Source organism: Zingiber officinale, chromosome 10A (assembly GCF_018446385.1).
Source record: "Zingiber officinale cultivar Zhangliang chromosome 10A, Zo_v1.1, whole genome shotgun sequence".
NCBI lineage: Eukaryota > Viridiplantae > Streptophyta > Magnoliopsida > Zingiberales > Zingiberaceae > Zingiber > Zingiber officinale.
The window spans coordinates 872,678-994,573 of record NC_056004.1 but is presented as its reverse complement, the minus strand read 5'-3'; the positions used below and the strand labels follow the sequence as shown (position 1 = coordinate 994,573).

Sequence of the window (121,896 nt, the reverse complement as noted above, 5' to 3'; positions counted from 1 at the left end):
TGACAGTTGAAAACTAGCATCTTCTTCTTTAGACCACTTGAAATCCCATCCCTTGAGACACTTGGTGATAGAAGCAATTAGAGTGTTAAAATTTCTAATGAATTAGAGGTAGAAAGAAGCCAAGCTATGACATCATGTAAAGTCCTTGGCTAAGGTCACTCCAAGACAGTGTCTATCTTTGCTTGATCTGTGTATACACCATCAATAGACATAATAAAGTCAAGGAAAATTATTGATGTAATAAAGAAAGAACACTTGTTTATATTGATAAATAAACACTCTGTCTTCAACTTTTCAAAAATAGCACGGAGGTGATCGAAGTGGGATGCCCATGTCAGACTATAAACAAGAATGTTATCAAAGTAAACCCTCTCAAACTTTCCTAAGAAAGGTTGCAGGATCTGATGCATAATTCTTATGAAGGTGTTGGGTACATTGGACAATCCAAAAGGTATGGTCATCCACTTATATAACCCATGTTGTATCTTGAATACAATTTTCCATTCATCTCTAGGTCTTATTTTAATTTGGTAGTATTCGCTTTTAAGGTCAATTTTTGAGAATACCTTAGAACCAGATAGTTGATCTAATATGTTGTTCAAGTGGGGAATTAGAAATTTGTACTTCATCATGATCTTGTTGATGGCTCGACTATCAACACAAATATGTCACAAACCATCTTTCTTTGGCACTAATAGGGATGGAACTTCACATGAGCTTATGCTCTCACTAATATTGTCCTTCTCCAGTAATTCCATCACATGTTGCTGCAATTCTTCAGCCTCCTTAGGATTGAGGTGATATGCTAGTCGATTAGGCAAACTCAACCCCGGAAAAGGTCAATCTGATGTTGGATATCTTGTATAGGTGATAGCTTAGAAGAAAGATCCTCTAGCATCAACTCATCAAAGTCAGCTAGCAGTTGTTGTACTTCGGTTAGTATTTAGTGTTCGTGGCTAGGGCATCACTCTGGCATAGCAGCAAAGCATAGACTACGCCTCCCCACTCCATCTCATATAAGCACCAGGATATATAAATCATATTAGTAGTTTTGGCTACTGGAATTTGAGCAATTTCTTCTCGTCGTAACACCAGCACAATCTTCTTTCCCTTGATGTGAAGGGTGTAAATATTCTTTTGTCCATTGTATATAACATTATGATCATACTGCCAAGGTGTCTCAATAGTATATAACATGTATCCATGACCGCCATATCACAATAAGTACTGATCCGGTGATGAGGAGGGGTCTGGTCAGCAGGATGACCAATGACATGGTGGAGGTCAAAGTCAAGCTCGTCAACACCCCGGTATCATCATTCAGTCGGGCAACCCCCTTTCCCGGCCGGGAGGAAAAATCGCCGAGCCTACATGAAGCATATGTTAGCACAACTCGATCATGTACCGAGCTTCCGACGCTCAAACAGACAAGGTATGTGGTGAACGGCCAACCCACTCGGACTCACATTGGCAAAACAGTGATGACTGAGCAAACTACATTCAGACACAACTTCTTCGTTCTGCATAGCAGCGGAGCCCGAACAGTGGGAAGTTGGCAGAGCGGCCATTCCGCCCGGCCCGAGGACAAGATCACCCCGACGACCGATAGCTGGCCGAGCGGCTCTTCCGCTCGGCCGGTAACAGACAAAAGGAAGATCAGAGGATATCCTTCTGGGAACCTGTGCTGCCGATAGACGGCATGCTTGGCGGCATGGTCAGGCAAAAGATCATATGACGGAAGCTTCCACTATCTTATAAGATATATGCTCGGGTCGTTAAAGTATGGTGTTAGAGAGACTTTTCTGAGACGTCTCTTCAGGGCATGACTCGAGGAGCGTGCATGACTCGAGAAGCGTGCACGCGCTCCCCGGGAGTCCTATATAAAGACCCCCAAGTTTCGACGGAGGTATGCATAATCTCTACTATAGCTACAGTTACCCTGCCATTTTGCTTCCTCGTTTCTTCTACATCGCAGGTGGTTGACTTGAGCATCGGAGGGCCATCGCCGAAAACCTCTCCCCGGCTCTACACTGACGTTGCTGTGGTTGCAGGTTTCACTGACGAGAAGTCCACCAACGGTCAACGGGAGCGCCACGTCCCCAGCATCCATCGCCTCAACTCTCGGACAGGATTAAGTACTATTAAAATATTTACTACCAATAGAAAAGGTACGAGACATCATCTGTCTATTGCTATCTCACTGTGTTTATTTAACTACGACAACTTATATGACTTAGAATGACGATCCATCTTTAGTTGTAATTTTCAAACAGTCTCCTCATATACTACGTTCATACAATTGTTGTTGTTGATGATCATCTTGTAAACTTTATCCTCAATGGTGCAAGTGGTGTAAAAAATATTGATTCTTAGTCACTCATCCCTTGAATCGCCTTTGAGAGTCAACAGACTCTTGTGCATAACAATAGTCTCATGACCCTCATCGTAAAGCATGTCGTTAGCTTTATATACTGGTTTGCCAATTGTTGTTTGTTGTTGTCTCTTCTTTCATGTCTTCCTCGATCAGAAATTTTTTGCCTTTCGGTTCAGCAGGAGCAAGTTTCTTGTATTGGTTCACCTTATGCCCCTATTCACCATAAGGATAACACCTCATAGGGGCCTTAAAATTAACAATCGTGGTTGCTGATGTGAAGGACGAGAATCTCGAGGGCGGATTGACCAGTTGTTTTGGTAGGCCTCTACCCATTGGTTCTTGATTTTACGACTTTTGAATAGCTGGTGCATGCTAGTAGGCCTCTGAAACCATCCAATAAACGAATGTTGAGGACATCTTGCAAGGCTAGACACAACCTCTCTAAGTATCATGTCATCATCTGCTCCTCCATCTGAGATAGGTCATTTGGGGTAGCCAATTAGAAGCATACATCTATATATTCATCAATCGATCTCGCGCCTTGTCTCAATGAGTGAAATTGTTGGAATAAAGTTTTGGTGTAGTCGAAAGGAAGGAAGTATTCCTTTATCTTCTTCTTTATCTTCTCATAGTTAGTTATTTGGGATTTATCTTATCTGTCTCGTGAGCGCCACATCTATTCCCACCGCATCATTGTTCGCCCCTTGAGCTTGATAGCAATCAATTTTACCTTTATCCGATCCGGAACTTATAGTCAAAGATCCGTTTCACTTCATTGGTCCAATTAACGAAGCCATCTGTTTCGTGAGCGCCACATCTATTCCCACCGCATCATTGTTCGCCCCTTGAGCTTGATAGCAATCAATTTTACCTTTATCCGATCCGGAACTTATAGTCAAAGATCCGTTTCACTTCATTGGTCCAATTAACGAAGCCATCTGTTTCTAACGTATTAGAAAATTCAGATAGATCCATCCAAAAACTAAGGTTTCCATAGGGCTCATCCTAACCAGAGTGTTCCTAGTATGTAATCCGTTGGTGACTCAGATCCATGATATGTGAACACACTCTTCAATCTCAATGGACCTGTGAACACACTCTTCAATCTCACGCAGCTAGACGCTAGGTTAAATCTATAACTTACCTTTGTAAATCTTCAATTGTCAACTCATAAATGCTACGATCACGATGGAAGACTTTCTTAGTCAAAACTGTCTATTGTTGTGATCACGAGATTCACGACCACAATAATCTTTCATTAAATCTGATTGCTCGACTTTCTCAATCGGATACTGCCTGATACCAACTTTGAAGAAATTGGAAATTTTTTACAACAAAAGTGACCGCTATAGACGACTTCATCTATCTCTCCGACTCCAACTATAGATTAATATATATAGATTTTACCATAGAAGTAGATATTTGATTTAGAATTTTTGACATATATATTTTAAAATTGGTCGATGGAAGGATCGAGGCTTCAAAGCCTACGCAGTCTGATGGGAGCACCATGTTGAGGCTTGAGAGTGAGAACTACATTGGGAGCATGAGTGTAGGACGGCGAGAGGTCGAAGGAGAAGTGTTGAAGGATCAAGCATAGTGCCAACTTGGCTTCCAGCAACGCGAAGTTCTGGCCTATGCAGACCCGGTGGCCGCCACCGAAGGGGAAGAAGGCATTCTTCTCTGACGCCTTGTACATGCCCTCAGCAAATCTCTCCGGCTTGAACTCGTCGACGTCTTTGCCCCACAAGTCTGGATCATGGTGAACCTGAAGGGCGGACAGGTAGAGCAGGACGCCTGGAGGGTACACTACGTTCCCAATTTTTGTGCTCTTGAAGACCTGCCGCCGCTGGCCCATTACAGGCGGGTAGAGTCGCAGAACCTCGTACAGAATCATCGTCACCTGCATATGTCACATCAATCTTACTTTATAACATGGAGGAAATCCCTGCAGACACGTGGAGAATCGAAATTTATGGTGCTTACGGTCTTCAAGTGGCTCAAGCCATCGAAAGTGGGTTTCTCTTTCCCAAAGGCTTGCAGAACCTCTTCGCGAGCCCGTTCTTGCCAATCTTGATGCATGCTCAGCACAACCATCGTCCACGTTAGCAAAAGGGACGTAGTCTCTTGTCCTGCGAAGTAGAACAGATTGCATTCTTCCACCACCTCGTCCGTCGTCAACCCGGCGTTCCCATGTTCTCGGAGGTGTTGCAGATTGGATTCCAGCAATAAGCCGAGAAGGTCATCGTTCTTTGTGGTGCCCAATTTAATACTCTCCTCCCTCTTCTTGATTATGCTCAATAGAATCCCTCTCACCTCTTTGTCGATTGCTTTCATTCTAGTGTTAATTCGGGTGGGCAAAAACCTGAACGATGCAAGTTATCAATTATACTCTGTTTCCAATAAGGGTCACAGCGAATCGAACTTTTTGCAGATGTTTACTGAGGAACAGTACGCACCTGAAGCCCGGTATATGTGCAAAAGGAAGACTACCGTCGATGAACACAGTTTGCTCACTCTGAAGCTGGAAAATTTTCCTTCCTTCTTCAAAATTGATACCGAAAGCACTCCGGGAAATGACATCGCCGGTGAAGCTCTGGAATTCGACGGAAACATCTATCTCTTCACCTTTCGCCGCCATCTCATCCCATCGGCTGACCAGCTCATCACAACAAGCAGAGAAAGCAGGCAGCATGCGCTGCATATAGCAAAAAAGAGTTATTACTGAGTCATAATTTCTACAAACATATAGGCGATGCATTAATTAACTCAGCAGAGATGGATCAATCACCTTGAGTTTCTCTATATGGAAAGCGGGGTTCAAAATCTTCCTATGCTTGGCCCATTTCTCACCTTCCTGACTCAGCACGCCTCTAATAAAGTACTTCAACAGATAATTGATCTTTGGCTTCCCGATCTCGCCGGTCTTGTTGGTCAGAACTTCTCTGATTTGATCAGGTTCCGCGATGACCGCTCTCGGATTAGGTCCCATCCAATGGAAAGTTACCTTGTTCTCCTTTCCTAAAAGAAAATTTTTAATCAACAGGCGTTACATTTGCTTGGGGAAATAGGCTGCTGACCGTGTGCTTCAGCGGCGCGTTCGAAGAAGGGAGAAACGCGAGGGAAGATGGCGTGGGAGAAGGGCATGGGCTTGGCGCGGGCCTCCTCGGTAAGCCGCACCATCTCCTTGAGGTCGCCGCTGATGGGGCGGTAAGAGGAGCCCTTGAGCCCCTGCGACCGGAGCGCGCGATCAAGTCGGCGCGGCTTCCAGAAGGCCCAGTTCAGTATCCTGACTGCCCAGACCGCCACCAGCAGCGCTGCCAGGCCGCTGCACACGGCGAACCATAGCTCCATGTCTGCAACTCCAAAAGCAAGATGAGGGGTGAAGTTGAGTTGATCGGACTGAAGTTTTTTTTGGTAATTAGATATCCAGCTTTCCTTTTCGTTATTCGAAATTGGTGGTGATGGTTCGGATTGATAGAGATTATATAGGAGCTCTGGCACAGATAGGAGTCAAATGGTGATCGCAGGGATGACGTGAGAAATTTTGGAGTTGCATATAACGAAGACGTGACGAACTGCACATCCTATATTTCTACCAAGGGCCGTGCACACCTCGGGCGTTCCAGTGGTAAAAGACGATTCATTTGCTCCTAATATTATCGTCAATCTATTCCTAATTAATATAGAAAAGATAAATTATAAATAACTATTAATCAATAATACAAATGGTCAAAACATGAGATTGATTATACTCGATACACCTCGGGCGTCCCAGACTGTTATCTTCATAAGTATGTAAATCAAAATATCGAATCCTCATTTCTTAAATAAGGCGACAAGGTTCGACACGATTTGGCTTAGCGGACTTGCGTTAGATCTTCCTTTGACTACGGTCAAAGCGACACGCAGTACATCATTTGGGGATCTTCCAGAAACTATCTCTTTTTTTTTCTTTTATTTTACCTACTCTCTCTTTCAGGTTTTTTATTTAATGTTCGTTAGAGTCCAATTGCCTCTGATAAGATAATTTTATTTTCTAGAAAAATTTTGTAGGATAATTTCGTAGAACCTACTGAACAATCCAATTTCAGCGAGGGATCTCATTAAAAATTTGAGTAGAATGGCAATTTCACCGCATCAAAAAGTCATAATGCTTGACCAATCGTTCACTGGGAAAGCACCGTCTCAGTGTCCAATATTTTTAAGTAAAATTGTTGCATCAATCTAACTCATCATTTCCTGTGCTTGGGACCCACCTGGAAATGATGCATCATGTTCGGATTTTTTTGTCCTCAAATTTTTTTATCCATATGTCACTTTATCGATCAAACGGATCAGATTATATCTCAAAAATATCTTACATATCACAAGAATATTATACACATCTTAAGGATGTCATGATGCCTTGAAATGTAATCTGGTCCACCCAATTGACAGGAGATACGGGACAGAAAAATTTAGGGACAGAGATCCTGAATTGAGATTTTCCATATGATCCGTTTGAGAATCCTAAATTTAGAAAGCAAATTTTCAGGAATGTATTCAAATTATTTTTATTATTTTTTTGATAGACTTTTATTTTATTTTTTGAATTTATAGATTTTTTATTGACATTTATAAAATCTCATATAGTTATGAAAAGAATTTTATAGAGTCCTATAAATTTTTTTTATAAGACTTTTATAGATATTTATAAATTTTATAAAAACTTATGAATTTAAAAGAGTGTATTCAATATTAAAAAATCATAGGCGGGTCGATATTTATTTTCAAATAAAATCTAAAATACCTAATTAAATTTATTTTTTAATAAAATAATAAATAGTAAATTTGTACATAATTTTTTTTTCAACTTCTTATACTTTTATTTTGTTTTGGATAAAAATAAAGAGAAGATAATATCTCACTTAAAAAAAACTTTAATAATATAATTTTAAATCCAACCATATTATACTAATTTTAAATATTTTTATTTATAATTTTGATCCAAATTAACCTAATGTTGGTCAACCCTTTAATTTGATTAAACTTTTAATAAAATATTAAATTGATAAATTTGATTAGTAATAAAATTAATAATATTATTATTAATTTGATTAGTAATAATATTATTAAAACAAAAAAATATAAATATATAAATTTATTTAGAAATTTTTAAATTTTAATAAATTTTATAGAATATTTTTTGGTCAAATTTCATTAGACTTTATTAAATTATCTATTGATTAAATTAAGAATTAATTTGATTTATTAGTATATATTTTATATTAAAAGCTAATGTCTCGAGTTCCTCTTCTCTCTACGCACAACGTCGCCGTCCAAATCAATTTCGACTTCGACCTACTCGTAAGTAGTCGATGGAAGCATCACCAGTCGCCTCAAACAATTTTTATATTTGTTTTTCTCATTTCCGACAGACCGTAGGCTTTACCGGATGACACTCATTGTTTCCTCGCGATCAACCGGAGAAAAAATCTCCACCTGCAGCCCACCACCATAAGTCATCGCCGAAGAAAAGGTTGCAAGCAGCTGCTGTTCTATTCCAAGCATTCTGATTCATTCTTTCACCGTTATAACGTCGGAAACAGTATTTCAAAGGACTCTCAGCTTCGCATGAAATGCATGTTGAGAGGTTGAATAAGGATAGTCTTTAAGATCAAATAAATAATCAAAATCGATGAGTGATAAGAGAAATGACTTATTTATAAAAAATTAAAGTGATTTGAAGTCTATAAAAATCTCAAGAATGAGGAGAAGACTTTTTATTTTATAATACATAACTGCAACTCACAAGACAAATATCCATCATGAAAAAATAAAATCATGTCGGTGACCATTATATACCTCCTAGAATATCCTTCCGACTGAGGTCGTTGTGTACATATCTATGAAACCTCAAAGCTTGTAACTTTGGTACTCATGGCAGTAAGTAATAGAGAGCGATTGCTCAGAGCACCTGTGACATAGTTTAGACTCCCAGATTGGTGTCTTGATGTAAAAGTGAACTCCTACAAATAAGCCACCCACTTGGCATTCTTCTTACTCATCTTGTGTGGACCATTGATATACTTCAAGTCTTTGTGATTAGTAAACAGCATGAACTCCTTCTGTACTAGGTAGTTACATCAATGTTTCAAGGACTAAAGAATGACATAGAATTTTAATTCATAGGTAGAATAATTTTTCTCGAATTTAGACAATTTCTCACTAAAGAAAGCAATTGGATGCCCAAACTAACTCAGAACATCCCTTATGGCAATGCTGGATGCATCACAATTAACCTCAAACACTTTATCAAAATCAGGAAGTGCCAGAACTGGTGTCTCGGTCATCTTTTACTTGACCAGTTGAAAACTAGCATCTGCTTCTTTAGACCACTTGAAATCTCATCCCTTGAGACACTTGGTGATAGAAGCAATTAGAGTGTTAAAATTTCTGATGAATTGGTGGTAGAAAGAAGCAAAGCTATGAAAACTTCTGACATCATGTAAAGTCCTTGGCTAAGGTCACTCTAAGACAGTGTCTATCTTTGCTTGATTTGTGTACACACCATAAATAGACATAATAAAGTCAAGGAAAATTATTGATGTAATAAAGAATGAGCACTTGTTTATATTGATAAATAAATACTCTGTCTTCAACTTTTCAAAAATAGCATGGAGGTGATCGAAGTGGGATGCCCATGTCAAACTATAAACAAGAATGTTATCAAACTAAACCCTCTCAAACTTTCCTATAAAAGGTTGCAGGATCTGATGCATAATTCTTATGAAGGTGTTGGGCACATTGGACAATCCAAAAGGTATGATCATCCACTTATATAACTCATGTTGCATCTTGAATACAATTTTCCATTCATCTCTTGGTTTTATTTTAATTTGGTAGTATTCACTTTTAAGGTCAATTTTTGAGAATACCTTAGAACCAGAGAGTTGATCCAATATGTCGTTCAAGTGGGGAATTAGAAATTTGTACTTCATCATGATCTTGTTGATGGCTCGACTGTTAACACAAATATGTCACGAACCATCTTTCTTTGGCACTAGTAGGGATGGAATTGCACTTGGGCTTATGCTCTCACTAATATTGCCCTTCTCCAGTAATTCCATCATATGTTGCTACAATTCTTCAGCCTCCTTAGGATTGAGGTGATATGCTGGTCGATTAGGCAAACTCAACCCCGGAAAAGGTCAGTATGATGTTGGATACCTTGTATAGGTGATAGCTTAGAAGGAAGATCCTCTAGCATCAACTCATCAAAGTCAGCTAGCAGTTGTTGTACTTCGGTTAGTATTTAGTGTTCGTGGCTAGGACATCAGTCTGGCATAGCAACAAAGCATAGACTATGCCTCCCCGCTCCATCTCATATTAGCACTAGGATATATAAATCATATTAGTAGTTTTGGCTACTGGAATTTGAGTAATTTCTTCTCGCCGTAACACAAGCACAATATTCTTTCCCTTGATGTGAAGGGTGTAAATATTCTTTTGTCCATTGTATATAACATTGTGATCATACTGCCAAGGTGTCTCAACAGTATATAACATGTATCCATGACCACTATATCACAACAAGTACTATCAAAATATTTACTACCAATAGAAAAGGTATGAGATATCGTCTGTCTACTGTTACCTCATTGTGCTTATTTAGCCACGACAACTTATATGACTTAGAATGACGGTCCGTATTTAGTTGTAATTTTCAAACAGCCTCCTCAGATACTACGTTCTTACAATTGTTGCGATTGATGATTATCTTGTAAACTTTATCTTCAATGATGCAGGTAGTGTAAAAAATACTAGTTCTCGGCCACTCATCCCCTAAATCGCCTTTGAGAGTTAATAGACTCTTGTGCACAGCAGTCTCATGACAATCATCGTAAAGCATGTCATTAGCTTTATATACTGGTTTACTAATTGCTATTGTCTCTTCTTTCACGTCATCCTCGATCAGAAATTTTTTGCCTTTCGGTTCAGCGGGAACAAGTTTCTTGTATTGGTTCACCCTATGTCCCTATTCACCATAAGGATAACACTTGATAGGGGCCTTAAAATTAACAATCGTGGTTGTTACTGTGAAGGACGAGAATCTCGAGGGCGGACTGACAAACTGTTTTGGTAGGCCTCTACCCATTGGTTCCTTATTCTGTGGCTTTGAATAATCAGTGCATGCTAGTAGAACTCTGAAACCATCAACAATGAATGAATGTTGAGGACATGTTGCAAGACCAGACAAACCCCCCCCTAAGTATTATGTCATCATTTGCTCCTCCATCTGAGATAGGTCATTTGGGGCAGCCAATTAGAAGAATACATCCGTATATTCATCAATCGATCTCGCACTCTGTCTCAATGAATGAAATTGTTGGAATAAAGTTTTAGTGTAGTCGAAAGGAAGGAAGTATTCTTTTATATTCTTCTTCATCTTCTCATAGTCAGTTATTTGGAATTTGTTCTATCTATCTCGTGAGCGTCACATCTATTCCCACCACGATAATGCTCGCTCCTTGAGCTTGATAGCAATTAATTTTACCTTTATCTGATCCGGAACTTACTTATAGTCAAAGATCCGTTTCACTTCATTGGTCCAATCAACGAAGCCCTCTGTTTGTAACGTATTAGAAAATTTAGACAGGTTCATCCAAAAACTTGTTTGTAACGTATTAGAAAATTTAGACAGGTCCATCCAAAAACTGAGATTTCCATAAGGCTCATCCTAACTGTAGTGTTCCTGGTATGTAATCCGTTGGTGAATTAGATCCATGATCTGTGAACACACTCTTCAATCTCATGCAGCTAGACACTAGGTTGAATGTATCACTTACATTTATAAATCCTCAATTGTCAACTCATAAATGCTACCATCACGGTGAAAGATTTTCTTAACCGAAACCTGTCTATTGTTGTGATCACGACCACAACAATCTTTCATTAGATCTGATCGCTGAACTTTCTCAATAGGATACTATCGGTTCTGATGCCAACTTCTAAGAAATTGGAAATTTTTTACAACAAAAGTGACGACTATAGACGGCTTCATCTTTCTCTCCGACTCCAACTACAGATTAATACAGTTTTTACCACAGAAGTAGATATTTGTTTTAGAATTTTTGACATATATATTTTAAAATTGGTCGATGGAAGGATCGATCGCTTCAAAGCCTACGCAGTCTGATGGGAGCACCATGTTGAGGCTTGAGAGTGAGAACAGCATTGGGAGCGTGAGTGTAGGACGGCGAGAGGTCAAAGGAGAAGTGTTGAAGGATCAAGCATAGTGCCAACTTGGCTTCCAGCAACGCGAAGTTCTGGCCTATGCAGACCCGGTGGCCGCCACCGAAGGGGAAGAAGGCATTCTTCTCTGACGCCTTGTACATGCCCTCAGCAAATCTCTCCGGCTTGAACTCGTCGACGTCTTTGCCCCACAAGTCTGGATCATGGTGAACCTGAAGGGCGGACAGGTAGAGCAGGACGCCTGGAGGGTACACTACGTTCCCAATTTTTGTGCTCTTGAAGACCTGCCGCCGCTGGCCCATTACAGGCGGGTAGAGTCGCAGAACCTCGTACAGAATCATCGTCACCTGCATATGTCACATCAATCTTACTTTATAACATGGAGGAAATCCCTGCAGACACGTGGAGAATCGAAATTTATGGTGCTTACGGTCTTCAAGTGGCTCAAGCCATCGAAAGTGGGTTTCTCTTTCCCAAAGGCTTGCAGAACCTCTTCGCGAGCCCGTTCTTGCCAATCTTGATGCATGCTCAGCACAACCATCGTCCACGTTAGCAAAAGGGACGTCGTCTCTTGTCCGGCGAAGTAGAACAGCTTGCATTCTTCCACCACCTCGTCCGTCGTCAACCCGGCGTTCCCATGTTCTCGGAGGTGTTGCAGATTGGATTCCAGCAATAAGCCGAGAAGGTCATCGTTCTTTGCGGTGCCCAATTTAATACTCTCCTCCCTCTTCTTGATTATGCTCAATAGAATCCCTCTCACCTCTTTGTCGATTGCTTTCATTCGAGTGTTAATTCGGGTGGGCAAAAACCTGAACGATGCAAGTTATCAATTATACTCTGTTTCCAATAAGGGTCACAGCGAATCGAACTTTTTGTAGATGTTTACTGCGGAACAGTACGCACCTGAAGCCCGGTATATGTGCAAAAGGAAGACTGCCGTCGATGAACACAGCTTGCTCATTCTGAAGCTGGAAAATTTTCCTTCCTTCTTCAAAATTGATACCGAAAGCACTCCGGGAAATGACATCGCCGGTGAAGCTCTGGAATTCGACGAAAACATCTATCTCTTCACCTTTCGGCGCCATCTCATCCCATCGGTTGACCAGCTCATCACAACAAGCAGAGAAAGCAGGCAGCATGCGCTGCATATAGCAAAAAAGAGTTATTACTGAGTCATAATTTCTACAAACATATGGCGATGCATTAATTAACTCAGCAGAGATGGATCAATCACCTTGAGCTTCTCTATATGGAAAGCGGGGTTCAAAATCTTCCTATGCTTGGCCCATTTCTCACCTTCCTGACTCAGCACGCCTCTAATAAAGTACTTCAACAGATAATTGATCTTTGGCTTCCCGATCTCGCCGGTCTTGTTGGTCAGAACTTCTCTGATTTGATCAGGATCCGCGATGACCGCTCTCGGATTAGGTCCCATCCAATGGAAAGTTACCTTGTTCTCCTTTCCTAAAAGAAAATTTTTAATCAACAGGCGTTACATTTGCTTGGGGAAATAGGCTGCTGACCGTGTGCTTCAGCGGCGCGTTCGAAGAAGGGAGAAACGCGAGGGAAGACGGCGTGGGAGAAGGGCATGGGCTTGGCGCGGGCCTCCTCGGTAAGCCGCACCATCTCCTTGAGGTCGCCGCTGATGGGGCGGTAAGAGGAGCCCTTGAGCCCCTGCGACCGGAGCGCGCGATCAAGTCGGCGCGGCTTCCAGAACGCCCAGTTCAGTATCCTGACTGCCCAGACCGCCACCAGCAGCGCTGCCAGGCCGCTGCACACGGCGAACCACAGCTCCATGTCTGCAACTCCAAAAGCAAGATGAGGGGTGAAGTTGAGTTGATCGGACTGAAGTTTTTTTTGGTAATTAGATATCCAGCTTTCCTTTTCGTTATTCGAAATTGGTGGTGATGGTTCGGATTGATAGAGATTATATAGGAGCTCTGGCGCAGATGGGAGTCAAAATGGTGATCGCAGGGATGACGTGAGAAATTTTGGAGTTGCATATAATGAAGACGTGACGAACTGCCCATCCTATATTTCTACCAAAGGCCGTGCACACCTCGGCCGTCCCACACAGTTAGCTCCATAACGATTTGGCTTAGCGGATTTGCGTTAGATCTTCCTTTGACTACGGTCAAAGCGACACGCAGTACATCATTTGGGGATCTTCCAGAAATAATTTTTTTTTCTTTTCTTTTACCTACTCATTCTTTCAGGTTTTTTTATTTAATGTTCGTTAGAGTCCAATTGCCTCTGATAAGATAATTTTATCTATGTATTTATTTTCTAGAAAAATTTTGTAGGATAATTTCGTAGAACCTACTGAACAATCCAATTTCAGCGAGGGATCTCATTAAAAATTTGAGTAGAATGGCAATTTCACCGCATCAAAAAGTCCCAATAATGCTTGACCCAATCGTTCACTGGGAAAGCACCGTCTCAGTGTCCAATATTTTTAAGTAAAATTGCTGCATCAATCTGACTCATCATTTCCGGTGCTTGGGACCCACCTGGAAATGATGCGTCAGGTTCGGATCTTGTGTCCTTAAATTTTTTTATCCCTGTGTCCCTTTATCGATCAGACGGATCAAATTATATCTCATAGATATCTTGCATCTCATAAGAATACTGCACACACCTTAAGGATGTCATGATGCCTTGAGATGTAATCTGGTCCGTCCAGTCGGCAGGAAATACGGAGATAGAAAAATTTAGGGACAGAAGATCACTGAGATTTTCCATATGATCCGTTTGAGAATCCTAAATTTAGAAAGCAAATTTTCAGGAATGTATTCAAATTTTTTTTATTATTTTTTTGATAGACTTTTATTTTATTTTTTGAATTTATAGATTTTTTATTGATATTTATAAAATCTCATATAGTTATGAAAATGATTTTATAGAGTTCTATAAATTTTTTTATAAGACTTTTATAGATATTTATAAATTTTATAAAAACTTATGAATTTAAAGGACTGTATTCATTATTAAAATATCATAGGCGGGTCGATATCTATTTTCAAATAAAATCTAAAATACCTAATTAAATTTATTTTTTAATAAAATAATAAATAGCAAATTTATACATAATTTTTTTTTTCAACTTCTTATACTTTTATTTTGTTTTGGCTAAAAGAAAAGAGAAGATAATATCTCACTTAAAAAAAACTTTAATAATATAATTTTAAATCCAACCATATTATAATAATTTTAAATATTTTTATTTATAATTTTGATCCAAATTAACCTAATGTTGGTCAACCCTTTAATTTGGTTAAACTTTTAATAAAATATTAAATTGATAAATTTGATTAGTAATAAAATTAATAATAATATTATTAATTTGATTAGTAATAATATTATTAAAACAAAAAAATATAAATATATAAATTTATTTAGAAAATTTTAAAATTTAATAAATTTTATAGAATATTTTTTGGTCAAATTTTATTAGACTTTATTAAATTATCTATTGATTAAATTAAGAATTAATTTGATTTATTAGTATATATTTTATATTAAAAGCTAATGTCTTGAGTTCCTCTTCTCTCTACGCACAACGTCACCGTCCAAATCGATTTCGACTTCGACCTACTCGTAAGTAGTCGATGGAAGCATCACCAGTTGCCTCAAACAATTTTTCTATTTGTTTTTCTCATTTCCGACACACCGTAGGCTTCACCGGATGACACTCATTGTTTCCTCTCGATCAACCGGAGAAAAAAACTCCACCTGCAGCCCACCACCATAAGTCATCGCGGGAGAAAAGGTTGCAAGCAGCTGCTGTTCTATTCCAAGCATTCTGATTCATTCTTTCACCGTTATAACGTCGGAAACAGTATTTCAAAGGACTCTCAGCTTCGCATGAAATGCATGTTGAGAGGTTGAATAAGGATAGTCTTTAAGATCAAAGAAATAATCAAAATCGATCAGTGATAAGAGAAATGACTTATTTATAAAAAATTAAAGCGATTTGAAGTCTATAAAAATCTCAAGAATGAGAAGACTTTTTATTTTATAATACATAACTGCAACTCACGAAACAAATATCCATCATGAAAAAATAAAATCATGTCGGTGACCATCATATACCTCCTAGAATATCCTTCCGACTGAGGTCGTTGTGTACATATCTATGAAACCTCAAAGCTTGTAACTTTGGTACTCATGGCAGTAAGTAATAAAGAGTGACTGCTCAGAGCACCTGTGACACAGTTTAGACTCCCAGATTGGTGTCTTAATGTAAAAGTGAACTCCTACAAATAAGCCACCCACTTGGCATGCTTCTTACTCATCTTGTGTGGACCATTGATATACTTTAAGTCTTTGTGATTAGTAAACAGCATGAACTCCTTCTGTACTAGGTAGTAACATCAATGTTTCAAGGACTAAAGAATGACATAAAATTTTAATTCATAGGTAGAATAATTTTTCTCAAATTTAGACAATTTCTCACTAAAGAAAGCAATTGGATGCCCAAACTGACTCAGAACATCTCTTATGGCAATGCTGGATGCATCACAATTAACCTCAAACACTTTATCAAAATCAGGAAGTGCCAGAACCGGTGCCTCGGTCATCTTCTACTTGACCAGTTGAAAACTAGCATCTGCTTCTTTAGACCACTTGAAATCCCATCCCTTGAGACACTTGTTGATAGAAGCAATTAGAGTGTTAAAATTTCTGATGAATCGGCGGTAGAAAGAAGCAAAGCTATGAAAACTTCTGACATCATGTAAAGTCCTTGGCTAAGGTCACTCCAAGACAGTGTCTATCTTTGCTTGATTTGTGTACACACCATCAATAGACATAATAAAGTCAAGGAAAATTATTGATGTAATAAAGAAAGAGCACTTGTTTATATTGATAAATAAACACTCTGTCTTCAACTTTTCAAAAATAACATGGAGGTGATCGAAGTGGGATGCCCATGTCAGACTATAAACAAGAATGTTATCAAAGTAAACCCTCTCAAACTTTCCTATAAAAGGTTGCAGGATCTGATGCATAATTCTTATGAAGGTGTTGGGCACATTGGACAATCCAAAAGGTATGACCATCCACTTATATAACTCATGTTGCATCTTGAATACAATTTTCCATTCATCTCTAGGTTTTATTTTAATTTGGTAGTATTCGCTTTAAAGGTCAATTTTTGAGAATGCCTTAGAACCAAATAGTTGATCCAATATGTCGTTCAAGTGGGGAATTAGAAATTTGTACTTCATCATGATCTTGTTGATGGCTCGACTGTTAACACAAATATGTCACGAACCATCTTTCTTTGGCACTAGTAGGGATGGAACTGCACTTGGGCTTATGCTCTCACTAATATTGCCCTTCTCCAGTAATTCCATCATATGTTGCTACAATTCTTCAGCCTCCTTAGGATTGAGGTGATATGCTGGTCGATTAGGCAAACTCAACCCCGGAAAAAGTCAATATGATGTTGGATACCTTGTATAGGTGATAGCTTAGAAGGAAGATCCTCTAGCATCAACTCATCAAAGTCAGCTAGCAGTTGTTGTACTTCGGTTAGTATTTAGTGTTCGTGGCTAGGACATCACTCTGGCATAGCAACAAAGCATAGACTACGCCTCCCCGCTCCATCTCATATTAGCACCAAGATATATAAATCATATTAGTAGTTTTGGCTACTGGAATTTGAGTAATTTCTTCTCGCCGTAACACAGGCACAATCTTCTTTCCCTTGATGTGAAGGGTGTAAATATTCTTTTGTCCATTGTATATAACATTGTGATCATACTGCCAAGGTGTCTCAACAGTATATAACATGTATCCATGACCACTATATCACAACAAGTACTATCAAAATATTTACTACCAATAGAAAAGATACGAGATATCGTCTGTCTACTGTTACCTCACTGTGCTTATTTAGCCACGACAACTTATATGACTTAGAATGACGGTCCGTATTTAGTTGTAATTTTCAAACAGCCTCCTCAGATACTACGTTCTTACAATTATTGCGATTGATGATTATCTTATAAACTTTATCTTCAATGATGCAGGTGGTGTAAAAAATACTAGTTCTCGACCACTCATCCCCTAAATCGCCTTTGAGAGTTAATAGACTCTTGTGCACAGCAGTCTCATGACCATCATCGTAAAGCATGTCATTAGCTTTATATACTGGTTTGCCAATTGTTGTTGTCTCTTCTTTCACGTCTTCCTCGATCAGAAAATTTTTGCCTTTCGGTTCAGCCGGAACAAGTTTCTTGTATTGGTTCACCCTATGTCCCTATTCACCATAAGGATAACACTTGATAGGGGCCTTAAAATTAACAATCGTGGTTGTTACTGTGAAGGACAAGAATCTCAAGGGCGGACTGACCAACTGTTTTGGTAGGCCTCTACCCATTGGTTCCTGATTCTGCGGCTTTGAATAGTCAATGCATGCTAGTAGAACTCTGAAACCATCAACAATGAATGAATGTTGAGGACATCTTGCAAGACCAGACATAACCCCCCCCCCCCCCCCTAAGTATTATGTCACCATATGCTCCTCCATCTGAGATAGGTCATTTGGGGCAGCCAATTAGAAGAATACATCCGTATATTCGTCAATCGATCTCGCACCCTGTCTTAATGAATGAAATTGTTTGAATAAAGTTTTAGTGTAGTCGAAAGGAAGGAAGTATTCTTTTATCTTCTTCTTCATCTTCTCATAGTCAGTTATTTGGAATTTGTTCTATCTGTCTTGTGAGCGCCACATCTATTCCAACCACGACAATGCTCTCTCCTTGATAGCAATTAATTTTACCTTTATTTGATCCGGAACTTACTTATAGTCAAAGATCCGTTTCACTTCATTGGTCCAATCAACGAAGCCCTCTGTTTGTAACGTATTAGAAAGTTTAGACAGGTCCATCCAAAAATTGAGATTTTCATAAGGCTCATCCTAAGTATAATGTTCCTGGTATGTAATCTGTTGGTGACTTAGATCCATGATCTGTGAACACACTCTTCAATCTCAATGGATCGGTAAACACACTCTTCAATCTCACGCAGCTAGATGCTAGGTTAAATCTACAACTTATCTTTGTAAATCCTCAATTGTTAACTCATAAATGCTACGATCACGGTAAAAGACTTTCTTAGTCGGAACCTGTCTATTGTTGTGATCACGACCACAATAATTTTCCATTAAACCTGATTGCTTGACTTTCTCAATCAGATACTGCCGGTTCTGATACCAACTTTGAAGAAATTGGAAATTTTTTACAACATAAGTGACGACTATAGACGACTTCATCTTCCTCTCCGACTCCAACTACAGATTAATACAGTTTTTACCACAGAAGTAGATATTTGTTTTAGAATTTTTGACATATATATTTTAAAATTGGTCGATGGAAGGATCGATCGCTTCAAAGCCTACGCAGTCTGATGGGAGCACCATGTTGAGGCTTGAGAGTGAGAACTGCATTGGGAGCATGAGTGTAGGACGGCGAGAGGTCAAAGGAGAAGTGTTGAAGGATCAAACATAGTGCCAACTTGGCTTCCAGCAACGCGAAGTTCTGGCCTATGCAGACCCGGTGGCCGCTACCGAAGGGGAAGAAGGCATTCTTCTCTGACGCCTTGTACATGCCCTCAGCAAATCTCTCCGGCTTGAACTCGTCGACGTCTTTGCCCCACAAGTCTGGATCATGGTGAACCTGAAGGGTGGACAAGTAGAGCAGGACGCCTGGAGGGTACACTACGTTCCCAATTTTTGTGCTCTTGAAGACCTGCCGCCGCTGGCCCATTATAGGCGGGTAGAGTCGCAGAACCTCGTACAGAATCATCGTCACCTGCATGCATATGCCACGTCAATCTTACTTTATAACATGGAGGAAATCCCTGCAGACTCATGGAGAATCGAAATTTATGGCGCTTACGGTCTTCAAGTGGCTCAAGCCATCGAAAGTGGGTTTCTCTTTCCCAAAGGCTTGCAGAACCTCTTCGCGAGCCCGTTCTTGCCAATCTTGATGCATGCTCAGCACAACCATCGTCCATGTTAGCAAAAGGGACGTCGTCTCTTGTCCGGCGAAGTAGAACAGCTTGCATTCTTCCACCACCTCGTCCGTCGTCAACCCGGCGTTCCCATGTTCTCGGAGGTGTTGCAGATTGGATTCCAGCAATAAGCCGAGAAGGTCATCGTTCTTTGCGGTGCCCAATTTAATACTCTCCTCCCTCTTCTTGATTATGCTCAATAGAATCCCTCTCACCTCTTTGTCGATTGCTTTCATTCTAGTGTTAATTCGGGTGGGCAAAAACCTGAACGATGCAAGTTATCAATTATACTCTGTTTCCAATAAAGGTCACAGCGAATGGAACTTTTTGTAGATGTTTACTGCGGAACAGTACTCACCTGAAGCCCGGTATATGTGCAAAAGGAAGACTGCCGTCGATGAACACAGTTTGCTCACTCTGAAGCTGGAAAATTTTCCTCCCTTCTTCAAAATTGATACCGAAAGCACTCCGGGAAATGACATCGCCGGTGAAGCTCTGGAATTCGACGGAAACATCTATCTCTTCACCTTTCGCCGCCATCTCATCCCATCGGCTGACCAGCTCATCACAACAAGCAGAGAAAGCAGGCAGCATGCGCTGCATATAGCAAAAAAGAGTTATTACTGAGTCATAATTTCTACAAACATATAGGCGATGCATTAATTAACTCAGCAGAGATGGATCAATCACCTTGAGTTTCTCTATATGGAAAGCGGGGTTCAAAATCTTCCTATGCTTGGCCCATTTCTCACCTTCCTGACTCAGCACGCCTCTAATAAAATACTTCAACAGATAATTGATCTTTGGCTTCCCGATCTCGCCGGTCTTGTTGGTCAGAACTTCTCTGATTTGATCAGGATCCGCGATGACCGCTCTCGGAATAGGTCCCATCCAATGGAAAGTTACCTTGTTCTCCTTTCCTAAAAGAAAATTTTTAATCAACAGGCGTTACATTTGCTTGGGGAAATAGGCTGCTGACCGTGTGCTTCAGCGGCGCGTTCGAAGAAGGGAGAAACGCGAGGCAAGACGGCGTGGGAGAAGGGCATGGGCTTGGCGCGGGCCTCCTCGGTAAGCCGCACCATCTCCTTGAGGTCGCCGCTGATGGGGCGGTAAGAGGAGCCCTTGAGCCCCTGCGACCGGAGCGCGCGATCAAGTCGGCGCGGCTTCCAGAACGCCCAGTTCAGTATCCTGACTGCCCAGACCGCCACCAGCAGCGCTGCCAGGCCGCTGCACACGGCGAACCACAGCTCCATGTCTGCAACTCCAAAAGCAATGAAGTTTTTTTTTGGCAATTAGATATCCAGCTTTCCTTTTCGTTATTCGAAATTGGTGGTGATGGTTCGGATTGATAGAGATTATATAGGAGCTCTGGCTCAGATGGGAGTCAAATGGTGATCGCAGGGATGACGTGAGAAATTTTGGAGTTGCATATAACGAAGACGTGACGAACTGCCCATCCTATATTTCTACCAAAGGTCGTGCACACCTCGGGCGTCCCACACAGTGAGCTCCATAACTATGTAAATAAAAAAATCGAATCCTCATTTCTTAAATAAGGCGACAAGGTTCGACACGATTTGGCTCAGCGGATTTGCGTTAGATCTTCCTTTGACTACGGTCAAAGCGATACGCAGTACATCGTTTGGGGATCTTCCAGAAACAATTTTTTTTTTTTCCTTTCTTTTACCTACTCTCTCTTTCAGGTTTTTTTATTTAATGTTCGTGAGAGTCCAATTGCCTCTGATAAGATAATTTTATCTATGTATTTATTTTCTAGAAAAGTTTCGTAGGATAATTTCGTAGAACCTACTGAACAATCCAATTTCAGCGAGGGATCTCATTAAAAATTTGAGTAGAATGGCAATTTCACCGCATCAAAAAGTCGCAATAATGCTTGACCAATCGTTCACTGGGAAAGCACCGTCTCAGTGTCCAATATTTTTAAGTAAAATTGTTGCATCAATCTGACTCATCATCTCCGGCGCTTGGGACCCACCTGGAAATTGATGCCGGAGGCAGATTTTCCATACGATCCGTTTGAGAATCCTAAATTTAGAAAGCAAATTTTCAGGGATGTATTCAAATGATTTTCATTGATGTTTTTTTTATTAAGATAGACTTTTATCTTTGATAGAGTTTATAGATTTTCTTTTATTGATTTTTATAGAATTTCATATCCTTATCAAAAGAATTTTATAAAGTTCTATAGATTTTTTTACAAAATTTTTACAGATATTTATAAATTTTATAAAAATTTATAGATTTAAGGGATATATTCAATATTAAAAAATCACAATCAATCATGATATTTATTTTCAAACAAAATCTAAAATACCTAAATAAATTTATTTTTTTAATAAAATAATAAATAATGAACTTGTCGATAAATTTTTTTTTTTTAACTTCTTATATTTTTATCTTGTTTTGACTAAAAATAAAGAGAAGATAATGTATCACTTAAAAAAAACTTTAATAATATAATTTTAAATCCAACCATATTATAATAATTTTAAATATTTTTATTTATAATTTTTATCTGAATTAACTTGAAATGTTGGTCATAATTTGGTTAAACTTTTAATAAAATGTTAAATTAATAAATTTAATTAATAATAAAATTAATATTATTATTATTAATTTGATTAGTAATAATATTATTAAAATAAATAAATATAAATATATATAAATTTATTTAGAAATTTTTAAATTTTAATAAATTTTATAGCATATTTTTAGGTCGAATTTCATTAGAATTATTAAATTATCTATTAATTATGTTGTGAATTAATTTGATTTATTAATATATATTTATATTAAACCATATTGTCTCAAGTTTATCTTCCCACCACGCACAGTGTCGCCGTCCAAATCGACTTTGATTTCGACTTCGACCTGCTCACAAGTAGTTGACGGAAGCATCACCAGCCGCCTCAAACAATTTTTCTATTTGTTTTTTTCGTTTCCAACGCACCGCAGGTTTCATTGGATGACACTCATTGTTTCCTCATGAGCAACCAGAGAAAAAATCTCCACTTGCAGCTCGCCACCATGAGCCACCGTCGGAGAAAAGGATGCAAACGACTGTTGTTCCGTTTCAACCGTTCCGATCCATTTTTTACCGTTATAACGTCGGAAAACAGTATTTTAGAGGACTCTCAGCTTCGTATGAAATGCATGCTGAGAGGTTGATGCAGGTCACGAGAGGTTGAACAAGGACAGAACCTTTAAGATCAAAGAAATAATCAAAATCGAGAAGTGGGAAGACAAAGGACTTATTTATAAAAAAAATTAAAATGATTTGAAGTATATAGAAATCTCAAGGATGAGGAGAAGACTTTTTTTATTTTATTTTTAAAATTGTACCAATTGTTTTGGAGATCTCTTATTAGTTAAAATTTATATCCAAGGATTTTTAAAAGAATTCATGAAAATCTATTGAAACTTTGGATATCAAAAGATTTTCATAAAGTTTTAAAAAGTCAAATTTAAATACCACATAAATTTTAAAAACTTTATAAAAATTTAATTTGGATGCACCTAGATTTTTAAAATCCATAAAAATCATACCCCCTTTGCTAAACAAAGTAAATGATAAACTTTTAAAAATATATATATATATTTTATTTTCTTATATGATGTTTAATTTATTAATTTTATCTTTAATTTTTTTATTATTTTTAAAATGTGATAGATATCCATAACTTCATAAAATAATTCAATTTTTTTTTAAAAATATAATGGTTCGTAATAATACGAAATTTGGGTAGAATTTGAATAGCTAAATAGGATAAAATCAAATACCGATGTGAATAAACTTCCATCTTCTAATTTTTTTTCCTTCTTCTTTTATAAACTTTCACCTTCTAGTTTTTTTCCTTCTTCTAATTTTTTTTCCTTCTTCTTTTATAAACTTTCACCTTCTAGTTTTTTTCCTTCTTCTAATTTATTTTCCTTCTTCTTTTCGAAAGAGAAATAGAATTCGTTAAATCTCTTTAATTATTTTTAGTAAATTATTTTTTTAAAAATGATATGTAAAAAAAATCATACGGAAAAATTTAAGAATAAATACATAAAATGATGTACTGAGATTTTTTTTAATGATTTTTAGCAAGTTAAGATTTTTTTCCTTTTCTATTTATTTTTTAAAACATTTTTTTTTGTACGTTTGATTTTTTCCCTTATACGTCTTATAGTTTTTTTGTTTATATAAAAGTTTGTCGTTGATGTCTAGGAGAAGATTTTTAATTTAAAAAATATTTTTGATAATTTTTTGTATCCTTGTAAGAATCAATCCGGACAGAGTCGTAGCGTACGTCTGCTTAGCCATCCGGAGACGGATCTTCACATGGGCTAGCTTGGGCTTTAGCTCAGCCCAACAGCCGAGCCATGCATCTCTGCTATACAAAATAACGCATCTTCCCACAAAACCTAAACCCAAAGCCAGCGCTGCGCAGCGGCACCCTCTTCGCCGCCTCCTTCACGATAGCTAAAGGCAATTGTCCTCGGTGGCCGGCGAAGGTTCCTATCTTTTCTTGTTTTATTCATTTGCGCGAGTATCCTTTCGACTTGTCCGTGGTTTCAGTTTCAAATTCTCTCTTTTCCCCATTGGCTTGTACAAAGAGTCAAGCAGCAGGCGCTCGATCCATGGCCATAACCCTGTCTGCCGCATGGAGCCCATACCATTTCTCCAGTCGAAGATTGCTTTGGATGTCTCTTGCATCTAATATCATAATTTACAACACATGGATGCTTATAGTAAAATCTGACCAGGTTGAAGAGGCAGAAGGATGATGAAAGAAAAAGGACAAAAGCCAACAACGATAACCTATAACATTTTAATGGATGCCCACAGCAGAAGCATGCAACCTAAAATAGTTGACTCTCTAAGGGTATCTAAGAACTTTATACGATAAAAAAAAAAGTTAGAATACAAAAAGTTTAAACCGATGTAGAGAGATTAGGTTTGAGATTTGTTATTTGAAATTGATATATTATGTATGAATCTATGTAGTTATATGTTATAAATTTGATCATTAAAAAGTTCACTTAAAATTTTAACTATTAGAGATGTTTTAATAAAATTTTATAATATTTATATGACATATTGAAAGCATAAAAAACTCTCATTTAGGATATCTTCAATGTAAATTTTGTGATAAGTTTGTAAAATTAAAAGCCTCAATAAAAAAATTTGAACCGTTGTAAAGGTGAGATTTGAAATTTGTAGTTAGAGCGAGATTGAAAACTTGAATTCGTTTTTTTTATATTTTAAAGATGAAGTTCATAAAGCTCTGAAGATATCCTAGATGCAAAGTTTAGAACATTTTCAACGGAGCTTTTTATAAGGTTTTTTTAAGCTGATTTACTTTTCTCCGGTCACTGAATCTCTTTCTTCCTGTTATTGGTGCGAAAAGTCTCCGATCCATTGCAAGATGCTCTTAGTTTTAAAACCTAATGTCAAATCGTATACTTGCCTTATAAATGGCTATGGAAAAAGGGTACAGTGAGTGACATGACAGCCCACCAAACACTCCTATACTTCCTTGATCGTAGATTTTCAATTGGTGGATAGTCTGAAAAAGCATATGAGAGCTATGAAAATATGAAAAGAGATGGAGTTCCTCCCTTCATACAAGCTTATACAACTTTGCTTAATACGTCTTCCTTTATATTTTAATTATTATATTAATAATTAATAATTATTCATAATTTATTGTTTTCATGTACACCTGGAAATTAATTATCTTTGCCATATTATATAACTTTACTGGATGCATTTAGGCGAGATGACAATATTGATATTGATTAATAGAAATTTAGAAAGCAAGGATCGACAGGGATTCATAAATTCCAGTAAATTTATCGGGTTGATTTCAGATGATGTTCCTTTTAATTACCACTTGATATTAATTTAAATTCGAGGATGAATTTTTTTCAACTCGGGATGACACATGAGAATTCGTGGGTGTTTTTTTATTATTATTTTCAATAAATTATAATTTTTATTTTTTTTTATTATTTTAAGTATTTTTAATAATTTTTATTAATATTTTTTGTCGTGTTAGAATTTTTAAAATTCACAGTCGAAACAAATTGAGCTGTGATTCTCCCGAACAGCTTGAGGTGGCTAATGGGACAAAAGAGACAGAGGTTTGATCATGAATTCGATAAGACAAAGGCTGTGTTTTCCCCGTTTAAGTTGGCTAATTGGTTCTCTATTCTTCGAGGAAAAAATGAAATGAAATGAAAGTCCTTTTGGCAAATAAGGACGGAATGAAGTCCCAAATGCACAGTCTGATAACGGTTGGAATTTTATCCCGTTGCAATCAGCAAGGGATTTTGGTCCCCTTAACTTAAAGCGATGTCTCTGTTCTGTTGCCTAGCTACGAGTCACTGGTCCAAACCCTTAATGCGACTTCTGTTGCCTGGCTAAGATCATTGATTATAACAACGGAAGACACCAACTCAGGCTACAATCCCATATCTCAGTAACATTAACGAACTACATCAAAAGGCTTCGATAATGGTCCTCAGCGTTACCATACATACGGAATAAAATTAAACACTAACTATGCGATTATAAGATTTCTATAGATTTTACAACAGAAGTGTATATATATATATTAATATATATGGTCGATGGAAGGATCGATGGTTTCAAATCCTACGCAGTCTGATAGGAGCCCCATGCTGAGGCTTGAGAGTGAGAACAAAGTCGGGAGCATGAGCGTAGGACGGCGAGAGGTCAAAGGAGAAGCGTTGAAGGATCAAACATAGTGCCAGCTTGGCTTCCAGCAACGCGAAGTTCTGGCCTATGCAGATCCGGTGGCCGCTACCGAAGGGGAAGAAGGCATTCTTCTCTGACGCCATGTACATGCCCTCCGCGAATCTCTCCGGCGTGAACTCGTCGACGTCTTTGCCCCACAAGTCTGGATCATGGTGAACCTGAAGGATGGACAGGAAGAGCACAACGCCTGGAGGGTACACTACGCCCCCAATTTTTGTGCTCTTGAGGACCTGCCGCTGTATGCCGGCTGCCGGCGAGTAGAGTCGCAGAACCTCGTACAGAATCATCGTCACCTGCATATGCCACATCAAGGTTACTTGAGAATATGAAGGAAGTCCCTGCAGACTCATCGAGAATCGAAATTTATGGTGCTTACGGTCTTCAGGTGGCTCAAGCCATCGAAAGTGGGTTTCTCTTTCCCAAAGGCTTGCAGAACCTCTTCGCGAGCCCGTTCTTGCCAATCTTGATGCATGCTCAACACAACCATCATCCACGTTAGCAAAAGGGACGTAGTCTCTTGTCCGGCGAAGTAGAACAGCTTGCATTCATCCACCACCTCGTCCGTCGTCAACCCGGTGTTCCCGTGTTCTCGGAGGTGTTGCAGATTGGATTCCAGTAACAAGTCAAGAAGGTCATCGTTGTTTGCGGTGCCTAATTTCATACTCTCCTCCCTCTTCTTGATTATGCTCAATAGAATCCCTTTCACCTCTTTGTCGATTGCTTTCATTCTAGTGTTCGTTCGGGTGGGCAAAAACCTGAACAATGAAAGATATCAATTGTGCTCTGTTTCCGATAAGGATCACACCGAATCGAACCTTTTGCAGATGTATACTGTGGATCAGTACTCACCTGTAGCCCGGTATATGTACATAAGGGAGACTGCCAGCGATGAGCACAGTTTGCTCATTATGAAGCTGGAAAATTTTCCCTCCTTCCTCAAAATTGCTACCGAAAGCACTCCGGGAAATGACATCGCCGGTGAGGCTCTGGAATTCGTCGAAAACATCTATCTCTTCACCTTTCGCCGCCATCTCATCCCATCGGTTGACCAGCACATCACAACAAGCAGAGAAAACAGGCAGCATGCGCTGCATATAGCAAAAAACAGTTATTACTGAGCCGTTTCGACAAACATATAGGCGAGGCAGAGGCATAAATTAACTCAGCAGAGATGGATCAATCACCTTCAGCTTCTCTATATGGAAAGCGGGGTTCAATATCTTCCTGTGCTTGGCCCATTTCTCACCTTCCTGAATTAGCACGCCTCCGATAAAGTACTTAAACAGATGACTGGTGGTTGCCTTCCCGATCTCGCCGGTCTTGTCGGCCAAAACTTCTCTGATTTGATCAGGATCCGCGATGACCGCTCTCGGATTAGGTCCCATCCAATGGAAAGTTACCTTGTTCTCCTTTCCTAAAAGGAAATTTTTTAAATTCAATTTAATCAACATGAGTTACATTTGCTCGGGGAAATGGAGAAAAGGAAGCGATCTAGTTGTATGGCTGCTGACCGTGTGCTTCAGCGGCGCGTTCGTAGAAGGGAGAAACGCGAGGCAAGATGGCGTGGGAGAAGGGCATGGGCTTGGCGCGGGCCTCCTCGGTAAGCCGGACAAAATCCTTGAGATCGCCGCTGATGGGACGGTAGGAGGAGCCCTTGAGTCCCTGCGACCGGAGCGCGCGGTCTAGGCGGCGCGGCTTCCAGAACGCCCAGTTCAGCATCCTGACTGCCCAGGCAGCCACCAGCAGCGCGGCCAGGCCGCCGCACACGGCGAACCACAGTTCCATGTCTGCAACTCAAAAAGCAAGACTTGAAAAAAAATGATTTGTGAAATTGAGAAGATCGGAATGAAGCTCCTTCTTTCTTGGATACTGATGGTGATGGATAGAGATTGATGGTGATGCATAGAGATGACATATGCGCTCTTAAGTCGGAGCTTGGAATGGTGATCACAAGGATGACCTGACAAATCGACACAATTGGCTTAGCGGATTTGAGTTAGATATCCTTTTGACCATGGCAAATCGACACGCTTTTGCAGTATTTAGTCAACTACAAACTGTAGCCAGGCATTCAGACACAATCTCTCTCTTTTTCCCTTTTCTTTTATCTGCCCTCATTTATGTTATCTGTCCTCATCAAAATTTTGAGTAGAATGGCAATTTCACCACATCAAAAAGTCCGAATAATGGTTGACTATTGGTTCACTGGGAAAGCACCATCTCCGTGTCCAATATTTGCACCTTACGTTCTAGGTAAACTGTTGCATCAATCTGGCTCATCGCCGGTCTTTGGGGCCCACGTAGAAATTGATGCGTCAGGCAGATCTTGATTATTGTTTCCATAAGGAAAATCTGATCCGTTTGAGAATCCTAAATTTACAAAGCAAATTTTGACTTCTCCGTAAGGAAAACAAATTAAACGATTGTTGTCGTTCCTTTATGATCTTTATTAACTTCAGTACTAAGATAAAATTGTCATGGTAAAGCAGAATAATTAATTAGTTTCGATATATTATTATTGCAAAGGTTATACTTTTATATAAGTCATAATGGACGTGAGCATTAGAAAATATTTAGTTAGTCAATTCAAACTGTACAGTCAACTTGTTTTGTATTCAATTTGTTGATTAACCACAATCATTGTGGTAAAAGGTGAACATATTTATCTCAATGTCCTCGTCAATCCATCCGAGGACTAATACAGAAAAAGTAAATCAAATTAATGACAATCATAGTTATACTTATCCTTAGTAGTCCGTCCTTATTATGTTAAATGAAGAAAAGTAAATTATGAAATCAACTTATAATTCAATAAGTTAGTGGTAGAAGTTTTTTTTTTTTTTTTTTTTTTTTTTTTTTTTTTTTTTTAAGTATAAGCATTCGTTAGAAATTGATCGATTAATAACTATCAAAAACTCTATTGATGACTCTGTTGACGAGTTACAAGGAGGATAACTTATTAGCCCACATGGCTCATGCCCCTCTATGCTCAATAAAAAAACCTTTGATATTTTTTTTTCATTTTACTGAACATCATAATAAATTTTAATATTATCTAAATCATATACTCAATTTTCATAGTACTCAAATCTCATATTATATTTTTGAAATACCCCTCTTTTGTTATCACAACTCTATTAATCAATTTTATATGAAATTAACGGATAGATTTAGAGAATTTAAAATCATTTAAAATCAAAATAAATATATTATCAAAAATATTCTTTAATGTTATTATGCCCTCATATCTAAATTTGATTGTATAAATTAAAAACAGTAAATTAAATTAAAAATACATTTTTAAATTTTTACTATGCCAATTCAAAAATTCACTATTATCAATTTATGCTATCGAATTTAGATATGGTGACATAGATATATTAAGGAAGATTTTAATAGTATATTGATTTTGCTTTGAAATAATTTATAGTTCTTTAAAGTCCATCAGCTTGTTCCGTACAAAACTCACTAATGGATCTATATCATTCAAAAATTTAAAAGTTTGATATTTTTTTTTTTGAATTAAATGAGTTGTAGGAACCTATTGTTGGTATTGATGATGAGTATCATTGTATTAGATATTATAAGAAGTTTGTGATAAATTTTATTAAATCTTAATTTAAATATTAATATATGTGCCCAAACTTTAAAATGAGTATAAGAGACTTTGTCAGACACATGCAAATTATGATACAAGTCAAAGGTTATGGACAATTTCAAATAACAATATCCAACTGGGTATGAAAGGGATGATGAATCACATTCACAATAATTTTAAAATAAAAGTCACGGGCATGATAGAGACACTTACTTTTAAAGGAATATACTTCCTTAAGTCAAGAAACTTTGATTTAGAAACCTTAAATGGTTTAGAATGGACCCTCAACTTAGATGCTCCTGAGACAACACTAAAACCGATGACATCTATAATGTATAAAGACCAAAAGGGAAATCTAGATGTTAGATTCTTTGGATATCAACCTTCTACATCACAAAATGGAGAAGTAGAAAATGACACTTTAAATCTCATGCTAAGACAAGATACTAATTCAATCAGTATACTTAAATAACTTGGAACAAAACATTTGAAGTTAATACAAAACTAGAAAAATAAACAAGGAAGTACTAAGGCCTATAAATTCAACTTAATCAACCTGTCCAAAGAAATCAAATCTTTATTTGAAGATTTAGATGAATATTGTTGGATCGTGAAGAATGCTAGAGGGAGAGGGGGGGTTGAATAGTGATCATCGTAAATTGATACTAAAATAAAGTATACAACGGAAAGATAATAATGAAAACAATGTTAACAAATCAAGTTTTACTTAGTTCGGAGCCTTCGTCGACTCCTACTCCAAGGTCCGTACTCGTCGAGTGCTTTCGTTGGGCAATCCACTAACAATTCGTAAATCTTTACAAGAGGAATACAACAGATCTATAATTTAACTGCAGAAATAAACAAAATATACCAACAACTTCTCAGAGATCTGGAAAACTGTGCTTTCAGTTTTTGGAGTCACGTCACTCTGTCGCCATAGTTGTGTTGCTCAGTCATCGGAGCAGCGTCACTCGATCGTCGGAGTCGCGTCATGGAGTCGCAGGAGTATCTTTGGAGCAGCGCGCAAGAGAGTAATCGCAGAAGAAACTGGTTATCTTGTGCTCCTAGTGAAGGCTGCTTATATAGGCAGTTCCGGGCACTTGGACCATGATGTCAGCTTATCCAATCAGCGCGCCCCAAGCTGGCGACGAGATAACTTTTGGTATTTCGGGCTCCCGGATCCCCTCCGGGAGCCCGGACCCAATTTTCTAGTAGACTTGTTTTCCTACAAGTTAGTCTGAGGAAATAAAAAAAATATACTACCCTACAAAACAAAGTTAGCACAGTATAACAAGTAGAGTAGTAATTAGATTTTATTTCTTCGAGACCAGAATCTAGTCAAGATCTCAACTTAGATTTTACAAATGGATCTAAGTTGGATCAACGCCTATTGTTCTCTCAAACAGGGGATGCGTCCTCACAAAGTCACTCTCCTTCGGTGACTTACCTTAACTTACCATCTTACTAGACATCTGATCAGCCAGTCGACCTGTTTGGACTTTATGTCAGATATTCGATCGGCCCGTTGACCTAGCTGGACTTTCCTGCAACATTAAGTTAACACAATAGATAAAATAGTAAAGTAAGATAGTGTTAATAGATTTCAAGATTCGCTGGTCCGGTCAACCATGCGCGGTCGACCGAAAACCAGTCGGTCACATATAACCTAAGGTTACCTCCCCTAGGGCTGCCCAGCTCCACTCACTAGGATTTCCATTACCTGACTTCACTCACCAGGACTTCCACCACCTAACTTTACTCACTATAGTCTGATTTCATTCATCATGACTTCCATTACCTAGCTTCACTCACTAGGGCATGACTTCACTCACCATGACTTAACGTAGTTTCACTCACTAGGACCTGACTTTACTCACCAAGACTTCGACTACCTAGGTTCACTCACTAGGGTCCGGCTTCACTCACCAAGACTTCCACAACCTAGCTTCACTCACCAGGACTTCCACCACCTAGCTCCTACTCAGATCGACTCTTAATTGAGCCGTCTCAGCGTTCATTTTCTCTAACTGCGCTTGAGAAGCCATTTCCTGGCCTCTCGGGGCGCGCAATTGTTTAACTTTTTACACCAAAAATGCGAGCATTTGGCATATGTCCAGGTTATCTACCGAATACTACGAGGAAGTAGGAATTTATTAGGGTTGAGCGGTGATAAATAGGAACATGCAAGTAAAATACTTACCCCAATGGATATCTGGGTATGACTGTCGGCGAGCGCCCCTAGAGGCATGACCGCCGCACGAGCCCGGGCGTCAGCCCATATCTGTGCGAGCGCCTCTTGGATAATTATTTGGTTCTTCGGGGCTCGGGATTCAGCGCTGTCGAAGTCACGCCACTCGTCTGTAGGCAAATGAATGATCACCATTATATGGCACTGTCCACTCGGAGTAGATGGGGTTATGGTTGCTCTACCAGCCAACTAGGACACCAACGCCGGTCGGATTCAAGACTTCTGAGCCTTTGGCAGAGGTGGAGACGGTATGAAAGCGACCAGCGGCGAGCATATTGTTCCTTGTGGCAGCCCGGACAAAGACGATGTCCAATCAGATAAAAGCAAAGTATGTGGGATGACCGTCGCTTGCTCGGGCGCGGGTGTGGAGGTTTCACCCTGCTTTGATGGAAGACGTGGGCTGGTCCTGGTTGGAGTCTGTGTAGTGGAGGTGGTGGATCGGGTGGTAATCTCCGCGCGGCGCCTCTTTCGGCTTATCAACGACTCCTTGGAAGAAGCCGATTCTGAGGCCTCATCAACCGGAACACTGGGAGCCATTCTGGCAGAGGAGTCGCTGCGCCAACCGCTTAACCACTAGTCGTACGATTGACTACTCCTTCGTTCCCTTGAGCTTGGACTCCTGTACTCTCTCCGAGCGGATCCTCGTGGGAGTCGACCGGTTGCAAGCCGTGGCTCTCCAGCTCGGCTACGGCCGCGACATTGATCTCCGCATCCACTAGTTTGCTCTTGCCGGCCAAACGTGCCCTTAACACGATGTGGGTTGAAAAAAAGGAGAAAAAAATCAGTTAGATTCAACTAAGGAGAAGAAGAGGAGCATACCTAGGCTGGACGGGAGCTTTGTGCGGATCGGGCTCAAGCCGAACACGTAGAGGACTCCCTCATGCAACAACTTGTGGATATGGTACTTCTGACCCGCCAAGTGTGAAGCTGCTTGGAGGTAGTCTGGTCGACTCTTGTACTTTTTGAGTGTCGGGGTGTTCGCCACTTCAAGTTGTCAGCTGGTCAGAAAATCGGGCCGCTCCATAAAGCGAACGAAAAAATAATAGTCCTTCCAATGCTTATTGGAGGATGAGATCTTATCGAAGAAGACCAAGCCCACTCGAGCTTGGAATAGAAAGGTCCCTGGCTCGGACAATTTAGGATAATAGAATTAGTGGAAGAGTCGAGAGGTCAAAAGAATGCTGTGCAGGCGGAAAATGATAACGACCTCGCTCAACAGCTTAAAAGAGTTCAGGACTAATTGGTGGAGAGAAATACGAAAATATCTACAGATGATGAAAAAGAAAGGATGGACAGGAAACCGCAGATCGCCAGTGAATTGATCCCTAAAGAAGCATACAAAATCGGGAGGCGGTTCGCTCGGACGGTCAAAAGCCGAAGGAAGAGCAATTTGATTGTCAAACGGAATTTTGTAAGCAACTCTCAAACTCTCAGCGTCCCCACCGTCGAACCTGGATTCGATGGAGATATACCAAAGCCTAGGGACGGCAACGGGGGGATGAGAGGAGCTTGCCATCGAAAATAAAGAGATCGAAGTGCAACGAAAAATTTTGATTGGAAGAAGGAAGAAGCTTACTAGAAAGATCGCCGAAGAAACAAAAGAAAATGAAATATCACCGGAAGCTCGAAGACGAAGACGGGAAGTGAGGAAGACGGTGACGCACGTGAGGTTTATAAACCTCGCGGCTGATCGATCTTCATCGTTCGATCCAGAGTTATAGAAACCTAGAAGTAGATCCAACCGTTGAATTTGAAAAGGCGCACGTCGTGTCGCAATCGGATATCCGCCTGTCACATCAAGCGTGCAGCGGTAGTGCGGGACACGTGTCCTTCGATCATCAGATAACATTTAATGAACTTAATTAAAAGGTATGACCGCATGCTTGACCATAATTATCAAGGATTTGCAAGGTCTTCGAGAAATTTGGATGACATCAGCCATGACCATGCTCACCCAAGGACGCACAAGGAAAGGAAGTTTAGCCGCTAAGTGCTGCTGCCCATCGTTCTGGCCGGCACAGGGGACGGGTCAGTGATGCCTATCGTCTCGAGCAGTTCAAAGGACGAGTCATAGGGCCGAACGGCCTAAGCACCATCCGCCCTAGCCACGACCCTATAGATCTATAGGTACAATACTACCAATGAAGTCGAATGGTGTTGTCTTATGGGTTCATCAGCGATGAAGGACCGAGCACAATCCGATCGGACGTGGAAAATCCCCTAAGGCACCAAATGTCCAGTCAGTCGGACTTGCAGCCACCTTCGACTAAACTTAAGGGGGAGGCTTGTGATGCGGCGATAAGGAGGAGCCTACCTGGCACGAGTCAATTGTCACGGTGAAGGTCAAAGTCAAGATGGTCAACACCATGACTTAAGCTAGGCTGACTCGAGCGGGAAGTGACTACAACAACCGATCGAACGAACCATTGTCTGGTCGGCCATCTGGATGAACCAGTGTCCAATCAGCCCGGTCGACAGGAGAGAGGGTCGAGCTGGCCACCCGTTCGATTTGGGGTATGACATTGACATTGTACGTATTAATAATGAACCTATAACATAATAAAAGAGGAAAAGGTAACTACTTAATAAGGGGAAGAAAAAACTCCATCTATCATTGAATGCGAAGAAGCCAAGTCAAAGATGTCTTCTGTCGATAATTAATATCATTAAATAGGGGAAGATGGAGGGGCACTAAGAAAGGTATAAAAGAGTATGTTAGATATGAAGAAAGGCAAGATTCATCTCTATATCTATTATTTCGATTTCACTTCTACTATTGTTTCTAACTTGAGCGTCGGAGGACTATCGTCAGAGACCCCTTTCCTGGTTTGGTTTATTTTGCAGAAAGGAGCAAAGACTTCATCCAGTCAGCAGAGTCGTCACATCCCCGACTTATCAGCTGCATGCTTTTGGACCTGATCAATTGTAAAGATGAGATTTGAGGTTTGTTGTTAAAAAGCGATATTGAAAATTTAAATCTATATGATTTTTAAGATGAAATTTATAATTAATGTTAAAATAGTGTTGCATTGTAATTTATGATACGTAACATAGATAATTATATAATTACAATGTAGGATCATAAAAAAAAATTATAGATTTTTTTTCATTTTATAAAGAGTAATAATTTTTTTATTTTTAATATGACATATTAAGAAATATAAAAAAAAAAAGCTCTGAAGATATCCTAGATGCAAAGTTTAGAAATTTTCAACGGAGATTTTTATAAGTTTTTTTTAAGCTTATTTACTTTTTATAAAAAAAAAATCTCTTTCTCCCTGTTATTGGTGCGAAAAGTCTCCGATCCATTGCAAGTTGCTCTTAGTTTTAAAGCCTAATGTCAAATCATATACTTGCCTTATAAAATGCCTATGGAAAAAAGGGTACAATGAGTGACATGACAGCAGACTCATTCTTGTGGATGAGAAAGGTAGGAATAAAGTCATAAACCCACCTTAACACTCCTATACTTCCTTGATCGTGGATTTTCAAATTGGTGGATGGTCTGAAAAAGCATATAGTAGCTGTGAAAATATGAAAAGAGATGGAGTTCCTCCGTTTAATTTGGCTAGCTGTTCTCTATTCTTTTATATTTTTTCAACTTATCAAATATATTGATTTTCAAAAGAAAGACTTTAACTATTAAATAAAATATTTAATGATTTTTAAAATATTAAATATTTTTAAAATATCAAGCATATAATATTATTTTTTCAATAATTAATGATTCCATGAGAAAAAAAATAGATTTGAAAAATTAAATCCTCTTAAATTAAAAATCCTAAAACTTATCTCCACACTTGTTAGAATTTTTTTAACTTTACAAATCTTTTAACGTTACAAATCTTTTAAAAAGCATTGAAGATGCTCTAAGTCCCAAATGCGCAGTGTGATAACGGTTGGGATTTTATCCCGTTGCAATCAGCAGGGATTTGGTCCCCTTAACTTAAAGCGATGTCTCTCTGTTCTGTTGCCTAGCTAGGAGTCACTGGTCCTTTGAACCCATAGTCGCATTAACAGACAAATTTTGTTAAACACATTCTAAATGATAAATTTCTTTATTGTATTTTTACTCCATATCTCAGTAACAGTACGAATTACATCAAAAGGCTTCGATAATGGTCCCTCACCATTACCATACATACGGAATAAACACTGACTATGCAATTATAAGATTTCTATAGATTTTACAACAGAAGTGTATATATATATATATATATATTAAGATTGGTCGATGGAAGGATTGATGGTTTCAAATCCTACGCAGTCTGATAGGAGCCCCATGCTGAGGCTTGAGAGTGAGAACAAAGTTGGGAGCATGAGTGTAGGACGGCGAGAGGTCAAAGGAGAAGCGTTGGAGGATCAAACATAGTGCCAACTTGGCTTCCAGCAACGCAAAGTTCTGGCCTATGCAGATCCGGTGGCCGCTACCGAAGGGGAAGAAGGCATTCTTCTCTGACGCCTTGTACATGCCCTCCGCGAATCTCTCCGGCTTGAACTCGTCGACGTCTTTGCCCCACAAGTCTGGATCATGGTGAACCTGAAGGATGGACAGGTAGAGCAGGACGCCTGGAGGGTACACTACGTTCCCAATTTTTGTGCTCTTGAGGACCTGCCGCGGTATGCCGAGTACCGGCGGGTAGAGTCGCAGAACCTCGTACAGAATCAACGTCACCTGCATATGCCACATCAATCATACTTTCTATTATATTGGAGGAACTCCCTGTAGACTCATGGAGAATCGAAATTTATGGTGCTTACGGTCTTCAAGTGGCTCAAGCCATCGAAAGTGGGTTTCTCTTTCCCAAAGGCTTGCAGAACCTCTTCGCGAGCCCGTTCTTGCCAATCTTGATGCATGCTCAGCACAACCATCGTCCACGTTAGCAAAAGGGACGTCGTCTCTTGTCCAGCGAAGTAGAACAGCTTGCATTCATCCACCACCTCGTCCGTCGTCAACCCGGCGTGCCCGTGTTCTCGGAGGTGTTGCAGATTGGACTCCAGTAACAAGTCAAGAAGGTCATCGTTCTTTGCGGTGCCCAATTTCATACTCTCCTCCCTCTTCTTGATTATGCTCAATAGAATCCCTTTCAGCTCTTTGTCGATTGCTTTCATTCTAGTGTTCATTCGGGTGGGCAAAAACCTGAACAATGCAAGATATCACTCTGTTTCCAATAAGGATCACACCGAATCGAACTTTTTGCAGATGTATACTGTGGATCAGTACCAACCTGTAGCCCGGTATATGTGCATAAGGGAGACTGCCGGCGATGAACAAAGTTTGCTCATTATGAAGCTGGAAAATTTTCCTTCCTTCCTCAAAATTGCTACCGAAAGCACTCCGGGAAATGACATCGCCGGCGAGGCTCTGGAATTCGACGAAAACATCTATCTCTTCACCTTTCGGCGCCATCTCATCCCATCGGTTGACCAGCTCATCACAGCAAGCATAGAAAGCAGGCAGCATGCGCTGCATATAGCAAAAAAAAGTTACTGAGTCATTTCTACAAACATATAGGCGAGGCAGAGGCATAAATTAACTCAGCAGAGATGGATCAATCACCTTGAGCTTCTCTATATGGAAAGCGGGGTTCAATATCTTCCTGTGCTTGGCCCATTTCTCACCTTCCTGACTCAGCACGCCTGTGAGAAAGTACTTAAACAGATGACTGGTATTTGCCTTCCCGATCTCGCCGGTCTTGTCGGCCAAAACTTCTCTGATTTGATCAGGATCCGCGATGAGCGCTCTCGGATTAGTTCCCATCCAATGGAAAGTTACCTTGTTCTCCTTTCCTAAAAGAAAAATTTTCAATCCGATTTAATCAACAGGAGTTAAATTTGCTTGGTGAAATGGACAAGGGAGGCGATCGAGTTGTATGGCTGCTGACCGTGTGCTTCAGTTGCGCTTTGCAGGAAGGGAGAAACGTGAGAGAAGATGGCGTGGGAGAAGGGCATGGGCTTGGCGCGGGCCTCCTCGGCAAGCCGGACAAAATCCTTGAGATCGCCGCTGATGGGACGGTAGGAGGAGCCCTTGAGTCCCTGCGACCGGAGCGCGCGGTCTAGGCGGCGCGGCTTCCAGAACGCCCAGTTCAGCATCCTGACTGCCCAGGCAGCCACTAGCAGCGCGGCCAGGCCGCCGCACACGGCGAACCACAGTTCCATCTTTGCAAGGCTGCAACTCAAAAGCAAGATTTGAAAAAAAAATGATTTGTGAAATTGAGAAGATCGGAATGAAGCTCCTTCTTTCTTCGATACTGATGGTGATGGATAGAGATGGCATATGCGCTCTTAAATCGGAGATTGGAATGGTGATCACAACGTTGACCTGACAAATTATGGAGTTGCGTATAATGAACTGTCCCACCAAAAAAACAGATAAGAAGTTCGATCGATACAACTGGCTTAGCAAATCGACACCTTTTTTAAGTATTTAGTCAACTATGAGCTGTAGAGTATTTATTTCTAGGAAAAATTTGCAGGATAATATTACAGAGAGCAGCAGTATTGTTTTTTTCTTTCTTCTGCAACAGGAAATAACCAGCCACTTCACCGTGAACCTTCAAGAGTATTTTAAACGCCATTTTCATCGTAGAACGTACTGAACGAGTCAATTTCACCCAGGGATCTCATCAAAATTTTGAATAGAATGGCAACATTTCACCCCATCAAAAAGTCCGAATAGTGCTTAACTATTGGTTCACTGGGAAAGCACCATCTCCGTGCCCAATATTTGCACCTTACGTTCTAGCTAGGTAAAGTGTTGCATCAATCTGACTTATCGCCGGTCTTTGGGGCCCACGTAGTTAATAAAGATTATTAACTTCAGTACTGAGATAAAATTGTCATGGTAAAGCAGAATAATTAATTAGTTTCGATATATTATTATTGCAAAGGTTATACTTTTATATAAATCATAATGTACGTGAGCATTAGAAAATATTTAGTTAGTCAATTCAAACAGTACATTCAACTTGTTTGGTATTCAATTTGTTGATTAATGACAATCATAATTATTACGTTAAATGAATAAAAGTAAATAATGAAATCAACTTATAATTCAATAAGTTAGGGGTAGAAGTTTTTTTTTTTTTTTTTTTTTTTTGAGTATAAAAAAAAAATGATTAATCGGATTAGGTAACATCCGGCTCCATAAAAATTTTTCACCGACCATCAGGGTAAATCAGGAAGTATTCGTATCGGACAGTCCAGGAGTTCAACATCTTTTAGTCATGTGCCATATTTAAAGGAAAAATTCTTACAAATTTATCATAGATAGGACTCGAACTACAAATATCTGGATGACAACCTAAATACCTTATCACTGCACCCATTAAAAATTGATCATGACTATCGATTACATGGAGGATAACTTATTAGCCCATATCTCTCATGACCCTCTATGCTCAATAAAAAATCTTTAATATTTTTTTTTACTGAACACCATAATAAGTTTTAATATTATCTAAATCATATACTCAATTTTCATAATACTCAAATCTCATATTATATTTTTGAAATACCCCTCTTTTATTATCACAACTCTATTAATCAATTTTATATGAAATTAGAGAATTTAAAATAATTTTAAATCAAAATAAATATACTGTCAAAAATATTCTTTAATGCTATTATGCTCTCATATCTAAATTTAATAATATAAATTAGAACAGTGAATTAAATTAAAAATATATTTCTAAATTTTTATTATACCAATTCAAAATTTCATTATTATCAATTTATGCTATCAAATTTAGATACGATGATATAGATATATTAAGAAAGTTTGTAAGAGTATATTGATTTTGCTTTGAAATAATTTGGAGTTCTCTAAAGTCCATCAACTAGTTCCGTACAAAATTCACTGATGGATCTACATCATTCAAAAATTTAAAAATTTGATATTTTTTGAATTAAATGAGTTCTAGGAATCTATTGTTGGTATTGATAATGAGAATCATTGTATTAGACTTTATAAGAAGTTTGTGATAAATTTTATTAAGTCTTAATTTAAATATTCATTGTTCTCAATTTAAGTTATCAAATTCAAATTCGACGACACAAATATATTAATAAGGTTTTCAAAAGTATATTAGTTTTGATTTGAACTGATTAGAAGTTCTTTAGTTTTGTAAGTTAATTTAAGATGAAATTGATTGATAGATCTAAAGAGAAAGATGAGTGTCTTAAGAATATGATATGTTATGTGAGTTTTGTGTGCAAAATTGAAAAGTGTGTTGCAAAATTTTAATAATGAAATAAATGACGTATATGATATACATATACAAAAAAAAAAAATAAATGTTACCTAACATTTCAAAATTAAACATTGGCAACGTTCACAAGTTTTTCCATTTGGTAATGCTCGTGAATTGAAAATTAATGTAAATGTTGATAAATACAATGAAATTAAAAAATAAATAAATAATAAAAAAAATTAAGTTGCAACACGAGTGACCCTATTGCTGGCCCACCCACGTGAATGTGCTACGTACGTGCACGGTGCTGCAGCCATGAGCTGCATATCCTATTTTAATTTTATTTGTTTTTTTCAAAAAAAAAAAAAAAAAAAAAAAAAGACACTCAAGCATCTTTAAAACTAGATAGTACACCTACACAACAGGATATCAAAGGATTGATTGGTAGTAGCAAAACACAACTTGACGAAAAGTTTGTAACTCTTCATAACATATTTAATGAACTCAAGTATAAATGAATAAGCTTAACTTTGAAAATATTCGTTACGACGATGCTTTAAGATTACACACAAATATTCTAAGATTAAGAAAAATAGATATTATGGAGTCGATTCCACTGAGATAACTGGAAAAAGTACTCAAATATTGATCCAGTAGAACAACACTATATTAGCCCTCTTAACTTCTTTGCATCATAGAATTACTGTCATCGAAAATAAACTTATGGACTTGGAAAAACAAATTTAAGGGACCAGTTCTCCCATCGACCGGAGAGAAGCCCAAGAGAATATAAATAAAGAATAGAGTTTTCAATTGGAAGCACAATTACTAAGAGAAACCAAAAACCTATTCATTTCTACTTATAGTCAAAATCAATCAAAATAAGTCTAACAAGAACTCAAACTGAAGATTTTACTGGCCCTTCTCAAACAACAAGAGGACGACAAACAGAAGTCAATAATACTTCTAGTCATAGATTAGAAGCCTTACAAATGTAAATAGAAATTTAACTGTTCTTCAATGAACAGTTAAATACACTTAATCTTAGACAATTGTATAATCAATAGATACTATCATTTATCATTTCTATTTATAGATATCATAGAACTCAATCACTTCACCTGTCAGATAGAGGAGAAGAAATACTTAATCAATAACTATGAGTTAGTTAGGACACTTTTTAGCAGAACACATAACTATATTTACTTAGGCTTAGTCATTTTTGGACTAAGAAACCTAACAAGAGCAAGAGCAAGAGCAAGAGCGAGAGGAAAAGTCTTTTTATTCTTATATGACTCGCACTTTTCTGATAAGAAAAAGTAATCATAAAACTTATAAAAGTAGACATGAATAATAATTTAGGTATTATTTATATGTATCCAAATTTTAATATGACTACAAGAGACTTTGTCAGATATATTAAAATTATGGTACAAGCCAAAGGTTATGGACAATTTTAAATAACAATATCAAATTGGGTATCATTTTTTTTGGGGGAAAAATAATGAATCACATTCACAATAATTTTAAAATAATAGTCAAGGACATGATAGAGGCACTTACTTCTAAAGTAATATACTTCCTTAAGCGAAGAAACTTTGATTTAGAAACCTTAAATGGGTTAGAATGGACCCTCAACTTAGATGCTCCTGAGACAACACTAAAACCGACGACATCTATTATCTATAAAGACCAAAAGGGAAATCTAAATGTTAGATTCTTTGGATATCAACTTTCTACGTTACAAAATGAAGGAGTAGAAAATGACACTTTAAATCTCATGCTAAGACAAGATAGTGATTCAATCAGTATAATTAAATAACTTGGAACAAAACATTTGAAGTTAATACAAAACTAGAAAAATAACAAGCAAGTACTAAGGCCTATAATTTCAACTTAATCAACCTGTCTAAAGAAATCAAATCTTTATTTGAAGATTTAGATGGATATTATTGGATCGTGAAGAATGCTATATTGGGGAGGGGGTGAATAACGATTGTTGAAAATTGATACTAAAATAAAGTATACAGTAGAAAGATAATAATGAAAACCTTAATGCTAACAAACCAAGTTTTACTTGGTTCGGAGCATTCGTCGACTCCTACTCCAAGGCCCGCATTCGTCGAGTGTTTTCGTTGGACAATCCACTAACAATTCGCAAATCTTTACAAGATGAATACAACGGATCTATAATTTAAGTGCAGAAATAAACAAAATATACCAACAACTTCTCAGAGATATGGAAGACTGTGCTTTCAATTGTTGGAGTCACGTCACTCTGTTGCCGGAGTTGTGTTGCTCGATCGTCAGAGCAGCGTAACTCGGTCGTCGGAGTCGTGTCGTGGAGTCGCAGGAGCGTCGTTGGAGCAGCGCGCAAGAGAGTAATTGCAGAAGAAATTTGTTATCTTGTGCTTCTGGTGAAGGCTGCTTATATAAGCAGTTCCGGGCGCCTGGACCGTGACGTCAGCCTATTCAATCAGCGTGCTCCAAGTTGACGATGAGATAACTTTTGGCATTCTGGGCGCTCGGACCTAATTTTCTAGCAGACTTGTTTTCTGCAAGTTAGTCCGAGCCAATAAAAAAAAATTATACTACCCTGCAAAACAAAGTTAGCACAGTATAACAAGTAGAGTAGTAATTAGATTCTATCTCCTCGAGACCAGAATCTAGTCAAGATCTCAATTTAAAATTTTTAAATGGATCTAAATTGGATCAACGCCTATTGTTCCCTCAAACGGGGAACACGTTCTCACAAAGTCACTCTCCTCTAGTGACTTACTTTAACTTACCATTTTACCAGACATCCGGTCAGCCCGTTGACCTGTCTGGACTTTATGCCAGCTATCCAATCGACTCGTTAACCTAGCTGAAATTCCCTGCAATATTGAGTTAGCACAATAGATAAAATAGTAAAGTAAGACAGTGTTAACAGATTTTAAGATTCGCTGGTCCGGTCGACCGCGCGCAGTCGACTGAAAACCAATCGGTCACATATAACCTAGGGTTACCTCCCCTAGGGCTGCCCAGCTTCACTCACTAGGACTTCCATTGCCTGGCTTCACTCACCAAGACTTCCACCACCTAGCTTCACTCACTAGGGTCCGACTTCACTCACTAGGATTTTCACTACCTAGCTTCACTCACTAGGGTCTGGCTTCACTCACCAGGACTTCCAAGATTTGCTCCATGCCTGCTAACAACCCCACCTAAAATCCTACCTCCTTCTATAACCGAGTCGTCTCCTCGCTCAGGTTGGAGGCAAAGAGTTTCAATTTCTAAATGCGTTCCTTCAAGATTTTATTGTCCCTCTCCAGGTCCACCACTAGATGTCTTATGTTTAACCCCAAGGTGTAGAACTAAAAGCGAGCAACATTAAAAGAGGTTGTTATAAAAATGTTCATTTATTAAAAGAAATATCACAAACTTACTGCAGTAGCAGTCCGAGTGTACTCATCAGCGCACTTGAAGTTAGAGAGATCCTTCGGGCATTTTCTTGCACTCGGCCAGGTTTTGGCCAATTGACCTTGTAGTTTCAATACCCCATAGGAGGAGGGAGATGAGGTCATCCCTTGTTGGGATGGAAGGTTGAAAGCGGACTTAAGTTAGCGCTCGGGGTTGGCCATGGAGCTTGGCCTCATGGAAACACCTAGACCAGAGTCGGACAGTAAGGATGAATGGACGGGCGATGTATGATGATAAATGTCTGTGGTCGTTCGTGGTTGTCCATGGTTGCCGAGCGGAGGAAAGCACAAGGGAAGCATTGGGTGGCCTGAGAATAAGAGGTCTGGATAGAGAGCGAGCAGTGGTCATTGGCTCCTTTCCCCAAGTAGAGGAGGCCAGAAGCTCAATAGGCGGTCACCTAGGTGCCGGTCGTTCGGATATGACTAGAGCACCCGAGCTACGTCTTTTGGAGTGCAGGACATCAGATCGCTAAACTCAGAGGGAATTGTTGTTATTGGAGGAAGGCTAGGAATTAAGGCCTCTAGCTCGGACTCACGTTTCTCCAAATCTCCTCACCTAGTCAGTTTAGGGTGTCTTTATTTACCTAAGCTCTACCGAAGAGGAAGGCTCTAGAGATGGTCTCGGTTGCATTCATAATACTTGTTAAACACAACTGTGGGAAAAATAGTATTTGAGGCTAAGTAGAAGGAAAGAATATGAGTCTTACCAAAGGTGAGGGCTAGCTCGAATTTAGCTAGACTCAATCCGAACATATATAACAGCTCCTCTTGAAGTAGCACCGAAATATCAAACTTCAGTCCAGTTAATTTCAGTTAATTTCGATATGGCCTTGCTAATTAAGGGAGGGGTCTTTATCGATGTCACCCAAGGTAGGCGTAGGCAAGAGGCTCTTTTGCCAAACGTGTGGCCAAAACACTGGAGTTGGAAGGCGGATAAAAAGGTAGTTGCTTTTTCAATTGTTGTCTTGTGCCAAGAATTTCTCAAAAAGACCGAGTTTCGATTGGAAAGCAAAGCGAAAATAACCATTGACCACTTATTGGGGATGAAAGAAGTAGTGAAAAAGATGGGGGGAGAGAGAAACCCCAAATAGGTGGAAGACAATAAATGCCCTGCATATTACACGGATAGAATTGGGAGTTAGCTGTTGAAGAGGAATGCGAAAGTATTGGCTCACCTCGATGAGAAAAGAAGGGAGAGGGAATTGCAGGCCCACCTGCATTTGCTCCTTGAAGAAAGCTATGTAATGTGGAGAAGGAAGGTCGGGACGAGCCCGTGAAGTTGGTACCATGATATGCAAAGAGGGGGGAGGGGGGGGGGGGATTCCATAATTGTATTGAATATCATTGGCCTCGATGTTGAGGAACTGTGAAACTAGTTGGGTATAAGCTGAACTAGAGGATTGGAAAACTAGTTGAGTACAAGCCTGACCAGAGGTGGCCATCAAGAGAACTAAGAGAAGGATTCAGATAGTGAGGTCGAAGAGTGGAGAGGGGGGAAAAGGCAAAGTCATTGGAAATTACAAGTTGGGAGCTCTAGGGGGAAGAAGACGATGAAGAGAAGGGTTTAGGGTTTTTTTAAAGGGTTCTTTAGGAAGACTCTTAACGTGGATCATTAGATTGGGAAAAGGGAAAAATAGACTAATAATCATGACCGTTGGATTAGAAGATGAGGTGACGTGATCGTAGAAAATTGTGCGCTTGTAGTTATGTCAGAAAAGTAAGGTCGGTAGACATGTGTCACCAGTAAGAAACTCACAATTATGATGGATGGGACAAGTACATCATTATCACAAAAAGTCAGTGCTTATGTCAAGGCAGATTTGCCCGTATCACTATGTTGTTATACTAAAAACTCCTTTATATTCGGTCGGTCTTAAGCAGAGGCAAGTCTCTTACCCCTCCACCTTTTTCAAGCGTTTAAAGAATTGGCTGACCTAAAAGCCCGCCCGAGTCTTAGAGATTGGACGGTCTTGGTCCGGTCAACCTTGATCTTGCATGTCTAATAAATTATCTTTATCTGAGTGTTTCAGCACACACCCGACCGATAAAAGGTGCTCGGTCCCATGAAAGATAGGTAGACACTTTAGGTCCTCTTTTAAAATAGGTTCTTTTTTAAAACAACAAGGTGCAAGGGGATAAGCAATCACAAATAAACAAACAAAAGAATCAAACATAATTTTGAAATATGAAGAGTGATAGTCCCAAAAACTAAATTACAAGAGTTACACTATTCATTAGAGGTACTAGAGAGACTATTTCAAAATAGAAAAAAAAAAAAAATAGAACGGGCGCTCTCTAATTAGTCTTTGGTGGTCCTGGAAGTTGGTGGGGAGTCGACGTCAGGTAACCTTTTTCTTGTAACTGCTTGATCGCACCATTGGCTCTAAAACTGAGAGCGTTGATGATGGAATTGACAATTGGCATGCTGAAATCTTCTGACGCCAAGAGGATTTTCTTCCTCACTTCAAACCGGCCATCCTCCCCTTCCTGATAAGAAGTTAGCTCCAATTGAGCGGCTATCAACTTGGTCAAAAGACTTGCTACTTCAAATTTGCTGGCGTTCATAGCTGCACGATTAGCCTCTAAGTCCTCCTGGAGCGTCTAAGAGTCCACCTTTTGTTGTCATTAGACTGCCAATTGAGTTTGTACCGCAAGCTCCGCAGTGTGGCTTGCCTTTGAGTCTTCTAGTTGGGTGGCCAAGCATTGAATTTTGGCAATCTTCTCGTTGAGCTCGGCCAATATATTCACGCAGTGAGCGGTCTCTAAGTGTAGCCTATCTTCCGAGGTTTTTAGGGCAGCTTCAGCTTCCTGTGCTCACTCGACATCTATTTGGTTCTTTGCCTGAGCCTCTTGGAGTTCTTTTTTCTACTTGGCTTAACCATTCTAGTTGAGACTAGCTTGCTTGGCTCGGGCGGGAAGAACTACCGGGCGTGTCTGTTTCGGATAAACACTTTTTCAAATCTTTATTTTCTTAGGTCAAAGTCACAAACTTTTGCAGCATGCCTAGCTTGAACGTCCATTGCTGCAGAATGAAGATTGTCAAGAAACACTCATAAGGAAAATAGTTGAAGGTTTTGTGAGGTCACTGTAGTTAGGTCGAAAGAATATTCATTCATCACCCCCACCGACGTGAGGTCGCCTAGCCTTTTTGTGGGTGCTTCCTAGGCTTCCATCAGTGACCCCAACAATAGTACCTGACCACTTGACAGAGGAGTGGACAGTAGGGAGGTCAGGATGGGGCAAACGGAAGACCATACATGGTAGAAAATTTGTAAAGACTCATGGGCTCTACACCGGAGGGGGAGGCAGCAGTTCTCGCTAGGGTGGTGATAGGGAAAATGATTGGCGACAGAGGGGTACCGACTGTAGACTCAGTCGATTGTGAGGTACCTGTTGAGATATACCCGATATGGGTATATGCTAGAATACGTTTCGTAAATATGCGTAGCGAAAAATAAAACAATAATAATTTCAAATTATTATATCACACCCACCACACGCATACAAAGATATAACATGTCAAAAATGATCACATAATTAAAATTTTAAGGGAATTAAATTTATGCTAGGTATACCTTACGTATGACCTATAACGAGAAGGGCATCAACCGTAGCGACGTTGTCGAACATTGCCTTTATTCGTATCCACGCCTAGCTCCTCAAGACAACTCTTGAGTACAAGCCTCTCCTTTAGAAGTTACTAGTCATGAGCGAAGAAGAGGGATCAAAAGGAAGAAGAAAATAAACCTATAAGGGAGAGTTTTCTCCCTTGTGGTGGTCACGACAACAAGAGGGAAAGTCCTCTTGTTGGTGGCGGGAGAGAGAGGAGAGGGAGATTTGGTTTCTCAAAATCTAATCAACCAAATAATGAAACTTCTATCTAATTCTCTCTCAATTACATCTATATATGATCATCTTTAATGAGTTGAATTAGAAAGCCCAAATCCAATCCATTACCCGTTAACCAAAAATTAATCCATTAACCACTTGGTTTGGTTCACAACTAAATCAAGTTGGTTCATGACTAATTCATGATTAAACCAAATATGGTCCAATTCTACCGTAAGAGATGTAGCTCATTCGCGCTCCCATTATGACAAATATTTTTATATTTATTTTATGTATGGTTCAACCAAATATTTATCTCTTGATCTAAAAATTTTATTCTTTAACTTGTTTTACGCCTTTTAGAGACTCGTTAGTGTGTGTGACCCAATGAGTTTTTGATTTATCTTGACCATCCATAATTAACCACTTAATTATAGAACGATCATGAGTGACACCTAGTAGTACATCATGATCCCTAATTAGCTGAAAAATCATAGTTGATCTTTGAACTAATTCTAAACCCTTCAGCAGCTGTAGTGAGTCATGCCTTGTTCCTTTCACTCGTTTTATACCCACTTGATTTAGGATATGATCTATGTGCCTATCCCCACTAGACTGACTATGTCACACCTAGCCCAAGTAATACTTCCTCATTCTACGGATTCAAATTACTCGTACATGTGTACAAGAGTCTCGTACTATTAACATGTGATGCTTTGGCCAAAGACTTTAAGTAATAATCATAATGAGTGGTCATAGGGTATACGTATCCTCGTAAGGAGCGGTGAATCATCTGTGGACTATTTAAATATCTTTGGACATTTTGACTTATACCCAATTATCCCGGGTCGACACCTTAATGTGGTGCTTACGTAAGATGTCATAGTATAATTTTCCATGACCAAGATGACTTATATACCTCAAGTCGAAGGAAATTTACACTCGAGCTATAGTAAGAACTTCACAAACATATCTATATATATATATATATATATATATATATATATATATATATATATATATATATATATATCCATATGAAGTCTTACAACGAGTCATTCCAATAAACTAGTTACCATAACTAGGATCCATGTTTAACTCTCGATATCCCAATATCTCTAGCCAGTGAGAAAATAGCTGCTTGGCAAACTAAGGAGTATAACTCGTGCTAGTCTTACAGAATTGATGATGTCTGAATGCATCAATTCGAAGACTAGGAAAATTCTAATACGTTTATAATTGCATATGTGGAGATAATCACTAGTTGTGATCCAATCACAATTTCTCTCATGCTATGAATTATATTATGGATATTCAGTAAATGAGTTTAAGACAATGAAACATATAATATGCACTCAAATAGTGAATCTATATTTAGTAAAAATCGTAAGATGATTGTCTTAGGACATCACTCAAAATCTAATAGTAGCCTCTTAGAGGGGACTACCAGGAGGGAGAGTTGAGGTAGACGGATGGGCGAATATAGTCCGTTCAGAAGATTGCGCCTGAGTCTCCTCTGGGACGGGTGCAAGGTGGGTTGAAGAGAGGCCATATCCTTTAGTTCAGGATCTTTTGGACCATGGGAGGCCTTGCAAGCTCATTGGTGGGGTGAGTTGGACCCCACCGGCCTGTTTAACAGGTGGGGTATAGTCTACCCCACCAATGAATGGGCAGGGAGTCCAGGACTAGTCTAGGGATCCTGGACCAGAGAATCCCTATTGGGTTGAAGATACAGGAGTGGGAGATGACAATTCTTCAGGAGCTTGAGCAGGGAGGACAAGCTTGTGCCTCTTACGCCTCTTATGCAGTGGCTCCTCCTTAGAAGAACCCTTAGATGTCAGGAGAGGCGCGAATGGCATGACCTTTGGAGCGGCCATCTCACTGAGGCCAACCGCATGGCTATAGGTCTCCTCGCTAAAAGGGTTGGTCGATTGCTAAGCCAACTCGGCCAGCAACATCTGCTCCTTTTATTGTGGTGCCTTTTCTTAAAATTGTATGCACTTAGAGGATATGTCCTCAAAGAAAGCATCCACTGCACAAAACAAAGAAAACCTAAGTTAAAGGTAATGTAATGGACCAGGTTGTAAACATTACCAAAGGAGTAGCGAAGCTTCACTTGGACAGGACTAAGTGTGAATAAAAACAACAGTCCTTCCTATAACAGCTTGGGAGCCCGAAACTGCACTCCAGCTACTGTTGGATCGAGACGCGCTAGAGGGGGGGTGAATAGTGCTCGTGGCTATTTCTTTTTCAAATCGGAAAACTATCGGAGTTTAAAAACACGCAGCGGAATAAAGAACAAACACAGACAGAGAGACACGAGAGATTTTACTTCGTTCGGAGCCTAAGGCGACTCCTACTCGAAGGCCCGCGATCCTTGATCGCTTTCCGTGGGCAACAACTATAAGCTCGTAAAATGTACAATAAGATATTACAATTGAAAGAACTAAAACAAATTATACCGACAACAATAAAGTAGCAGAATCTGAAGCTCCGGGTTGTCGGGGACTTATAACAGCACTTCTGGGCGTTTCTAGAGCAGCTTGTAGTGTAAGGATTGCTTGGAGTTCGTTGTTCTGGTGCTGCTGCTCGAGACCCCTTATAAAGGGTGTTCAAGGTGCCTTGAAGCCCTTCAAGGCGCCTTAAACAGGCCGAGTCACCCGCGGAGATCAGCACAGACTTGGTCGAACTTCATCCAGTTCAAGGCGCTTTCAGGCTTCTGCCAAGGCGCCTTGACTTCATCTAAGGCGCCTCCAACCTTTTCGCAGCCAGATCAGGTTTTGCACCCGAGGCGCCTCCAAGCTCCATGGAGGCGCCTCGGACACTGTTCATCCGAGTTGTAACTTGCTCCTTTGTTCCTGCAAAATGTGTTAGTCCCAAACACATACCCTGCAAAACAAAGTTAGCACAGAAATATAATGAATGATAATAATAAAGGTTTTGACAGCATTGACTTCAGGTTTCCAACCGGAAACCCTAGGTCGACCCGACGCCTATTGTTCCCTCTACGGGGAACGCGTCCTCACCTACTCCACTCAGGAGATTTACCTGTTGCCAGTCCGGTCCTCCAGACCGACTGGACTTTCCGCCTAGGGTTACCGCCCCCTAGGACCTAAGGTTGCCGCCCCTTAGGATTTTCCTCCACCTAGGGTTACCGCCCCCTAGGACCTAAGGTTGCCGCCCCTTAGGGTTTTCCTCCACCTAGGGTTACCGCCCCCTAGGACCTAAGGTTGCCGCCCCTTAGGGTTTTCCTCCACCTAGGGTTACCGCCCCCTAGGACCTAAGGTTGCCGCCCCTTAGGGTTTTCCTCCACCTAGGGTTACCGCCCCCTAGGACCTAAGGTTGCCGCCCCTTAGGATTTTCCTCCACCTAGGGTTACCGCCCCCTAGGACCTAAGGTTACCCCCCCTTAGGATTTTCCCTTGCCTAACCGCAGTTAGGACTTTCCTGAAACCTTATTTAACCACGTTAGATAACAAGGAGTCTTAACTTTGAATCCCTTTGCCATTATCAAAACTGAGGTTCGATCGTCGGATGCTTACTGCACCAACAATCTCCCCCTTTTTGATTATGGCAACCAAAATTCAAAGTTAAGTAAAAATGCAATAAAGATACGCATAAATAAGCACAGGCATAAAGCATAGGCACATTCACAAATTCACAACAAAATATTCTTTGAATTTCTTCCTACTCTCCCCCTTTGCCATATATCAAAATACCCAAGAGAGTGAAGAAAATCTGGGCCTTAGCTTAACTTTCAAAGATAATTTTTAATCTTATCTTCCAATCTTTTAATTTACTTTTGATAAACACTTAGTTTTTCTTGTAAGACTAAGTGAAATCATAATTTTGAATGCAAAATTCTTCCTTTAGTTTGAGAGATACTCTTAGCTGAGATAAAGTTATTTTGTCTTTAAACAAATTTTTGTACTTAGCTAAATCTTTTTTTTTTGTTTTAAACACTTTAAAAAGTACTTAGCTATAAAATACTTAGCTATGTTTTCAGCATAAAAATGATTGCGTTGAGAAAATATCTTGCCAAGTAGCTAAGTTTAGAAAATAATTTAACTAAGTTTAGTTAGAGAAAACTTAATTAAGTACTCAGCTTTGAAAACATTTAGCTTATAGAGGAGTTATAATTTAAAAGTCAGGTCATAAATAATTTTAATTTTAAAGCTAAGTTAAAAATAGCTTGAATTTTCGAAGATATGCCAAAAATAATTTTTAATTTTAAGGTCAAGTCAAAATTTTTAAAGAAAAACTAATTTTAAAATCGACTCAAAATCACTCCCCCTTAATTAATGCCTTAATAAATTTTTGAGTTCAGGAGTTCAAGCATGAGAGGTTAAAAAAATTATTTTCCTAATTTTTCATCTCAGTCATTCTAGATTAACAAGCATGTTTAGCATAAGAGTGAGTGTGAGATGGAGTTTACTTTAATTTACATCATTGAAAATATCAGTTAGAATTCCAAATAAGTGACAATTATTTTGAAGATTTAAAAATTAATTGAGTTTAGAATTTCAATTTAATAACTTCTGAAAAGGGTTTTGAAATTAATTTTTCATAGGATATTACAAATGATTTTTCAAATAATTTTTTAGTAGTTTTGAAATAATTTTGAAATTAATTTTTCAAGGGATTTTTCAAATGATTTTGAAATGATCATTTTTCTAATGATATTACAAATAACTTTTAAGTTTTAACAAATTTTTACAAGATTCTTCAAATAATTAAGTTTTAAAAGATTTTTTAAACTGATTTTGAAAGATTTTTCAAATAATTTTGAAATTAAGTTTAAAAAGATTTTGAAAGATTTTTCAAATAATTTTGAAATGAAGTTTAAAAAGATTTTTAAAATGATTTTGAAAGTTTTTTTTTTTCAAATAAATTTTAAAATAATTTTGAAATTAAGTTTAAAAAGTTTTTTAAACTGATTTTGTAAGATTTTTCAAATAATTTTGAAATGAAGTTTAAAAAGATTTTTAAAATAATTTTGAAAGTTTTTTTTTTCAAATAAATTTTAAAATAATTTTGAAATTAAGTTTAAAAAGTTTTTTAAACTGATTTTGTAAAGATTTTTCAAATAAATTTTAAAAGAATTTTGAAATTAAGTTTTAAAGATTTTGAAATGATTTTGAAAGGATTTTTCAAATAAATTTTAAAAGAATTTTGAAATTAAGTTTTGAAGATTTTGAAATGATTTTGAAAAGATTTTTCAAATAAATTTTAAAAGAATTTTGAAATTAAGTTTTGAAGATTTTGAAAAGATTTTTCAAATAAATTTTAAAAGAATTTTGAAATTAAGTTTTGAAGATTTTGAAATGATTTTGAAAAGATTTTTCAAATAAATTTTGAAAGAATTTTGAAATTAAGTTTTAAAGATTTTGAAATGATTTTGAAAAGATTTTTCAAATAAATTTTAAAAGAATTTTAAAATTGAGTTTTAAAGATTTTGAAAGTAATTTAGTTGAATTAACTTGATTTAAGTCAATTTTAATTTTAATTTCCTAGTCATCTCACCCGATCTAAATTTTCAATCAGGGAACCCTATAATTGTTGTGAGATGAACTATGGTTGAATTTTAGGGTCTGGTTTAACTTTTGTATTAGATTCAGGTTTAGCTTTCGGTTCAACAAGTAAGCATTCTTTGGATAAACTTTTGGGCTATGGTGAGTCACAAGGAACTCATTAAAGTAACCATGCCTTCGAGGTTTCCAAATAGTCCTACCCATTGAACTTAATACTAAACTTTGGTCTAACTAGTTAGGATCCATTTAAGGGTAGCTTCGGTCAGTTCCACTTGGCCAAATGCACCAGGTCGAAGCCATATCTTCCTAGACATGCGATGCCCAAGCTTCCCTAACGTACTATCATCCAAAAACTTCACCAGTACCGTTGGTTAAGTTAAACTTAACCCATTTTAATCTAACCTTAATTACCCTGCCGGGTAATCTACTCTTGTTTACCCTTATCGGGTGGATTAATTTTGGAGGTGTCAGCTATTCTGGAGCCTCCTCCTATGTTATTGATTTACGTTTTATTAAGTTAAGTAAATAAAAGGTACTTGATTATAACTTGGTTTGTACTGTTTAAGTTTTACTTTAGATTTATAACCCAAGTCTAGATTTCGTGATTTGACTAAATTATTAACAATCTTCTCTAATTTATCAATTTTATCTTTTAAAATATTATTTTGTATTTCTACTTTTCTAAGAGTTAATTTCTTATTTTTATTTGAATTAATTTTGTTCATTACATTATTAGCATGCATATCTAATCTTGAAGAGAAATCTATACTAGAGCAAGCAGGATTAGTTAAGCTAGTGCGATCATGTGTTGCAAAAAGTGGATTTTCATATAATGTAAATGTACTAACCTTGATTTCTCCCTCTGGATTCTTGGGTCTTCTTTCTGGGCATTGTCTTTTGCAGTGACCCATCAGTTTGCATTTGGAGCATTTGATGTATTTCTTCCCTCTCCTGATCATTTTCTCCTTCTCCTCCGATTGTGCCGGTCGAGTCTTACGAGTGGGGCAGTCGTTTCTATAGTGCCCTCTCTTCCTACACTTAAAACAGATTATGAGAGATTTACAATTTGAATTTACAATTTTACCTTTTAGATCCGTGATAGGATCCTCCCCCTTGACTGTTGCGATTTCAAATTCTGACTCAGATTCAGATATCTCGTCTTTGGCCATCAGTGCTATGATATCGGTTTGCTCTGATTTTTCTGAGTCTGGTTCGGAGGTTGACTCTGAGGATTTAATTTCAAATTCAGACTCAGGTTCTATTCGATCTTCTAACTCTGAAGGGATCTCATAAAGCTTGAGCACTTTCTCCCAAAGCTCCTTAGCATTATTGAACTTTCCAACTCGATCAAGATCTGAATTTGTTAGTCCGCATAGGAGAATGTAAGTTGCTTTTGCATTTGCCTCGAATGTCCTTATTGTTTGTGCATCCCACTTGTCACAGGTGATGAGTACACCTTCTTTAGTGGGAAGAGTGAATCCAATAAGGACTATGGTCCATATTTCTGCTTCGGTCTTTAATTGATGCTCCACCTGGTCTTTCCAGTATATGAGGTTCTCGTCAGACAACAGTGGTAGGCATGTGGAGTTGTACCCATCTTCGTAGGCCATTAGAAGGAATCTCGTAAAATAAACATAATAAAACTTGTTCCAAGACTTGGTCTTGGATTAGTAGTGCGGGAGAGAAATAAAAATAGTAATTCAGGAATTTCGAGAGAAAATAATAAAATATTATTAAAATATTATAAAAAAATATTACTACAAATTTTTTGGAAACACGATATTTCACTAATTCCAATCAATGGTGAAAAGATGAAAATGGATTTTTTGAAAACAGTTTTGGAGGAAAAAAAAACGAAAGGCCCTAAACCCTATACAAACGACAAAGCCACGAAAAATGCTTGAATGGTGGTTGCACCAGTTCAAAGCGACCCCGCTCTGATACCAATTGTTGGATCGAGACGCGCTAGAGGGGGGGGTGAATAGCGCTCGTGGCTATTTCTTTTTCAAATCGGAAAACTATCGGAGTTTAAAAACACGCAGCGGAATAAAGAACAAACACAGACAGAGAGACACGAGAGATTTTACTTCGTTCGGAGCCTAAGGCGACTCCTACTCGAAGGCCCGCGATCCTTGATCGCTTTCCGTGGGCAACAACTATAAGCTCGTAAAATGTACAATAAGATATTACAATTGAAAGAACTAAAACAAATTATACCGACAACAATAAAGTAGCAGAATCTGAAGCTCCGGGTTGTCGGGGACTTATAACAGCACTTCTGAGCTTGTAGTGTAAGGATTGATTGGAGTTCGTTGTTCTGGTGCTGCTGCTCGAGACCCCTTATAAAGGGTGTTCAAGGCGCCTTGAAGCCCTTCAAGGCGCCTTAAACAGGCCAAGTCACCCGCGGAGATCAGCACAGACTTGGTCGAACTTCATCCAGTTCAAGGCGCCTTCAACCTTCGACCCAAGGCGCCTTGAACTTCATCTAAGGCGCCTCCAACCTTCTGCGCTGGCTTTTCCCGACTCGCACCCGAGGCGCCTCGGACACTGTTCATCCGAGTTGTAACTTGCTCCTTTGTTCCTGCAAAATGTGTTAGTCCCAAACACATACCCTGTAAAACAAAGTTAGCACAGAAACATAATGAATGATAATAATAAAGGTTTTGACAGCATTCGAACTGTCCGGGTCTGACTTCAGGTTTCCAACCGGAAACCCTAGGTCGACCCGACGCCTATTGTTCCCTCTACGGGGAACGCGTCCTCACCTACTCCACTCAGGAGATTTACCTGTTGCCAGTCCGGTCCTCCAGACAGACTGGACTTTCCGCCTAGGGTTACCACCCCCTAGGACCTAGGGTTACCGCCCCCTAGGGTTTTTCTCCACCTAGGGTTACCGCCCCCTAGGACCTAAGGTTGTCGCCCCTTAGGATTTTCCTCCACCTAGGGTTACCGCCCCCTAGGACCTAAGGTTGCCGCCCCTTAGGGTTTTCCTCCACCTAGGGTTACCGCCCCCTAGGACCTAAGGTTGCCGCCCCTTAGGATTTTCCTTCACCTAGGGTTACCACCCCCTAGGACCTAAGGTTACCCCCCTTTAGGATTTTCCCTTGCCTAACCGCAGTTAGGACTTTCCTGAAACCTTATTTAACCACGTTAGATAACAAGGAGTCTTAACTTTGAATCCCTTTGCCATTATCAAAACTGAGGTTCGATCGTCGGATGTTTACTGCACCAACAGCTACTTCTCCAAAAAGGATATGAAGATAGGGTCTAGCTTGAAGTTCCCTAGGTTAGGAAGCGGGAGAAGTTCTGAGCGTCAGGCGGTAGGCCAGGAAGTCTACTCGGGTATACCAACAAAGAAGAAGCAGTCCTTCCACTTTTGTTGGAGGAAGGAAGGTCTTTAAAAAATTCAACTTTCTGGCGGGATTGAAATAAGAAGACCCTGGCTCCAACTTTTTGGGGTACAAAAATAGGTGAAAAATACGAGGAGTAGGTGGAATATCAAGCAGACGAAATAGTATAAACATACCGCACATGCTGTGGAATGCATTGGGGGCAGTTGGGAGAGCGAAATGTTAAAATACTGACTTACCTCATAAAGAAAGCTACGGATTGGAAAACACAAACTAGCTCTCGTTTGATCCTTAAAGAAGGTGGCAAAACCTGGGGGAGGACAATGGGGGTGATCTTGAGGAGAAGGGAGGCAAATATGATAGCTCTCAGGGATTTCGTATTGCAAGCAGAGAGCATGTTGATTGGCATTATCAAAATCGGAGTGGATGAAAGTGTACTAAGGAGAAACAGATTCTTAGGCCATGAAAATATAAGGTAATGAAAGATTTGAGAGAAGACTTACTAGTCGGAGATCGAAAGGAAGATGAACTGGTTGAAGGAAATTGTCGGAGAGGAGAGTGAAGAAGTTGAAGTGCAAAGTGATGCACTTCTGCACCGTTTAGGGTTTTTAAATATAAGTTACAGGGCCTAGTCTCAATACATCCATTCGATTCAAACAGTCTGTCCATTGCTAACCGTTGATAGACAATTAGAGAAGGGAGTAGTGTAGTTGGTTTGTATAAAAAGACGTGCGCCGACTATCCATCAGAGATGAGCTAGTGGGACATGTGGCACTCGCCGCATTTATGATGGAAGAGATAGCTGAATCATTATGCTGAAAAACACCTTCCTACGTATCAACAACACATTATTAGATGCCAAGCTCTTGACATATACATTATTTTAAGAATAATTAATTGAGGCCCTTAATTAAGAACGGGCGGGAACGTCTCCGTCCGGGCCGAAAGAACACTTGGGTCTAGTTAGTCAGCTACTAACTTCCTTTGACTAGATTTGAAGGGAAGGCTAGTGATATGAGATGTTAAATGAGAACCTTAGGCTGACATGGAAGGCAAAATCAAGGTGAGGTGGAGGTCCAAGTTAAGGAAAGGTGACAGTCAACGAGTCACCCTTGGGTAGAGCACATCTTCTCATCTAGTACTAAGGCCCTAATTCAAGGACGACCAGTCTCGCCTAAGGAACGGGCATCCCAGTCCTAGGTACAATCAATGACCTCACTGGATCTGAACGACTCGAAAAATTACCTCAATAAGTAGGGACTAGCCTCCACTAGTAGGGACGCCCAACCGAAGGGTTGGTCTGGTCCTTGGGGACTTAGTTCTCCATTCTCCAAAAGACGAGCAACCCTGTATACGGTAGGATGGCCAATAGTCGTTCGGGCTCAAGGGACCCGCTTCTATGATTTCACTTAGAACTCCAAACTCCCAACATATATTCGAGCGAATCAAAGAACCAGACGGTATTTCACTTAGAGCTCCAGACTCCTAGCATATATTCGAACGACTCAAAGAACCACACAGTATTTCAATCAAAGTTCTAGACTCCCAACATATATTCGAACGACTCTAAGAACTGAACGGTATCTCACTCAGATCTTCGGCATGACCACACATGTATATCAGAGCAGCACAGAGTACAGGCAAGTCTTATAAAACTCAAGGTTCCATTTATTGTTTGCCCAAATAGTTCAACACCCAATCGAGATATACTTAGGGAACAACATTGTCAGAGAATCCTAAAAACTTGTCAGAGAATAACAATCGTCTGATAGAGAATATTTTTCTAAAATGATGCAGGTCCAGGGAACCTTCCTCGGAGGCAATTATGATTTCCCTTAGCTGACACACTATGACATTATATTCCTTCAACCACCTCCTTAATAGCGTAAGTTACAAAAAGAGTGCACACAGGTAGCAAAAGATTCCTCGGATTGGTTATACGCCTTCCAGGATGAATATACTCCGTTGCTCAACAACTTCTAACACCCGACATTCTCTATCATCTCATAATTGCGGAGGTTATAGAGGTGATATATAAATAGAGGTAATCTTCGATAGCAAGGTACACACACTTCATTACATTAAGCGCGCATCCTGCTATTCAATATTACTATTCTGCTATATAAATAGAGGCCTTCGCTAAGGACCCTTCCCTGGTTTTTGACATTGACGTTTTGTTGACTCGTTTGAGTGTGCGTAGAGAGCTTAACGTACTAGTCAAGAGTTGTCGATCTCCAGAGGTCTTTATTTGATCAACGCAATCATCTATCCAGTACGTCATCTATAACTTTTAGACAGGATCATGATTAAACAGAGAAAAATTATCTCATGGGAAGAGATAAAACTAGACCCTCCCATTTCCGTGAAAAATTCTCAACTTTTGACAACAAACATTATATTTTACCAAAGAAATACAATCTGATAGATGACGGTAAAACTTAAAACAAATTATTCTTGCACATCAAAACCTTTCCTTGTAGAGTTCAAATTATTGATGTGAATGAAAACCCTTATAATTATTGTGTTTAGACTTCAAATAAAATAATTACGCCTCTAATTTTTGAAGTCCATATCATAATTAGAGCCCAATAACTCAATAAGCTTTATTTGATAATATAATTCACAAAACGCGCTTTAATTTTTTCAACAGAAGACCCTTGTCTAATTCCAATAAAATACATCAAAAGGCTTCGATCCTTTATTAAGTAATAGTCCTCAGCATTATCATACATATATACGGAATAAACACTGACCATGCAATTATAAGATTACAACAAAAGTATATATTTGCTTTAGAATTTTAAGAGATTGGTCGATGGAAGGATCGATGGTTTCAAAGCCTACGCAACCTGATGGGAGCACCATGTTGAGGCTTGAGAGTGATAACAACATTGGGAGCATGAGCGTAGGACGGCGAGAGGTCAAAGGAGAAGCGTTGGAGGATCAAACTCAGTGCCAACTTGGCTTCCAGCAACGCGAAATTCTGGCCGATGCAGACCCGGTGGCCGCCGCTGAAGGGGAAGAAGGCATTCTTCTCAGACGCCTTGTACATGCCTTCGTCGAATCTCTCCGGTTTGAACTCGTGGACGTCTTTGCCCCAGAAATCTGGATCATGGTGAACCTGAAGGATGGGCAGGAAGAGCACAACGCCTTGAGGGTACACTACGTCCCCAATTTTTGTGCTCTTGAAGACCTGCCGATTCATGCCGGTTGCCGGCGGGTAGAGTCGCAGAACCTCGTACAGAATCATCGTCACCTGCATATGCCACATCAATCACACTTTCTATTATATTGGAGGAACTCCTGTAGACTCATCGAGAATCGAAATTTATGGTGCTTACGGTCTTCAAGTGGCTCAAGCCATCGAAAGTGGGTTTCTCTTTCCCAAAGGCTTGCAGAACCTCTTCGCGAGCCCGTTCTTGCCAATCTTGATGCATGCTCAGCACAACCATCGTCCACGTTAGCAAAAGGGACGTCGTCTCTTGTCCTGCGAAGTAGAACAGCTTGCATTCATCCACCACCTCGTCCGTCGTCATCCCGGCGTTCCCGTGTTCTCGGAGGTGTTGCAGATTGGACTCCAGCAACAAGCCGAGAAGGTCATCGTTCTTTGCGGCGCCCAATTTCATACTCTCCTCCCTCTTCTTGATTATGCTCAATAGAATCCTTTTTACCTCTATGTCGATTTCTTTCATTCTAGTATTAATTCGGGTGGGCAAAAACCTGAACAATGCAAGATATCAATTATACTCTGTTTCCAACAAGGACCACTACGAATCGAACTTTTTGCAGATCAGTACTCACCTGAAGCCCGGTATATGTGCATAAGGGAGACCGCGGAGAACGAGCATACTTTGCTCATCCTGAAGCTGGAAAATTTTTCTTCCTTCCTCAAAATTGCTACCGAAAGCACTCCGGGAAATGACATCGCCGGTGAAGCTCTGGAGCTCGACGGAAACATCTATCTCTTCACCTTTCGCCGCCATCTCATCCCATCGGCTGACCAGCTCATCACAACAAGCAGAGAAAGCAGGCAGCATGCGCTGCATATAGCAAAAAAGAGTTATTACTGAGTCATAATTTCTACAAACATATAGGCGGTGCATTAATTAACTAAGCGGCGATGGATCAATCACCTTGAGCTTCTCTATATGGAAAGCGGGGTTCAAAATCTTCCTATGCTTGGCCCATTTCTCACCTTCCTGACTCAGCACGCCTCTGATAAAGTAATCAAACAGATAATTTGTCTTTGCCTTCCCGATCTCGCCGGTCTTGTTGGCCAGAACTTCTCTGATTTGATCAGGATCCGCGATGACCGCTCTCGGATTAGGTCCCATCCAATGGAAAGTTACCTTGTTCTCCTTTCCTAAAAGAAGAATTTTCAATCCGATTTAATCAACAGGAGTTATATTTGCTCGGGGAAATGGAGAAGGGAGCTAGGCGATCGAGTTGTTTGGCTCTGCTGACCGTGTGCTTCAGCGGCGCGTTTGAAGAAGGGAGAAACGCGAGGGAAGATGGCGTGGGAGAAGGGCATGGGCTTGCCGCGGGCCTCCTCGGTAAGCCGCACCAAATCCTTGACGTCGCCGCTGATGGGGCTGTAGGAGGAGCCCTTGAGCCCCTGCGACCGGAGCGCGCGTTCCAGGCGGCGCGGGTTCCAGAACGCCCAGTTCAGCATCCTGACTGCGCAGGCCGCAACCAGCAGCGCGGCCAGGCCGCTGCACACGGCGAGCCACAGTTCCATGTCTGCAAATCCAAAAGCAAGACTTGAAAAAAATTTTTTGAGGGGTGCAATTGAGAAGATCGGAATGAAGCTTCTTCTTTGTTAGAGATAGGTGGTGGAGGATAGAGATTATATATTTATATATAATCGGAGGTTGAAGTGGTGATCTCAGGGATGACGTGAGAAATTATGGAGTTTGCATATTATGAAGACGTGAGAAGGTTCGACACGTTTTGGCTTAGAGGATTTGCGTTGTGGTCATCTTGTGATCTAGAAAGAAGCTCTCTCTCTCTCTCTCCCATTTTCTTTTATCTGCCTTCTTGTTTTTTTTTAATAAAAAGAAATTAATGTTTTTAGAGTCCAATTGCCTCGGATGAGATAGTTTTATCTGTGTATTTATTTTCTAGAAAAATTTTGCAGGATAATTTTACAGAAAGTAGCAGTATGTTTTTCCCTTCTGCACAATGAACAAGCAAGCCACTTCTCCGTGAGTGTCTCTTGAGTGTTGGAGATCATCGATATCATCATTTGTTCAATAAGAGTATCTCCGAAGATTAAATGTACTCTCACATTATAAGAATAATATTCTTGAACGACACATGAATACTCTTATAATGTATTTTTAGAGACATTAAAATTATGATGGTATCATCGAACAAATCTTATAAAGTGATGCCATTGTAAGTAATGACAATAATAAAAAATAATTTTAAATTAATTTTAATTAATTAAGATTTATTATATTTAATATCATAATTAAGTTCAGTATCACAATTAATAGTAAACATAATATTTTAAAATCTATTATATTTATTATTATACTTATAATTTGATATCAACGTTTAATAATTTTGACAATGGTAATAACAACTTTAATAGTAATAATTTTTCTTCTCCTTTCATTAACAACTCTTTTCCTTTGACAACAATAATTTTGACAATGTCAATTATAATAAAACAGAATTACTATTTATTTATTTTATTCATCTCTTCGTTTTTTTACTTCTTACTCTGTTTTTTTTTCCATTCTCCCTCTCCGTTCTGTTAAAAAAAAAACACAGAAAAAAAATCAGAGAGAGAAAATAAAAACGAAAAAAAACAGAGAAAACGGAAAAAAAAGTAAAAAAAAAAAAGCAATAGAGAAAAACAAAAACAAAAACAGTTAAAAAAAAGTCTTATTTAGATTCTAGGCATCTATGTATCATCACAAAATAGCTCTTTTCCTTTTTATATGATTTTTTTTTTTTCATTAATTTTGATCATAATAATTATTTACTATGAAAATTATAATTTCTTCTGTTATTTTATATTCATGATTTATTTGGTCATATAGATGGTACTTCATCCCCATCTTAAAAAAGATGATTCATCCTATGCTACTTGGTTTAAAAAGGATCAATTAATCTTGACTTGATTAATCTCATCAATTACTGAGCCTATGCTCCCTATGCTTGTTGGTCTCAACACCTCTCGTCAAGTACAGGAAGCTCTTAATCATTATTTTGCATCTCACTCTCAAGTATAGATTCTCCAACTTCATCTACAATTACAGTTTGTGCAACGAGCAGATGTCTCTATCAATGACTATATGTAATCAGTCAAAATCATTACCAACAATCTAGCTGCAATTGGACATTTGGTCTCGAATCCAGAACTATTAATGCATGTTCTTGTAGGTTTGGATCCTCAATATGATAGTTTTATTCTCAATGTGACGACTCACATGGATCAAATGTCACTCGAAACTCTTCATAGTATGTTATCTTCTCATGAAAAACTTCTACAAATATAATCTCAAAGGATGTCAAATTCTCTGTCTTTATCAGCACACATGATTAACAAAGCTCCACAACTTGATCAAGATAATCAACCTTCTCCTTAACATGGTCATCAAAATTAGATTAGAGGTTTCAGAGGCCGAGATCGAGGTCGAGGTCGAGGACGTTGTTAGATTTGCTTCAACTATGACCATTATGTTTAAAATTGTTATAAAAGATATGATTCAAATTTTCGATGAGGACCTGTATTATCAAATCGACCCCTCCCTTATCTTGGTAATTTAGTATTCAATCATCTCATTCTGGAACATTCTCACTCTTCATCCCTCCTAATATAGCATCATCAATTTTTGAAATCCCAGGATGATATCCAAATTCTGGAGTGACTCATCATATTACACCGGAGTATGATATTCTTATAAAAGCTTCACCTTATCATGAACCCGACATGGAATAAATTGGCAATGACTCAGGTTTACAAATTACTCACATTGGAAGCACATCCTTTCATTCATGTGGTCTACTTTTGCATGCGCAACACTCTTCATGTTCCTTCTATCACTAAAAATGTACTTTTCATACGTCAATTTTCTCTTGATAATAATGTGTTTTTTGAATTTCATCCTCATTATTGTCTTGTGAAGGATCCTATGACAGAAACTTTTCTACTCTAAGGGGACGCTAAAAATGATCTTTATTATCTTCAACCCACCTCTCTCAAAACCTTTGTTGCAGAATGCATGGACAAATTCTCTTGGCATACACGTCTTGGTTATCCGTCTCTACATCTTCTTCAGGATATTATTAATCATTTTGGTTTACCAACTTCTTTAGCGTCATCATCTCATTTAAGTGAAGCTTGCATGAAAGCAAAATCTCATAAACTACCTTTTACATCCTCTACTCGTAACTCTAGTTTTCCTTTGAAAATTATTCACTTTGATGTATAGAGTCCTGATCCTATTCTTTCTAATCAGGGTTTCTTTACAATGTTATTTTTAATGATAACTTTAGCAAGTTCACTGGGATTTTTCCTATGAAAAGAAAATCTGATCTCTTCGATATTTTTTGTCATTTTCAAAAGCATGTTGAGCATCATTTTGATCTTAAAATATTCTCCCTTCATTCTGATTTGGGTGGAGAGTATCAAGTGCTTCATTGTCATCTTACTTCCTTTGGCATCCTCCATTAAGTCTCTTGTCCTCATACTCATGAACAAAATGGATCCGCTAAGAGAAAACATCATTATGTGGTTGAAACTGTTAGAGTGTATATTAAAAGCCTAGCTTTTGTATAAACATTTATTTATAAAATAAAGAATCACAATGATCAAATATCTACATTTATTTGTTAAATGTAATTTGTTCAATTAATTTATATAGTAGACAACTTGGTGTGTGGTGTCACACACAGAAGATTATGTTGTCGGTTCTTTATAAATTATAAACAGTTGCTCGTGACTAAAATGGAAAGGAACAAACTGTTGAAGTAGTCGTAGTGTAATTAAGTATTAGTTTATCTTAACTAATAAATTACACTGATACACTTCAAGTGTATTGAGTAGGACCATTTTAGGTAAGTTATTTTAATACTAACTTGATAAAAGAACTAGACCTTAGTTATTATGGAAGTGTGTGCTCTTAATCCTTTTTATGGAAGTGTATCTTAACTAGACCTTTTTATACTATATTAGATTGGCAACCATGTTTACTAATGGGTACATCTGATATTCCTCACAATGGATCTGTAAAGATCTACTCCCTAAATGTGAAGATATTTACCTTCCAAGATGCAAATACCAGAGTAGTATCCTTCATCTTGTATTCCATTTCATTTGTCTTTTTTCTAGTAGAATTTACATAAAACTACTCTCTGTTCATGGACTCACCTATTATGAGAAAATTAATATTTAGGCTTTCAAAAACTATCCACAAGCAAATTGCTATCTGGTTGTATCCTTAGTTACTGTGAGCTTTCCTTCAACAAGTTTGTGATGCATTTGAAATTAATTTCAGGGATGATTTGAGGAAGTGCATAAAAGTGTACATTATGTTTTCCTTATGTTAAATATTTAAGGACTTAGAACTTAAAAAAAATAGAATTGTGTGATTGAGAAAAGAATTGCTTATAGTGCTGAACAATACATGACTGAAAATACTGCTCTCATACTTTTTGTACCAGACATAAGAATTGCCGGCATGATGAAGTTGGTTATGAATTGGATGTACCAAACATAAGACTTAAAGTTAGTCCATGAGATATGTTTTTGTATAGGCTACTTTATATAGTAGCATTCTACAATTTCTTTTTATTTTTGTAGATTTGTTCAGTAGGGAGAGTACCTTGAAAAAGTTATTTTGTTGGATGATAGATAATATAGATGATAAAGCTATCAAATATTGTCCTGATTTTGTTTGCAAACTGTATTGCATGTGTATTGTGGCATCTGGAAGAATTTGCATTTTGGTACTCCACACTCAATCAAGAATCGGTACAATAGCATGTTCCAATTTTCATGTACTAGGAGAAAATTACTTAGCATATTAGTTTCTTTGGTATATCCTATGAAATGCTCAGTTCTTATTTAGTCTGCATTTTTATGATATTTTTGATACATATACTTGCTTGGTTTTCCACTCAACATTAGATTCTGGTTTAATACATACACAGAGATTGTTCATTTATCAAATCATTGCATATTTCTTTAACTCTGATAAGACATTGACAGTGCATGCATTGACACAACTTTTCCTCACATGTTTCTGATGAGATTCCCTTCAATAAAATCATCAGCAAACTTAGTGTGTTTCCCTGCATGCTATTTTAAGTTTTCTAATGTAATTGTATTGAACTCTCTGAAACAGGGAGTGAAGAGTTACTCTGTGAAGTTGATGAGGACTACACATTAAGGACTGAATTTATAATAGAACTGATGATCAACAATGTTGGAAAAAGTTAACATGGAAGAATCAGCAAGTGAGAAAGAGGAGTCCAATAAAATCCTACAAGTTGAAGATTGTGATGGGACTTGGGTTGACAATAATTAAGTGCAATCCTACATGACATGAACCACCATCACAAATTTCTAGTCTTTTGGCTATTGTTCATTAGTTGTAAATGGAGTTTATTTGTTTATTTGTATTGTGATACATTTTATTTGAATATGAGACATGTTTCTTATTTTGTGATTGTAATTCTTGTATAAATAATATTTTGAATCACATTGATGTGGAGAATATTCTTTGTTTTGTGATTATGATTTTTTATTATATAGTTATATTGAATATGATATATTGGTATTAAAAGATAATAATTTAAAAGACAACGGTTTAAAACCGTTGTTGTTGTCTATCACTCTCAAAGACAACAGTTAAAAACTGTTGTCGTAACCCCAAAAATGATTGTAACTGACACTGTTATTAAAAATGCTCTAAACAGCAACGGTTTTAAACCGTTGTCTTTTCATTTAAAGATAACGATTTAAAACCGTTGTAAAACTATTATCTTTTCATTCAAAGACAACGGTTTAAAATCGTTATCGTAGCCCCCACTTTTAACAACACTGTCAATTATAATGATTTTAAAGGGTCTATGACAACGATTTTTAACTATTGTCTTTTAATATTTTTATTGTAGTGATATGCCACATCTCTTCTTGTTTGAACCACTTTCTAGAAATATCATCAAGCCCTTGTAATTTAGAAGCTTCAACATTCACACGCATATTCATCACAAAATTCTTAAGTTGATCTGGAAGTGACAAAAGCTCAATAGGTGAAATATCTTTTGGGTAAAATTGAGACAATTTAATCAATTGTTGTTTGTCAAATGCAACAAATGAATTTGATGGATTTAGGCATGAAAACAAAGTAACAATTCTGTATTTACCTCATTGAAACAGATATTCAGCTCTTACAATTGCATATCGATAACTGTGTTAAATAATTCAACATGATAATGATATGAATTTGTTACTTTTTCAACTTTTCGCCTTGATCTTATCTCACAAACATATAAATAATCCATATTCGGAGTGTCAATATGAAACTTCTCACAAAAACTGGAAACTTCTTCAAATAATAAACTCCATCCCTCATTCCGCATTCCTTGAATTCTTTTCTTACATATACCAACTAACAACATCGCATCGCTTGCCCGATATCTTGGTCCTTTCGTTGTAGTGCTAGGAACAAATCATTTGTTATTCCTAATATTGATTTCATCAAATGTAAATTAAACACAAATTCAAATGATTGCATATCTTTTACCAAGCGTAATGCTTCAGCTCTTTGATCCGAATGTGATCCATCATCCACAATCTCATCAATCACGCCAATTGTAGAGCCAAACATTTGAATCAAACTAAGTAGAGTATTATAATGTGATCCCCAATGTATATCACTTGGTCGAATAAGTGTGCTTTCTTGATTCAAGCCTCGACCATTAGTGATTTCTTTATTTTCCAAGGCTTGTAAAATTCTAGGAGCCTGTTTCTCTCACAAAGCATCATGGCACTTACAGGAGTCTCCAAGCACATTAGCAATATTACAAAGCATGTGAAAAAGTGAGGCGATATTAATATGATTCTTTGACACATCTACAGAGCAAGTTGGAGTTGATGAGCAAAGCAATGAATATAATACGCACATTTATTTTCCTTCAAGATAAGAGCTTTTAGTCCATTGGTTTTCCCTTGCATATTACTTGTCCCATCATATCCTTATCCACATATCTTAGATACACTTAATCCATGTACCAATAATAAATCTACAAGGGCACATTTAAGTGCTAGAGCAGTTGTACTGCCTATATGCTTAAAGTCCAAAAGATGTTCAACCACACATCCTTTGCTATCTACAAATCTCAAAACAACTTCAATTTGCTCCTTCACTGACTCATCACAGGACTCATTAAGTAAAATGGAGAAAGGATTATCACCAATCTCTTTCAATATCACATTGGTTGTTTAGAATGCACAAGCTTTAATGATATCCTTTTGAATGTTGTGACATATTAACTTATCATTCCCAGGAGCATTATCAAATGCAACTCTTCCCACTTCCTCGTTATGATGAGCGAGAAATTTTAGAAGCTCAAGAAAGTTTCCTTGATTGATTGAATTTTGAGATTCATCATGCCCATGAAAAGGAAGCCCTTGTGCCAAAAGCCATCTAATGCAATCAATTACTACAGTTAGCGTAATTCTATAATTTAATCTACTTTGCTCAAATGATCTAGCTAAATTAGTTTTAATGTGTTGCTTATTGATTGAGTAAATCCTGACATTTACTCGAAGCTTTTTTATGAGCATTGTTATGCCTCATGCTCATAAAGTTTATCTTTATTTTTTCAATCTCTAAAACCCTCACTGACAAGAGTATCACCACCTCCTTGGTGACCCAACTCATTCTTAAAAAGATAACAATAAAGATAGAATGATGTATCCTTTTTTATTATATATTCCAACCATTTAATTTTTCAAAGCACACACGATTAAATCTTCTCAAAGTTCCATGGATTAATATTTGTGGAAATTCATGTTCGTGAGGTTGGAAAGTACCATCTAAATAGTATTTTCTCCGGACTTTTTTATGAATAATTGAATCAAAATCAATAATCTTGAGTCTCTTTCCTGGATCTGATTGAAGTTTAGGTAAATCAAATTTGATACAGATTTTTTTTTTTGGAAGAACCATTACCTTTTAAACTTACATCTTCTTCTCCTTTTCTTTTAAAATATTTAAACATATCTAACAAAATAATTTTTAAAAGTAATCAATTAAAGAGATAAACAATAAAACTTAACAACTACAATCAACAAACATATAATAAAATCCTAAAACAACCAAAAAATTTTATAATAAAAAATTAGGGTTCAAATTTATGTAAGTACTCGTGGTAGTTTTAATGGGGCCACCTAAGTTAGGTTAGGTCTTGTGTATTTGATCTTTGTGTCTAGGTGTGCAGGAGCTTAGGAACACAAGAAGTCGAGCGGAAGACGTGACTAACGAGAAGGATGACACGGAAAAAAGAGCCGATAGGCTTGCGACATCCGATGAACGAAATGCTGCGGAAGAATACACGGGTGAATGAGAAGGACGTGCGCGGAGTTCGAGAGACGAGAAACTGGGAAGGAAACCTGCTCGAGGAAAAGATCGAAGTTGGGTTGGGATGAGTTCAACTCCAGTAATCGGAGCATCACCCATGCGAAGAAGATAAGACGACTTCAAATGCTTAATGGGTTGGAAGTCTGCTTTGCAAAGATGGACTTATGCAAGGCGTCTTCCATGACTTGGAAGGCACCTTCGATAAACAGTGCGAAGGTGCCTCCTAGCCCATGGAATGTGCCTTCCCTAGTCGTTTCATGAGGATAAAATTTTATCCTTGGGAGATAGAATTTATTCAATGGAAGGCGCCTTGTACCACTTTGAAGGCGCCTTCAAGTTGCAGATAATATTTTTTAGGGGCTATAAAAAGACCCTTGTACCTAAAAAATATTCAACAACTCTTGTATTCATTTCCTAATACATGTCTGAGAGTTCAACGAGTGTAATAGACTTCTCCGCCTACACGAAGGAGATCTTTTTAGTGCTTTCTTTTGCCTTGGATTACAACCACCTAGGTTGTAACCAAGTAATTTCTCAGTGTCTTTTATTTTATTAATTGTTCAATTCCTTTTTTACAAGTGTGCTATTAATCTGAGTTGAAAGATTGAGAAAAGTTTAGTTTTGTTTTGTGTAAGCAATTCACCCCCTCATACCGACCTCGTTGCTCCAACAATTTATCACTACAACAAAAACCCTCATAGACATCGGTTTTCCACCGGTGTCTATTACATTTTCGACCGATGTCTATGAAGGCGATGTAAAAAGTCTGTCATTTTAGACATCGGTTTAAAACCGATGTAGTATCACTTAACGACACCGGTGTTCGAATCGGTTATTAACCGGTGTAGTATCACTTAACGACACCGTTTCATCAACCGTGTAAAACCGATGTAATATTATATGTTAATAACACCAGTTTTGGCAGCGGTATACGACCGATGTAATATTAGTTAATAACATCGGTTTTGCAGCGGTGAAAAACCGATGTAATATCAGTATTTTTTAACAGTACAAATTTGATTTCCGAAACAGTAACAAAAAAAATACACAAATATTCACAAATTACACAAATATTCTTCATTCAACAGTATCCATAAAATACACAAATATTCACAAATTACATAAATATTCTTCTTACAACAATATCCATAAAATACACAAACATTCTTTTTACATCAAAAGCTAATAGATATCAGAATCAAGATAGAACATTCTTTTAACAACACATCAAGGTAGAACCGCACTTCAAATGTAATCTAGCATGCATTCAGCTCACTCGAACCGCACTTCATCAATTTCAACTCTGGAGCACTTGAGATTTGTAAACTGTAAAAATACATAAATAATATATTAATAAACCAAGACTAAAAATCATAGTTGAAAATATAGTAAGAGCACCAGGTAACAAGATGACTAATTGGAATGCTTAAAAAGAGAAACATTCATCAATTATCTCAACCACATCATATAGTGATAGATCTATCATTCCTGGGAACTGTTTATCACAAAGAGTACATGAAAATTCAATTCATTAGTAGTCGACCCAAATGACATAACTGTTTATCACCAAGAGTACATGAAAAGTAAATAAATTCCTCAGCAGTAATAAAGATGAGTAACATCAATTCATTTATATGATTTCCAATGATACAATAACATCAAAACAAATTTTTATTTCAAGGGGAAAATAGCTAAAATGCTAACTAGTCAACATGAATTTCAACCATATATAGATGCAACCATATATATAAGTAAATAAATAAAAGAAAAATGTATCACATAAGAAAGTATCATGTTACTTACATTGATAACATAGGAAAATTCATGGCAAAAGATCAAAGCTCCAGATAACATGGGAAAATTATATCTCAGGATCCTTAATGTTTTGCATTCCTGCATAAGTTCAGTGAAGCAAAAGATCAAACCTCCAGATAACAACAATTCAAAGCATCATTCTACAGCAACCCTAAACACTGACTTCCAAATATACCTCCAGTTCCACTTCAAAATGTTCAACCACAGGAAATTACAAGAGCTACCTGACAATATCCAACACCACGAATCCAATGAATCATCCACCAAGATCTTAAACACGCCTAAATCATCTCTCTTAAAAAAAAATGTATAACTAGTGCTATACAAAGATCAAAAGCAACTAAATAAAGTTAAGCAGGAAGATACACAGAAGAAGGCAAACATTTGCAAAGATGTAAGTTTCTAATAGAAAAGAAAATATAATTTTAATGCCCAAGAAGGTTATAAATTTTTTTAAAAAAAAAGGCAAACTGAAGAACATGCCAGTAGAGGATCTAAACAATTCATCCAACTAGTATTCTGATCCTGCAAGTAATAAGGAAACTATACCCCAAAAATAATCAAAAGCCTAGTGCAATAGAGAAATGATAGGACATGAGATGAAGCTATGCACTAATTATGAAATCAATTGAGTGGGGTGCTACCAGGTACCAGTTCAGTAAATAGAATCAAATAGTAAGTAATTGTGCTACATTTCCTCCTAATTTAATCCAAATAAATCCAATGTATCATCTTGATGTAGTACAATGAAAAGCGCTGAGTCAAAGGCAATATCTTTACTGCTCTAATATCCATTTGCTTTCCATTAAACTCTCAGAATCTGAAGCTTAGTGGAGTAGGCAATGGCAACCCAGTCAGGCTGGGAGGAAGACCACTGCAGCTGCTCGATCTCTGCTCCGGCAGTGTAGGCAAGTATGGGATCGAGGCCACCCTCAGCAGAAGCGGCTGCCATAGACTTCTGGACGTTGCCATGATAAACAAAAATATCATGAGGAAGAATCTATACAAGTTCCTGGACAACATGGGAAAATTCAATAAGAAGTACCTTAAGGCATTTCTAAAAAAACACATAAAGCTTATAAATTATCAGAACGTTTGTTCAAGTTTGCAGACACACTAGCCTCATTAAATTTGCAAATGCACAACACTTGTACATACAGTGAGAAAGGAACTGCAAATTCTATGGGTACATGATTAGAGTGTTAGTCCTTCATTGGCAATAATAGATAAAAGCTCATACACTGATAACCGTTAGTGTGTGTTTGCAAAGAACTCACTGTAGCAGTTCGCCTCTCACTGAAGCATTTGGACTTCTGTAGTTCCTTGTAGAGTTCACCTTTAGCTGCATATTCCAGTATCAAGTAAACTCGAGTCTGTGATACAAAGGAGAATCTAGGTCAACTGAGGTGACATAAACAAAATTTAGAAAAATTGATAAATAAAATAGAAGAACACAAGAACTGGAGGAAAACAGGGGAAAATGAAGCTGCGGGTTGTAAAGCAAGGAGATCAGCAACATTCGGAACTATTACACTGCTACATGCTTCCTACTGTTAAGAAAAAAAAACCCTTTCTTCTCGTCATATCAAGGAAGTCGATAATGGGAGGAAAACAAAATGACAATTTTCTCACCATGGAACTCGAATCAAACCGAGTGAGAGGCGAAAACAAGATCAGAAATAAACCTTAACAAGAAAATAAGAAGAGGAAAGAACAGACGTCACTATATAAGCCATTCCCTACCTCTTGCTCAAGCTCTCCGCCTCTTCTACCGACAGCTGCGCTCCGAACATCACGGGGCTAATGCCGCCTACGAGTTGCCAGGAAAAGCGATCGTAAGCATGAGGAGCCAAAAATTAGGGCATTTCTCGGACTACATTACATTGAGCGTTCGTCGGGACGGCGGCGTCATCCCGACAAGGTGCGGAGAAGAGAAATTACCAGCTTTGGTCATGCCGATGTCGCTGTCGATGATGGAAAGCGTCTTGTTGGCCTTGTTAGGCACGAGGCGGATGAAGAGCTCCGGCTGGGCGTCCAACTTGCTCTTGTCGGTGAGACCCTCGAACCGGATCTTATCGAGTGCCTGCAGTCACACGATTTGCTTCAGCAACGACAACACGGGAAAAAAACGGGAGCAGCAACATGGAAAGCAGCGATGTCTCACATCCGAGGCGCTGCTAATCAGCTCGCGCAAGAAGATCTCCTTGTTGGAGTAGAAGGTGTTGATGATGAGACTCAACAACTGGTTGATCTCCGCCTGGAACGCGAAGGTCTCCGTCTCCCCCATCTGCACGTCAGCCATCACCTCGATCGAAAGAAACTGGTTTCGCGAATGGGAACCGGAATCGAATGAATCAAGTGCTTCGATGCGATCTCGTCGACCCCTACCTTAGCCGGGAAGAGCGAAGAGAGGAAGGAGGAGGAGGAAGAGAGGATCGGACGAGGAGGCAGAATGGAACGATTTATGCTGCGATTTTGCTTAGGACCGAAGCAAGTGGTTTTGATCCTAATCGGAGAGGAAGGGGCGTCGATCCAGGAAGGGGAAGAGATCCAGGAAGGGGAAGAGGGAGATGAGGCTTAGAGAGATGGTCGGAGGTTTAGGTTTAGGTTTAGGCTTAGAGAAGGGGCGCGATATTGGTTTAGGTTTGGAGGGAACTTTGTAAAGTGTTGTAAATTTTGGCCGGTGGAAAAATTAAATTATTATTTTTTGGTTCATTAACACCGGGTTTTAAAAACCATTGTTAAAACCGGTGTCTATTAATAAAAAAAAAGACGCTCATAGACATCGGCTAAAAAATCGATGTCTATGAGCGAAAATCTGCGCTCATAGACATCAATTTTTTGAAAAATCGGTGTAAAATACTCAAAGACATCAGTTTTTACTTAAAACTGTTGTTGTTCCACCGATATCTATGAGGGTTTTTCTTGTAATGTATATACCTAATTACTTGTTATAGAATAAAATCTCAACCGATCTATTCTCAAAGGAATATAAGTCTTCCACGGGATCACAAACCATGGGAATACTCAAAACAAAGTCACCAAAGAGTGCAAAGGTTCAGAACATACAGTGTGATGGTAACCTATATTTGATAGCTAGAGTTTCTGGGGAGAGAGACCACTCAATAAACATTGTTGGTTCTCAATATTCCCCTCTTTCTTTGATTGCTCTCCTGCGCACACCGCACATGGCGGACATCTACAATTTTGTCTTGTGATGCCTACGCCAACAACATGGAATCGGGCAAAGAGAACATCGAATATTAATTATATCGAGCGGACCCAGAGCAAGAGGCGTACATGAAGAGATGGCTCTGCGTGGGCATGCCCACACTTATATAATAGTGTGCATTATATTAGGGTTTAGGGGTTTTGGAGAATATTTTATATTATAATTTATGTGTAATTTATAAAATTTTTAAAATATGAAGGTATTATAATATTTTTTATATCTCCTCTTTGTCCTGCAATGGAGTCCTCCCTAGTATCACCTCATTGTTAGACATCATTTCTAATCATTATGTTTTCAATATATCCCGTAGTCCCATCGTAGATATGAGAAGAGTATCTCATATCTGTGCAAGGATATGGTCTCCTTGACACTCTGACAAATCCACGTGAAGTATTAATGACTAAGTAAATTCATGGGCCAAAAAGCCTAATGAGTCTTTGGTCGTCTATCCCACTAATAGGGAGATGGGCCGAAGACAAAGAGTCCAATTTCTGGTTAGGGATGACTAGGTTAGTAAGTAGCTAAGTGGGAAGATGAGACCCGATGACCTCCAAGTGTGGAGCTAGGTTCTTGAGATGTCTGATCGGCATTAGCTGATAGGAGCATGGTGGGAGCAAAGCCCCGTAAGTAGTTAAGTGAGGAGCTGGGCCCTGATGACATCTAAGTGGGGATCTAGATCTCTGGGATGTCCGATCAACATTAGTCGATCAAAGCGTGATGAGAAGCATAACCCCATAAGTAGTAAAGTGGGGAGCTGGACCTCGATGACATCCGAGTGGAGAGTTGGACCCCTAGGATGTCTGATCGATTTCAGCCAATTGGAGTGTGGTGGGGAGCAAAAGTAGCTAAGTGGGGAGCTAAGCTCCGATGACATTCGAGTGGAGAGCTGAGCCCCTAGGATGTTTGATCGACATTAGTTCAGAAGAGTATGGTAAAAGATAGAACCTCTGATAAATCCGATCGGCACTAATCGTACAGTGTGAAAAAATTTCACCAGATAAATTACTCATAAGTTACTCAGATTATATTGATCTACCTCAAATTTCAACGGTCACCTATTCTGACCTATTGACCTTAGGATCCTACCTTAAGGTTTCTCACCGTTGGTCGTATTAACATTCTTATCAAATAGTAAATCCACAAGAAAAAACTAATCAAGATTTCGGATTTCAGATGGCTAGGCGATTAAACTAGGAGATAATTTTAAAGATGAAACTGAGAAAACTTGTCTCATGGGAAGAGATAAAACTTATGACTCTCAACTTTTGATCCATATTTAGGAAATTTGGACGACAATGAATGTGACTACAAACTTTATCTTTTACCTAAAAAATACAATCGGCGAAGTTATTTGTTATAAAAAAAAAGGTGATAAAGTTTAAAATTATTAATTGCTCGTGATAGATAAGTGTACCTTATAGAGTTCGAATTAATGTTTAGACTTCGAATAAAATAATTACGTCTCAAATTATTAAAGTCCATAGAGTCCATTAACGGAATGAGTTGACACCGATAAAAAACTGATTCATTATTTTTTTTATTCGATAATATAATTCACAAAACGCGTAAATTTTCAATAGAAAACCCTTATCTAAATACACTAAATTATATCAAAAGGCTTCGATCCTTTATTAAGTGATAGTCCTCAGCATTATCGTACAGACGGAATAATCACTAACTATGAAATTATAAGATTACTACAGATATTACTAGAGAAGTAGATATTTGTTTTAGAATTTTGGCACATATATATTTTTTATAAAATTGATCGATGGTTTCAAATCCTACGCAACCTGATGGGAGCACCATGCTGAGGCTTGAGAGTGAGAACAATGGCGGGAGCATGAGTGTAGGACGGCGAGAGGTCAAAGGAGAAGCGTTGAAGGATCAAACATAGAGCCAACTTGGCTTCCAGCAATGCGAAGTTCTGGCCGATGCAGACCCGGTGGCCGCCCCCGAAGGGGAAGAAGGCATTCTTCTCCGACGCCTTGTACATGCCGTCCGCGAATCTCTCCGGCTTGAACTCGTCGACGTCTTTGCCCCAGAAATCTGGATCATGGTGAACCTGAAGGATGGACAGGAAGAGCAGGACGCCTGGAGGGTACACTACGTCCCCAATTTTTGTGCTCTTGAAGACCTGCCGCACCGCGCCGATTGCCGGCGGGTAGAGTCGCAGAACCTCGTACAGAATCATCGTCACCTGCAGATGCCACATCGATCATACTTTCTAACATATTTGAGGAAATCCCTGTAGACTCATCGAGAATCGAAATTTATGGTGCTTACGGTCTTCAAGTGGTTCAAGCCATCGAAAGTAGGTTTCTCTTTCCCAAAGGCTTGCAGAACCTCTTCGCGAGCCCGTTCTTGCCAATCTTGATGCATGCTCAGCACAACCATCGTCCACGTTAGCAAAAGGGACGTAGTCTCCTGTCCTGCGAAGTAGAACAGCTTGCATTCTTCCACCACCTCGTCCGTCGTCATCCCGGCGTTCCCGTGTTCTCGGAGGTGTTGCAGATTGGACTCCAGCAACAAGCCGAGAAGGTCATCGTTCTTTGCGGCGCCCAATTTCATACTCTCCTCCCTCTTCTTGATTATGCTCAATAGAATCCTTTTTACCTCTATGTTGATTTCTTTCATTCTAGTGTTAATTCGGGTGGGCAAAAACCTGTACAATGCAAGATATCGATTATACTCTGTTTCTAACAAGGATCACAACGAATCGAACATTTTGAAGATGTATATTGCGGATCAGCACTCACCTGAAGCCCGGTATATGTGCATAAGGGAGACCGCGGGCAACGAGCGCACCTTGCTCATCCTGAAGCTGGAAAATTTTCCTTCCTTCTTCAAAATTGCTACCGAAAGCACTCCGGGAAATGACATCGCCGGTGAAGCTCTGGAGCTCGACGGAAACATCTATCTCTTCACCTTTCGCCGCCATCCCATCCCATCGGTTGACCAGCTCATCACAACAAACAGAGAAAGCAGGCAGCATGCGCTGCATATAGCCAAAAAAAGTTACTGAGTCATTTCGACAAACATACAGGCGAGGCAGAGGCATAAATTAACTCAGCAGAGATGGATCAATCACCTTGAGCTTCTCTATATGGAAAGCGGGGTTCAAAATCTTCCTATGCTTGGCCCATTTCTCACCTTCCTGACTCAGCAGGCCTCTGATAAAGTACTTTGCCAGATAATTTGTATTTGCCTTCCCGATCTCGCCGGTCTTGTTGGCCAGAACTTCTCTGATTTGATCAGGATCCGTGATGGTCGCTCTCGGATTAGGTCCCATCCAATGGAAAGTTACCTTGTTCTCCTTTCCTACAAGAAAATTTTTCAATCCGATTTAATCAACAGGAGTTAAATTTGCTTGGTGAAATGGACAAGGAGGCGATCAAGTTGTATGGCTGCTGACCGTGTGCATCAGCGGCGCGTTTTAAGAAGGGAGAAACGCGAGGGAAGATGGCGTGGGAGAAGGGCATGGGCTTGCCGCGGGCTTCCTCGGCAAGCCGCACGAAATCCTTGAGGTCGCCGCTGATGGGACGGTAGGAGGAGCCCTTGAGCCCCTGCGACCGGAGCACGCGGTCTAGGCGGCGAGGCTCCCAGAACGCCCAGTTCAGCATCCTGACTGCCCAGGCAGCCACCAGCAGCGCGGCCAGGCCGCTACACACGGCGAGCCACAGTTCCATGTCTGCAACTCCAAAATCAAGACTAGGAAAAAAAAAATTGAGAGGTGAAATTGAGAAGGTCGGAATGAAGCTTCTACTTTCTTAGAGATTGGTGGTGGTATATATATATGCGCTCTGGCCAAGATGGCAGTCAAATGGTGATCGCAGGGATGACGTGAGAAAATATGGGGTCGCATAAAATGAAGACGCGACGAACTGTCCACCCTAAAAAAACAGGTGAGATGGTTCGATACGGTTTTGCTGATCGGAGTAGATCATTTGGTAAGCTTTCGTGGGGCATCTTCTAGAAACAATCTCTCTCCCCCTTTTTACCCTTTTCTTTTATCTATTTCTTTTTAAAAAAAATTGATGTTCCGAGAGATCTCATTAAAATATCGATAATTTACCACAGGACACACACATAGAGTTAAATTTATCATAAGAACCTACGTTACTTTGATATTTATCAAAGAACATATTTTTTTAAATGTATTTCATATTTTACCTTTCTGATAATTTGATTTTTTTTATCGTTTTCTTCTTTTTCTCACTATATTTTTCTCTCTTTTTTTTTTTTTTATGAGCATAATATATAAATAACATTAGTCAATTTTTTAGCACATTTTAATGCATTTGAAGAAGCAAAAATAAAAAATAAATAGCATATTTGAACTCCTTGTAATTTTAGAAATCCATTGGAACTAAAATGAGTGTAATCGGAGCTCTCTAGGTCGATCAGTGGGTTTCGGTCAAAACCCACTGATCGACCTAGAGAGCTCCGATTGAACCCATTTCAGTTCCTATAAATTTCTGATGTTGCAAGGAGTTCAAATTTGGTGTTCATTATTTATTTTGACTTTTCATAGATGTTAACATGCAAAATCAAAGAATCGACAAAAACACTACGTTGGGCCTGATATGGAATGATATCAGGCCCAACGTGAGGTTTTTTTTGTCGATTCTTTGATTTTGCATGTTAACATCTTTGAAAGGCTGAAATAAATAATGGACACCATATTTGAACTCCTTGCAACATCAGAAATCTATAGGAACTGAAATGGGTTCAATCGGAGCTCTCTAGGTCCATCAGTGGGTTTTGACCAAAACCCACTGATCGACCTAGAGAGCTCCGATTGCATCCATTTCAGTTCCTATGGATTTTCTGATGTTACAAGAAATTTAAATATGGTGTTCATTATTTATTTCGACTTTTTATAGATGTTAACATGCAAAAATAAAAAATTAGCAAAAAACTCCACGTTGGGTCTGATATGAACTCATATCAGGCCCAACGTGGACCTGATATGATTCCATATCAGGCCCAATTTTCATCAACACCATGATAATTTAGTTAATATTGCTTCCAAAATGATATGATTCTAAAATTGTTTAGAGAATTGAAGTGCCGCAGCGTCATGCCCTTAAACAAGGATCTGATCGTTTTGTTAATATTGCTGGCTAAGTAATTGACCACCGAAAATGGATCACTGCAGTTCTAGACAATAATTTCATCTTTGTGTTGCTTCCTCTGTAAATAAGAGCATAATTTTTCTCAGGACTTAATTGTCAAAAAGGCCGGGCTAAATTTTTGTACTCTGAATGCAGAAGGATAAAGCATTAGCTAAAGATTTAAATATGTAGTTGCGAACAGAGGCACAATATTGTTTTTCCTTCGGCCTCTGCTGCATTCCACTACTATCTGTATTTGAATCAAACAATTCCTGGCACATGATGATGCATTATACGTAGCGAGCAAGTACTTTTTCTCCCAGATCTCAAACAATTGGACCTGATATGGAATCATATCAGGTCCATGTTGGGCCTGATATGAGTTCATATCAGGCCCAACGTGGAGTTTTTTTGTTGATTTTTTATTTTTACATGTTAACATCTATAAAAAGTCAAAATAAATAATGAATATCATATTTGAACTCCTTGCAACATCAGAGATCCATAGGAGCTGAAATGGATGCAATCGGAGCTCCCTAGGTCCATCAGTGGGTTTCGGTCAAAACCCATTAATGGACCTAGAGAGCTCCGATTGAACCCATTTCAGTTTCTATAGATTTCTGATGTTGCAAGAAGTTTAAATATGGTATCCATTATTTATTTCGACCTTTCAAAGATGTTAACATGTAAAATCAAAGAATCGACAAAAAAATCACACGTTGGGCCTGATATGGACTCATATCAGGCCCAACGTAGTGTTTTTGCTGATTCTTTGATTTTACATGTTAACATTTATGAAAAACCAAAATAAATAATGAACACCAAATTTGAACTCCTTGCAATATCAAAAATTCATAGGAACTGAAATGGGTTCAATCGGAGCTCTCTAGGTCCATCAGTGGGTTTTGACCGAAACTCACTGATCGACCTAGAGAGCTCCGATTACACTCATTTTAGTTCCAGTGGATTTCTAAAATTGCAAGGAGTTCAAATATGTTATTTATTATTTATTTTTACTTCTTCAAATGCATTAAAATGTTGCTAAAAAATTGACTAATGTTATTTATATGTTCTGCCCATAAAAAAAAGAGAAGAGAGAGAAGAGAGAGAGAAATATAGTGAAGAAAAGAAAACGATAGAAAATGTCAAATTGTCAGAAGGGTAAAATAAGAAATACATTTAAAAAAGTACGTTCTTTGATAAATACCAAAGTAACGTACTTTTGATAAATTTAACTCTCTAAGTGTGTCCTTTTAATAAATTATCGTTAAAATATAGATAAAAGTCAAAAGGCTTTTTTTTAAAAAAAAATTAATGTTCCGAGGGATCTCATTAAAATTTAGATAAAAGTCAAAAGGCCTCATGTTTTTTTTTTTTTTTTTCTGAATCATCAAAACCTCCTATTTTCATTCGTGTATGCGTTCCCTGGAAAAGTACCATCTCTGAGTCCAATTATTTACCGTACGTTCTAGACAAACCGTTGATGCATCAATTCGACTCTTCGCCGGTCTTTGGGGCCACTTATTGAATTGATGCATCAATTCGAGGAAGCGTTTTATTTCATCTTTATTATTGTTTCCGTATGGAAAACCTGATCCCTTCGCATCATCTAGAAAATTAAAAATCCTAAATTTACAAAGCAAATTTTGATTGGCTCTGTAGGAAAAACAAATAAATGATTGTTGTCGTTACTTTATAATCTTTATTAACTTCAATATAAGTTTGTCATGTTCTGTTGTAAACGAGAATCATTAATTAGTTTCAGTATAGTATTACAGTAAATCTATACTCTAGAATGAATCATAATGCACATGAGAACACATCTAGATAAAATATTTCAAACCGTTCAGTCAACTTTGTTTCGTATTCAACTTGTTGATTGATTACATTCGAGAACTCTATTGACCGGTTACAGAGGAACACGTATTGGTCCACATCGCTCATTTCCCTTTATGTCAAATATAGTTCTGAGAATGGATAGTTGATTAACCCTGTTCTAAGGTTCTAAAGTTAGTAGTTATTTATGGTTTATAGAAATTTTTCAATGGACTGACAAACACCTTTTATCAAACTAAGATAATTTTAAAGATGAAAAATCCCATGGAAACCTTCCATGGAAAGAGTAGACAAATTTTGCTTCCGGGAAAATATTATTTAAAAAATAGTAAACAAGTACTGTATAACAAGTTTCAAATATTGTAGTTCCAAAATATTTTATAAATTTCTCTTTCTAGAGCCTGCGCTTGCGCGCGCACACATAAAGTATTGTATAAATCTCTCCACGCCCTCTATACATTTTGAATGTGAAATTAAACAAGAATAACAATGAGAAAACTTTCTCAATCGTGTATCATCCAAATAAACAGAAATATGAAATAGAAGCAACATATCCAATTAAACAAAAATAAACTATCCAAGAAAGCTCTTAGGTTTCTTAGTAGTCGTACCTAGAACACCGGCCTTGGGTTTGTTGAAGCCGACGAACAGGGCCCATCTCCGAGTGGGCCCTAAGTTTTTTAAAATAAAATTTTAATATTTTTTTATTAAAGTTAACAAAACAATACTTGTGTTATATCTATTGATCCCATCCGGAAGCTGAGTGGGACAGAGGTGGACTGCGCTGTCCTCGAGGTTGACGGAGAGTCGTTGCGAAGCCTGGTCGATCTGGCGCCCGCAAGAAGGGCTTACACGGGTGGATGACAAGGATGATGACGGAAACGAGGGAGTATGAACTCTGCGCACACTCAGACGAGCCCACGAGTCGTTAGAGACCAAAAACCAGGGAAAAAGTTCCCGGGTCAAACCCTCCGAAACTCAAGTTAGTTACTTTTTTCCCAGAATCACAGAGAAAGGACGAAAAGTAAAAAAACGAGAGTGAAAAGACGAGTGAGTGTAAGCACCTCTGCGTAAGGGACAAAACTTCCCTTTTTATACTGCAATGGATGCTTCTGAAGTCTGACGGGTGTCATGGAATGTCGGATGTCAAGCTTTGTCTAGCGGTGAATGACACGTGGCGTCCTCTTATAAGTCTAGGAAGCAATCATCGAGCAGTGAGCATCAGACCGTTAGCATCTTCTCTGACAAGCAGTGATTATTCCCTGATAGGTTGTTACGATTCCCTGGCTTCCTTGTCGTGTAGTGTATGTCTGCCCCGATCTGTTAACCCTAAACTGGGTCCCTGTATCTGCCGGCCTTGACCTGTGGGTGTAGACCTACCTTTCCTGACCTGCGTTTGCCGCTACACAACTCCAGACCTGTGTATCCATCTCTGTCCTGTGTGACCTGTTCTGTGAGTTCCCAACTTGCCTTACCTTGTAAGTCGTGGCCTGTTAAGCCTTAATGTGGTTTTGCTTATCCTGAATCCCAACCTGTACACCTCATCCTGATTCCGTCTATCTCGACCTGCACGCCTTAGCCTGATTCCGTTTGTCCGACCTGTACACCTCTGTCCAATTCTGTCTATCCCGACCTGTCTCCCGACCTGTACGCCTTAGCCTGATTCCGTCTATCCCGACCTGTACGCTTTTCCATGTGTCCTGTGCCGCAAAGCTATAAGTTCTAACCTGTATCCTTGGTTGGCACATCCCGACCTGTATATTTTTCCATGTGTCCGGTGCCGTAAGGCTATAAGTTCTGACATGTATCATTGGTTGACATATCCCGACTTGTACGCTTTGGTCCCTGTATTCTGTGCCGCAAGGCTATACGTTCTGACCTGTATCCTTGGCTGGCACATCCCGACCTGTACACTTCAGTCCGTGTATCCTGTGTCGCAAGGCTATACGTTTTGACTTGTATCCTTGGTTGGCATATCCCGGCCTGTACGCTTTGGTTCTTGTATTCTATGTCGCAAGGCTATACGTTCTGACCTGTATCCTTGGCTGACAAATCCCGACATGTACGCTATGGTCCCTGTATCCTGTGCCGCAAGGCTATAGTCATAACCTATATCCTTGGTTGGCACATCCCGACCTGTACGCTTTGATCCTTGTATCCTGTGTCGCAAGGCTATACGTTCTGACCTGTATCCTTGGTTGACATATCCCGACATGTACGCTTTGGTCCCTGTATTCTGTGCCGCAAGGCTATACGTTCTGACTTATATCCTTGATTGACACATCCCGACCTGTACGCTTTGGTCCCTGTATCCTGTACCGCAAGGCTATCAGTCCTAACCTGTATCCTTGGTTGGCACATTCTGACCTGTATGTTTCGGTCCCTGTATCCTATGTTGCATGGCTATCAGTCCTGACCTGTATCCCTGCTTCTAAATTCCTACTTGCCTCATAGGCCTAACTCCCGAACGTCACTTGTGCCCAGCCCAGACCATCCTATAACCGAGCCTTTGAACTCTACGTAGGTTGGAATTTTGATCTCCATGTAGGCCAGACTTCTGACCGTCACTTAAGCTTGACTTTTGACCGCCACGTAAGCTTGACTTTTGACCAACCCACAGGCTTGACTTCTGACCACATCAGCTTTCTGACTCCACGATCATGCACCGTATCACAAGCCTCTCATTCAAGTCTAGTCGAAGGAGGCCCTAGTCCGATTGTCTAGACCCAAGTCTCGTAGCTACTTGACCTGGCCCCCACACCTGACCTATCCTTTGCATTTCTCTACTTGCTGACCCTTCTCCTGATATTTCACTCAGAATTCATTGCCTTCCCTAAAAGATAGGCGGGGTTTTACTGTATGTGTATTGATTCTTCGATTTCTGATCATGTCTCTTTCTCATAAATGTCGTACGACTTTCCAAGCATCGTTTCATATTCTGAGATAATCCCTTCATCTTCTCCTCCCTTATAAAAGGGGCCTGCATATTGCTACCTTCCTATTTCTCTCAACTTACCTTCCTTCTCGCCCATGGACCCAGATGAGATGGTTGCTTCGCGCCACTAGGTCGCTCATTTGACCCAGCTATTAGCTCATAAAGATGAGGCCCTGCTCGAAATGACTCAAACTAGAGACCTTCAATCCTCTCTTCGTCGGGAAATGTAAGAACTCTGGTTGGCGGTCAAATCCAGGACTAGGGCTAAGGTAGCTCTCAAGCTTAAGGCTCAATCGGACTTCCAGAGCTAGGTCCATTATATTGTTTATCTGAAGCTCAGACACGAGGACGAGGTGACCCTCCTGAAAGAGGAAAGCCGGCTAAAGGATGAAACTATTGGTCAGCTGCAAAGGACCATCGCAGTTATCAAGGAAGATCTAGCTCTAGCTCAGGCTCATCTGGCGAGGAGGGGTCAGGCCTCTGGATCTGGACCTTGAGATGATAATGTGAACTGAAAAATGTTCAACTCTTATTACATAATATTCCTTGCATTATCTACCTTCAAGATTGTGGATCTGTATTTCCTTGTCTCCCTATGTTACCACGCTTATAGGCACATGTTTTCCAAGAATATTTTTAAGGAAAGATAATTAAAAAAGAATAATTTACTTACCAAACCTTTTTCTTACCAAAAAGGGCTGGAACATAGTTGTTCGTATGAACTTGCCTGCTTGCTTTTCGCATTGGCAATATGGCTGCAGATCTGTCGAACACGAAAGTATACCGTGCGGATTCATATTGAGGTGAAAAGAAGAGATACTGACCGGGAATGTCGTTAATTGTGAGGGCAGACTCACTTATAACTCGCACTAGGGCGAGAGTCTGGAACACCGACCTGGACGGTCGTTGGGCGTGAGAGCATGCTCACTTATAACTTGCACTGGGACGAAAATCTGGGACACCGACCTAGACGGTCGTTGGGCGTGAGAGCATGCTCACTTATAACTCGTACTGGGGCGAGAGTCTGGGACCCTACCTGAACGGTCGTTGGGTGTGAGAGCATGCTCACTTATAACTCGCACTGGGGCGAGAGTCTGGAACACCGACCTGAACGGTCGTTGGGCGTGAGAGCATACTCACTTATAACTCGCACTAGGGCCAGAGTCTGGGACACCGACTTGGACCGTCGTTGGGCGTGAGAGCATGCTCACTTATAACTCGCACTGGGGCGAGAGTCCAGGACACCGACCTAGACGGTCGTTGGGCGTGAGAGTATGCTCACTTATAACTCGCACTGGGGCGAGAGTCCGGGACACCGACCTAGACGGTCGTTGGGCGTGAGAGTATGCTCACTTATAACTCGCACTGGGGCGAGAGTCTGGGACACCAACCTGAACGGTCGTTGGGCGTGAGAGCATGCTCACTTATAACTCGCACTGGGGCGAGAATCTGGAATACCGACCTAGACGGTCGTTGGGCGTGAGAGCATGCTCACTTATAACTCGCACTAGGCGAGAGTCTGGGACCCGACCTGAACGGTCGTTGGGCGTGAGAGCATGCTCACTTATAACTCGCACTGGGGCAAGAGTCTGGAACACCGACCTGAACGGTCGTTGGGTGTGAGAGCATGCTCACTTATATCTCGCACTGGGGTGAGAGTCTGGGATCTGACCTGGACGGTCATTGGGCATGAGAGCATGCTCATTTATAACTCGCACTGGGGCAAGAGTCTGGGACACTGACCTGGACAGTCGTTGGGAGTGAGAGCATGCTCACTTATAACTCGCACTGGGGCGAGAGTCTGGGACACCGACTTGGACGGTCATTGGGCGTGAGAGCATGTTCACTTATAACTCGCACTAGGGCGAGAGTTTGGGACACCGACCTGGACGGTCGTTGGGCGTGAGAGCATGCTCACTTATAACTCGCATTGGGGCAAGAGTCTGGGACACCGACCTGGACGGTCGTTGGGCGTGAGAGCATGCTCACTTATAACTCGCACTGGGACGAGAGTCTGGGACACCGACCTGAACGATCGTTGGGCGTGAGAGCATGTTCACTTATAACTCGCACTGGGGCGAGAGTCTGGGACCCAACCTGGAAACCAGGAAGAAACTCTTCTTGGCTGGTCCAGGAATCAGATTAATAGTTGCGGACTGGCCTGGAGATCGTTCCTGAAATTCTCGCCCAGGTATTGTACTGTAGATGTCTAGCCAGCTGCGCGATACTTGCCATATTTCTTGCAAATATCTCAAGCAAATTTTAATTAGACCAGTGTTTATTTATTTTTTTAACCTTAAGGAGCGCCAAATTCAAATTCTTGTGTCCCTTCATTTTCTCTTCTCTTTCCCGAGGTGGCTTCACAATCATGACGTGTGGCCTTGCTTTTCCTGAGGTAACCGCATGGTTGCCTCTCCTTCTGATGTATAGTCTTCGCGCCGGAATGTAACCGTACAAAAATCTCTTTTTATGATTTCCTTGTCACATCCATCATTAAGACCTTTTTAATGCCTTTCCTAGGGAAACAACACGTGTCCCACGAACCCTTACGGCACTGTAGCTGATCAGCGCCTTTTAGCACGTGACCCTAGATCCGACGCCTCACAACATCATTCCTTCTCTCCTTTTCGAGGCTTCCTAGGGTTTTTGGCTTTATAAACCCTAAAGGTTGTCCGCCGTCGCCTTCTCACCTTGACATCCACTTTCGACTTTGTCGCTTCCTCTTGCTCTGTCTCCTGAGTTCTTCTCTTATTATTACTTGCAAGCACTTCTTCTCTTCGTCTTCGTCCTCCACCTTACTCTCCAATGGCGGAAGGTAACATGACACCCTGATATTCATATTACATTTCCGACATAGATGATAGCGACCTTGCCCTGATTCAAGAAAGCCTGCACCTTACGACTGATTACCAACTGCATGCTCCCAGACCGACTGAGCACCCTTCTTCCCCTCCCAAGGGTTTTGTAACATTCTTTAAAGACCAACTCTTGGGAGGTCTCCGCTTTCCTCTTCATCCCATTTTCTCCTCTTTGAGTCAGTACTTTAAGATCCCTCTTTCACAGTTCACACCGAACGCTATTCGTGCCATCTGCGGCATGGTCATCCTCTGTAGAGTGTACTAGATTCCACTGACCGCCGAACATTTCCATCATTTCTATTCGTTGAAACGATCCGAGCCTGGCATCTTCATGGTGCAGTCCAGGGTTGGATGTAAAGTTTTCTCCGATATGCCTTCCTCCAACAAAGGATGGAAGTCTCGTTTTTTCTTTATCCGGGTGCCCGAGTTGGTAACCTAGCCGACCCAATGGCGTTCCGCTCTTCCTTCCCCCTTCGAGTTGCGCAACCATATCCATCATCTTGCCTGTTATACCGCCTCCAAGAAGATACAGGGAGTCCAACTTCTCCTCTCTGTGATACTGCGAGAAGGTTTTTTGCACTTCTTTGGACTCAGCCCGGTCCCAGCAGATTTAGGAGCTCCTTTTGGTAAGATGTTGCTCTTCCTTCCGCTGATCTTCACTAACTGAAGTATTTCCTTCTTGCTTTGCAGAGGCTGCTATGTTCCGGGCCTACTCAAAGGGATCAGCCCGAATACCTAGTGATCTTTTGAAGGTTGTGGGTGATGAGGTTGCGCAGGGCCAGGCTGCTCCCTCGACTACTTCCTCTCATGAAACTGCGGAGGAACCCTCAGCATCCTCCACCCTGCTACTTCTGCCAGCGAGCCCTTCTGAAGCTACCCCGGCAGCTCTGGAGCCCATCGAGGAAGAGCGGGCTCCCTCTCCACCTCCGGACAAATGCCTACGACTCCAGCGTAAACGCAAGAAAGTCGCTCCTTCAGCTCAGTCTTCTCCGCTTCCTCCACTAGGGCCAACTTCCTCCAAGCTTCCCAAAGTCCAAGTGCCAACTGCCAGGATTCCTGCTCAGGAGTCTCCTCGAGCGGTAGAAGTCCCGGCTCCTACTCTCGTCCGGGTCTTGGCTCTTGAGTAAGCCGGTCCTTCTGCTGGAGATCAGCCTGGGAGCTCTGCGATCCCTTCCGCTCTCCCGGCCGCCTCCTCCCCATCAGCCGCACACACCCGGGCACAGCCTCAGAGGAACGAGCGGGATTTCACAGCCTAGCGGGGACTTCGGCGGAGGCAGATATCCCTCTGGTCCGTGGCAAAATCCATCTGCACGGTGACCTAGCCACGCTTTGGCGATCAACCAATTGAGCAATTTTGTGGAGGCTCTCCATGGGAAAGTCTGGATCTGGCCTACCAACATATCAGATTGGTGAGTTTCCCTTTTTCTTGACTTAATTCTGACCTTATTGCTGATTTTCTTCTTTTTACTGGACAGACCTGTCCAGTGGCCTGTGCTTGACCAATTTTGCCGCTGACCTGCTCCGAGAAATAGAGCCTTTGAAGGCTCGCCTTCGGGAATTGGAGTTATCGCTGACTCCCCGCGATCCGTTTGACCCTTTAGATATTTATCTACATGCGGCCGGGGAGTCTGCTCAGTCTGCCCGGGACCTGGCCCAGGAGTCCACTGAGAAGATAAAAGAGCTGCAAGCGACCCTGCAGACCAGTGACTCCAAGCTAAATTCAGAAGGGCAACATCGTCGTCAGCTGGCAACCGAGCTGGAAGAGAATGACTCGAAGTTGGCCGCTCTTTTCCATTGATCTGAAGGCACTCCAGGAGTCTCATAAAGCCCTGCAAAAAGACCTGGAGGTTGCCCAAACAGACCTGGCCGCCAGCACTGGCCGGGAGAAGATTTTTAAGGCTCAACAAGATCAGGACCAGGCCACCATTAAGTCCCTTCAGACAGATCTCCACAAAGCACAGACGGAGGCCTCAACCTTAAAGCAAGAGAAGGCACTGTCCCTAGCCTCTATAGAGAAAGTGAAGGTGGAACTGGTGGAGTACAGATCAGGCGAAGGCGAGCGTCTCAAAGCTTATCGAATTTCTTATGTCAAGTCTCCCTTGTTCCAGAAGAAGATAGGTGACTTTGCCGACCGGATGCTCTGCTACGGGGGTGTGGGCGCAGTGCGCCAACTGTTTGAGCAAAGACTTCTTAGCTCCGCCCCCTGTTGGTTAGTCCTAGGAAGATGTACCGGTTCCACTGTACAAAATTTTTTTGTACAAGTGTCGAACCTTTCCTTAAATAGCCTATTATGTTCTTTAGAAGTTAAATTAGGAATCGCAGATGGAACTTAACATCATTAATTCCAAATTCAACTTATCTGCTCTTAATGGTTTAGATTTGAATCGCAAGCGGAACTTAACACTATTGATTCAAATCCACCTATGTTATTAATTCCATTAAATATTAATTTCCAAAATTGGATTCCAGGACTGCATGGCGAGACACATGACCTTCTTGGATATGGGAGCAACCACCACTGCCTAGACAAAGCCTTTTAATGAAAGCTAATATTTAATTTCCTTAAATAACTCTAGGTTAACCAAAAAGAACAATAGAATTACAAATTCGAAAACAAAGAAAACACAAATTAGAAACAAATCTGAAAAACTAGATCTAATGTCTCTTGTGTTTGGAATTCATACAGAGAAAAATAAACTAGCATGATGCGGAAAATAAATACTAGTAATACCTTTCTTTGTGAACTTATCTTCTATCATATTCCTCTTCTAACCTCGGACGTTGTGTGGGCAACGATCTTCCGAGATGAGAACCACCATGCACCTTCTTCTTCCTTCTAGGTTTCGGCTACCAAGAGTCCTTCTTGATGGATAGGCTTGACCACCACCAATGCTCCAAGGGATGCAAGAGACTAGGCTTCCTTTCTCTCCTTCTTCTCCTTGCTTGATCTGGCCACCATGAGAACTCCACCAATGAAGAAGTTTCGGCCACAATAAGGAGAGGAGAGAAAAAGAGGGGACGACCACACCACCAAGGAAGAGAGGGAGGAAGAAAAAGAATAGAGTCGTTAGCCATGAAGGCACCTCTACCCCCTCTTTTATATTCCTTGGTCTTAGCAAATAAGGAAATTTTAAATAAAAACTTCCTTAATTCTTTTTCCATGAAAAATAAAAATTTAACTAATTAAAATCAAATTCCTTTTTTCAATTACAATGGTCGGCCACCTATTAAGCTATAAACAAGGAGAGTTTTAATAAGAATTAAAACTTCCTAATTTGTCTCCGAAAATTTATAAAAAAAATTTCTCCAATAATTTTTCCCTTCATGGTGATTTGTAAAAAGGAAATTTTATAAATTAAAATCTTTCTTTTAAACATGTGGATGATTTCCAAAAAAGAAAGTTATCTCTAAAAATTAAAATCTCCTTTTAATCTACAAATAAGGAAAGATATCAAATCTTTTCTTAATCTTTTGTAGAAACTAATAAAAGAGAATATTTAATTTTTAATCTCTCTTTTAAATCATGAACATGGTTAAAAAGGGAAAGTTTTCTTAAAATTAAAATCTACCTTTCAATCTACAAATAAGAAAAGATTTCAAATTTTTTCTTAATCTTTTGTAGAAAAGGAAAGATTTAAATTTTAAACTCTCTTTTAAAATCATGAAATCCATATAAGAAAAATTTTTAAAAATAAAATTACTTTTTATTTTAATAGGGTCGGCCACCTAAGCTTGGGTTCAAGCTAGGGCCGACCACCTCATGAACCCATGAACCATTCCTTTGGCCGGCCCTAGTTTGGACTCCAAGCTAGCTTGGCCGACCCCTATAGGATGGGTAAGAAGGTGGGTATAGGTGGATATAGTACTCTATAATTAAGAGGCTATGATAGGGACCGAGAGGAGGAATTGGTTTTGGTCTCCCGATGAAATTAAGCATCCCGTGTTCGCCCTAAACACATAACTTAATTTCATTAATAATAATTCATTCCACTAAACAACTATTATTGAACTACCGCACCAATCCCAAATTACATTTTGGGCTCCTTCTTATTATGAGTGTGTTAGTCTTCCTGTGTTTAAGATATCGAATGTCCACTAATTAAATGAGTTACGGACAACTCACTTAATTAATATCTTAGTCCAAGAGTAGTACCACTCAACCTTATCGTCATGTCGGACTAAGTCCACCTGCAGGGTTTAACATGACAATCCTTATGAGCTCCTCTTGGGGTCATTCTCAACCTAGATTACTAGGACACAGTTTCCTTCTATAATCAACAACACACACTATAAGTAATATCATTTCCCAACTTATCGGGCTTATTAATTTATCGAGCTAAATCTCACCCATTGATAAGTCAAAGAAATAAATACTAAATATATGTGTTTGTTATTATATTAGGATTAAGAGCACACACTTTCATAATAACTAAGGTCTAGTTCTTTTATAAAGTCAGTACAAAAAGAACTTACCTAAAATGGTCCTACTCAATACACTTTGAATGTATCAGTGTAATTTATTAGTTAAGATAAACTAATACTTAATTACACTACGACTACTTCAACGGTTTGTTCCTTTCCATTTTAGTCGCGAGCAACTGTTTATAATTTATAAAGAACTGACAACATGATCTTCTGTCTGTGATACCACACACCATGTTGTCTACTATATAAATTAATTGAACAAATTACATTTAACAAATAAATGTAGATATTTGACCATTGTGATTTTTTATTTCTAAATAAATGTTTATACAAAAGCTAGACTTTTAGTATACACTCTAACAATCTCCCACTTATACTAAAAGACTATGTTGGCATAAATGCTACCATTCATCTGATTCCCAACCCTTCAACATGTCCATCAAAAGCTCTTGCCTTAAGGACCTTAGTGAAAAGATCTATAGGTCATCACCTGATGCAATCTAGGCGGCAACAACTTCTCCTCTTTTATACGATTTCTCGTATTGGGTGGTACTTGCGTTCTATTGTGTTTACTTGACTTATGGACTCATGGTTTCTTCGAGTTTATTACTGCACCACTATTATTGCAATAAATTGTAATAATCTTTGGACAAACCAGAAATCATATCTAAGTTCATCTTGAGGTTACTGAGTCATTCAGCTTCTATGGCTGTCTCTGAAACTGCCACATACTCAATTTCCATAGTGGAGTCTGAAAAGTACATATGCTTAACACTCCTCCATAGTTATGGCTTTACCTCCTAAAGTAAACACAAAACCCCGAGGTCGACTTGTCCCTATTTGATTGGAGGTCAAAAATCCGTGTAACCCACAGGGATCAAATCATTTGCTTAGTAATCTAGCATATAATCTCTAGTCCTTCTCAGGTACTTCAATATATGCTTTACGGCAGTCTAGTGTCCCGGTCCTGAGTTACTTCGATATCTGCTAGCTATGCACAGATATCCGATCTCGTGCATAGCATACATTAGGCTTTCCAACAGCCGAAGGATAAGGAACTTGCTTTCATGTCCTTTATCTGCTTTGATGTCTTTGGAGACATCTCTTTTAGATAAAGTTACTCCATGCTGAAAAGGTAAGAAACCTTTCTTGGAGTTTTGCATGCTTAAAACGAGCAAGAATTGTTTCGATATATGAAGCTTGAGATAAATAAAATATATTCTTTTCTTGCGATCTCTTTGATCCCAAGAATATATGCATTCTTCCAAGTCCTTCATATCAAATTGTTTGGACAACTATACCCTTACTTCTGACAACACTTTGATATTGTTTCCAACCACCAAAAATGTTATCTACGTATAGTACAAGAAATACCACCACGTTTCCATCACACTTCTTGTATACACAAAACTCATTCGGTTATAAAATAAATCCATCGGTCTAGATTATTTTATTAAACCGGATGTTCCAATACCTTGAAGCTTTATTTCAATCCTAGACTGATTGAGCTTACACACAAGATGCTCTTTGCTCTTTGCAATGAACCCTTCTGGTTGTTATATATGGATGCTTTCTTCAAGACTTCTATTAAGGAAAGCTGTCTTGACATCCACTTGCTAAATCTCATAGTCCATATGAGAAGTAATAGATAAAAGAATCCGGATAGACTTAAGCATGGCTACCGGTGAAAAAGTTTCTTTTTTCAACAAGCCTTGCTTTGAAAGTTTCTATCTTCCTGTCTATCCCTCTTTTTCTATTGTAGACTTATTTTCACCCAATGGCTTTTACACCATCTGGTGATTTTATAAGCTCCCAGACTCTATTAGAATACATATATTCTAATTCTGTATTTATTGCTCTTTGTAAAGATGCTTCATCTTTATCTTGGAGTGCTTCGTCATATGTCCGGGGATCAGGTTCATGTCCACCAGGGATCAAGTCCAAAGACTCTCCCAAAGCATGAATCTTTTAGGTTGCCTAACAACCCTCCCACTATGACAAGGTACTTTCTGCAATTGTGTATCATTTGTGATACATGTTGCAGTTTCTTGTGATATTTCATCTTGTACAGTTGGTACTAGATTAGACGTGTCCTTTAATTTCATTAAGAACAATTTTTACTCATGGGCTTGTGGTTCATAGTATAGTCCTTTTCTAAAATCGGGCATTGGTGCCAACAATGACCTTCCGATTTTAAGGACTAAAAACCTCTTTTCGTTTTTCTAGGATAACTCACAAACTAGTGAACTCATGTCCAATATTATCAGTGTCTCTAATGTGCTAGACCACCCAAATCTGAATATGCTTCAGACTAGGCTTATGCCCAATCTGCAATTCTATGGGAGTAGAGAGTTTTGACTTAGAAGGTACTATGTTCACTTCCGTTTCCAGTGTATATCCTTAAAACGATTTTGGTAATTTTCTGAATAACTCATCATCGATCTAATTATCCCATAAGAGCCTTATACCATCTTTCTACTACACCATTCTGTTGGGGTGTACCAGGTGCAGTTAGTTGGGATTGAATCCTAACTTCTAATAAGTGACTCCTTAACTCTCCTAAGAGGTACTCGCCACTACGATCTCACTATAGTGTCTTGATACTTTTACCTTGAAGTTTCTTCACATCAGCCTTGTACTCTTTGAACTTATCAAAGTACTTAGACTTGTGGCGCGTTAAGTAAATGTATCCTTATCTCGAATAGTCGTCTGTAAAAGAGATGAAATATTCGAAACAACCTCTTACTTGAATAGTCAAAGGTCTACACAAATCAGAATGAACCAATTCTAACATATCTTTGGCTCCATACCCCTTAGACTTAAAAGCTTCTTGGTTATTTTTCCTTCCAAGTAAGACTCGCAGGTTGGAAAGATTTCCACTACCAATGAACCCAAGAGTTCATTGGTTATTATCCTTTGAATCCTACTCAAGTTAATATAACCTAGCCTTAGATACCAAAAATATGATTGGTTCATTTCCGAAGGTTACTTTCTCTTATTAATATTAGAAAATGTGTTATTAATTTCCATTTATTGCATCGTGAGAGTTATTGGATTATAAATTGTCAACCAACATACCAGAATAGATAACTTCCCTATTTAACAAGTTTGTTATCAAAACAGATAGAATATTTATTCTTTAATAGCTTAGAAACCGAAATCAGATTCTTTCTAAACTTAGTACGTAAAGACAATTTCTGAAAATCCATATTTTATTCTTATCAGAGGATAAACATCTCCCACTGCAACAGCTACTACTTTTGCAGTAGTGCCCATGTAGACAGTGTTTTTCTTTTCATATAGTTGTCGGGTTTCCTGGAACCCTGCAATGAATTGCATACATGATTAATGACATCTGTATCTACACTCCAGGTTCTGATAGATAACACCACTAAACATGTTTCAACTAATGAATTAAATACACCTATATTGTTCTTAGTTCTAAGAAGACAGTCTACCTTAATGTCCAAGTCCTATTTCCAATCATTATAATTGGGACTACTAAGTCTTTTCTATAGTATAACAACTAGGGGATTAACTAACATTTGAAAACCTAAGAATCACAAAAATATTTTGTCAAGACCAACTCCTTAAAAATCCCCGTGAATTTTGTATGTCACGATAGTGTGGACGTATACAAAATCAAAGAGGAGATTTTATATATTAATTTTATTATCTCGTCAACCTTACTTTATGACGAATAAAATTAATAGTTGGTCTGTCTTTGATCAAATATTTGGTCAAAACTGTGAATTTAAAATAACATTGATTCCTTAAACAATATTATTTAAATTCACCAACACCTCAAACACCGGGAATTATGCATTCCACGTTAGTGTGGACGTATACAAATTCAACATTCGTAAGAGGAGGGTCTTACCCATTAATTATCTTGTCAACATTGAATTTCTTCAAACACCATGAATTTTGTATGCCACGTTAGTGTGGACGTATACAAATTCAATTGTTTGTAAGAGGAGGTATTACCCTTTTTATATTGTCAACCTAACTTTATGACAAATAAAATTTTCTCAAACACCGTGAATTTTGTATGCCACGTTAGTATGGACGTATACAAATTCAAATATTTGTAAGAGGGGGGTTTTACCTAACTTTATGATAAATTAATAGTTGGTATTGCTTTGATCCTACAAAACAATAGCAGTGACTCCGTTGGGGAGGATACTATTGAATGCGTCTAAGTGTATACCATTACATGATATTTAGTCCATTAAATAGGATTATGCCCCTTCAGTTGGAGAAGATCACACGCTCCTAAATAATTTCCTATAACCATTCATAAAGGAAGTTTGATATAGTGATCCGCAACAAACTCATCCGTTGTGGAGGGAGACACTCAGAGCCAACACGCAAGCTTGTTGCATCACTTACAAACCAGTAATGGAGACCATGGGATTTATTAAAATCCCTCTCCCACTTAGTTATTTAAAAATAAAGATTTTAACCTATGCTAGCATACATCACATGCACATAAACATCACATTAAATAAAAGCAATAAATTTAGAAATTAATTTTCCAACTATTATGGCATTTTCCTTCACTGTCTTTAGTATGCTCCAACCCTAGCTGCTGCCATCTTTAGCCACCGCCATCGGGTCGAGACGTCACATCCATCTTGCTTCTAATTCCACTGCGCCTCTGGTGTTTCAAAAGTACCATGCCTCGCAAGCATCCGATCCGTGACAAAAATAAAATTTTACATGTGTCGATCCTATATTCCACGAAAGAATGTACATGAAATCTAGATCGAAAATAAAATTCTAAAATCCTAGGGCTAATACAACTCCTGCTGCATTAGTTACATACAATCATGCACACACACAATAATGCCCTTGACATGTCCAAGGATCCAATTACATACAACATCTATAAGCCATAATAGTTGGAGCCTGCAACCAAAAAGTTAGCACATCCTACTATCATCCTGCCTAAATTATGTATGACATGTGCATAACCTATTTGAATTCTAAACACACAAAGGTAAACCCTAGCTCTGATACCAATTGTTGGTTAGTCCTAGGAAGACGTACCGATTCCACTGTACAAAATTTTTTTGTACAAGTGTCGAACCTTTCCTTAAATAACCTATTATGTTCTTTAGAAGTTAAATTAGGAATTACAGACGGAACTTAACATCATTGATTCTAAATTTAACTTATATGTTCTTAATGGTTTAGATTTGGATTGCAAGCGGAACTTAACACTATTGATCCAAATCCACCTATGTTATTAATTCCATTAAATATTAATTTTCAAAATTGACTTCCGGGACTGCATGGCGAGACACATGACCTTCTTGGATATGGGAGCAACCACCACCACCTAGACAAAGCCTTTTAAGGAAAGCTAATATTTAATTTCCTTAAATAACTCTAGGTTAACCAAAAAGAACAATCGAATCACAAATTCGAAAACAAAGAAAACACAAATTTGAAACAAATCCGAAAAACTAGATCTAATGCCTCTTGTGTTTGGAATTCATACAAAGAAAAATAAACTAGCATGATGCGGAAAATAAATACTAGTAATACCTTTCTTTGTGAACTTATCTTCTATCATAACCTCGGATGTTGTGTGGGCAACGATCTTCCGAGATGAGAACCACCATGCACCTTCTTCTTCCTTCTAGGTTTCGACCACCAAGAGTCCTTCTTGATGGATAGGTTCGGCCACCACTAATGCTCCAAGGGATGCTAGAGACTAGGCTTCCTTTCTCTTCTTCTTCTCCTTGCTTGATCCGGCCACCATGAGAACTCCACCAATGAAGAAGTTTCGGCCACAATAAGGAGAGGAGAGAAAAAGAGGGGCCGACCACACCACCAAGGAAGAGAGGGAGGAAGAAAAAGAATAGAGTCGTTAGCCATGAAGGCACCTCTACCCCCTCTTTTATATTCCTTGATCTTGGCAAATAAGGAAATTTTAAATAAAAACTTCCTTAATTCTTTTGCCATGAAAAATAAAAATTTAATTAATTAAAATCAAATTCCTTTTTTCAATTACAATGGTCGGTCACCTATTAAGCTATAAACAAGGAGAGTTTTAATAAGAATTAAAACTTCCTAATTTGTCTCTGAAAATTTATAAAAAAAAATTCTCCAATAATTTTTCCCTTCATGGTGATTTGTAAAAAGGAAATTTTATAAATTAAAATCTTTCTTTTAAACATGTGGATGATTTCCAAAAAAGAAAGTTATCTCTAAAAATTAAAATCTCCTTTTAATCTACAAATAAGGAAAGATATCAAATCTTTTCTTAATCTTTTGTAGAAACTAATAAAAGAGAATATTTAATTTTTAAACTCTCTTTTAAATCATGAACATGGTTAAAAAAGGAAAGTTTTCTTAAAATTAAAATCTACCTTTCAATCTACAAATAAGGAAAGATTTCAAATTTTTTCTTAATCTTTTGTAGAAAGCTATAAAAGAAAAGATTTAAATTTTAAACTCTCTTTTAAAACCATGGAATCCACATAAGAAAAATTTTTAAAAATAAAATTACTTTTTATTTTAATAGGGCCGGCCACCTAAGCTTGGGTTCAAGCTAGGGCCGACCACCTCATGAACCCATGAACCATGCCTTTGGCCGACCCTATCTTGGACTCCAAGCTAGCTTGGCCGACCCCTATAGGATGGGTAAGAAGGTGGGTATAGTACTCTATAATTAAGAGGCTACGATAGGGACCGAGAGGAGGAATTGGTTTTGGTCTCCCGATGAAATTAAGCATCCCGTGTTCGCCCTAAACACATAACTTAATTTCATTAATAATAATTCATTCCACTAAACAACTATTATTGAACTACCGCACCAATCCCAAATTACATTTTGGGCTCCTTCTTATTATGAGTGTGTTAGTCTTCCTGTGTTTAAGATATCGAATGTCCACTAATTAAATGAGTTACGGACAACTCACTTAATTAATATCTTAGTCCAAGAGTAGTACCACTCAACCTTATCGTCATGTCGGACTAAGTCCACCTGCAGGGTTTAACATGACAATCCTTATGAGCTCCTCTTGGGGTCATTCTCAACCTAGATTACTAGGACACAGTTTCCTTCTATAATCAACAACACACACTATAAGTAATATCATTTCCCAACTTATCGGGCTTATTGATTTATTGAGCTAAATCTCACCCATTGATAAGTCAAAGAAATAAATAATATATATATGTGTTTGTTATTATATTAGGATTAAGAGCACACACTTCCATAATAACTAAGGTCTAGTTCTTTTATAAGGTCAGTACAAAAAGAACTTACCTAAAATGGTCCTACTCAATACACTTTGAGTGTATCAGTGTAATTTATTAGTTAAGATAAACTAATACTTAATTACACTACGACTACTTCAACGGTTTGTTCCTTTCCATTTTAGTCGTGAGCAACTGTTTATAATTTATAAAGAACTGACAACATGATCTTTTGTGTGTGACACCACACACCATGTTGTCTACTATATAAATTAATTGAACAAATTACATTTAACAAATAAATATAGATATTTTACCATTGTGATTCTTTATTTCTAAATAAATGTTTATACAAAAGATAGGCTTTTAGTTTACACTTTAACACCCCCCCCCCCAGCTGACTTCCTGGACAGGGAGCGCCTGCTGCAAGAAGTTCCCGATGAAGCCTTCCCATCCTTCGCCACAGAGAACAACTTTTTGACTCTTCCGGCTCCTCTCTCGAGTGATATACCTCCTCCGGGACCTCCTCCAGGCTCTCAACCTTAATGTAATCCTCTTAATGTGTAAATTTGAAATTTGACAGACCCGCTTGTGTGCTTGAAGGTGTTAAACCTTACTTATGAAATCCCTCGATCTATGTTTGTTTAAACTGACATAAACTTAGGAAATTCTTTAGCAAGCATCTCGGTTTTGAGAATTCTTGGTTGCGTATTCCCTGATCTCAGAGCTACTTGTTCTTCGTCTTGGGATCTATTTCCCAAATCTACTTGTTCTTCATCCTGTGATCTGTTTGTTTTTCAACTTGGGATTTGTTTGTTTCCCGACCTGGAATCTTTTCATTTCCCGACCTCCGATCGGCTCACTCCCCGACCTACGATATGGTTATTTCCCTGATCCGGGATTTGTTGTGAGCTCGATGACGTTCCGACTAGTGCCTTTGCCCTGGAACTCTGCTCTCTCAGTGTCTCGAGCTAGCTCCCGAACTGGAATCATCCCTTAACGAAATTGGCTCCCGAGCTGGACTCATCCCTTAACGAAATTGGCTCCCGAGCTGGACTCATCCCTTAACAAAACTGGCTCCCGAGCTGGATTCATCCCTTAACGAAATTGGCTCCCGAGCTGGATTCATCCCTTAACGAAATTGGCTCCCGAGCTAGATTCATCCCTTAACGAAATTGGCTCCCGAGTTGGACTCATCCCTTAACGAAACTGGCTCCCGAGCTGGATTCATCCCTTAACGAAATTGGCTCCTGAGCTGGATTCATCCCTTAACGAAATTGGCTCCCGAGCTGGCTTCATCCCTTAACGAAATTGGCTCCCGAGCTGGACTCCTCCCTAATGAAAGTAAAAACACATCTTACCAAGGAACCCCTATCGCTTTGCCATGCAACACCGTTCTTTCCTGAGATAACGCATGATGGCCCTCGTACATCGGATCATCTATAGTAGCCTCATTTTATGTGAAGATCTAACGACTCATCTTATTTCGATATTCTACACCGCTTTTATTATGAGCCGTTGGATGGTAATTTGACCATTTTGTCCTTGTGGGTTTCAGCTATAAATAGGTCACCGCCGCCACTTCATGGAACTTTTTCCTCTACGCTTCCTCTGTTATCGCTCTCTGCTCTTTCCGCTTTCTTGCTTCCTCGTGCCTTCTGCTCTCTACTTCATCCTCTTGTTCCTGGCTTCCACTTGAGTTTTCCCCATGGCCTTCTCCAAAATCATTTACCCTCCTGGAGTTTCCACTTTTAATGGCATGGATCTGGATGATCTTCGCTTTACCTACAAGATTTCCAGGGACATGCATATCATCATTCCGAATACACTGCACCAAGCTTCTGCTCCTCCGACAGGCTATGTCACCTTCTATAAGGAACAGTTCGTGGCAGGGCTTCGCTTCCCTATCCATCCTCTGTTCTATGACGTCAGCTGTTATTTTCGAATTTCTTTGGGCCAGTTGACCCCCAATTCCATAAGGATTCTGTGCGAAGTTTGCGAACTTTCCTGGTCTGCCCGTCTGTTCCATTACTTCTTCACTCCCCGCTAGCACAGTGAAGGCTTGTTCCGTTTCCAAGGCCGCACCCAGACCACCTTCTTCTGTCCCATTCCATCCTCTGATTCGACTTGGAAGGATAAGTACTTTTTCCTTAAATTCCCTTCCGCTGTGGAGTGGCCCACTCGCTGGCAGTGGATCCTTCCCATGATACCTGACCTGGGGAACTACAGTAATGACCCCCTTTTCACAGATGCCTTGGCTTAGGTGAGGTGCTGGAGATTAGACTTAGTGAGACTAATATCCGAAGAGGTATTGTCTTTCTTCAGGCTGAGCCGTATCCCGTCTTCCGAGTTGCCTCGCTCCTTGGGGGAGTTTTGCTTGCCCTTAAAATTATCTCACCTTGTCTTTTGGCCTAAGTATCATAATTCTAATTTCCCCGTGCAGCTGACACACTGCTTCGCGCCTTAGACGTCCAGCCGCTCCCTTTTAGTGAGCAGGAAATAATGCGGCGAAGCTGGGTCATCTTGGACAGGAGACTTCTTCCCCATTCTACTCCTGCTCAGCTGGGAGCGCCTGCAGCTGCCACTCCCCGGTCAGCTCCTCATTCAGTCTCCCAATCAACTCCCCAATCTGCTTCTCATACAACTCCAGGACCTTCCCTCCGACCGACCCCTCGACCTCCTTCAGGGTTAATGGATATTCCCCTCACCAGTCCTTCCTTTCGAGCAGCTTCCCGGGCATCCTAGCAGGCACGCCTCGCTAGCGATCCTACTAGAACTGCTACTCCCCCTATAACTCGGCGATCGCGATCCTCGCCTGAAGGCTCGGACTCGGATGACCTGTTAGGATGTATACTAAAAGCCTAGCTTTTGGTATAAACATTTATCTAGAAATAAGAATCACATTGGTCAAATGTCTACATTTATGATAAATATAGTTGTTCAATTAATTTATATTGTAGATAACATGGTGTGTGGTGTCACACACAGAAGATCATGTTATTGGTTCTTTATAAATTATAAACAGTTGCTCACGACTAAGATGGAAAGGAACAAACCATTGGAATAGTCGTAGTATAATTAGGTATTAGTTTATCTTTACTAATAAATTACACTAGTACACTCTAAGTGTATTGAGCAGGACCATTTAAGGTAAGTTCTTTTTGTACTTACCTTATAAAAGAACAAGACCTTAGTTATTATGGAAGTGTGTGCTCTTAATCCTAATATAATAACAAGCACATATAATTAGTATTTATTTCTTTAACTTATCAAAGGGTGAGATTTAGCTCGATAAATCAATAGGCCTGATAAGTTGGGAAATGATATTACTTATAGTGTGTGTTGTTGATTATAGAAGGAAACTGTGTCCTAGTAATCTAGGTTGATAATGTCTCCAAGAGGAGCTCATAAGGATTGTCATGTTAAACCCTGCAGGTGGACTTAGTCCGACATGACGATAAGGTTGAGTAGTACTACTCTTGAACTAAGAAATTAATTAAAGTGAGTTGTCAGTAACTCATTTAATTAGTGGACATTCGACATCTTAAACACAGGGAGAATAATACACTCATAATAAGAAGGAGCCCATAATGTAATTTGGGATTGGTACGGTAGTTCAATAATAACTCTTTAGTGGTATGAGTTATTATTGATGAACTTGAGTTGGGTGTTCGGGACGAACATGGAAAACTCAAGTTTATCGGGAGACCAAAACTAATTTCTTCTCTCGATTCCGGTTGTAGGCTTAATAAAACCTTGTACCCATCTAAATTCATCTTCTAGTTCGTATGTTGGCATTGTAATCCAGGATGATTCACGTAATTGTGTCAACGTGAGAAGCTTTGAAAAGCTTGCCAATTGACAACGTGAGAAGCTTTGAGAATTTTCAAAAGCTTGGTTGATGTGTCAACGTGAGAAGCATTGAGAAGTTTGAAAAGTTTCCTTGAAACGTTGATGGAAAACTTGCTTGCCAATTGTCAACGTGAGAAGCTTTGAGAATTTTCAAAAGCTTGCTTGATGTGTCAACGTGAGAAGCTTTGAGAAGTTTGCTTGAACGTTGATGGAAAATTTGTTGCCAACGTTGAAAGGGGGCCGGCCACAACACATTATAAGGGTGTTTTAATTCTTTAAATCTCTTCTATCAATTTTAAATAAGAGATTTTAAATTTTTAAAATTTTTCTTTTAATAGGTCATATGAAAGAGAATTTTAAATTTTAAAATTTTTCTTTTTATATCTATCTATAAAAAATTAAAGAGAGATTTTAATCTTGTTAAAATCTTTCCTTATTTGTAGTTATCTATAAAATTTAAAAAATAGATTTTAATAAAACTTTTCTTTTTTGTAACCATGATTTTAAAAGGGAAGTTTTAATTAATCTTTCCTTTATTGTAGTTATCTACATGGTTAAAAGAGAGAGATTAATTTTAAAACTTTCTTTTTGTTGCATAGACAATATGAAATTTAAAAGAGAGAGATTTTAATTGTTATTAAAATTTCCTTTTTTGTCAAGACCAAGGATTATAAAAGAAGGGGAGAGAGTGCCTCATGAGCACACACATATTTCTATTCCTCTCCCTATCTCCTTGGTGTGGTCGGCCCTTCTCTTCTTCCTTGTGGTCGGCCATCTTCTTTCCCCTTCTCTTCTTTATTTCTTCTATAAAGTCGGCGGCACCTTGTCTTATTTTTTGCTTCCTTAGAGCCGGCGGTATCAAGGGTTTCTTAATTCTTATGGCCGGTTGCTTAGAGAGGAAGAAGAAGAGGACAAGTACATGGTGGCCGGTTGCTTGGAGAAGAAGAAGAAGAGAGGAAATTTCCTATTTTGGCATCCCTTGGTGGCTAAAGATTCTTGGAGAAGAAGAAGTGGTTTGGATGGATTTTGTCTTGGTAGATCGTCGCCCACACGATGTCCAAGCGGAGGAGAGGAATACAACAGAAGATCAAGAGGTTGTTGTATACAAAGAAAGGTATAATTAGTAATTATTTTCCGCATCATGCTAGTTTTTCTTTGTATGAATTCCTAACACAAGAGGCAATAGACTCTAGTTTTCGAGTTTGTGTTTTTTTTTTATTTTTCGAATTTGTGATTCGATTGTTCCTTTTGGTTAAACATAGAGTTATATAAGGAAATTAAATATTAGCTTTCCTTAAAAGGCTTTGTCTAGGCGGTGGTGGATGCTCCCATACCCAAGAAGGTCATGTGCCTCACCATGCAGTCCTGGAAGTCAATTTTGGAAATTAATATTTAATGGAATTTATAACATAGGTGGATTTGGATCAATAGTGTTAAGTTCCGCTTGCGATCCAAATCTAAATCATTAAGAACAGATAAGTTAATTTTGGAATCAATGATGTTAAGTTCCGTCTGTGATTCCTTATTTAACTTCTAAAGAACACAATAGGTTGTTTAGGAAAGGTTCAACACTTGTACAAAATTTTTGTATAGTGGAACCGGTAAGATCTTCCTAGGACCAACCAACATGACCAACCCTAAGATTCCGCAGAAGACGCATTCAACCAGAACCAGACATGGGTGCTGAGGGGACTGGCAGCCCATCTGCTGATCCAGTCCCTAGGTCTTCCATTCCCCCTATGTCGGTCACCAATCCTACGACTGCTGCGGTTCCTCCTGCCACGCGTGCCTAGGAACAAGTTGCACCTCCTTCCTCTGAGCCTATCAATACTCCTTCCCAAGTGCCAGGTGACCAGGTCCTTCAGCTACCCCCGTGCTGGATGAATCACGATCGGGCCCATCTCACCCGGCTTCTTCCCCTCATATGTTGAAGAGAGACAATGATAAGTTGGACAGGAGTTCACTTGTTTGTGGGTTATCCTAGATAAACGAAAGTAGGTTTATGGTCTTAAAAATCAGAAGGTCATTGTTAGCATCAATGACTGATTTTTAGAAGAGGATATAATGAACCACAAGCCCATAAGTAAATTTGTTCTTAAGAAAATAATAAAGGACACGTCTAATCTAGTACCAACTGTACAAGATGAAATATCACAAGAAACTGCAACACGTATCACAAATGATACACAATTATAGACAGTGCCTCGTCATAGTGGGAGGGTTATTTAGCAACCTAAAAGATTCATGTTTTGGGAGAGTCTTTGGACTTGAACCCTGGTCAACATAAATCCAATCCCTAGATATATGACAAAGCACTCCAAGATAAAGATGCAGCATCTTGGCAAAGAGCGATGAATATAGAAATAGAATTTAGTATTCTAATAAATTATGGGAGCTTATAGAATCACCAAATGGTGTAAAAGCCATTGGGTGAAAATAAGTCTACAATAGAAAAAAGGGATAGATGGGAAAGTGGAAACTTTCAAAGCAAGTCTTGTTGAAAAAGGGAAACCTTTTATCGGTAGTCATGCTTTAGTTTATCCGGATTCTTTTATCTATTACTGCTCATATAGACTATGAGATTAGGCAAATGGATGTCAAGACAGCTTTCCTTTATGGAAGTCTTGAAGAATGCATCCATATAAAGCAACCAGAGAGGTTCATTGCAAAGGGCAAAGAGCATCTAGTATGTAAGCTCAATCGGTCTATGGACTGAAGTAAAGCTTCAAAGTCTTGGTTCATCCGGTTTAATGAAGTAATCCAGTCTTATGAATTTAGTTACCGGATAAGTATTGTGTATACAAGAAGTGTGATGGAAACGTGGTGGTATTTCTTGTACTATACGTAGATGACAATTTTGATAGTTGGAAACAATATCAAGGTGTTATTGTTGGTTGCTACTCGAAAAACCTAATGGTTCCACTGTACAAAAATTTTGTACAAAGGTCTGAACCTTTTCCTAGCTACCATGTGTTCTTTTAAATTAAACTCGGATCGCCTGCGGAACTTAACACGTTTGATCCAAATCACCTAGGTTACGAAGACAATTAAATATCTATTTCCAAAATTGGCTTCTAGTACTGACGTGGCGAGGCACATGATCTTCTTGGATATGGGAACAACCACCACCGACTAGACAAAACCTTTTAAGGAAAGCTAATATTTAATTTCCTTAAATAACTTTAAGTCAACCGAAAAGAACAATCAAATCACAAGGAAAAGAAAAAACAAAAGAACACAACATCGAAAACAAATTCGAAATACTATAATCGCATGCCTCTTGTATTTGGTATTTTTACAAAGAAATAAAACTAGCATGATGCGGAAAAACATTACTAGTTATACCTTTCTTTTGAAGACAAAGACCTCTTGATCTTCTACCGTATTCCTCTTCTAACCTCGGACGTTGTGTGGGCAACGATCTTCCGAGATGAGAACCACCTTTCCACCTTCCTTCTTTCTTCTAGATTTCGGCCACAATAAATTTCTTCAAGGATGAAGAATTTCGGCCACCACCAATGCTCCAAGGGATGCTAGAGACGAGGCTTGCTTTCTCTTCTTCTTCTCCTTCCTTGATCCGGCCACAAACAAGAGCTCCACCAAGAAGATAGGTTTCGGCCAACAAGAGGAGAGGAGAGAAATAGGGCCGGCCACCAAAAACCAAGGAAGAGAGGGAGGAAAAGAATAGAGGTTGTTCACCCATGAAGGCTCCTCCACCTCCTCTTTTATAATCCTTGGTCTTGGCAAATAAGGAAATTTTAATAAAAACTTCCTTAATTATTTTGCCATGAAAAGGAAAAATTTATTTAATTAAAAATAATTTTTCTTCTCATTATTATAATGGCCGGCCACACCAAATCTCCAAGCAAATAAAAATTTTAAACACAAATTAAAACTTCCTTATTTGCTTCCGGAAATTTTATAAAAAATTTCTCTAATAATTTTATCCCGTCATGATTGGTTAATAAAAAGAAAATTTTATAAATTAAATCTTTCTTTAAACATGTGGATAATTTCCGGAAAGTTATCTCTAAAAATTAAAATCTCATTTCAATCTACAAATAAGGAAAGATATCAAATTTTTTCTTAATCTTTTTTTAGAAACTAATAAAAGAGAATTATTAATTTTTTAAACTTTTAAATCATGAACATGGTTAAAAAGGAAGTTTTTACCAAAATTAAAATCAACCTTTTAATCTACAAATAAGGAAAGAGATTTAGCTCTTCTCTTAATCTTTTGTAGAATATTATTAAAGGAAAGATTTAAATTTTTAAACTCTCTTTTAAATCATGTTATCAACATAAGAAAATTTTAAAAAATAAAAATCCTTTTATTTTAATTTGGGCCGGTCACACCAAGCTTGAACCCAAGCTAGGGTCGGCCACCTTGAAGCACCCATGCACCAAACTTTGGCCGACCCTAGCTTGGTTTCCAAACTAGCTTGGCCGGCCCCTATGGGATGGGTAAGAAGGTGGGTATAGATGAGTATAGTACTCTATAATTAAGAGGCTACGATAGGGACCGAGAGGAGGAATTAGTTTTGGTCTCCCGATAAAATTAAGCATCCTGTGTTCACCTCGAACACACAACTTAATTTTATCAATAATAATTCATTCTACTAGAGAACTATTATTGAACTACCGCACCAATCCCAAATTACATTTTGGGCTCCTTCTTATTATGAGTGTGTTAGTCTCCCTGTGTTTAAGATAACAAATGTCCACTAATTAAGTAAGTTACTGACAACTCACTTAATTAATATCTAGCTCCAAGAGTAGTACCACTCAACTTCATCGTCATGTCGGACTAAGTCCACCTGCAGGGTTTAACATGACAATCCTTATGAGCTCCTCTTGGGGACATTCTCAACCTAGATCACTAGGACACAGTTTTCTTCTATAATCAACAACACGCACTATAAGTGATATCATTTCCGAACTTATCGGGCTTATTGATTTATCGAACTAAATCTCACCCATTGATAAATTAAAGAAATAAATATCAAATATATGTGATTGTTATTATATTAGGATTAAGAGCACACACTTCCATAATAACTGAGGTCTTTGTTCCTTCATAAAGTCAGTATAAAAGGAACGACCTCAAATGGTCCTACTCAATACACTCTAAGTGTACTAGTGTAATTATATAGTTAAGATAAACTAATACCTAATTACACTACGACCTTCCAATGATTTGTTCCTTTCCATCTTGGTCGTGAGCTACTGTTTATAATTTATAAGGAACCGATAATATGATCTTCTGTGTGTGACACCACACACCATGTTATCTACAATATAAATTAATTGAGCAACTACATTTATCATAAATGTAGACATTTGACCAATGTGATTCTTATTTCTAGATAAATGTTTATACCAAAAGCTAGGCTTTTAGTATACATCCTAACAGTTATCGGAAGTAAGGGTATGGTTGTCCAAGCAATTTGTTATAAAGGACTTAGGAGAGTGAGACATATTCTTGGGATCAAGGATCGCAAGGAAAAGAATGTTGTGTTTATCCCAAGCTTCATACAATGAGCTCATTTTAGCATGCAAAACTCCAAGAAAGGTTTTTCTACCTTTTAGACATGGAGCGGCTTTATCTAAAGAGATATCTCCGAAGATATCAAAGGAGATAAAGGGCATGAAGGTAGTTCCTTATGTTTCGGCTATAGGAAGCCTAATGTATGCTATGCACTAGACCGGATATCTGTTTTGCCATGAGAATGGTGAGTAGATATCAAAGTAACCCAGGACAAGGACATTGGACTGTTGTGAAAACATATGTTGAAGTACCTTAGAAGGACTAAAGATTATATGCTAAGTTTACCAGTCAGATAATTTGCTCCCTGTGAGTTACATGGATCCGGATTGCCAATCAGATAGGGATAATAGTAAGTCAACCTCGGGGATTTGTGTTTACTTTAGGAGGTAAAGCCATAACTATGGAGGAGTGTTAAGCATTGGTGCTTTCTCAGACTCCGCTATGGAAGCTAAGTATATGGCAGCCTCTGAGGCAGCCATAGAAGCTGAATGACTCAGTAACCTCAAGATGGACTTAGATATGATTTATGGTTTGTCCAAAGATTATTTCATTTTATTGTAATAATAGTGGTGCAGTAGCAAACTCGAAGAAACCATGATTCCATAAGGCAAGTAAATACAATAGAGTGCAAGTACCACCCAATACGAGACATCGTATAAACGAGGAGAAGTTGTTGCCGCCTAGATTGCATCAGATGATAACCTGTAGATCTTTTCACTAAGGTCCTTAAGGCAAGAGCTTTTGATGGACATGTTGAAGGGATGAGAATCAGATGTATGATAGCATTTATGGCAGCATAGTCTTTTAGTATAAGTGGGAGATTGTTAGGATGTATACTAAAAGCCTAGCTTTTGGTATAAACATTTATCTAGAAATAAGAATCACATTGGTCAAGTATCTATATTTATATATACTAAATGTAAATGTTCAATTAATTTATATTGTAGATAACATAGTGTGTGGTGTCACACACAGAAGATTGTGTTATCGGTTCTTTATAAATTATAAACAGTAGCTCACGACTAAGATAGAAAGGAACAAACCATTGGAATAGTCGTAGTGTAATTAGGTATTAGTTTATCTTAACTATATAATTACACTAGTATACTTAGAGTGTATTGAGTAGGACCATTAGAGGTCGTTTCTTTTTATACTGACTTTATAAAGGAACAAAGACCTCAGTTATTATGGAAGTGTGTGCTCTAAATCCTAATATAATAACAAGCACATATATTTGATATTTATTTCTTAATTTATCAATAGGTGAGATTTAGTTCGATAAATCAATAAGCCTGATAAGTTGAGAAATGATATCACTTATAGTGTGAGTTGTTGATTATAGAAGGAAACTGTGTCCTAGTGATCTAGGTTGATAATGTCCCCAAGAGGAGCTCATAAGGATTGTCATGTTAAACCCTGCAGGTGGACTTAGTCCGACATGACGATAAGGTTGAGTGGTACTACTCTTGGACTAAGATATTAATTAAGTGAGTTGTCAGTACCTCATTTAATTAGTGGGCATTCGACATCTTAAACACAGGGAGACTAACACACTCATAGTAAGAAGGAGCCCAAAATATAATTTGGGATTGGTGCGGTAGTTCAATAATACTTCTTTAGTGGAATGAATTATTATTGATGGAATTAAGTTGTGTGTTCGGGGTGAACACGGGAAGCTTAATTTCATTGGGAGACCAAAACCAATTCCTCCTCTCAGTCCCTATCGTAGCCTCTTGTATATAGAGAGTTATACCCACCACATACCCACCTTCTTACCCAACCTATAGGGGCCGGCCAAGCCAAGCTTGAAGCTCAAGCTTAGGGCCGGCCAAGCCTAAAGGTTGAGCCTTAAGGTGGTTGGCCAATAGCTTGGAGCCCAAGCTTAGGTGGCCGGCCACATCATATTAAAAAGGATTTTATTTATAAATTTTTTCTTATGTGGATTCCATGGTTTTAAAAGAGAGTTTAAAATTTAAATCTTTTCTTTTATAGCTTTCTACAAAAGAATAAGAAAAGATTTGAAATCTTTCCTTATTTGTAGATTAAAAGGTGGATTTTAATTTTAATAAAACTTTCCTTTTTAAACCATGTTATTTAAAAGAGAGTTTAAAAATTAAATATTCTCTTTTATAAGTTTCTACAAAAGATTAAGAAAAGATTTGATATTTTTCCTTATTTGTAGATTGAAAGAGATTTTAATTTTTTAGAGATAACTTTCTTTTTATCCACATGTTTAAAAGAAATATTTTAATTTATAAAATTTCCTTTTTACAAACCACCATGAAGGGAAAAATTAATGGAGAAATTTTTTATAAATTTCCGAAAACAAATTAGGAAGTTTTAATTTTTATTTTAATTAAAACTCTCCTTGTTTTGGGGAAATAAGTGGTCGACCATGTAATAATGAAAAGGAAAATTGTTTTAATTAAATAAAATTTTCCTTTTCATGGCAAAAGAATTAAGGAAGTTTTTAATTAAATTTCATTATTTGCCAAGACCAAGGATTATAAAAGAAGGAGTAGAGGTGCCTTCATGGGAACGTCTCTATTCTATTTTTCTTCCTCTCTTTTCCTCCTTGGTGGTGTGGCCGGCCCTTCTTGTTTTCCTTTTTCTTTTTTCTTTCTTCTTCTTGGCTGAAACTCTTGATCCATTGGAGCTTGGAAGGTGGTCGGATATTGCTTGGAGAAGGAGAGAAAGGAAGTATCCCTTGGAGCTTGGTGGTGGTGACCGAGCCACATCTATTCATGGAATATTTATGGTGGCCGAATCATGCTTGGAGAAGAAGGTGGCTTAGGTGGATTCTCATCTCGGTAGATCGTTGCCCACACAACGTCCGGGATAAGAAGAGGAATACAGTAGAAGATCAAGAGGTCGTTGCATACAAAGGAAGGTATAATTAGTAATTAATTTTCGCATCATACTAGTTATATTTCTTTTGTATGAATTACAAACACAAGAGGCATTAGATCTAGTTTTTTGAATTAGTTTTTCAAGTTTGTGTTTTCTTCTTTTTCGAATTTGTGATTCGATTGTTCTTTTTGGTTAACCTAGAGTTATTTAAGGAAATTAAATATTAGCTTTCCTTAAAAGGCTTTGTCTAGGCGGTGGTGGTTGCTCTTATATCCAAGAAGGTCATGTGCCTCATCATGCAGTCCTGGAAGCCAATTTTGGAAATTAATATTTAATGAAATTAATAACATAGGTGGATTTGAATCAATAGTGTTAAGTTCCGCTTGCGATTCAAATCTAAACCATTAAGAATAGATAAGTTAAATTTGGAATCAATGATGTTAAGTTCCGTCTGCGATTCCTAATTTAACTTCTAAAGAACACAATAGGTTATTTAAGGAAAGGTTCGACACTTGTACAAAAATTTTTGTACAGTGGAACCGGTACGTTTTACTAGGACTAACCAACAATTGGTATCAGAGCTAGGGTTTGCCTCTGTGGGTTTGGTTTTCAAATATGTTATGCATATGTCATACATAATTTAGGCAGGATAATAGTAGGATGTGCTAACTTTGTGGTTGCAGGCTCCAACTATTATGGTTTATAGATGTTGTGTGTGATTGGACCCTTGGACATGTCAAGGGCATTATTTTTGTGTGTGCATGATTGTATTAGCTCTAGGTTTTAGAATTTTATTTTTCGATCTAGATTACATGTACATTCCATTTATGGAATATAGGATCGATATATGTAAAATTCTATATTTGTCGCGGATCGTATCTTAGCGAGGCGTGGTGCTATTGGAGGACCAAAGGCGCAGCGGAATAAGAAGCAAGATAGATGCGACGACTTGACCCGATGGCGGTGGCTAAAGATGGCAGCAGCTAGGGTTGGAGCACACGAAGGACAGTGATGGAAAAGACCATAATAGTTGGAAAATTAATTTCTATATTTATTGCTTATATTTACTGTGATGTGTGTGCGTATGATATATGCTAGCATAGGTTAAAATTCCTCACCTTAAATAACTAAGTGGGAGAGGGATTAGTATATTAATCCCACGGTCTTCATTACTAGTTTGTAAGTGATGCAACAAGCTTGTGTGTTGGCTCTGTGTACCTCCCTCCACAACGGATGAGTTTGTTTGCGGATCACTAAATCAAACTTCCTTAATGGATGTTTATAGGAAGTTATTTAAGATGTGTGTGATCTTCTCCAACTGAAGGGGCATAATTATATTTAATGGACTTAGTATCAAGTAATGGTATACACTTAGACACATTTAATAGTATCCTCCCCAACGGAGTCACTCCTATCACTTGTGTGACCAAAGGGAAACCAACTATTAATTTGTCATAAAACTAGGGTGACAAGATAATAAAATTAATGGGTTAAAACCCCTCTTACAAATGATTGATTTTGTATACGTCCACACTAACGTGGCATACAAAATTAACGGTGTTTGAGATAATTTTATTTATCATAAAGTTAGGTTGACAAGATAGTTAATGGGTAAAACCCTCCTCTTACAAATGATGATTTTGTATACGTGCACACTAACGTGGCATGCAAAATTCACGGTGTTTTGAGGTGTTGGTAAATTTAAATAGTATTGTTAGATGAATCAATATTATTTTAAATTTAGAGTCTTGACCAAATATTTGATCAAAGACAAACCAACTATTAATTTTATTTGTCATAGGTTGACGAGATAATAAAATAATGGATGAAATCTCCTTTTAGAATTTGTATACGTCCACACTAACATGACATACAAAATTCACGGAGATTTTGAGATGTTGGTCTTGACCAAATATTTTTGTGATTCTTAGGATTTCAAATGTTAGTCAATCCCCTAGTTGTTATACTATAGAATAGACTTAGTAGTTCCAATTGTAATGATTGGAAAACTTGGGCATTAAGGTAGACTGTCCTCTCATAACTGAGAACAATAACGGTGTATTTTATTAGTTGTTGAAACATATTTGGTGGTGTTATCTACCGGTACCTGGTGTGTAGATACAGGAACCACTGATTATGTCTGCAATTCATTGCAGGGGTTCCAGAAAATCCGACAACTATATAAATCACCGTCCACATGGGCACTACTGTAAAAGTAGCAGCTGTTGCAGTGGGAGATATTTATTCTTTGATAGAAATAAAATATGGATTTTCAGAAATTGTCTTTACGTACTAAGTTTAGAAAGAACCTGATTTCGATTTCTAAACTATTAAAGAATAGATATTCTATCTATTTTGATATCAAACTTGTTATCAAGAAAAATAGGAAAGTTATCTGTTCTGGTACGTTGGTTGACAATTTATAATCCAATAACTCCCACGATGCAATAAATGGAAATTAATAACACATTTCTAACTTTAAAGAGAAATAACCTTCGGAAATGAACCAATTATATTTTTGGCATCTAAGACTAGGTTATATTAACTTGAGTAGGATTCAAAGGATATTAACCAATGAACTCTTGGGTTCTTTGGTAGTGGAAATCTTTTCAACCTGTGAGTCTTACTTGGAAGGAAAAATAACCAAGAAACTTTTAAGTCTAAGGGGTTTAGAGCCAAAAATATGTTGAAATTGGTTCATTCTGATTTGTGTAGACCTTTGACTATCCAGGCAAGAGGTTGTTTCGAATATTTCGTTTCTTTTATAGACGACTATTCGAGATAAGGATACATTTACTTGACACACCGCAAGTCTAAGTGTTTTGATTAGTTCAAGAGTACTAGGTTGATGTGGAGTAACGTCAAGGTAAAAGTATCAAGACACTACGGTTAAATCATAGTGGCAAGAACCTCTTAGGAGAGCTTAGGAGTCACTTATCAGAAGACGGGACTCAATTCCAATTAACTGCACCTGGTACACCCTAATAGAATGGTGTAGAAAAAGAAGGTATAGGACTCTTATGGAAATGAGTAGATTGATGATGAGTTATTCAGAAAATTATCAATTTCGTTTTAATGATATACTCTAAAAATGAAAGTGAACATAGTACATTCCAAGTCACAACTCTCTACTCATATAGAATTGCTGAATAGGTGTAAGCCTATTTTAAAGCATATTCGGATTCGGGTAGTCTAGCACATATGTTGAAGAGAAACAATGATAAGTTGGACAGGAGTTCACTTGTTTGTGGGTTATCCTAGATAAACGAAAGTAGGTTTATGGTCTTAAAAATCAGAAGGTCATTGTTAGTATCAATGACCGATTTTTAGAAGAGGATATAATGAACCACAAGCCCATAAGTAAATTTGTTCTTAAGAAAATAATTAGGGCTGTGCAAAAAAACCGACAAATCGAAAACGGAACCGAAACCGGTATCTTACCGGTTCCGGTTAACCGGTTAACCGGTTCAGTTTTCGGTTTAGTATTTTTTAAACCGGTTTAACCGGTAAATCGGTTAATCTAAGTTGACAAATGATATTCTCGAACACCTAACATAAGTTTACTATTATAATATATATTAAAAATAAATAAATAAATAAAATTTATAATGCTTATTGATAATTTAAAACTCATTCAGCTGGGCTTTAGTCCAGAACTCATCTAACAACCTCAAGCAAGTGGTTTAAAGGAATCAATTGACTAGAATTATATGATCAAGCATCAACGTCATACATTCCTTACATCCTGAATCAAGAATAGAATTAACCAAAGCAATGCATTGACATCCGCGATGGCCAAAAAACAGTATCAATTCCCCAAAAGAATATGATAGAGAGAACAAGTTACAAGACTCTTTCATTCCTTTCATCGAGATCGCTTAGAAGTGACAAAATCAATCTAAGTATACCATTAGCATCGATTCAATTCTTTGGAATCGACCACCCAATCACGTGTAGAACAAAAAAAAAACAACGGAGAACAAAGAAATATTCCAATCTCGGAAGAAAGAGTTAACGATTCGAAGAAGGACGCAAGGTTTTGATGCGAATACCTTTGAGGGAGAAGTTGAGAGCGACAGAGGGGTAGTATCGGATGACGCTGGTGCCATTTCCACGCCACAGAGAGAGCATTCCCTCCTCGCGAACGGTGTGGGCAATGCAATCAATCATACCCCTGGAAGCGGCGGCCACGGCCAAGGAGCGCAGCGTTGCTCTCCTACATCTGGAGCAACAGCTTGCCACGCTCGATCGGCGCCACCACGGTGTGAACTGCGCCTCCCATCACCGCCCCAGCAATCATGTCCCGCTAGAACTCCCATATCCGCCCCTTCGACTGCCAGCCGTCACTGCTGTCGCCGCCGCCGCCTACACTAGCAAGGGAACTACTCGTCGATTCCATCAATAGACGCCACTTCTCCCAATTCTCTCCTCTCCCTCCCTCCGTCCCTCCCTCCCTCGCACTCCGATCACGTCAGCCGGCGAAGGTTTTCCTTCGACACTTCGTTCTCTCTCACAGATGACTGCCCTCAGCCCTTCCTCCCTCCTTCTTCCAGCTTCCAGTTGGGTCTATACACGGAGAATTGAAACACGTGCAACTTAAGCTTGCAGCTGGGCTTTAATCTACATATTTGGGTTGAGCTTTAGTCCACTTAGTAATAGTTACTAGGCTTACCGGTTCTTGGTTGGAACCGGTTAACTAACCGGAACCGGTTCAACCGGAACCGGTAATAATACCGGTCGGTTAACCGGTTGTCAATAAAATGCGGTTAACCGGAATTAACCGGAACCGATAAACCGGTAAACCGGTTAACCAACCGGTTGAACAGGCCTAAAAATAATAAAGGACACGTCTAATCTAGTACCAATTGTACAAGAAGAAATATCACAAGAAACTGCAACACGTATCACAAATGATACACAATTATATACAGTGTCTCGTCATAGTGGGAGGGTTATTTAGCAACCTAAAAGATTCATGTTTTGGGAGAGTCTTTGGACTTGATCCCTGGTCAACATAAATCCAATCTCTAAACATATGACGAAACACTCCAAGATAAAGATGGAGCATCTTGGCAAAGAGCGATGAATATAAAAATAGAATTTAGTATTCTAATAAATTATGGGAGCTTATAGAATCACCAAATTGTGTAAAAGTCATTGGGTGAAAATAAGTCTACAATAGAAAAAATGGATAGACGGGAAAGTGGAAACTTTCAAAGCAAGTCTTGTTGAAAAAGGGAAATCTTTTATCAGTAGTCATGCTTAAGTCTATCCGGATTCTTTTATCTATTACTGTTCATATAGACTATGAGATTAGACAAATGGATGTCAAGACAGATTTCCTTTATGGAAGTCTTGAAGAATGCATTCATATAAAGTAACCAGAGAGGTTGATTACAAAGGACAAAGAGTATCTAGTATGTAAGCTCAATCGGTCTATGAACTGAAGTAAAGCTTCAAAGTCTTGGTTCATCCGGTTTAATGAAGTAATCCAGTCTTATGGATTTAGTTACCGGATAAGTCTTGTGTATACAAGAAGTGTGATGGAAACGTGGTGATATTTCTTGTACTATACGTAGATGATATTTTTGATAGTTGGAAACAATATCAAGGTGTTATCGGAAGTAAGGATATGGTTGTCCAAGCAATTTGTTATAAAGGACTTAGGAGAGTGAGACATATTCTTGGGATCAAGGATCGCAAGAAAAAGAATGTTGTGTTTATCCCAAGCTTCATACAATGAACTCATTTTAGCATGCAAAACTCCAAGAAAGATTTTTCTACCTTTTAGACATGGAGCGGCTTTATCTAAAGAGATATCTCCGAAGATATCAAAGGAGATAAAGACATGAAGATAGTTTCTTATGTTTTGACTATAGGAAGTCTAATGTATGCTATATACTAGACCGAATATCTATTTTATCGTGATAATGATCTATATTGCAGGTCTACACGAAGTTCATACCAGATTAACATAAATGCCATATCTTAACTTTTTATCTTTTTGATTTTCGGACACGAAGAGTAACGGATGAAAATTTTCATTGGACGAAACGTCATCCCAAGTATTGATTCATTAATTTTTTTTATTTGATAATATAATTCACAAAACGCGTAATTTTTCAACAGAAAACCCTTATCTAAATACACTAAATTATATCAAAAGGCTGTGATCCTTTATTAAGTAATTAATAGTCCTCAGCATTATCGTACAGACGGAATAATCACTAACTATGAAATTATAAGATTACTACAGATATTACTAGAGAAGTAGATATTTGTTTTAGAATTTTAGCACATATATATTTTTTTTATAAAATTTATCGATGGTTTCAAATCCTACGCAACCTGATGGGAGCACCATGCTGAGGCTTGAGAGTGACAACAACGGCGGGAGCATGAGTGTAGGACGGCGAGAGGTCAAAGGAGAAGCGTTGAAGAATCAAACATAGAGCCAACTTGGCTTCCAGCAACGCGAAGTTCTGGCCGATGCAGACCCGGTGGCCGCCTCCGAAGGCGAAGAAGGCATTCTTCTCCGACGCCTTGTACATGCCGTCCGCGAATCTCTCCGGCTTGAACTCGTCGACGTCTTTGCCCCAGAAATCTGGATCATGGTGAACCTGAAGGATGGACAGGAAGAGCAGGACGCCTGGAGGGTACACTACGCCCCCAATTTTTGTGCTCTTGAAGACCTGCCGCACCGTGCCGATTGCCGGCGGGTAGAGTCGCAGAACCTCGTACAGAATCATCGTCACCTGCAGATGCCACATCGATCATACTTTCTAACATATTTGAGGAAATCCCGGTAGACTCATCGAGAATCGAAAATTATGGTGCTTACGGTCTTCAAGTGGTTCAAGCCATCGAAAGTAGGTTTCTCTTTCCCAAAGGCTTGCAGAACCTCTTCGCGAGCCCGTTCTTGCCAATCTTGATGCATGCTCAGCACAACCATCGTCCACGTTAGCAACTGAGACGTCGTCTCTTGTCCTGCGAAGTAGAACAGCTTGCATTCATCCACCACCTCGTCCGTCGTCAACCCGGCGTTCCCGTGTTCTCGGAGGTGTTGCAGATTGGACTCCAGCAACAAGCCGAGAAGGTCATCGTTCTTTGCGGCGCCCAATTTCATACTCTCCTCCCTCTTCTTGATTATGCTCAATAGAATCCCTTTTACCTCTATGTTGATTTCTTTCATTCTAGTGTTAATTCGGGTGGGCAAAAACCTGTACAATGCAAGATATCGATTATACTCTGTTTCTAACAAGGATCACAACGAATCGAACATTTTGCAGATGTATATTGTGGATCAGCACTCGCCTGAAGCCCGGTATATGTGCATAAGGGAGACCGCGGGCAAAGAGCATAGCTTGCTCATCCTGAAGCTGGAAAATTTTCCTTCCTTCTTCAAAATTGCTACCGAAAGCACTCCGGGAAATGACATCGCCGGTGAAGCTCTGGAGCTCGACGGAAACATCTATCTCTTCACCTTTCGCCGCCATCTCATCCCATCGGTTGACTAGATCATCACAACAAGCAGAGAAAGCAGGCAGCATGCGCTGCATATAGCAAAAAAAAAGTTACTGAGTCATTTCGACAAACATATAGGCGAGGCAGAGGCATAAATTAACTCAGCAGAGATGGATCAATCACCTTGAGCTTCTCTATATGGAAAGCGGGGTTCAATATCTTCCTGTGCTTGGCCCATTTCTCACCTTCCTGACGCAGCACGCCTACGAAAACGTACTTTACCAGATAATTTGTATTTGCCTTCCCGATCTCGCCGGTCTTGTTGGCCAGAACTTCTCTGATTTGATCAGGATCCGTGATGGTCGCTCTCGGATTAGGTCCCATCCAATGGAAAGTTACCTTGTTCTCCTTTCCTAAAAGAAAATTTTTCAATCCGATTTAATCAACAGGAGTTAAAATTTGCTTGGTGAAATGGACAAGGAGGCGGTCAAGTTGTATGGCTGCTGACCGTGTGCATCAGCGGCGCGTTTTAAGAAGGGAGAAACGCGAGGGAAGATGGCGTGGGAGAAGGGCATGGGCTTGCCGCGGGCCTCCTCGGCAAGCCGGACAAAATCCTTGAGATCGCCGCTGATGGGACGGTAGGAGGAGCCCTTGAGTCCCTGCGACCGGAGCGCGTGGTCTAGGCGGCGCGGCTTCCAGAACGCCCAGTTCAGCATCCTGACTGCCCAGGCAGCCACCAGCAGCGCGGCCAGGCCGCCGCACACGGCGAACCACAGTTCCATGTCTGCAACTCCAAAATCAAGACTAGGAAAAAAATTGAGAGGGGAAATTGAGAAGATCAGAATGAAGCTTCTACTTTCTTAGAGATTGGTGGTGGTATATATTTATGCGCTCTGGCCCAGATGGCAGTCAAATGGTGATCTCAGGGATGACGTGAGAACTTATGGGGTTGCATATAACGAAGACTTGAGGAATTGTCCACCCTTAAAAAAAAAACAGGTAAGATGGCTCGACACGGTTTTGCTTAGCGGATTTGCGTAAGATTGACTACGGCAAAAGCGACATGGAGTAGATCGTTTGGCCGTTCAAATTTTTTGTTCCTAAATTTATTTATTTTCATGTTTTCTATCGATCTGACGGATCAAATTATATCTCAAGACATCATGATATCTTTAAAATATATATAATATCCTCGTGATATCTAAAACATCCTTAAAATATAATCTGATCCGTCCGATCGATAAAAAAATATAGGGAAAAAAAAAATTTAGGGACAAATTTTGAACTCATCATTTGGTCATCTTTCGTGGACATCTTCTAGAAATAATCTCTCTCCCCCTTTTTACCCTTTTCTTTTATCTGTTTCTTTTTTTAAAAAATAATTTAATGTTCCGACGGATCTCATTAAAATATAGATAAAAGTCAAAAGGCCTCATGTTTTTTTTTTCTGAATCATTAAAGATCTCGTATTTTTAATTTTTTTTAATCAAAATCATGTTCTACTGTTTAATTATATATAATTATTTAATCATATTTAATATCCTTATCTTCCATCCAAATCTTGAATAAATCAAACGCCATAGTAATAATAAATGGTAATTATTATAATATATATTTAATTTATTCAACCTTATTAGGAATTTATATTTTAAGAATTATAAAATTATAATTACTATAATTATCATATTAACTATATTAATTATGAAATCTTAATTACTATAATTATTATAATAACTACGAATTGTAATTGTTACAGATTCTATTTGGTTACTTAATATTTTCATAGTTATAAAATCATAATTATTTTTTATATATAATAATTAAGATTTCATAGTTATTATAATATCATCAAATTAAGAAATTGGAGAGAAGATTTAAATGGGAGATGATTATATTGAACTATATTGGTCGATACTAAATAGTACAGTTGATTAGTTATATACGGTTAAATAATAAAGTAGGACGTCCGTTTGATAAAATAAATAAAATAAAATCTGACACTATTTTATAATTTGGGAACAAATAGGGGTCTCCTTGATTTTTTGTCAATTTGGACTAGAATGGCAATTTCACCGCCTCAACAAGCCCGAATAATGCTGACAAGTGATTCGTGTCTGCGTTCCCCGGGAAAGTACCATCTCCGAGTCCAATTTTTTACCGTATGTTCTAGACAAACCGTTGTTGCATCAATTTGACTCTTCGCCGGTCTTTGGGGCCACTTATTGAATTGATGCGTGAGGCAGTGTTTTATTTCATCTTTATTATTGTTTCCGTATGGAAAACCTGATCCGTCAGCATCATCTAGAAAATTAAAAATCCTAAATTTAGAAAGCAAATTTTGATTGGCTCTGCAGGAAAAACAAAAAAATGATTGTTGTCGTTACTTTATAATCTTTATTAACTTCAATATAAATTTGTCATGTTCTATTGTAAACCAGAATCATTAATTAGTTTCAGTATAATATTTTATAAAATATTATAAAGCCTATGTTCTAAAATATTTGATAAATTTCTCTTTCTAAAGCCTACACTTGCGCGCGCACACATAAAGTATTGTATAAATCTCTCCACGCCCCCTATACATTTTGAATGTGAAATTAAACAAGAATAACAATGAGAAAACTTTCTCAATAAAGTATTGTATAAATCTCTCCACGCCCCCTATACATTTTGAATGTGAAATTAAACAAGAATAACAATGAGAAAACTTTCTCAATCGTGTATCAACAATCCAAATAAACAGAAATATGAAATAGAAGCCTTCTCTACAAACATATCCAATTAAACAAAAATAAACTATCCAAGAAAGCTCTTAGGTTTCTTAGTAGTCGTACCTAGAACACCGGCCTTGGGTTTGTTGAAGCCGACGAACAGGGCCCATCTCCAAGTGGGCCCTAAGTTTTTTAAAGTAAAATTTTAATATTTTTTATTAAAGTTAACAAAACAATACCTGTGTTATATTCATTGATCCCGTCCGGAAGGTAAGTCGGACAGAGGTGGGTTGCGCTATCCTCGAAGTTGACGGAGAGTCGTTGCAAAGCCTGGTCGATCTGGCGCCCGCAAGAAGGGCTTACACGGGCGGATGATAGGGATGATGACGGAAACGAGGGAGTAGGAACTCTGCGCACACTCAGACGAGCCCACGAGTCGTTAGAGACCAGAAACCAGGGAAAAAGTCTCCGGGTCAGGCCCTCCGACACTCAAGTTAGATACTTTTTTCCCAGAATCACAAAGAAAGGACGCAAAGTAAAAAATGAGAGTGAAAAGACGAGTGAGCGTGAGCGTAAGTGTCTCTGCATAAGGGATAAAGCTTCCCTTTTTATACTGCAATGAATGCTTCTGGAGTCTGACGGGTGTCAGGGAATGTCGGATGTCAGACTTTGTCTGACAGTGAATGACACATGACGTCCTCTTATAGGTCTAGGAAGGAATCATCGGGCAGTGAGCATCAGACAGTTAGTATCTTCTCTGACAGGCAGTGATTATTCCCTGACAGTTTGTTACGATTCCCTGGCTTACTTGTCGT

General features: G+C 38.8%; 8 protein-coding genes across 9 annotated transcripts; all 8 read right to left on the bottom strand.

The window, feature by feature from the left end:
- Positions 1-3,627: 3,627 nt before the first annotated feature.
- Positions 3,628-5,828, bottom strand: LOC122027776 (cytochrome P450 CYP72A219-like). The gene is made up of 5 exons (XM_042586785.1): positions 5,455-5,828; positions 5,166-5,395; positions 4,834-5,072; positions 4,361-4,739; positions 3,628-4,277 (listed from the first exon to the last, which is right to left on the bottom strand). The coding sequence occupies exons 1-5, from the start codon at positions 5,726-5,728 to the stop codon at positions 3,855-3,857; spliced, it is 1,545 nt and encodes a 514-aa protein (XP_042442719.1). The 5' UTR covers positions 5,729-5,828; the 3' UTR covers positions 3,628-3,854.
- A 5,490-nt stretch (positions 5,829-11,318) lies between these two features.
- On the bottom strand, positions 11,319-20,958 carry LOC122027091 (cytochrome P450 CYP72A219-like). 2 transcript variants are annotated; one of them, XM_042585934.1, is made up of 6 exons: positions 20,873-20,958; positions 13,135-13,397; positions 12,846-13,075; positions 12,515-12,753; positions 12,042-12,420; positions 11,319-11,958 (listed from the first exon to the last, which is right to left on the bottom strand). In XM_042585934.1, exons 1-6 carry the CDS (start codon positions 20,881-20,883, stop codon positions 11,536-11,538), a joined length of 1,545 nt encoding a protein of 514 aa, XP_042441868.1. In that variant the 5' UTR covers positions 20,884-20,958; the 3' UTR covers positions 11,319-11,535. The 2 variants fall into 2 exon arrangements, with proteins under 2 accessions (XP_042441868.1, XP_042441867.1); XM_042585933.1 differs by having other exon boundaries at positions 13,135-13,408; positions 20,884-20,958.
- On the bottom strand, positions 18,775-20,753 carry LOC122027094 (cytochrome P450 CYP72A219-like). Its single transcript, XM_042585938.1, has 4 exons — positions 20,321-20,753; positions 19,989-20,227; positions 19,516-19,894; positions 18,775-19,428 (listed from the first exon to the last, which is right to left on the bottom strand). The coding sequence occupies exons 1-4, from the start codon at positions 20,519-20,521 to the stop codon at positions 19,006-19,008; spliced, it is 1,242 nt and encodes a 413-aa protein (XP_042441872.1). The 5' UTR covers positions 20,522-20,753; the 3' UTR covers positions 18,775-19,005.
- Positions 20,959-26,098: 5,140 nt separating the features above from the next.
- Positions 26,099-28,286, bottom strand: LOC122027093 (cytochrome P450 CYP72A219-like). Its single transcript, XM_042585937.1, has 5 exons — positions 27,929-28,286; positions 27,602-27,831; positions 27,267-27,505; positions 26,794-27,172; positions 26,099-26,710 (listed from the first exon to the last, which is right to left on the bottom strand). Exons 1-5 carry the CDS (start codon positions 28,200-28,202, stop codon positions 26,288-26,290), a joined length of 1,545 nt encoding a protein of 514 aa, XP_042441871.1. The 5' UTR covers positions 28,203-28,286; the 3' UTR covers positions 26,099-26,287.
- An 8,019-nt stretch (positions 28,287-36,305) lies between these two features.
- Positions 36,306-38,584, bottom strand: LOC122027092 (cytochrome P450 CYP72A219-like). The gene is made up of 5 exons (XM_042585935.1): positions 38,149-38,584; positions 37,824-38,053; positions 37,492-37,730; positions 37,025-37,403; positions 36,306-36,938 (listed from the first exon to the last, which is right to left on the bottom strand). The coding sequence occupies exons 1-5, from the start codon at positions 38,420-38,422 to the stop codon at positions 36,516-36,518; spliced, it is 1,545 nt and encodes a 514-aa protein (XP_042441869.1). The 5' UTR covers positions 38,423-38,584; the 3' UTR covers positions 36,306-36,515.
- Positions 38,585-59,277: 20,693 nt separating this feature from the next.
- On the bottom strand, positions 59,278-61,463 carry LOC122027089 (cytochrome P450 CYP72A219-like). Its single transcript, XM_042585932.1, has 5 exons — positions 61,089-61,463; positions 60,758-60,987; positions 60,426-60,664; positions 59,966-60,344; positions 59,278-59,880 (listed from the first exon to the last, which is right to left on the bottom strand). The coding sequence occupies exons 1-5, from the start codon at positions 61,360-61,362 to the stop codon at positions 59,458-59,460; spliced, it is 1,545 nt and encodes a 514-aa protein (XP_042441866.1). The 5' UTR covers positions 61,363-61,463; the 3' UTR covers positions 59,278-59,457.
- Positions 61,464-75,878: 14,415 nt separating this feature from the next.
- On the bottom strand, positions 75,879-78,044 carry LOC122027088 (cytochrome P450 CYP72A219-like). The gene is made up of 5 exons (XM_042585931.1): positions 77,689-78,044; positions 77,365-77,594; positions 77,033-77,271; positions 76,560-76,938; positions 75,879-76,473 (listed from the first exon to the last, which is right to left on the bottom strand). The coding sequence occupies exons 1-5, from the start codon at positions 77,960-77,962 to the stop codon at positions 76,051-76,053; spliced, it is 1,545 nt and encodes a 514-aa protein (XP_042441865.1). The 5' UTR covers positions 77,963-78,044; the 3' UTR covers positions 75,879-76,050.
- Positions 78,045-117,060: 39,016 nt separating this feature from the next.
- LOC122027087 (cytochrome P450 CYP72A219-like) lies at positions 117,061-119,238 on the bottom strand. The gene is made up of 5 exons (XM_042585930.1): positions 118,879-119,238; positions 118,554-118,783; positions 118,221-118,459; positions 117,748-118,126; positions 117,061-117,661 (listed from the first exon to the last, which is right to left on the bottom strand). The coding sequence occupies exons 1-5, from the start codon at positions 119,150-119,152 to the stop codon at positions 117,239-117,241; spliced, it is 1,545 nt and encodes a 514-aa protein (XP_042441864.1). The 5' UTR covers positions 119,153-119,238; the 3' UTR covers positions 117,061-117,238.
- Between the last annotated feature and the right edge of the window lie 2,658 nt (positions 119,239-121,896).

What these genes read in the sequence shown, in the direction of transcription:
- LOC122027776 (XM_042586785.1), bottom strand. Translation starts at nt 5,728, where the DNA reads ATGGAGCTATGGTTCGCCGTGTGCAGCGGCCTGGCAGCGCTGCTGGTG. An exon ending in ACGCGCCGCTGAAGCACACG is followed by an intron (nt 5,396 to 5,454) that starts GTCAGCAGCCTA and finishes ATTTTCTTTTAG; the next exon opens with GAAAGGAGAACAAGGTAACT. An exon ending in GCACATATACCGGGCTTCAG is followed by an intron (nt 4,740 to 4,833) that starts GTGCGTACTGTT and finishes TGCATCGTTCAG; the next exon opens with GTTTTTGCCCACCCGAATTA.
- LOC122027094 (XM_042585938.1), bottom strand. Translation starts at nt 20,521, where the DNA reads ATGGGACCTATTCCGAGAGCGGTCATCGCGGATCCTGATCAAATCAGA. An exon ending in TCCATATAGAGAAACTCAAG is followed by an intron (nt 20,228 to 20,320) that starts GTGATTGATCCA and finishes TGCTATATGCAG; the next exon opens with CGCATGCTGCCTGCTTTCTC. An exon ending in GCTTGAGCCACTTGAAGACC is followed by an intron (nt 19,429 to 19,515) that starts GTAAGCGCCATA and finishes ATATGCATGCAG; the next exon opens with GTGACGATGATTCTGTACGA.
- LOC122027091 (XM_042585934.1), bottom strand. An exon ending in ACGCGCCGCTGAAGCACACG is followed by an intron (nt 13,076 to 13,134) that starts GTCAGCAGCCTA and finishes ATTTTCTTTTAG; the next exon opens with GAAAGGAGAACAAGGTAACT. An exon ending in GCTTGAGCCACTTGAAGACC is followed by an intron (nt 11,959 to 12,041) that starts GTAAGCACCATA and finishes TGACATATGCAG; the next exon opens with GTGACGATGATTCTGTACGA.
- LOC122027093 (XM_042585937.1), bottom strand. Translation starts at nt 28,202, where the DNA reads ATGGAACTGTGGTTCGCCGTGTGCGGCGGCCTGGCCGCGCTGCTGGTG. An exon ending in GTACATATACCGGGCTACAG is followed by an intron (nt 27,173 to 27,266) that starts GTGAGTACTGAT and finishes TTCATTGTTCAG; the next exon opens with GTTTTTGCCCACCCGAACGA. An exon ending in GCTTGAGCCACCTGAAGACC is followed by an intron (nt 26,711 to 26,793) that starts GTAAGCACCATA and finishes TGGCATATGCAG; the next exon opens with GTGACGATGATTCTGTACGA.
- LOC122027092 (XM_042585935.1), bottom strand. Translation starts at nt 38,422, where the DNA reads ATGGAACTGTGGTTCGCCGTGTGCGGCGGCCTGGCCGCGCTGCTAGTG. An exon ending in AAGCGCAACTGAAGCACACG is followed by an intron (nt 38,054 to 38,148) that starts GTCAGCAGCCAT and finishes TTTTTCTTTTAG; the next exon opens with GAAAGGAGAACAAGGTAACT. An exon ending in GCACATATACCGGGCTACAG is followed by an intron (nt 37,404 to 37,491) that starts GTTGGTACTGAT and finishes TGCATTGTTCAG; the next exon opens with GTTTTTGCCCACCCGAATGA.
- LOC122027089 (XM_042585932.1), bottom strand. Translation starts at nt 61,362, where the DNA reads ATGGAACTGTGGCTCGCCGTGTGCAGCGGCCTGGCCGCGCTGCTGGTT. An exon ending in ACGCGCCGCTGAAGCACACG is followed by an intron (nt 60,988 to 61,088) that starts GTCAGCAGAGCC and finishes TTCTTCTTTTAG; the next exon opens with GAAAGGAGAACAAGGTAACT. An exon ending in TCCATATAGAGAAGCTCAAG is followed by an intron (nt 60,665 to 60,757) that starts GTGATTGATCCA and finishes TGCTATATGCAG; the next exon opens with CGCATGCTGCCTGCTTTCTC.
- LOC122027088 (XM_042585931.1), bottom strand. Translation starts at nt 77,962, where the DNA reads ATGGAACTGTGGCTCGCCGTGTGTAGCGGCCTGGCCGCGCTGCTGGTG. An exon ending in ACGCGCCGCTGATGCACACG is followed by an intron (nt 77,595 to 77,688) that starts GTCAGCAGCCAT and finishes ATTTTCTTGTAG; the next exon opens with GAAAGGAGAACAAGGTAACT. An exon ending in GCTTGAACCACTTGAAGACC is followed by an intron (nt 76,474 to 76,559) that starts GTAAGCACCATA and finishes TGGCATCTGCAG; the next exon opens with GTGACGATGATTCTGTACGA.
- LOC122027087 (XM_042585930.1), bottom strand. Translation starts at nt 119,152, where the DNA reads ATGGAACTGTGGTTCGCCGTGTGCGGCGGCCTGGCCGCGCTGCTGGTG. An exon ending in GCACATATACCGGGCTTCAG is followed by an intron (nt 118,127 to 118,220) that starts GCGAGTGCTGAT and finishes TGCATTGTACAG; the next exon opens with GTTTTTGCCCACCCGAATTA. An exon ending in GCTTGAACCACTTGAAGACC is followed by an intron (nt 117,662 to 117,747) that starts GTAAGCACCATA and finishes TGGCATCTGCAG; the next exon opens with GTGACGATGATTCTGTACGA.